At 37.5% G+C, this 144,179-nt stretch overlaps 1 protein-coding gene and 2 long non-coding RNA genes across 3 annotated transcripts; 2 read left to right on the top strand and 1 right to left on the bottom strand.

Annotated features, from left to right (window-relative positions):
• Window positions 1-37,596: 37,596 nt before the first annotated feature.
• Window positions 37,597-60,337, bottom strand: LOC118501223. The gene is made up of 2 exons (XR_004903838.1): window positions 59,886-60,337; window positions 37,597-38,276 (listed from the first exon to the last, which is right to left on the bottom strand). It is a non-coding gene; the product is annotated as an uncharacterized LOC118501223 (long non-coding RNA).
• A 534-nt stretch (window positions 60,338-60,871) lies between these two features.
• Window positions 60,872-139,122, top strand: SESN3 (sestrin 3). The gene is made up of 10 exons (XM_028516319.1): window positions 60,872-61,291; window positions 104,485-104,550; window positions 107,389-107,586; window positions 109,191-109,373; window positions 113,355-113,591; window positions 114,208-114,382; window positions 125,414-125,532; window positions 126,367-126,557; window positions 129,122-129,266; window positions 131,407-139,122. Exons 1-10 carry the CDS (start codon window positions 61,214-61,216, stop codon window positions 131,491-131,493), a joined length of 1,479 nt encoding a protein of 492 aa, XP_028372120.1. The 5' UTR covers window positions 60,872-61,213; the 3' UTR covers window positions 131,494-139,122.
• On the top strand, window positions 86,783-90,199 carry LOC118501222. The gene is made up of 2 exons (XR_004903837.1): window positions 86,783-87,749; window positions 87,783-90,199. It is a non-coding gene; the product is annotated as an uncharacterized LOC118501222 (long non-coding RNA).
• Window positions 139,123-144,179: the final 5,057 nt, after the last annotated feature.

Genomic DNA, 144,179 nt, shown 5'->3' with positions numbered 1-144,179 from the left:
TAGCTCATCTCCCTTTTGCAAACTTAGTAGAGGAGGAGAATGAGGTTCTTTCTGGATTTCTCCTGTGAGAGATACAAGAAGATAATTCACCCTACCCTGGAGCTGAGTCACACACCAAGGGTATTTTTTATAGTGGGTATTGTTTCTTACATTCCTTTGTAATCTTTTCTTGAACTTTGTCTTCATGCTTAACCATCTGCCCCTCTCTTTCAACAGATTCATTTTGTCTTGAGACGGCTGGGTTGCTTTCCCCATGGTCAACAATGCAAAGTTAAAACAAAGAATAACCAACCATCTGTGAATTGTCAAATTTTTGATTGGAAGTCTTCACGATCTACACAAAAGTAATCATGTCAAGTTCTCTTTTATAAAACTGCGTGTATTTGTGTGTGTGTGTGTGTGTGTGTGTGTGTGTGTATAAATGTGTCTGTTAGCAAGACTTGAAACCAAAAATGAGTTTATAGCATATCACAGTCAGAGTCATGCCATGACTGGGTGTTATTTCAGGCAGAGGACCTCTGGCTCCCTCCTCACATAAAGGTATCGTGGTAGGAAAGTTAACAAAATCCTGCCTGAGTTGGTTCCTGTCTTTCTGGCCTGATCGCACACCACATTCACTGCTTCACTGCATTCCCTGTGCTCAGACCCCATTAGCAGAATCAGTGCCTTGAAATTCATGCTCTTTGCCTCTTCCTGACTTCTACGTTTTCACTCTTTGGGGTACCTTTTTCTATCCCATCACTAAACTACTTATTCCTTATCCTTTAGGTCTCAAGTCATGTCTATAGCACTTCCAAATAACTGATCCCTAAGACTCTCAGCGGCTAATTATTTTTGTATTACAAAATGTCTAATTTGCTGACTATGTGCCAGTTTTTACAGGACTTAATAATTTAAAATTTAAATATCTTATGGACAAAGTCTATCTTACTGGTAAACTGCCTAGCATTAGGGTGAATACATAAAAACTACCCAACAGATACCATTAATTAATCATCTGTTGACATGCCCTTGAAGCCGCTACCACACGAGTCTTTCAGAAACACGGAGAAACATTCAGGAGACTGTCAACTGTCTAAGGACAAGGGCCTTGTCTACCGTGTTCATCACTTTCCCAAGTCCTTACAAGACACCTGACACACCACAGGCACTCAGTAAATACTTACATATTGAGTAAATGGATGAATGAATGATGATGCAAAGGCAATAGTGAATACACATTCTATCCTAAGCGAACTTTTAGGCAATAGAAGGAGACTTATGTTTATATTCCTATCTCTCCTCCCCAGCTCTTTTCATTGGACATGGTTTACATTCTGTTATTCATTTCTTTGGAGAGATCTCTTGAAAAGGATATTTTTTCTTAAGGAGACCCTGTAAGAAAAAAGAACAATCCTAGAAGAAATATGTAAGCAGGAACCAGCTTCTGACAGTTTTAGTGAACAACAAAAATGGTGATTGAAATGACTGATGTACTCCACAAAGCATCACAGAAGTAAGGTGAAAGATAATCTTTTTAGCTTATGGCCTTCTTTTCACCACATCTAGTCAACAACAATCGTGAAGAGCAAAGGCAATTCAACATAAGTCAGCAAGGACTTGTTCTGTATTGGCTTTTGAGATAAAAGATAAAAAGGTGAATTAAGATTAGAATGGAGTGTGAGATAATGTAAACAAGTAACATGCAATGTGGTCATTACTATGCTAGAGGAATAGGCAGGGTGTTCAGGGAATAATGAAGATGAAGCAATTCATTCTGTCTCAGGCAGAGAGAAAGACTTCACAGAGAAATTGATTGTTGAGCTAGTCCTTCAAAATGGTAGGATTTTGCAGGTAGAAGAAGTGAGATGAACGTTCGAAATACAAATCGCAGCATTAAGGCATCAAGCGCGCATCACATTCCAGGTGATTAGGACAGCTTGACTAAGACAGAGGTTCCCAACAATTTTAACACCAAAGAGCTTCATTTACCCCTATAAGAGAACAGTTGTGGCTTTAGCATTCGCCAATTGATGAAACATAGCACAGCAAAACCTACTATGTGTTTAGTAAAGCTCTTGAACAAATGTGTGTTTTATTAACCTCTAAAACATCTCTATAGAAGCTGAAAACACTAGCATACCGTGTCAAACTTACAGCTCACATTTACCTTCCCTTCCTTTAAATGTCCCATTGAAACTAAGATGGAAGAGTGTTGTCTAAGAAAAACTTGTGATCTTCCTAAAAATGCCTCTAGTGAGGCTATCAGAGCTTGAAAGAGAAGAGTAGGGATTTAGGCCATTTTTAAACCCCACACAGACATGCAATGGTATGGGGGTGAGCGGCGGGGAGGAGAGGGACAAATTGAGAAGCATGGGCACCTCTGCCCAGGAGTGAACTACTGCCTTTCCAAGCTCTCTGTCATTAAAGTAAAAGCTGTCATTCTTTGCAAGTATAAGGGTCCCCAAGCTGCCTTCTGGAAGAAATTCCTTACAAAGAGCCCGCCAGCAGCCCTTTAATCCAGAGATCTCTACAGATGCAGAAAAAAACATATTCAACAACTGCGAGCCTTACTTGCAGATATAAACGGAATTATCAACAGAGGAAGAAAAACAACTGACCCCAGAGTAAATAAGGATAATCCAGGGAACAGAAAAGAGCTTTTTAAATTAGAATCCTCAGAAAGTCAAGATTTTGCATTAATTAAACAAGGACAGGGTACTATAGAAAAAAAGGGATAATCAGCCCCAAAGAAGAAATAGTTCTTAGAAATTAAAAATGACAATAAATTCAATAAGTGGGAATACAACAGGTAATCAAATTAGACACTTAGGAAATGAAGTCAAGGAAGGCTCCCGAAATTTATGTCAAAAAAATGAAATATATGCAAAACATGATAGAAACAAATAGATGAGGAGAAAGGGGAGTATGAGTGCGCAGTGGTGTAGCGTTCATTTCCTGGTCTTTCATAATGAAAGGTCAATCATTCTCTCCAGCTGGTAATAACAAGAAATAGAGGTTTAAGTCTCTCACTTAAGGTCATGTGGTTACCAGCAGAACTAAAAACACAGCCATTAACAGTGTTTGCTCCTAGGACATAAAACTGGGTTGAGGAAACCATCCATGGGATGAGAGAGTTCCTTTTATGGAACTCCTGTTTTCTTTGGAAGATGAAATGTCCTACATAAGGATATATTTCTCCTAATATTTTTCATAAATTTATCCTTAAAATGTATGACCCATGGGCAGAATTGAGACCCCATTCCCATCTCCTCCAAATCTATTATCTACCAACATGGGGGTCCTTTGTAACAAAAAGAAAACCCCAGAGAGAAAAACATTTCCCATGTATTTATTCAGTCAGTCACTGAGCAAGCATGACAAAAATGCCTTCGGTGGTCAGAGACTGTTCCAGATAAAGCAGGTAATAAGCAACAAAACTCTGCCTTCACAGAGCTTACATTCTTCCCTTGGCACAATAATGCCAGGGTTAGTACTTTACAATTAATAGGCCCAATGTTATTTTAACAGAGGAATGTGTTTCTTGGGTGAGAGCAGACCATAGTATCTCTGTAAGGAAACAATTAAACTAAGATTAAACTAAGCATTTCACAATAATAATGTGTGTTTAGGTAAGTTCAGATGAACCCCACTGTACTCCCAACTCCACTCCAAGAAGAGAGTTTCCCAAGTGAGTGTAGGGTGCGCCACCAAATATGAAAGAGTTAAAGAAGGGAGCCTTGGGCCCTGGCTGGTGTAGCTCAGTGGATTGAGCGCGGGCTGGGAATCAAAGTGTCCCAGGTTCAATTCCCAGCCAGGGTACATGCCTGGGTTGCAGGCTATAACCCCCAGCAACCACACATTGAAGTTTCTCTGTCTCTCTCTCTCTATCTCCCTCCCTTCCCTCTCTAAAAATAAATAAGTAAAATATTAAAAAAAAAAAAGAAGGGAGCCTTGGGGAACAGGCAAGGAAGATGAAACCAGGAGGGACTAGAAAGTTACGCACCTTTGTATGGTGTGTGAGAACAAATTAGCAAAAAAAAAGTCTCCACTCCCAATCATCGGGCTCTGTCCTATTTGGGGATGTTTAACTGAACCTTGAATGTAAAAAACACTTGCCCCTCCCTCAGATTTCACTGAGGCTTTGTTCTGGGAAAGACTGACATGGGATAATCAAAAGCAAGCATTCTCCCTGACCAGAGGCCACTTGGTAGGTCAACAGAAAGAAAGAACAATACCTCAAGCCTGAAAGCATGTCAGTGGCAGGACAACCCCCTGCTCTTTCCCTCAGCGGGTCTCCTGGGACTGACCTGCCCCCCAACATGACCACAAAAGGAAAGGTACCTAACACATGAGCTAATAGTTATACTTGCTACCAGAAGGTGGGGGTCAGAGTAGAGCACGTGATCATAAAAGAAATAGATTAGATTTGGACAAAATTAAGAAATTCCATTTTCTCTGCAAATCTAAGGAGAAGTGTGAGTTATGTTTTGTGAACCTACAACATATGTTTAAGTTACATTACTTATTCAAGCTACAGATTTCTTGGTGTACATATGGTTTTTCTGATCTTTTGAAATAATTCCATAGGACCCCTGAGTACACAAGTTGGAAACATCGGGGCTAGTGTGAAGGGTGCTTGTTTGGAGAAAGTGAGGAATGAGGCCTGAGAGGCAGATTTGGAACAGCACCTCTTCCTTGTGCCATACCAAGAATTCAGGGCAGAGCCAAAGAGTATACAAAAGAATGAAATGCACACAGGAGAAAGGAGAGAAGGAAAAGAAGGTTTTTAAAGGAATGGAGTGATGTAATCAGATCTGGGTTTTGGAAAGATGATTCTGGCAGTATCTGACTACTGAATTTGAAGAGACAGAGATTGGTAGACAGGGAGCTCAGTTAGGAAGCTACTGGGATTATCCAGACAAGAGAGGCTCTGAACTAGGGCCTCTCTTGGCCCTGCTTCACATCTCTCCTACCTTACCCTTTACTACAGCCACTGCTGTGGTCACCATTTCTGTACAGATTTCAAATGGCTCTGCACAGGTGCAAACAGATAGCATATTTCCCCGTCACAGGCCAGGCAGTCCATGCTTCTCAGCCAGAGTCTTTCTGATATTGCTGCACAGAATACCCAAGAACCCACTCTGCAGTCCTGCATGCACCACCCAGAAGTATAAGGGTGTTGATACCCACGGGGTCCTGCTTGAATAACGGTGGATGGATCTTCCTGCATGCCCAGATCTGAAATGTATTTCATAAGGCTCCTCAAAGCATCCTGCAGGATCAAGGATGTATCCAGTGGCCAACTCAGTAACACAATCTTGATCTGGCTCCTGCTCCTTCCCTCTTCACTCCTGCACCGCTCTCTCTGCTCCCTGAATCGTCAGACGCCTTGTCCCTGGGGAAGTACATATTGGGGTATCTGTTAGTGAGTCATGTTGCAATGAAACTTTATTTCTCATCATTAAGTCAGTGACAAAAATGTGAGTGTAGAAACATGATCTTTCAAGAAATATTTATTGAGCAATACTTCCTTACAATGCCTAATCAGACTCATCAGAGTGAAATTCTACACACTTTGGTTTATGTGGAGAACCGTTTCCTTACAACTCATAACGCAAAACTTGAAGACAAATGAAGTCGAGGCCAGTGTCTTCCATGTGTGAGTCTCTGTGCCTTTACAAATGGCAACAAAACTTCACCAAGCCTCCACCCCAGCCCCCTCTGCCCCTGCCCACACTCACCCCTTTCTCTCTCTTGTCCAGGTTACAGAAATCAAGTTCCCTTTTTATAATCTACAGAGTACAGACCCAAAGAAATCGCTATGTTAAGAGTCATGCTTTTTAAAAAAAATGCTGTCTTTGTGGCAAGCTTTTCATTGATGTCAGCAGGAACTGACCTCTTGTCGAGATGTCCTACTCTACATCCCTACTATCAGCTCACCTTTGACCAGATATAGCTCTATAAGCAGAAAGGGAAGGAGAGCATATATAACTTGAAAAAATTCCATGTTCTGTGTTCAAGGTCAGTTTCCCAAAGACCCACTTGGGGGGTGGGGGTGGGGGTGTTGAGGCAATCTGCCAAAGTAGCTGGGTAGAAAGCAGCCAGATGAGATGTCATTTTTTCACAAGTGAACAGTGGCAAAAAGATTTGTTTATGCCTTGTCATGACTAGACAGTCCAAATACCATCTAGCCTGCATCAGCAGTTGGGCCTGGATTTTGTCATTGTCAGTCCCTCTGGTATTCAGAAGAGATGCTGGCTCAGGAGGGCCAGCAGAGTTGGATTTCTAAATGCATCTGAAATCCCATAAGCCCTTTGTTGGAGCCATTGCAAAATCATAGCGGGTATAAACCTTTTTTTCCCTTCAGTGATTGCATCATAGTCACTAGGACAAGCATTTACTGATGCTTTCTCCAGAGAAATGTCGGCACCGCTTTTCCAAAGGTTAAGCATCCTGGGGCCTGAATGGTTGAATTGCATTTCATCTGAGAGCCTGAGTGAGTGCAGGCTGAGCTCAGCGTCCACTGGGGACTGGGAAGCAATTGATTGCTGGCTGTTGTTTCTCCAGGGGTGGGGAGTAGCATGTGGTGTTCTGCCTGCTACACAAAATGGTTAATTTCCACAGCTTTTCTGTAGTTTTCAGCAACTCTGGGATTAGGAGGGACAGGTTCTTCTTACAAGTCCTTCACATCTTCTCCAAAGTTGCCTTCCAAGGTCTCTGCTTTTGTTTTGGCTGATTCTCTTTCAGCAGCTTGGTTTTGTCAGGGAGGTAAACACTGGGGTTTGGGGACTGAGAGGGATTTAGCTGCTTTTACTCTGTTTCCTTTACCCAGGTCTCTTGAAAACCCAAACCATAATTTCAAATTCTTGAGATAAAATAAGCATTTTCTTCACTACACACATATGAAAAACACTGCACATGACATACACTTTTTCCTGTGGAATATTTATTATATTGAGTTGTAGAAATATATTGGTCCACGTGGAATAATAATCAGCTGGAACAAAGGCAAAATATTTGATAGATTTGTATTTGGTGATGCTGGTGGTGGTGGTGCACATGCATGCGAGCGCTGAGAAACTAATACTACTACTAGCTGCCAATCATTCAGACACTTTCTATGCACTGGGTACACTACTTGGCACTTTTACATGCATTCTTTCATTTAATATTCTCTACAAACCTTACAGATGCAGGGGTATTTGCTATCTCCATTTACAGTGAGAAAATAGAGGACTAATTTGCTCAAGGACATGATCCCAAATCAAAGCCCAGATTTTTCTGTCACAAAAGACTATAGGTTACAACGCCTGTCAATGGCACACTCCCAACTCATTTTCTCGGATTTCTGTTTATAAGAAAATAATTGTGTCATTATTTTTCCATGATAAATCTTGAAAGCCACAATAATGATAATAGCTATAATTAATGGTACTTCGTGTATCAGACAAGACTTAGCTCTTTACATCAGTATTTCATTGAATGCTCACACAAACTTGTGTGTATGTAAATAATATGACATATTGTTCCCACTTTACCAATGAGAGAACAGAAGGGAAGACTTTCTAAGTAAGCAACTTGCCCAGGGTCACACAACCAGTAAATGGTATATTGGAATTCAACCCCAAACTGGCTGATTCCAAAGTCCTAATGCTTCTCAGAGCCTGTTTCTTTTTTTCTTGTTGTTTTCTTAGGAACAGAGCTCAAGAAGAGAATCATTGTTTGATGATTTTCCAATGTATCAATGTGTGAGTGCCCATATGTGTATGTGTGCTTATACTCATATATATACATATGTATATATACACCTATATACATTTCTAAGAAATGGATGTATACATTTCTAATGCATATATACATATACAGATTCATGCATTCAAGACACAGTATGAGTAAATTTGGAGGAATAGAAGCTGTAGAAAATGAGAAACAAGCATTTATTGAATTTCTACTGTATTCCAAGCATGAGGATGGGCTCTAGGGCTACTAACATTCGAAGGAAACAAACGGTACTACAGAGAGAGAGACTCAGACAAATACTTTCAATAAAATACAGTGAGTATGGTGAGGGGCTATAAATATACTTCCAGAGGTGGGCCATATAATGCAACCCAGGCTCTGAGAAGCCCTGGTACTGTACACTCATTGTTTTCAGATGCTTGAGTTTGCACAGTTACAACTTTAAAGAGTAACTGTGTTGTCATCAGTTCATGAAGCTGAGAAATAAAGAGAACAAAGAGCAAAAACAAAACAAAAACCCTGAACTGTAACTTCCTACTCAGAAAGTTTTCCCTGGCTCCCCACTGCCTAATGAAGAATGGAGACAGTCAGCCTGGCCATCTCACTCGTCGGTCCCCAGCCCCTGCCTGCTCTGTTAAGATTCCTTCTAAAGACACCCAGCCCAGTTTGCTGAGCAGGCAGCAACCTTGTGACACCTCCCTCCCAGTCCTAGGTGACTTGACTAGGGTGGATACATTGCTTAAAATCATCCAAGAAGTCTCTCTCTCTCTCTCTCTCTCTCTCTCTCTCTCTCACTCAAAACCTGGTATGGTGAGACCTAGAGGTCCTTGCTCATCACCAGATTTGAGAGATGAGTGGCTCTCTCGAGCTGGGCCACAAAAACAATAAGTAAATGGGGGAAACCAGTGAAAGATGCAAACTTCCTAATTTCCTACAACACATTTCAGTGGGGCCCAGCTGTACTTTCTTTCTTGAATTCTGTGCAATTTCTCTATTGTACTTTAGTAAACTATTTTATGTGTTTTAGCCAGAGTGGGTTTCTGTGTCTTCCTATCAACAGATCTTAACAAGAATACCTTCAAATCCTTCTCAAATTGAATCATAAACTTATCTTTTTAATCCACTATTTTACCTCAGGAATCAGACCCAGCCAGAGCTACTCATTATTCCACAAATACATTTACACTTTTGTGGCCTTTATATTTGGGTTGAAAGATTCTCTCCACTTGGAACACCCCTCACTTCTATGTCCAAGCATCTATACCACAGCCAGCCTTGAGCCCCAGCTGGAAACTTCCTCCATGCGGTTCCCTGGAACCTCCTTGGTTACAAGTAGTCTCTCACTCTTTCACAGGGTAGGTTTCCTGGCTCTGGTGCTTTCTTCTTTATGGTAGAGCTATTGGTATGGCCCAGCTTATCTTTCCTTGTAGATCATAACTCCTGGAAATAGACACTTTCCTTTATAAACTTCATCAGAGTTTAGCATGCAGTAGATACTCAAATGCTATTTATAGATTTAGTAAATAAATGAGTAAATTTAAATGACCAGAAATCATAATTAACTGAAAAGTATCAATACTTCAATGTTAGAGGGGAAAAAAGACAAATAGAGAACTTAGATAATATCAAATATACAGTCAAAATACAAACTACGGTATGTCAGAGATCAATTCAAATTCAGCCTAATCTTGGCCTTAATCTCTAAGGTTTCTTACACACACACACACACACACACACACACACACAAATCATGCCTATGGGATTCTATACTTTATACATCTGCAGCAATCCACAAGGAGACCTGAGGTCAGGAATCAAGCCTTGAGATGCTGTGAATTTTCAGTGACTAAAAGACAGTCTTGTTAAGAAATACTGGAATTCAACAAAGAATTAAATTTTACTTGACTAAAATAAAAATGTCAACCCTACTATCCATTTACTATAGTACTTATCACTTATGTAATTATTTCTCTTACCTATTTGTTTGTTATCTCTCCCACTGGAACATGAACACCATGGGGGAATGATCTTTATTTCATTCAATGATGCATCTCATGTGCCTATAATAAGTGCTTGGCATAGAGGTGGCACACAATATGTAATTGCTGAAAAGTTTATTGAATGCTGAATTAATGGGGAATATTAAAACAAATATGGTGTAGCCGCCAGTTATCTTGAACATAGAAGACACTTCCGGTGCCCTGCCCAGATCCCTTTTACCAACCTGTGTCCCCAACCCCCAGCTGTTGTAAGTGGCTGCAAACAGCTGGGAGCTGCCTCCTTCTTCTGAGAATCCACCTTAGTAGATGGGAACATATCTCCCAGAAAGGCCTGGAAGTTTGCACACTAACTCTAGACGTGGCCTGTAGCCAATGACTGACTGATAAAGCAATCCAAAAAGTATCCCCCCTTGCCTGAGTATGGAAAAGTTCTGTGGTTTCATTCTTCATCTAGAGTTCCCCCTGAGATCAAGCCAAAGCCAGCCTTCAGCTGCATCCACGTCTTATCTGGCTCCTCCTCATTCCACTGCTCTCACTTCCTCACAGACTTTACTGGAGAACACTCCCTCAATAAATCACTGGCATAAAAATCCTTGTCTCAGACTCTGCATCTCGAGAACCAATGGGATTATTTATTATGGGCCATGTACTATTTTTGGGACTTTATATCCATTTGTTTAATTTAATAGTATCTACACAGCTATTTTTCAGGACAGTTATTATCATCTGTAAATTATTCAATCTGGTATATAAATGTATAAGGCATTCTATGTGGTCAAGGTGGGGTTTGAACCCTGATCTACCTACCTCCAGAATCTCTGTGTCTCATATTATAACACATTAGTGCAGTAGCTCATTTATATATTTCCAAAACATTTTTAATGACAAAAAGGAGAAATAAATGAGATTTTTGTGGCCGATTCTCAGTTAACCAGAATAAGAAATTAATCATAACTGGCCAATACCTAAAACTCAAGGTAATCACGTAGTCTCTCTTTTCTCAAACTGGCTCTCCCAATCACATTCTGATGAAAGTCTGACTTAGGAGTTGACATGGTAAGGAGTCTTTTAGTATTTCTCAGTGCATTAGATCTTTAAGTAAATTTTTAGCACCCTGGGAAAGCAGATATCTGTTGACCTATTATTCTGCTGATTGACGAAGACATCCAGATGTTGAGTGATATCCCACAAGAATACATAACACATCTTCGTCAGGACCAAGCATTGCAAATCCCTTACCCATGACTCAAACTTTTACATTTTTACCTCTCACAAAAACCACCATTTCTGCTTTCACCATTACTAAGAGAGATGAGTCTCTGATAGAAACCTGTTTTGACTCTTGTCTAATTCTACCAGTCAAGAGTGGAGCAAAAATTTGTGTAAGTGATCAGTATTCCAGGGCAGAGTTTGCAGTCCCGGAGACCAGATTTAAATGGAATTTGGGGTGGATAACAAATAAAATTTAAATCTTTAAAGTATTTAAAATGAAAAGAAATAGACAACTTGGACATTTCTTTTCTACCTGGAATACTAGAATTGCGTTGCTTCCAGAACTCATCTCTTTTCAAGGTGTATTGTATTTTTATAAAGAAGATTTAGAGCTTCTAAATACTTAAAATTTTTTGTGCTGATCTGAGAAAAAAGGGGAAAATAGAAGGTAACAGTATTACAGGCAAATGTGGGCTAGAATAATAAAACATAAACATAATACCCATAGAATAGGACATCAGATCAAATCTGTGGCTCCTAGATGTGTCTGGTTCTTTCATTGGAATTAATAAAAAGAAGAGTTAGGTTTTGGATTTCTGTATTATTTTTATCACTGGTTACTTTTTGTTTCTATCAAAACAATTCTCTAGATTTTCAGAAACATCTAGATTTGATTTGCATTGGGCAAAAAATAGACCTTGGTATCAAAGAAGAAAATACAAAAAAGAGATTTCAAATAAGTGTAAAACAGGAAAATTGCAATGTAATCCCCCAGAATATAAAAAACAAAATTTATAAGTGCATTCTCTTACAGGTATGGCTTTTTTCTTTATTTTGAATGACTCCATTCTCCAAAGCTGAATCTCCCAAAGCAAAGATTCTGAAAAGCATGTTCATTGCAATAATGAACACTTGGATATGGGCATTTCAAATAATGATTACAATGGGAAACTCAAAGGTGGTGTCACAGGCTGGAAAGGGTGGTGTCTTATGTGTAGGGGCCTGGAATTCCAGCCCAGCACAAATCAATTTTGTGATATTGGGCATTTTACTTATTCTTCTTTGGTTCCCATTTCCTCAATTGCTTAGTAAGAGGATTGAACTAGACAGTCCTTAGGGTTTCTTCCAGCTCTATTTTCATATAAAGATATTAAATTAGTTTAAGTTCTTTGAAAAAAGATCTCAGAACTCTTAGAACAATGTTTTCCAAATTAAGTGTATTCTATCTCTCAGAGCATTTCTTCTTAAGCTGTCGTGGTCAGAGGAAAACATATGTCACGTAAACACATGTTGCAATTGAGACCTGCTCATAAGAAATACATCGGTGTTGTTATGGAAAGCATGCTGAGGCCAGATAAGTGAACAGGGAAAATATGATGGATGTGGCGAAAGGAAATTACAGGAGAACGAAGATCTGGGCAGTGACTCTGGAGAAGCACTCAAGGCTAACAAGGTTAGAGGGATGGCATAAATCTAGGTAAGTCAGAAGTCAAACTCGAACAAGTCAGCCATTGCAGAAAGGGTAGAATAAGTGCTATGGATCAGAGCAGACAGAGTCTGAGATCAGAAAATGGATATTAATAGTACTGAAAGTAGAAAACATCAAGGAGAGGTAGGTTTCAGGGCACAGCTTATTTCCTGCCTATGCTGTTTATAGCTATAGGTAGCTGTGCCCATGGGTGCTCATTGCAGTCACAATAATGTGAGAAGTAATACTGATGAAATAAGATACTGCCTCAAGTAAGATACTGAAAAAAAGTTTTGGAGGATTGCTTTCCATCAAAGAGCATCAGAGCATACAGATAATTTAGAGATACTGCAGGCAGGAGAGGAGATGAGATAAGAAAGGAGAAAGCAATATGTCTTTCTTAGACATGTATTCTGTTTTGGCCCTGTCTGGAAAGAAAACAAGCCACTCCCTGCTTCCCTTTCATCCTCATACCAAGCTGAACCAGTACAGCTACACCAGGGAATGTGATCTGGGTGAGGAAGACAGGGCCACAACCGCCACCTTGGAGGGGACTCTGCACAATAATGTCGCCTTTACCTCTTTCAGGGCAACCCCTCTTGGGCTGTCCCCCAAAGAACAATGTAGAAGGCCAGACTGTATAAGCACTCTCTTATCTGTCTCATCTGGCTCTGTGGGAAAGTGCTCTGACCCATTCCTCATTCAAAAAAACAAATTAAGAGCAGTTGTTATCGAAATGCATGGCAATGTAGAAGGTGCTGTGGACATAATAGAAGTTCCTTTTCTAAAAAATAATTCTTTTTCTGTACCAATTGACCGGTTGGAGAGGGATATTCTGATTTATATTTTAAATAAATCTTCTAGTTGCCTTATAAAGAGTGTACTTCAAGGGGTGAAGATGGAAGTGACTTAGAACTCATATTCACATGTATCTGTTTTCCTCACCTTCCACGCATATGGGAGAATTATACCTGCTTGTCCCCATTGCAGCTGGGTAGTGCCATGTGACTAGTTCTGGCCAGTGGATTGGGGGCAGAAGTGGTGTGTATCACTTCCAGACTGGAGCGCTTGGTTGCTGGGTGAGACCTTCCTGTACTTCTTATCCCCTGCAAGGAGAGCTGGCAACACTCCAGATCAAGGACCCTTTTCAAGGAAGGCTGTGAGTGAGAAAGAGGTGGAGAAGATCTCCCTGCTGATATACAAAGAATATGTAGCCCAAGTGAGAAACAGACATTTGGTGTTTAAACCACAGAGATTCAGGGGTTATTTGTTGCCATAAAATCACCTAATATATCATAACCAATAAAAATACTAACAAGAAATGGTGCAAATTAATCAAATTTTGGATATAGTTCACAGGTGTGATGGATAAGACTGTCTGACAGATTGGAGATAAATTGCACAGGAAAGAATGAAGGATGACCACAGCACTACAGTGAGGCCATACCTGGCACTACTGATGCACTGTAATTCTTGTTCCCACTGAGCTCAACACAGTCTCACCATCCTCACTGACGCAAAGCTATAGAAATGTACTCGAGTAAGGACAGAGGAATTGCCCTACCTGGCTGGGATTGTATGGTCTCTTGCATCTTCTAGTTATAACAGTTTTTAATTCTATGAAGAGCATAGAGACAGATGGTTAGAATTTTTTTATCATCAGTTTGAAATGGAGTAAACAAAAACCAAATTCATTTCAACCTCCCAAAAATTATACTGAGGATATTTTAATATCACCAACTAAACAGTGTGGAAATAACTGAAGCATTAGATTGCCTCAATGAATTATTGTATAATAACCAGAAATCAAAAAGAAAGAACTCACTATTCTTGAGTAACAGCTGTTGGTAAATTTAAGTGTTCAAAATATTTTACCTTAAAACTACTGTTTTATTGGACTAGACTTAAAGAAAATTTCAAAAGCCCTTTGTTGAAAAATCTTGCTTTTAAGCATGACTGTGGTTCTTACACCAGTTGTGTGACCTTGGACAAGTCACTCTACCCTCTCTGAGCTTTAACTTTGTCATTGATAAATAGGGAGTGATCTTGAGGGTTGCTTTGAGAATTAAATTAAATCATGCATATAAAACTCCTCATAAACTATATAGTGCTAGCCTAATATGCAAACTTATTAGTACTTTTAGCCCTGGCAGGTGTAGCTCAGTGGATTGAGTGTGGGCCTGCGAAGCAGAGTTGTGGGTTCGATTCCCAGTCAGGGCACATGCCCAGGGTTGTGGGCCAGGTCCCCAGTGGGGTGTGTGCAGGAGGCAATTGATGTTTCTCTTGTTCTCTTCCTCCCCGCTTCCTGTCTGTCTATAAATAAATAAAATTTTAAAAATACTTTTAAAGAGTGAACCACAGGGGTTTCTCTTTCCCTTATCTCCGAGCCCATGTAAGCTTGATGAGGCTCTAGAAGACAAAATCTGATATCAAAAACTAGGACTGAAGTATCTGTGTGAAACTAATGAGTTAGCACAGCAAAATTCAGACTTTTTCATCTCATGGCACACATAAACTAATTACTAAAATTCTGCAGCACATCAAAAAATATATTTTACTTTTTCCCAATCTAACAACAACAAAAAAGGTATAGCTCTGATTCATTCCATTGGACAACTATCTTTGTGTTGGTTGTTGTCATTTTTCATTTGACAGTCTAAGGGAAAAGAGATCAGTGCCCCTGACTAAATAGTCAGGTATTGCATGTTTTAAAAAATTCTTGCAGCACACCAGTTAAAAATCGCTGACTTAGAAAATAGACATTTTATTAAAGTTAGTGAAAATCCCAAAGGGAAGGAAGTCAAGATGTGGTCAATTTGTTTAGAATCTAATTAGGGAAAAGATTTTAAATTGTATACACCCATTATTGGATTTAATCACATTCCTAAACTGTGCCAGGAGTAGCTTAGTTTACTTTCCATGGCAGCTATGGCATGTCTGTCTGTCTGATCTTAGGATTAAATGCTATTGTGTACTTGCATTAAATTGAAAGGTCACTTAGACATTCTTCTTGGTGGGCTCTCCTTCTTCCTTCCTTTTCGCATCTATCTCTAATGCTGCACAGCACAAAGCAATCAAACACCAGAACAATTATATAGTAAACCTGGGAAAGCTAACTAATAGGGTATTGCCTAGAGTAGACTCTTTCATTCAAAATTACCAAAAGGCCTGTTTGTGGTATGAATTCTCATAATAGGTTCTGGTCCTCCACTCTGACAGCAGTTTAAAGAAATATTTATTAAGCACTTACAATGGACCAGACATTTGCATTAGACACTAGGAGTGCAAAAGTAATTTAAATTTCCCTACCCTTAAGGTGCTTAGGGTCTAATTGGAAACCATATCGACACAATGTGGTAAACAGAAACATGCACAGGTGATGCAGAACTTCCAGTACACATTGGCTTTCTCAAAGAGATGACATCTGAACTGAATTTTAATGACATATGTGGAGTTAGCCAGGTGAATAAAGTGGGGAAGGGCATGTTGTGCAGGCAATGGCCTGATCAAAAGAAATGTAGGAGCTGCAGATTTGGAGGTCACAATGAGCTTAGCTGGAGAGGTACCGTAGGAGAATAAAGTAAACTTAGGAGGCATCTTCATATAAAAAACCAAAGCTCAGAGGAGAGTTCCTGTCTGGGCATACACATTTAGGAGTCATCAACTGACAAGGAGGAGAGGAAGACAGAAAAACACATGAAAGGAAAAGATCAGAAGGAGAATTGGGAGCCTGAGGAACACAGGCTTAAGGGACAGGAAAAAAGGAAGGAATGCTTGAAGGGGCAGCAGGAAATGATCAGAATGGCAGAAAAAGAACTAGGGAAGAAATTTAGAATGTTGAAAGTTCCAAGCAGATGGCCAACAATGACAAATATTCAACTAATATCAGCTTAAAATCATATGCATTTTATTAGCGATATGAAGAACATTTGCTTAATAGGAAGTTTCAATGGCATATGGGTTGGAGGAGTAAGGAAAGAGGTAGAATTTAGCTTGTGCTCCTTGACTAAGAAGAGGAGCAAGTTGAAGGAAGTTTAGGTCAAGGCAGGATAGTTCTAAGTTGGAGAAATTAGAGAGCATTATAAGCTAAGGGAAAGAATCACTAGAAACTAATAAACTGAATATGTAGAGAAGATAATGGAAGGAGTGGGAATGCTGTGGAAATGTGAAGGGGTGGGGGATGGTCTTAAATAGGATAATGTTCTTAATATCTCTGAGCATGACCCACTATAATGAATACATCTCACTGAAGACCCAGTAAGCACACAAAGATATACACATAATCAGAGATGTAAAACAAAATTTATGAAATATTTGTCCTTACTATATGTTATATGGAGTCTGTCCAGAAAGTATCCAGTCACATATGAAAACTAGAGACATTTATTGAAGAAGATACAAGATGCAAGAAACATTGTACATAGGACAATGACACCTCAGTCCCCTTCAAAGCAGGCACCCTGGGACTTCACACAGTTCTCCCAATCACCATCAGCTGCCCCATTGTATTTTCCTGAATCTCATTGACAATCTGAAACCTCTTCCCTTTCAAAGGTGATTTTACTTTTGGGAAAATCCAGAAGTTGCAGGGCACCAAATGTGGGCTGTAGGAGAGCTGAGTCACCTGTGTTATTCTATGTTTCACCAAAAAACTCTGTAAAAGAAGTGGTGTGTGAGTAGGTGTGTTGTCCTAATGAGGCTGCCAATCACCACTTGCCCATAGCTGTGGCCTTCTGAATCACCCAAATAGCTTCTATGGAGGAATGTTCAAGCTTAAAACAAAATTTGATGCAGATTCGTTGTTCTACTCACTTGGTCATTCTGAGTGCCACAGCCACAGGGTACACATGCTCACTCAATGGCATCTACCACCCCCACGGACTATTACAGTGAAGTCATCATTGTTCACACATGCTCATTCCAGTCCACTCTCCCTGGCTGCCAGGTTACATTGATGTTGTACTAAACATTCTCATTATATTATCAATGGCTGGACTTTTTCCGGACAGACCTCGTATACCCTGAACTTTTCTTCTTTCTTGTCTATTTTATTATACTTTGTTTCATTAATGAATGCTGGTCACAATTCACTAAGTTGATTTCATGCCCTACTAACTGATCCAGGTTTAAATTTTTTAAAAAGTTGGAATGAGAGACTCTTCAATCTCTAAATCTTCCAAAGTTTGGAGGAAATGAAATGAGGTAGTGATGAGGATAGATATATAGTAATAAAGAGGAAGTTAAGGCATTTCAGGCTTTATTGCCTCACATCTGCTCAAGTAGAAGTGGAAACCATCTGCTGAGTATGGGTAGGATGGAATCCAAGGAGAGTGTACAGAGGGAAAGTGGCAAAGATTTGGGAAAGTCACTGAGGAGAGTGAAAGAGGATGCTCAGCAAAGAAAAGGAAAAGGCCGCCCCATTTCAGCCAGAAACCAAGCATTTATTGTAGCACCAGCTTTGATGGTTCTGCAGATTAGACTCTCAGTTCCACCAGGAGTGTCACGCTTATTTTCTACTCTTTCACCAGAGAGTATACTAAATTCTCAATAAATAGTTACTAAATAAATGCTGAATCAAAAATTCTCTATCTAGATAAGCTAATTCACTGCCTGAGTCTAAAATGTTACACCATTTTAATTCCTCTCTCATGCTAAAAAGATAAGGAGTACTTTCCTTAGATTTTGTTTCCTTCCACCACTCCCCTTGAGATTTTCCTTGGATGCTTCTACACTCAGAATTCTTCAACTGTCAAATTGACAGCATTCAACATGGCACTTGGCACCCTAAGTATGCAGTTGTTCATTGATTGGCATCCAGTTTGCAATATATTGTGGAAGTATGCTATATAACCAGCCTTTGTGTTTGCACTGTTTACCCAACAGAACAATGCTATAGGATAAAACTGTGACTATTTGAAACAGTCTGGCTCCATTCATTTATTCATTTATCCAACAAGTATTTATTGAGCACTGACTCCATGCCAGGCACTATTCTAGGCCTGGAGATAGAGTGTTAATGAGAATGGCAGAGACCCTGCACTCAAGGAGCTAACATTCTCTTTTGGGGAGAAAGGGAAAGGATTTTTCTGTATTTTGTTTTTGTTTTGTTTTTTGAGATTGGGTGGGATGGGGGTCAGGGTGGGGTGGACACTAAGTGTTCAGGAAAGGAGAACAGTTTAAGGCCAGGTATCACATGGAGCATGGTGCTAGAGCATTCCAGGAGCGGAGATAAAGCCGATGTGGCTACATTCAGGTGATAGAAAAGCAGGGCCCAGACTGTGGGCCTTGTGGGCATGTTAAAGATACTCTATCCTAAGAGCAAAGGAAAGCTGTTTCAGACAGGAGAATGATGAGCAGACTACCATTCTGAGATGGACATCAAAGTCTGAATACTTACCAATTATTTACTTCAGTGAGGTATCTCTCAGCTGGCAGATTAGTTCAAAGATCTGTTTTCCATTTTCCTCTGTGTTGCTCTTGCCCCAAATACAAGTATTGCCGAGCAGGGTCTGCATTTTGAGCCACTTCCCTTCCACCCTCACATTTCACTTTAATTGCCTGGGGCTGCTTCTGCTTCTACCCACTTCAGTTTTCAGGCCAAATGTCAACAGGGTTCTTTGGGGAAATTTTACCTTACAAAGAGCCTGGAATTTGCAGAGTAGATACCACAGAGCAGTCAAGAGGAGTTTTAGAGGACTGCTTAAGTTTCAGTATCACAACATGAAACTGTGGCTACATGGAGGGCTTTGTCTCCACTCCACTCCACAATGTTGATTTAATTCCAAAGGTGACATCTTGGAACTGCCAACTCCATTTTGCCTTCTAAGTTTCCTTCTGGATTTCCTGTTGCCTGGGAGCCTCAGAATCCACAAGAGCAGTCCCCTCCCCTCCCCTCATTTCCAGAGGTGACTGCAGATCCTGGCTGGTATGCAGAGCTGACTGGGAAGTACACCAGGCCAGGGTGTGGCAAGAGAAATGCAGCTTGGATGTCGTGCACGGGGCTATGTCTGGTAACTGCAAATCCCCAGGCTTAATAATTAATTAGAATGACAACAGAGTGCTGCTCAAGTGGGTGCCCAGTATTCAAGCACAGCTGCACCTCAGGGAAGCCTGGCAACCTTGCCCTGGTGACCAGGGACATGGGACTGATGCCCTATGTGGATTTTATTCAAAATACCTGTCCCTGGCCAGGCAGACCATGAAACTAGTCTGCAGACACCTCCTCCACCTGACTTTGGGGAAAGAGGGTATTGTCACACTAAGACAAAAAGCTAGAGCTGTTATTTTTGTAATTATCTCCATTCCATGTGCTGACCTTTGGCTCTGCCTCTTAAGCATTCTGAGACTTTCCCTCCCACTCCACTAAATTCTAGGAAATTTGCATTTTTCTTCAATTCTTTGTACTTATGAAATAAAATTTTCTTTAAATAAAAACTTTTCTATGGTTGCAATGAAATGCAAATATGTTAATAAACAGGCCTGGCTTTGATCGCAAGCTCTGTGTGTAGTACTTTAACAATCTAACCTCACAGAACCTTATTTTCTCAATTATACAATAGTAGAAACAGTAGAGGCCACCATATTGAGTTGTTGTGAAATGAATTAAACAAGATAATGCAGTGTCTGGCATATAGTATGTGCTCAGTAAAGATTAATTATTATTATTGTCCTCTATCAGTCTAGGCAGGAGGGAATCGTCTGAGGGTTGATCCTACAGAGGAATCTTGGACACTTGAAGATGCAGTTTGTCCACTGCAGCTCAGTACTGTGTATTCTTTGGTGGTGCAAGATTTAGACAGGATTTCTGTTAGCTTTAACCTCCAAGCTTAGGAGGCATGAGTAGGGCTGAATGCCACCTGCTCGACACAGCTCTGTGTTATTTAGATGTTCTTCAGGACTTGTGTTCTTCCAAACAAATAAATTCATTTTATGGGGGCACCAGTATTCTTTATTTAGTCAAAATGCAAAGACAGGCTTCTCCCAAGCCAATAAACCCAGGATTCCAAAGTCCTAATTTTCTAGAATTTGGTAAAATCTTCCCAGACACTGCTGGTGGGTGGGTGTGGAAACAACACACTAATCAATTTCATGCTTCGTCCCTTGTCTGTAGCTAATTCTGCGCAGAGTCCTCTCTCCTTCCTGTGGCTTAGCAATCTTCGTGCTGAGCCTTCTGGATGCTCATTTCACAGCCCTCCACTGCAGTGACTCACAGCTTGTTTACTGAACCTTGGATGGGCTTCTGGGCTCTGTGCACAGTGTTCCAGAATCATAGTCCCTGTCCTTAAGTTCCCTTCAACTCTTTTATTTGCTAGTAGAATCATGCTTTCCTTGTCCCCAAACATACCTGATTCTTCCCTGCCCCCAGACTTTACTCACGATATTGCATTTCCAGGGACACCATCCCCATTCTCTGCTCTTCTTTCCTATCCCCGGGATACCTGCCAATATTCTTCCTGTGGATTTCGGCTCAATTTAAATATCATTCCTCCTTAAAGCTTTTCTCTTGTCCTTCCATATCCCTCTTCCTCCTCTGAATTTTCAACTTATAGTCCTGATCTTATTCCAAGGATTACTTGGAGTGTCATTTTCTACGTACACATTTCTCTCCCCTAATTTAGCATAATATGCTAGGAAGAGAAATGTATGCTATTCATTGCTATGTCTCTCACAACACTTCTAGAACTCAACAGTAGATGCGAACAGCTGAGTGACAGATCAAGTGAATTTGTTCATTCTACAGACAGTGACTGCCCACCGTGAGCCGGTGCTGTTCTAACTGTAGGGAGTGCAGAGGTGATTGGATGGGCAAAGTCCTGGTCCTGAGGGAGCTCATTCTATATCAGTAAGTTATGAATAATGAATGAAGAAATGATTTATTTATTTAAATCACTCTAAAATAATTTAAGATGAGATGTATAGTGTGGCCAAAAGAACACTGACCTTCCTTCCAGGTTTAACAAAATAAAAGAAGAGTTCAATTTCTGGCTCTTCTCGTTAAGACCTGTGTCGCATGTGTCATCCTGCAGGTAAACACACTGCTCTGCAGTTGCTGTGAAATGGCAACAATATTATTTGGGCTAATTTTTGAGAAGAAAAAATGGGATAACATAGTGGAGCACCCAACATGATGTTGGTACCAGGTACATTCTCAACAATGTTTCTGTCAAAAAGAAACACTCGGTTGGGTTGGGTTGGGTTGAGCTGGGTCACACTTTCTTGTAAAATGTAAGTCAAACAGTTGGATTAGGTCTGGGGTAAACTCATACTATCCTTGCTTGAAAATTCTTGTCACTTGGAGGCTTGGGTGGCTCATAATCTAAAAATGGCCTTAATGGGCCAGTGAAGTGCTGAGTTACTCTGCTTCCCATGAAGTTTGCCTGTGGCACATTATCTCACACTGGCCAGGTAATTGTGCTGCTTGAAATACCTGCAGGATTCACAGAAAGACTGTAAATCAATTTAGCCCTTTAGTTCTGAAAGCTTCATAATGGTGGGAGTTTCAAGTAACCAGAGTTCCAATTATCCTACGTAGGTGAATGTTACTCTCATTTCCCAGGGGTTCTCAGTCGGCTGATCTGATCTACTATCTCCAGATATCTTGGGAATAAAGTGAGCAAGATATCAAGAAAACGCTCAAAAGTGCTTGAAACAAGAGAATGTGATGTCAGCTCATTTGTTATTTTTCACCCATTTCCATATGTTTTGCCATCAAAAAAAGTATAGCTTCAAAAGCTATAGGGAAAGCTGCAGGTGTGATAGCCAGGTACCCAGCAGATTCTTAACAAATGTTACTTCCACTCCACTCTCCTCCTAGAAAAGATGCTCATATTATAGCCACAGTAGTTGGGCAAAACCTTAAAGTGGATCAAAGAAAGAGAAACAAGAGAGGGAGTACAATGCAGGAGCTATAGCAGCTACCAAGCCATGTGGTCAGTGTTTCTCACTTGTCGCCTATAAGTTTCTTATCTGTTTCTATTCTCCCACCAGCTCTGTAAGATAGGTATTGTTAACCTCATGGTTACAAATAAGGAAAATGATTATCAGAAAGGTTGGAAAGTTCCCCAAGATCTCACAGCTTGTGAGCATTAAAGTTTGATTAAAAGGTCTCTTTGCAGATTCTGTCTCCTCTCCATACCTCTAGATCTTCAGCACTAAAGTAACATCTTTAAGATCTTTCCCAACTCTAAATTTCTACACAATTTATTATTTAATTCATTCAAAAAATGGAGGTTCTACTGTGATGCAGATTCTGCTATGCTCAGTGTAGTTGGGTGATACCATAAAGAATAAAACATGAAATTTAAGATCTTGGTTGACACACAAAGTGGTTATGACACACTGTAGAGGTATTGGTGGAAGGGCTCAGGGGCATTGGAAGAAAGAGGAATTGATCTTGCTGAATAGCCAGGAGACCACATGGTGGAGGAAGATTGTGATCTAGACCTTGTATGTCCACTCAGTGTTCAAAGCAGGAGACCCTTCTATTTCCAGGGGCCAAAGCTCCTAAGCTTTTCCTGCTTCTCCATTGAGGTTGAGAGAACCCCTCTGTGAATTGAAAGCTTGATATTATTTTGGCCAGCTCAAAGGAAGAGAATTTCAAGTGCTATAACCAAGTACATTTCAAAGTGCTTGCTTCAAAGGGCCATGACATTTAAGGTTCAGTTCATCCTTCAATTCATCATCTTTGTCATTTCTTCTATAGATCATGCACACATGGACATCCAAATAATACAGAGGCTCATTGTCATGCTTCTCCTCTTAGTTTGAGGAGGCCAGAGAGAGGGATTAGATAACAAACCTCTGACATTAAACAGAGCTGAACTTGGTTAGAAATCATACCATGGCAACAGCAAACACAAGTACCACTCACCAAGTGCCAGGCAGGGCTCTAAGTGCCTTATGTATATTATTCTCATTTAATACATGCAATCATCCTTTGAGACAGATACTATTAATATTCTCATTTTACAGATGAAGAAACTAAGACTTCAAGAAGGTAAATAATTTGCCAAAAGCACCCGCCCCCACTGTAAGTGTCAGAGTCCAGGTATAAACTAATAAAGCCTTGTTCTAGAAAATACGCTCATCACCACTATTCCACAAGGCCTCCTGGTGTAAAAGCATGCGCACGACACACACACACACACACACACACACACACACACACACACCTAGCACAAATGATTCTAATATTTGGAAAAAGCTGAAAATATTGTTTGTTTGTTTGTTTGACTGTAAATTTTCACCTCAGTACAGATCCTAGATTAATGGTCTAAATTTATAGGCTTAGATTTGAAAATTATTGTTAAAGTATTTACATTGCTATTTTCACAACTAGAAATGTAAATCAATGTCATTGTGGAAAATTTTTAAATACAGGATAAAAAAGAAAACAAATCACTTATGAGACAACCACTATTTATATTTTGAAGTATTTCCTCCTTGCTTATTTTTTCCTATGTACAGCTATGTATCTGCTTTCTAGATACGAACATTGGAGATCACAGTATACTCAGTTCAGTATCTTCATCTTTGTCTGTTGTACCTTATTAAAAATTCTTCTAAAGCCTCATTTTACAGGCAGAAAAATACTCTACCAAATGAGTATTCTATAATTTATATAATCAAATCTTTATTGTAGGCGTTTATGGTATTTCCATTTTCCTAATTCAAAAAAAATGTTTCAACAAATATTTTTGTACATTTTTATAACCGATACTACTGTTTTAGGTTTTGTTAGGTTTATCAGATTTAATTAATTAATTAATTAATTCTACAAGTGCTTACTAAATATTTATGATGTGCCAGCTATAATTGAGGGGCTAAGGATACTGTGGTGTCACTGGGTCAAAATGGAAGAATGTGGCCCTGACTGATGTGACCAGTGGGGTGAACTTTGTCCTGCAATCCAAAAGGTCACTGGTTTGATTCCTGATCAGGGCACATGCCTGGGTTTTGGGCCAGGTCCCTACTTGGGAGCATGTGAGAGCAAGCAATCAATGTTTTTCTCTCACATCAATGTTTCCCTCCCTCTCCCTTGCCTTCTCTCTAAAAATAAATAAATAAAGTCTTCTAAAAAAAGCAAAAGGGAAAAATATGGTTAAGAATCTTGATAATGATGGCCAACTATTTCATCTGAAAGGCTGTTTTACTAATTTATCCTACATCAGCTGTTTGAGACTTTGCATTTCACTAAATCCTACCTAGAGTAAGATTCCGTATTTTTCAATTTGAAAGGTAAAAAATTGTATTTCATTGTTGTCTTTATATATTTTTTATTTCTAGTGAAGTCATAACTTTTCGTATATTTATTATTCATAAATGTTTAATTTTTAAACTCTTGTTCAGGCCCAGTCTAATTGAAGAAATTTCTCATTTCATACTCCTTTATAGCTTAAGAAAATGCAAAAATACTCCCTGAAAGTCTTAATGTTGCCTTTTAGTACCCACAAAAGTCAAGGTCATGCTTTTAATACATCCAGCTCTCAGAAATCTGGGTTATTAGAGAACATCGAAATGGCCCACTGTATGAATGGAGGACTTGGAATGACCTAAGCAGGGATATTAACCAAAATTGGGCAGATGAACTAATAACTTCCTTCCTGGCTGAAGGAAGTTAAACACATGCTATATCAATGGTTGGAGTTCTCCTTTTAAAACTTTTGTTTTTAATTTCAGGTTAGTTTCTCGGGCTAATTGTTGGCTAATGTAATGTCGTGTAAATTAAAGTCACATGTGCATCTCATTGAATCCTACAGGGATAAAGTACTTCAAAATACTTTAACAAGAATCTTTGCAACCTATTCTCAGAAATGACTTCATTTCATCTTTGCCATATTCTTCTAGTTTGAAGTGAGTCACTATGTTTAGTTCACATTCAGGTGATCACACAGGGTGTGAGTATCAGAAAGTGAAGATTATTAGGGACCATCTTAGAGGTTGCTAATCACACTATCTTATACCTTCTTTTTTCCATGGCACTTATCATTAGCTAAAGTTATTTGCTTATGTTTTTGTTGTCTATCTTCTTTCTCTAGCTCATAAGCTCCGTGAGGACAGTGACTTTATCTGTCTTGTTTGCCACATCACCCCTACACCAGGGGTGTCAAACTCATTTTCACCGGGGGCCATATCAGCCTTGAGGTTGCCTTCAAAGGGCTGAATGTAATTTCAACTGTTTAACAGTTAAGGAGTAGTTACATTCACACAGTCCTAAATTATTTTGGCTCTTTGAAGGCAACCACAAGGCTGATATGGCCCCCGGTGAAAATGAGTTTGACACCCCTGCCCTGGGTCCTCAACTGGTATATAGTAGCTTTTAAATAAATATTGTTTAGTTAATTAATGTATTAATCTGATAGATTACCATGGATCTGGAAAGCAGAATGTTTCATAGTCAATAGCAAAGTTTAAGTGAAAGAGACCTGAGTTAAATTCCTATGTTTGCCACTAACTAGCTATGTGACCTTGGGCACTTTATCTCAATGTCCATAGCTGGAAGATGGGGATACTAACACCTAAATTGCAGAATTATTAGAATTCACTGCAGTTCATACACAAATGATTACACGGGGAGACATTCTGCTATAAAGACCAGCCTGGAGAATGATATGTGTCACTTTCTAGGAGGCTTCACTTCCTCTCCACCCACAGGACCTTGTATGGCCAAACTTAGCCATGGAGAAGGAGAAGCAGACCAAAGGAGAGACTCACATTGCGTGAGGTGCATTTCTAGGTACTCCCCAGCTCCTGACCACAGCCCTTGGGCCCAGCTGCTGACTCTCATGGTGAATTTGTCCACTCTATCTCCTGAGTAACCAAAGGGGATGCCCCGCCCTGCAGCATTTTCTCCTCGCCATCTGGAGTTTGGGAGCTAGCCTAAACCCAAATAAGGGCAGGACAGACTTGGCACATGCCTGGCCAACTGAACTAAACTGCTATGGCCACAGTCCACTGAAACGAGAGATGTCGATCAAATTAAGGTTATACTTTTCCACTTATTGCAGCTGATTCAGAGTTTCACACTAAATAAACAAACAGAAAATGCACAAAAACACTTAGAATAATAATATATCCATCATTTCTTTGTCCATATACCCCACAAGCACTTAGTACTTATATGGGAAGCACCACACACAGAGCTAGAGGATGCATGGCTGGGAGAACTGATGTAACGAAGTTGCAGCAGTGCGGTGGGAGCTGCCAGGGAATGCCTAGCTCAGGTGTTCATTTGGAGGGGAGAAGAAACCCCTCTGAAGTGGGTCTTGAAGAATAGAAATTCCTTCCTTTAATTTATGCTCATCAAGCTCTTATTCTATTCTAGGGAAAGTCTAGGTAGTGGGAAAAAAACAGTGAATAAGACAGTTCCTGCCTTCAAATTGTTTGTGAACTTGTGGGGAATAAAAGAGTAGGGGCAGTCTCTGGGGTGTGGGCAGTGTAGGATTTTAGAAAAAGAGAGAAGTTTGTGGCTCATTTGGGAGACAGTACTCTAGAGTGGCAAGAATATATATATATAAATAATGTGGGGGTGGAGGGCGTTGGTGGGAGATAAGCCTTGAAGGGCAAGGTTTGGTCTGGACTTGAGGAGCCTCGTGCCAAGCTAAGGAGTTTCAACAGGATTCTGCAGGTGACCTGAGGTTGCAGAAGGGCTGTGCAGGGAATGATGTTATCAGATCTGTATTTACAGAAATCCCTCAGGCTCTTGTGTTATATATTTAGTTTGGAGGGGAAAATAGCTTTGCAGTTTTCCAGGCAAGAAAAATCTGGGCTCTGAACCTTATCGGCAAGTGTAGATGGAGAGAGGGAAGGATTCAGGATGCAAATCAGAGGAAGAAAAGCTATAAAATATAGGGGTATAATGGCAATATTCTTGAAGGATTCTAAAGTCTTTCTGAATCACCTACTCCAGCCCTATTACAGAGATAAGGAAAAGTTCTGACAGAGTTCAAGTAATCGGCCCAAGATCACACAGTTGCCAGCTTTGCCTAGTCTGGAGTAACCTCAGGAATTTTGATTATTGCCTCATGTGTTCGTTTGTTAGGGCTGCCAAGTACCAAAAATTAGGTGCCTTAATAATAACATAAATGTATTGCCTCCCAGTTCTGGCAGCTAAAGTCTGAAATCCAGGGGATGGCAAGACCACGCTCTCTCTGAAACCTCCAGGAGAACCCTTGAGACATCCTTGCTTCTGGGGGTCTGCTGGAGGTCTTTGGCATTCCTCACCTGGTGAATGCATCTTTCCAATGCTCTGGCATTCAACCTTTATGTGTCTGTTGTCTATCTTCACATTGTCATCTTGAAAGGACACCAGTTATATTTAAGGGACACTCATAACTCCAGTATGACCTCATTTTAACTACATCTACAATGAACCTATTCCCAAATAATGTCACATTCTGAGGTGCTGGGGGTTAGGACTTCAACACACCAGTGCATATGTGGGAGAGAGGGAGGGGAGAACATTTCAACCCATAGCACTATGTCAAGTTATTCTGACTCAATATGACTTTCTCTTGGAATAAATCGGCTTCTTCTTAAACAAATACACACAAAGATCCTACATACCAAGGTGCAGTCATTCAAAAACAGGCAGCTCTTGACTCCTGGTTAAAGCTGCAGGTGCAAATTTATCTAGTTCTAACTTCTCCACTTTGGCATGAGGTGAAGGAAATAATGGGGTACTGTCAAAAGATCTCAGCTTTCTGCTGCATTGTTTCCCTCCTCAGCATCTTCACCCTGCTGCCCTAACTCGGAGTGATCTTTCACAAATCCCTGAGCTTGCCCACAGCTATCAGATCATCTCTGTAAAGTGGGAAGAGGTGGCTTTCTCAATCCCTTCTCAGTGACACAGAAAGCTTTGAGTGAACCAAAACTCTGAGGCATTTTATCTGATACAACAAATGCATTTTCCAGGAGAAAGGAAATAATACAATGTAACTATGTCTGCAGTACTCTTGACTGCTGACTAATGAGGAACCAGAGTCTAAAATAGCTGATTGGGTCTTGCCCAGGAAGTGCATCCTCCACCCCACTTCCTCCTGCCCTCCCCTCTGGGCATCACAGCTGCTCTGACCTCTAATCTGCCTGGGGCTTTCACATCCCCACACACTTCTGCCCTAGGCTACAGAAAGCTTTTCTGAACTCCTTTGGGCACCGGAGGCAGGTCCCCAAGAGGGATGTTCAGATGAGGGAGGAAGATGGTGATAACAGGATGGGTTCAGATACTTGACAGTTACATCTTTCTTATAAAGCATGCCAGGGCTTTGTAGAAGTAATAGAAGGCCTACTGCATTCATCTTCAGGCTCCCAGAAAAGTGAAACTCAGATCATGTTAAAGTCACCTTCATTTGGCATTTGGGGTCATTCAAACAGAGCCTGAACTGAAATTTAATTTTGCCCTAGCAGTGAGGATTTGCTGAGCAAATTAATGCTAGAGTGTAAACAAGGCTAAGAGCCTGGAAAGGACAACCTGCTTTCAAGGCTTGGAGGCAATCCTTTTACATGTTAATTACAAACCCTTCGGTATTTGTGAGAGCTGGTCCTTCAGGGATTTCTATTTGCCAACAAGTTGTTTATTTCCTTTAAGGGGGTGGAGGTTCTATGAATTATTGAGTAGCTACAGTGTGTTTTGTCTCTGCTGGGTGAGAGATTGTTTATCTTTATCTTCACAACCATTCTTGAAGCTAAGCTTGGCGGGGGCCTGAACCTGTGGAACTGAGATTTGGCTGGAGGTACAGAGCTGGTAAGTCCTGGAGCAGGTGTTCAAACCTGGGTGAGCCCTCATGCAGCACCTCCTTACTCGCCTTTGAGTGCATTAAGTCTGCTTTTCTCTGAAGTATGTTTCCAATTTCAGCTTTCTCAGTATTTCAGAATGGCCTGTCCCTAATTATCCCAAACCACCTAGCTTTTGTAAAGGTTTTCATTCCAGTAATAAGGAAAATGAGGCATTCAGCCAAGAAGCAAGCTGTCAAAGGAGAGAGAAGTTGCAGCAGGTCTGGGATAAGGAATCAAGAAATCACAGACCTTGGCGCTTCCTGAGGCCAGCCAAGGACTCTGAAAGACCACAGGATGGAAAATCATTCCCTCTTTGTTCCAGAGGTTTTTTTCTTTTGGAAAGATGTGTTTTCACCACTCACAGGAGAGACTGCCTCTGACCTTAGTGCAGACATTGTCCCGTCAGGGTACAGACTGCCTGGGAAGTGTAACAGACTGTTTAACTCTCTGCACCTTGTTCCCGTATGGATGTCACCATCCACTAGGTAAAAAAAAAAAACAAAAAACAAAAAACCTGACAAAATGTCAGGACATAACTGCACATTCTCAGAAGTATTACAGAGCTTTACCCTCCCCCACCAGCAGGCAACACCTCCAAGTCATGTCATAACTTTCCCATTCAGACTTATTTTTAAGCAGACACAAAACACGTTTTAGTGGAATTAGAGAATTGGAGCTTTTGACTCAGAAGTAAAACAGCTGTTGACTTCCAGACTGTTTGTCATTGGAGAGAAGATGGGAAACATCAGAAGTTCAAATTCTATCTATAAGGTACAGTATTAAACTTTATATACACCTCATGTGCCAAGAGCTGCCCAGCTGCACATAATGCATGAAACAAAAACAGGTTTCAAACAATTATAAGGCACAACATATATATCAAGCCTTCAAAATATTTATTAATGTGAAAATTTTTAGTGCAAAATAATACTTGCAGAAAAGCACCAGATATAACTCTTTTTACCCATAGGACTGGCTGTTTGGATGCAAATAATCTTAACTGCTTACACACCCATTCGTCGTACCCTTTCAGCTAAGGAGACATTCAGTCTCAGCTTTAAGTGCAGAGGAAGTACAAATAGCCCCTGCACTTCAGAGCTGAGCTTGCTTTGCTAGGAGACGGTTGAGCAAAATCCCAGCACGCTCTGATTCATTCTGCCTGCTGATTGGTAGTTCTCCAAGCTGCTGACATCATCCTGTTGCTGGGTGGAAAACTTCTGCTGCACAGCTCTGAGTACTGACTACAGAATTTTGTGAAGCGGACTTTGTACTCTACAGCGAAATCAGTTCAAATGGAATGAGAAGGTCTCTCTTGCGTGATAGTTTCAGTCATCTTGCGCCTGTTAAATTATAGTGTGTCCTCCCACGCCAGAGCGTAGCGAAGGCTTTGGTGCAGCACTCCCTCCTCCCAGCCACCCAACCCCCAACGCCCTCTAGAATACTGCTTTCCTTTGAGTGTAAGTGAAGATGTTTTTATACATCTCCCAGATGAAGCTGGTTTTATGATTACTTTATGTTTGCTTTTATTGACAGAATCAAAGTGTGTGTCCTTACTTGCCGCAATGAATTGCTACTTTCAGTAATAAATGCCCTTCTAGCTCTCAGTGATTATACCAGTAATTTGAGAGGCGTAGATAAATGGAGAAAGTGATGGCAATGACCAACTTGTCTGTCACCCTTTACAGTTTGCAGAGCACTTGTTATGTACATTTTCTCATTTGTCCCTCCCCGCAGTCCTGTGAACTAGGCGTACCACATCCCCTGTTTATAGATAAGAAAACAAGTCCTCCAATATTAAACTCTTTGCCAGCCACATAGCTCATAAATGACAAGGCTGGGACTCAAACCCAGGCTTTTTGACCTTTGTTTCTGATCTCTTGCCCCTGGGACACAGCATCTCTCAGCAGAAGTAGCTAAACCAGTGCCATGTCCCAGGCTTGTCTCCATACAGGGCCTTTTCTGCTGCTTTCAGAACACCATTCCTCAGGTTTTCTGTAGAGATGTTCTTAGACATACATTTATGTTAGACACCTCTAGGCTTTCGAAAGCTGTAAGCCTAGAGCTTTAATGCAGCTTTTTTAAAGCTGCATTAAGTGCAGCTGTGAGGAAAAAAGAGAGAAGCCTAATAATTCAGATGAACATTTGCATACATTACATAAGGCTTCTAAAAGAGGTTAGATTCTCTAGTTGCAGGTTTAAGTTTTATTTTTTAATTTTTTTATTTATAAGTGGGGAGGGATGGGGTGGTGAGCTGGAATGGGAGTAAAAGGGAGAAAACTGTACTTGAACAATGATTAAAATAAAATTAAAAAAATTTATTTATTGCTTTTAGAGACAGAGAGGAAGGGGAAGGGAGAGACAGAGAGAGAAAGAGAGACAGAGACATCAATTTTTGTTGTTTCACCCATCCCCCTTTTCATTGGGTGCTGTTTTAATGTGCCCTGACCAGAGATGGAACCCAGCTGAGCTACCCAGTGGAATGATGTACAGAGCAGAAATGGCAGGCTCAGACACATTGCTGTGGTGGAAAGAGGGCTCCTTCTCACCTCCTGGGAGACACTGGATATCATCTCTTGTTGATCTCTTCCTGGAGGATTAACGCCCTTTGCTTGACTTTTCACCTTGCCTGGCACAGATTTTCCTTTCATCTCATTCTTTGCTCCAAATCCTTTCCCTCTTCAACTTTTAAGAGACACTTAAAATATTTCAGTGCCCCTAAATTATTTTTACGTAATCAGAAAAAAAATCACAGAGTTACTCCAGGGAGCCCACCACATCTGGGTTGCTCAGCCAAAACAATACTCTCTCACCCATCCTTATTTTTAAATGAATCGGAGAATCCTTCAACAAAGACTTAGGAGACTGAAATGTTGGTAGAGGGAATAGGGGAATGAGGGACACAGATGACTTAGACATGAAAATGCACGTTTTTGTTTTCTATCTTAATCTCTGTGACTGCATCCCCAAAGCCCACGGCACTGTGACTTATGTTTCACCATTTACATAGCTAGTTTCATGTACTTTTTATGCTTCTATCATTTTCACAATAGTTGTCTTTTTTCCCTTTGGTGAGATCGTGGGACTGTGTGTCCCCCTCAACCCTCATGTCTCAGGCTTCCTGTGGACGTCTTTTGTACCCACAGTTCACTCTCAATTTCAGCAAAAGGCTCTCTCTGAAACTGGCTTCACTTCACTCTGCTCAGATGGTCACGTTTTCACTGCCTGTGAAAGTACAGACTTGCTGATTTTTGTTTCTCTGTGCGATTGGAAGGTAATAATTTTTCATATTGAAAAAAGAGAATGTTAGTCTCACGGACTCTCCAGCACAGACCCAGGCAGTTCCCACATGTCTCCCCATCTCTGTTCAGTGAGCTCCCCACAGCACTGCTCCTGCTGTCCCTGTGCCTGAATGTTTGTCCTAAAAAAGGCACAGAGTTAGCACTCAAAAATGTTCAAGAAAAAAAGTCTTATATCCATGTAGATAGTGGGTGGCAGTCGAAATTAAAATTAGATTCCCAACCTCACTTAATTATTAAACAAAATATTTTATTGATGAAGAAATACATTGATGTAGGTTAAGAAATTTGTACAACATTCTTCCAGTTCCAAAGCTCCAGACATGAGTGCTCTCTCCTAGGATCTGGGGAGTTGTCCCCTTTCTCCCACCCTATACCTCTCCCCATTCTGCCATTTGCTTTCCACTGGGAGATTTTTTTTGCCCAGAACGTGACAGAGCAAATAAGGTCCAGAAGCACGCAATGTGTTCTGAGCAAGATGAGCTTGGAGGGCACTTCCAGCATGGAATTCTAGGTCTTGGGCCCTTTGCAAAATTGTATGTGCCAGGGCAGGAACTTCGGCTCAGGAAACAGGTCATATTCAAACCCTCAGTTTGCAGCACATCAGCAGATTGGGAGGAGGGAGAGAACCCAATATAAATGTGTGAATAACTTCACCGCCCCATCTCCTTCATTTTTTCCTGTAAATCAAGGATAGTCATATATATACTTCTTACAGATGAGGATTAAATAAGATAATGCCAGTGAAGTTCTTACCGCAGAATTGGGATGTGGGGTGTAGGTAAGTTTGAGTAACTATTACCAAGTATTTTTGCCAAACTGACAGAAATTCAGATGCAATAAGGGGAAAAAAGGTCAAGCCAGTGAGAAATTAATGAAAGCAAATTTCAAAAATGAGTGGTACCCATAGTTTAGTTGTTTTTTTTAAGTGAGACTGCTAGGAATAGTATGGAAAACTAGAAATAGGTCTAGATGTTAATATCAAAAAGAAGAATCTTTTGGTGTCTGTTATTAATGAGCTTCACCAAATTAATACAATAAAGTATTGAATATTTGGTGTACCTGTTAACTAGAGCTCTACTGGAAAAATTCAGCCCTTTTGATATACCCTGTTGTTGAAACTGGGCATCAGTGATGAATCTTTTCTCCTGATTTCACTGTACCACTTGTAGAATCCCTAGGGTAAACCAAAGATACTGAAAACTTCCACAGATTATCAGGAAATGTTACAGAGAACACAGCATACCATACTGTGGAGCCTACTCTGGGAAGTGAATGGGAGCCCTTTTACTAATTCATACAGAGCTAAACTGGCTGCGGACCTGGGAAAACACTGAAAGGCTAAATATTATATTTCAGTCCTTGAAATGTATCAGATAGCCTGGCTGTTTTGTACAATTTCTACAAGTCCAGAAAAAAACTATGCAGGCCAAGTCACTGAACAAATGTCTATTGAATGTATACCATATGCAGTACACTGTGCTTGGGGTTAGGAATACCACGATGAGTAAAAATGGCGGCCCTGAACTGATAGTAGATGTGTAACAAAATTAAAATGCAATTCATAGGTATTGAGATGTGGGTATTCACAGGTGCTGTGTGTTCCCATCAACAGTGCACTTATCTCTGGCTGCAAGATAGGGAGACATTTCCCAGGAAAAAAATACTCGTTGTGGTACCTAACATGTGTGGACTAATCAATCAGTAATCACCCAGAAGGGCCTTTCTACCACTTCCCTGCTACAGGGCTTAAGGGTCTGTCACCAGTCTTTAACATAGGGTCTTAAATTAACAAAAAGACCCATTCACTGGGTCTGTATGTGGCATAAATTTGTTAGAGAGAGGCATTAAATTGATGACTGAAGCAAGACTTGCAAAGATCTAGCAGGCTGGAAGGAATGTCCTGAAACCAAGAAAAATGTAAATTTGTATTTAAAAAACTAAACATGTAAAAACAGGAGGAGAGCACACTGACTCAGAAGCAGTCTATGTGGAAGACATAGGGAATGAATGACTAATGGGAAGTTCTTGTTTTTTCTATAAGTTTAACGAGCAAAAGTTCATTACTAAGCCATAATAACCTTAAGGGTGGGGATCACATCTTAAATATATTAATGTCCCTCCTCTGCCTAGATAGGGACTAATACAGAGTGTGAGCTCAATAGAACTTTCTTAAATGGTGTCAAAACTTGAATGAAAGAGAGAGAGGGGAGCAGGAAAGGAAGGAAAGAAAAAAGGAAAGAAGGGAAGAAAAAATGAAAGGAAGGGAGGAAAGGAATGAAAGAAAAGAAAAAAAGAAAGAAAGCCTAGAGTGATGAGCTCCTCTAATGAACGGGCTGTGGTCAGAACCACCAGGGAAGGCTCTCAGCGCTCCTCTGATGTACAGCCTGCCTGATACTGCTCTAAGCTTTCTCCTCTCGTTTGCTTCTCAAGATAAAAATCAAAATTGCTGCATGATTTAGAAGGCCGACCTGATGCCTTGCCTGATCTCAAGCCCCACCTGACAGGGCTCTTCTGCCTCCAGCTCTTTGAGTTCTGTGTCCCTTCCAGCTGGAACAAGTCCCGGTCTCTCCACAAGGAAGACACCTCCCCATCCTCTCATACACACAAATTTCCACCTGCTTCTCCAGGTTCACTCTGCATGTTGCTTTAACTTACCCAGCGAACCCTCCCCTGAAACCACAGCCCAGATAAGATCCTGCTGTTGCATGACCTCCAGTTCCCCTGTGTGTCTCCTTTCTAGTGCTTATCACAGTCATTGTTCACTGTTAACCATGGAAGCGTTGCTGCAAATCTGCGTCCCTTGCTAGAGTGTGAACTCTGTGAGGGACCTCAGCTTTCCTATGTCTTCATCCCTGAAGCCCAAGTACCCAGGCTACTGTTTCTCTAACTGATCTTGTTAACCCGCAGATTCTGAGTCAGTAGATCTGGGCTGGGACCTGAGACCCTGTGTTTCTCCCAGGTGACGTCGATACTACTGGCTCTGTGACCCACTTTGAGTGGCCACATCCTGCAACACAGCATGTCCATGTGTCCTCTCTGTCTTTACACCCCCTTCTTTCCATCCTCACAGCTCTTGCTTTAATGGAATCTTTATGCATTTCTTAGCCAGCTGACCTGGTCTCCCAGCTGGTTTTCCTGCCTCTCTGTCCTAGAAGTCCAGCCCCTGGGCCCTATACCTTCAAAGTGTCTCTCTACAATGTAAACCTGTAATGTAATCATATTGTCCCCCCTTCTTTAAAGACTTTAGAGACTCCTTGTCACCTTGTAAGAAGAATATCCAGGTTTCTCAGTATGGCATTCAAGGCTCCACCCTGCCTACTTTTCTGGTCTCTACCTCTTCTGTACCCACATCTCACAGCCCACACTCCTGCCCTAGCAAAGCCTTTTCATTGTCTTGAGCTTACTGGCTGTTTCATTCCTCCCTGCTTTTGCTCAGGTGGCTGACTCTCCCTAGAATACCCTCTCCCAGCTCCATTTGTCTTTCAGAAGTCTGCATTCCTACCCTGACCAACCTCCTTATATAGGGAGCATTTCCAGGATTCTCCTCTCCAAGGAGAATGGGTCACTCCTTCATTTGGATTCCACTGGAGCTCCCTGTGCTGGACTAACTCATTTACAGGGCAGCCTCCTCTTTTTGGGCAGCGAGTCCTCAAAACACAAAACTGTGTCTCCCTCATCCCTGTTAACCTTCATGCTTGGAACATGCTTGGCACTTAGGAATGTGTGACACTAATAAATGGATGTTATCTTGCTCAACTCTAGATGCCACATTTTAAGGGATTGCTCTGACACAGTGGAGTCCCTTCTAAGAAAGGAATGCTAACACTGGTCCAGAATCCCCATGATATGAGAAACAGTTTTTTTTTTAAATGGTCTAGAAATGGAGCTTGGAGAAAAGATGTTCCTGTACAGAGTAGGTGCTCAATGAATATTTACTGAGTGAATGAACAATTGAGTCCTACTAGGTTTCTTTGTATGGAGCTGTCAGATGAGATAATGTGCATTCTGAGTTATCTGTAGCCCCAGAAGCTCCAAATAATATCTAAAGCAGAGATCTCAGTCTAGTAAAATGACAATTATACTAACAAGACCAGGATGTACCAAATTTCACTTCCCTGGGAGCCATTTATTTATTTTTTTAATCTATTTTATTCATTGTGCTATTACAGTTGTTCCATTTTCCCCCTTTATTCCCCTCTGCCCTGCACACCCCCTCCCACCCGCACTCCCCCTCCTCCTCAGTTTATGTCCATGGGCCGTACATATAAGTTCTTTGGCTTCTCCATTTCGTATACTATTCTTAACCTCCCCCTGTCTATTTTCTACCTACTATTTATGCTACTTACTCCCTGTACCTTTCCCCCATTCCCCACCCTCCTTCCCTGCTGATAACCCTCCTTGTGATCTCCATTTCTGTGATCCTGTTCCTATTCTAGGTGTTTGTTTAGTTTGTTTTTGTTTTTGTGTTTGTTTAGGCTTGGTTATTGGTAGTTGTGAGTTTGCTGTCATTTTACTGTTCATATTTTTTATCTTCTTTTTCTTAGATAAATCCTTTTAACATTTCATATAATCAGGGCTTTGTGATGATGAAGTCCTTTAATTTGATCTTATCTGGGAAGCATTTTAAATGTTCTTTTTCTTTTACAAATACAAAAACTGAGTCACACAGCACAGTCTTTAGATCAGTTCAAGTTATTTTTGTGGCAATTGACGGAAAAAAAGTAAGTTGTAGGTGACTTATTGCCTCTAATGGTTTCATCAGGACCTTCTCTCTCTCTTTCCCTTTTTCTACCCACCCCCACCCACCTTCCTCTGTGTTGGCTGCACCATAGAGAACTCCACAGCCTGAGCTCACATCTCTCCCAAGCAAAAAAAAAGGACATCCTCTTGCTCCAGCTCCCCTCTTACAGGACTGACTGTAACTGGGGCTGTGCAAAGCCCCATGGTCCCAGGAGGGCCATTCTCTGCTGGAACAGAGAATCACATACCAACACTACACCTGCTGCACCAGGCGGAGGAGGACAAGGACAGGGTGAGAGAAGGAAGGAGTGGGTGGGGCAATTTCCCAGCTTAAAACTAGCTAAGAGGTACCCAAAGGAAAAACAAGAGCCAGAGGAAAAAATCAGCAGTTAGCTATCAAGGCCTGAGCATTTATTCTTATTCTAGGATGTATAACTACATTCAGTATTACATTTACATGTGATATAAATTCAGGTGAAACCACTGGTTATTAAAATTTCCTCAGCAATTCAACCCACATTTTATTAACCTGATGAGAATTCATTATTTCTATAACACTGACCAGAGGACTGTTCAGCATTGACTTCCTCTATTCATTTCTTAAAGATTTTTTTATTGAATTGATGATACAATAATGAGGAAAACTGTCCTTATGAAGCCTATAATCGCTTGGAGAAGGTAGCCAAGTAAAACAACAATGGCAAAGCAGGTGGCAAGTATTATAAGAAAATGACCTATCTCCATATTGTTGTATCGAGATATAAAAAGATAAAGCAACAGTTCAATCGAGCTCCTTCATGACCATCAGTTTTCTTTGCCCACTTGACCAGCTGCCTCTCTGAATTATGATGCTGACTAGCAGAGAGGATGTTTTTGCTGATGCAATCTCAATGTTGCGTGGCCTACCAGAAGAAAAGGTATCCACTTCCTTGGAGCACTCAGTTTCAAGCACAGCAATGACTCACAGATGTAACATCACAGGCACTGAAATCAGCACCTTCAGAGCACAGAAACCAACAGATTACTTCAGGTGAAATGAGTGGCTTCTATCAGTGGCTGGGTCTGTAAAGAATAAGAAAAGAGAAAGTGAGGAGATTGGCAGTGTCTTGATTCCCACACCATTTGATCCCTTATGTCACCTATACTTCTGACTTTGGCCCTCAGTTTTTGGCCCTTATTTTTTTCAGGTTCATGGTTTGAGCTATCATGATCCCACAGAGTGTATGACCTCTCAGGGGTCATCTTTGCTGGGGACATTCTTTTCTCTATCTGCAGGGACATGGCATACTACTCGTCCTTCAGAATCTGCAGCAGGTGAAAGGCTTTGGGTGATACACTTTCCTTAGGCAGAGAGCAACAGTGCTTTCTGTTACTTTTTTCTTCAGCCTCCGTCACATATATCAGGTTCTTTCAGTCTTGAAGGATGGCAGTGGTCACTGAGTTACAAAGCTTACCAGAATTCTAATCTATGCTGTTCACCTGTTCTTTGTTTAAATTTTCCTGTTGCTCATTAAAAGTTTAGCTTCTATTGTCAAGTAGCACACTGTATTTACACTGAGCTAAGGAACACGCACAAAACTGCTCTGGATTATTTTGTTATCCCTTCTGCCAAAAGCACAGATGTGCTACACTCAGGTGCTCTGAGAGGCAATGAGTTTCATTGTAATTGCTGGCCCACATCGTGGCCCCAGCTGGTCTGACGTTTTAATTTCTGTCTCTTTTTTGATTTCCATTATCCTGGGGGTGAAGGTATAAACGTGTCTGAAATCACAATTTGTGGAAGATTAGTACAATTTTGGAACAGGGCCAGGACCATTCAGTGCTTAGGATGGATTTCTTGGAGCCTCTCCAAATGTATGGCTTGTCCATTTGTGCCATGTGGCCAGACTTGAGTCTAAAATAGACAGTGAAAACAAAATTACACTGATTGCAGCCTAGTTGTTCAATGGAAAAGAACTGAGGTGAATGGTCAGGAGAGGGTTGCTTCTGTGCTTTAGAGGACTGTTTCCACAGCAGAATGCTTCCTGGTGTGGTAAGGCTTGAGGATGCTTAGGAAGCAGTTACTATATAAATAGAAAAGATGACTTACCGGGAAAATGATGGCTAAGACTGAAAAGGCTATGGCTTTGGATAACTGTTCTATCTACTGACAATGAAAGTCTTCTACATAATGAATAAAAGATTGGCATTCCGGTTCAGCTTGGGCTGGTATCCCAGCTCCACTATTTATCAGCTGTAAGACTTGGAGAAAATCAGCAATATTGTGAAGCTGAGGTTAAATGATGTAATATGTAAAATGTTTAGCAACATGCCTGACACTAGAAAGTCTTCTGTCAAACTTTTTAAGAAGACAATCTCAAATGTTATCATCCACTGGCTTATAAAGTTTTTGAAGTCTCAAATTACCTTCGAAATTTAATGGAAACTCTGGGTCCTTGCTCCTCAAGGAAAAAAAATGCACATATGCAAAATTTTTGTGCACTGTTTTAGGGAATTCAAAGATACAAGGCTGTATAGTCATAGACTTCAGCTTAATATTTTTTGTTCTCTGGCTAGACTACCAAAAGAGAGAATAAAGTCCTCAGTTTTACTTATTTACAGTTTTTGATCATTTATAATCATAGTCTTATAACTTTGTAGATTTGGTAGGGATTTTTAATCTAATCTAAACTGTCTCTCCTCTGTTTTTTTAGGAATAACATATTAACACCTAAGAAAACAGTTGGCATTTCAGATAAACAGGAAATTGTATCAATTTAACATTTCTATAATTTAAAAATAAATTTTCTCTTTATCAACTACCCTTCATTTTGAAGATATTCCTTAAAACTATATTTTTACTTTGCTTAATCCTGTTCTCTAAGATATATTTACAGCCCTCAGAAGCTCATGTCCAATCAAAGCCCTATGCTAGATACAATGATCATTTTTTATCTTTTAATTGGCTTATTAAAACTATTCTGCAGCATCAGTTTGATACTGTGCTGTTCAGCGGAGAAGAGCCTTGTTGAAATGCAGCACTAGAGTAATAACTTCATCAGTCGGAATGGAAACAGACTGAACGAGCACCTGCACTGGGACAGGCTCTGTTGCACACAGGTGGGGAGCGGGGATGAATGCGGCTCCGGCAGAGATGTGTGCCCTCTTGAGGCTGACAGTCTAGCGATGAAAATGAGCGTTTCTTTTGGAAGTATATGGCTGGGGTTGACATTCTGTTCATGAACAGGGAGTTTCCCACCATCTGAATGTCATCAATGCCTCCATTACCCTTCCTCAAGGACATTTGCCTTCATTTCCTTAAGCAATAGCTGACTCAGCCAATAGCTGGGTTTGGGAAAAATCCTATCCATACTGTCCCCCTGGCAGGAGCAAGAACTACATCAAGTGGCAAATAGGCCATGTTACAGATAAGACTTCGCCTGCAAAAAAAATTTTTTTAAGCACTTCTACCTTGCTTCCAGGATACTTTGGGTGACTTTGGAGGAGAATAAGAACAGAAGAGCAAAGGTCCGTGGCTTTAGCAGTTTGTTATAGTTAGAAGATAGCAGAGAGTAGGGCTGATAATGTAGAAAAGAAGCAGACTGATAAACGGGATGGGAGTCTGGAACATGGAAAAGTGGAATCAGAATTACATTAGGCAAGTGACAGGACCAAAGTCAAGAAGCATAAAAGGTTCTGAAATCATATAATCTTACTGAATCTGGAGCCCAGAGGCAGATTCAACTACACAAAGTCAGAATAGCTAACATGCCATGGGGATCCATGGGCTCTGAGAAATTCACCTGATCTCACTCCAGAGTAAGGCTAGAATGTCATGTTGCTGAAACCTTGAAGGCAAAGGGCAAAGAGAACAGACTCAAGCAGTGCTGAACTGGCTCAAGAGCTGGCAGCTTGGGCTCAAGTCTCTGTCCTCCTCGGGTTGTTGACCAATGTAGGGGAACAGACTGTTTGTCTTCATTCAGATCTGCTTCAGGCAGCAGCTATGGCACCAGCCCACCTAAGTAGGTACTTCTTTGCTTTTTCTACCTAGAAAAAGCTTACCCCTCCTGTTACCCTCCACATCTAGAACCTTATCTTTTATGGCTAAATACACTCCTTAGTCCTTTGAAAAGGGAAAGAAACTTTTCTTGATGCTCTCAGGAGGATCCAACTCAAGACTTTGCTTCAGCCCCTGTTTACCTGAGATATCACTGCACAGTGGGCTAAGAATGATAGTGAAACAGCAAAAAATAATGCTCATGACATCTGTGGAATATTAAATCAATGTAAATGAGTTGTATCATTTGCTCAACATTGCAAAATCATTTACTTATATACTGGTAATGCAATGACCTTTTCCACATGCATTCTTACTTTGCAAGCCACAATATTTTTGGCAGATGAATTGCTTATCTCCTCTCCCAGTGAATGCTTTGATAGACAACAGTATAAATATCCTGTGGCCTGGCTCCTTGGTTTTATAAACAACCAGGAAATAAATAAGGCATTTTGCCTGATGACCAGGGAAGACTCACAAATAGGCTTCTATAAACAGAAGGCAATCATAAAAGGCAAGGATGACAGAACCTGTGGCTTGGTCCATGCTTTATACAACCTGCCCATCCACCAACCAGAGGACCCTCTTAGCCTAGACCTATATTTTAAAAACCAGACCTATTTATAATATGGTTAGGTTCTTGCTTGAATCATGCAGAACAGATCAGGTATATTATCTTTCATGATTCTGTTATATCATGGAAGGTAGCCGCCTCTAGCAGAATAAAACTTAGAGTTGTCAGTTATTGGCTAGTCAGCAAAGGTCTGGAACTATTCCAAGGCCCTCTACCTCAGAATTTCAGCTCTTAAATGGAAATATTATTTCCTTTTTATTAACTGGCAAACTGCAATTCTTCAGTTAAAAGCTTGCAGAATGATGGCATCTATACACTAGAGATTATGCTATCTCTAGCATAGAAAAAAGAATTTCTTGTGAGCTGGATACATAAAAGTATATATTCATATTTGTGTGTGTGCATGTGCATAGTGCACACACAACTACATTCAAGTCTAAGTCCATGTTCTAGAGAATGCCTTTCTTCATCTCTAGAGAGATTAGAATGAGGGGTTCCCTGTTATCATTCAATTTCTCCAAGCACTTAGGTCCTTCATTACTCAACAGTATCTTTGACACAGAGTTGTCTATCTAGAATGTGATTGAATAGACTAATAGAAGACAAAAATGTACATTTAAACACAAATGCAATAAATATGCTTGATGATAAAGCATACACGACATCGAGTACATGAGGCCTCTTTTAAATCAAACCAACAGTGGTAAATGGCATGAGGAAACCCAAAACATTAAAATTCAAGTGAATTTCAATTGCTGTTGAAAAAATATATTATTACTGTGTGAAACCTTGCAGAAACCTTAATAGTAACAGCTAACATTTATTGCATTCTCATAAGAGGGATACTGTTCTAAGCACTTTACATATTACTCTTTCATTTAATCCTAAAAAAAAACTATAAAGTATGTACTAAAAAATGAAATTTAAAGGCTTTTTGAACAATGACTAGATTAAGCAATATCACCATAGAAAACAGGTTTTCAAGTTCACCCTTACAGAAAGAACTCTTAGGAAATACATTTCAACTAAAGTAACAACTTGTATAAAACATTTCCATTTGCTTCTGGTGTTCAGTTCTAGTTCCCCCTAAACATGTGAATCTCTACATGTTCATATTTTCTCAGAGAAACAGAAAATGCAAAGTGGCAGGTCATATATATACAGAAATAACAGTAGAGTTATATCATCAACAGCAAGTCCAGCGCAACCTCAACCTTTCTAGTATCACCCAAAGAGAAGCACCATTTGTTTTTCTTCCTCGACCACAAAGTTTTCAAAGATCTGCCAAAGATGATCCTCACTGGTAAGGTGAAATACCCCTTTATTTTTCAACCTTGTAGCAAATCCTAGGAACTATTTTACCTATAAGATAGATAACAGGTTCAAGGGTTGCTAAGCTCAGAATAAGCCCGATATAAATGGGTAAGTGAGGGAGGGAGAGAGAGAGGGAGAGACAGACAGACAGACAGACAGACAGACACAGAGAGAACATGACTTACAAAGGGAAGAAAGACCAGTGTTCCTGCAGAGACAAGGCATGAGAGGCACAGAAGTGAACGGAAATCAACAAAGTCAAGATCTATAATGGTTAGTTAGCTGCGATGAGTTCCTCCCTGGCTAGTGACTGGCTCTACAGAAGCAGATCAGTTGTTTAGGCACATTTCAGATCTGATAAGTCAGATTAAACTTTTATGCACATTTATATTTCTAAAACAAAATGACTTCCTCATATATGCCTGGTCCCCTTAATATCCCATAAAGACCCCCATAGTGATCTTTCACTTGCAAACGACATGGGTGCCCTCATTCACCCTATCATTTTTTGACTACTTGGTTCTTGGAAACTTTTAAGGAAGCTTAATTTTGATCTGTTTATGTTTTAGAAAATATTTTTGGCCCTGGATGGCGTAGCTCAGTGGATTGAACATGGGCCTGTGAATCAAAGGGTCACAGATTCAATTCCCAGTCAGAGCACATACCTCGGTTCCGGGTCAGGTCCCCATTTGGGGGCTCATGAGAAGCAACCACACACTGATGTTTCTCTCCCTATCTCCCTCTCCTCTCCTCTCTCTAAAAATAAATAAATAAATAAAGTCTTTTTTAAAAAGTGTAAAAAAGGAAAATACTTTTGGTTCTAAAACCCTAGAAAATCATTAAACTGGGCCAGCAGGTATTAAGTTTGAATGAAGGATAAAAAATAGAATGGGACAAAGTTTTGTCTCTAGAGTTTTCTTCAGAGGCAGTTGCTAGTGTAAACACTTTTGAATTGCTTTGACATTAAACCTGGAGAGAAGAAGCAGTTTGGGTAATAGATTACCAATCTCCACTCTCCAACCGAGAATACAGAACTTCTAAAACATTTGAGCTTTTTGCAGAGCAGAGTTTCTTAATGAAACATGGGCTGTAAAATTTTTTATGAACAAAAACTAAAATGGTATTTTTCTGGTCCAGTGAGTTCTAGTTTTTTCTTTTAGAATGTCTGACTTTCACATCCATTAACTAATGAGAACTAAGACTGATATATTTGTAAGTGCTTGCTACGGAAATGAAGATTGCTTCAGTCTGTCTCTTTTGGTCAAAAGAAACAGAGGCACACTCAAGTTACTTCACAAAATTAGCAGTGAGAGAAGATTAGATTGGGGGAGGGGGAGGGAGTGGTTACAAGAATGCACAGCAAGGACTGGAACTGGAAACCCACCCAGGTTGAAGGCAGCTCTAAATACCAGTGTCATAGTGTCTGCTTTTTTTCTGTGCAAGCCCCCTTCTCCTTTCCCCAGCAGCTTCCTCCACCTTTCTTCTCTATCTGCTCTGTTCCTTCATAGTTTTAGCTTGCATATGGTTCATGGCATCCTCTCACAATCTGAGTTTGCTGCCAACTGGCTTAGTGTGTTAGTTTCCCACTGCCAAGTTTCCAGGAAAGGCATCTGATTAGCCCAGATTATCATTTTAAGTTACATTTTAAGTAGTTCATACAGATGGCTGGCCAGGTTCTAGAATAACCATCTTCAAAGTCAAGTGTCTACACCTTGATCCACTCATCTGAAACAAGGGCAAACACACAGCATAGAGTCTGATTATTTGGAATGAGGCCACAAGTAGAAAGATCTCTTTAGAGGAGAAGTATGGATGGGACACACTGAGATAAATATATCTAGGTTGCTGGTAGGTTATGTGGAAACCAGTTTGTTCATCTTCCCTTCTTTTTTAAATTATTTTTTTTGTTTTTACTTTTGATTTTAGAGAGAGGGGAAGTGAGGGAGGAAGAGAGGGAGAGAAACATTGATGTGAGAGAGAAACATCGACTGGCTGCCTTCCTCAGACTTTCGGTTTGCATGAGAGGATGCCCAGCCAACTGAGGAACGCCTGCCGGCCCTGCTTCTTTCTCAGAGGAGCTCATCTCAGCTAATCACAATAGATCTGGATGACCCTTGATACAGCACGTGAGAGTAGCAGCAGCACCTTCTTTCCTCTCCACTTTTCCTTAATTTTACCAACTTTATCTCCATTACATCTACCACATTATCACTAACCAAGTGCCTAGCAATCTTTAGGTTTACATATCAAAACATTTGAAACTTCAACTTAGAGTACCAACAAACATATTTTTCTCATCCTAGAATCACTCAATTGTTGTATTTTAGAGTAACATGTCTGTGGACAATAAAATATTAGAATAGGGAATATGGATACTTCTTTGCCAAACCCCATAACATTTATTTCAATAAGAATGCAAACAATACAGGTGCCTATTTATATATATTTGGTGCATGCTTGTGGACCTCACAGTTTGGTAACCTAATACAGAGAATGAGTTCAAAGAATATTTACAATAATGACTTACTATATCATGCCAAGGCAGGACTGCAGAACAGTATAAACACTGGCATCAAGCAAATCTGGACTCAAATCACAGCTCTGTTTTGTAATAAATGTATGATCTGACCCAATTTGTGATGCATATAAATCATTTTTAAAATGGAGATGATAATAACCACTTTATAGGGTTTTACAAATATTAGGCAAGATAATATATATAGATTATTGCAAAATGACTGGCACATGGCAAGCACTCAGGATATGGCAGTAGTTGCTTCTGTTAGTACACCTATTATGATTATGATATTATTATCGTGGGTTTTACAAGAATTAGAGAATATACAGATATGAGGGTTATCTTCAAATAATTTAGTCTTAAGAGAGATAATATAAGTGTACACATTATAAATGGTACTTACACATACACAAGTGGGACTAGCAGAGCAGTGAACTAAGGGAGATTGGGAACAGTGAAATAATGATGTTAAGTGATATTCTTTAACCAGGAAGTACTTTTAATATTCTTTAAAAATGCTGGTGGATAGTACCGTTTAGAAAAGAAAGGAGGGATTGTTTCCAGCATAAAAGTGTATCTATTGTAACATAAAAAGCCAGGATTCCTAGGAATTTCATAACTGGGGCATGAACTATATTTAAAGGGGGAATTGAAACACTGGGAGTTGCAAATGGAAAGGACCTAGTCAATGGAATAAGTGGAAGTCACTGTCTGAAACTAGGGGATAGCCCATTTAGGTTTATATTTCACTTCCTTAGAGAAGCCTAGACTGAGCTAGATTTCCCTACTGTATATTCCCTCCCTGTGTTTTCCCTACATGTTAGCATTATTGGTTTAAAGCCCATCTTCTGTGCTAGGTTATAAGTTCTGTAAGACCCTGACTCTCAGCCCATCACTTTGTCTCCATGACTAACCAAGTGGCACATGCTATGTACTCCACAAAGATATGCTGAGTCAATGAATGCATGAATGCAAGAATGATTAAGTAATGAACATGGAATTAGTAGGTGATTTTATCATATACTCTCTGTATTATTCTCTAATATTTTTATGGGTTAATCCTTCTTCCTGTTGACTTGTAAATTGCATTGATATACAGCAAACATTCTGCATCAAGGATTCCTCACTACTACAAAGAGGCACTCGGTTATAGGCAATAAATGCTCAAAAGATCTGAGCTCTTTGCTAATGATCCTTTTTACCCTCTAGTCTCCATTTTTCATTTAGCTACTACCAATGCAGAGATTATACCTCAGTCTCAGTATTAGATTATAAACTGTCTTTTGTTATTTTTGTCACCAGGACTCACTACTTGGTAAGTGTCCAATAAATAAATGAATCAATAAAAGAATATCTGGACAGTATATATTTCAAAGCATATTCTTCCAAATTTGCAGCCTTCCAGAATCTCACAAATTGCTGTTGTGATTCCAAGGTTGCAATTCATGTAGGAATGAATTGTTCCAAGCCAACATTTTATCTTTGAAATTGCTGTCTTTGTTATTGTCATGCACGTTAGTTAAGTGCTGAAAGTTCCTTCTTACTAACAAGGCACATTTTACATGTGCATGAAAATATTTTTACAATTCTAAGACAATTTGGGAACCTTCATTGGCAAAAATAATGTGTTCACTTAATTTTTAGTTAACAAACTTTAATACATCCAATCATTTCATCCAACAAGCTTTTGAGCACCTCTTAGGTTCCAGCTACTTGAAATACTCAGGTGAATAAGGTATGTTTATGAAGGTTCTCTAAGTCTGTATGCACCATAGTCACATTCAAAGGATTTGAAAGTTGAAGGAGACTGTTCTAAGGGCCCCTTCAATCTCACTTCAGTCCTGTGTTGATTTCCTGCAACATAATAGTGTTCTATTTCCTCCCGATAGAACACTATTCCATCTAAATTCTGAGTCTACAAACTATAACTCCTCTTTACTCCCTTAGCTAGATCCTACTCCCCAGCTCTCTTACTCTCACATGGATATTTTATGTTATTCATCCACTTTCCTTTGAACACCTAGACAGCCAGCACATGATCTTTCTTTCCTTTCACATACATGAAGTATTTCCATCTCAGTTTCCTTATCTCAAAAAGGAGGATATTGAGAATTTGGGAGAGTGGGTTTGAACTATCAAGGAGATAAATGGGATAAGTGATCCCTGAAGGAACAAAGGAAAACCAACACAACTTTGGGGAATTTTGAGAGTACAGGGGCTTTTTCTTATCCCTGCCTACTTGAAGATATTCTACTTCCCCTACATCCTACTCATGCTAGATTCTCATAAAAATATTAAAACAAAGCAAATTCACAAAATTTAAAAATTTGAAAGATCTTTGCAATTCTCTACACACACATAGGATGACCACAAATTTAATGAAGTTTAGAGTCCATCACTAGCATTGGTGCCTTCCAAGGCCTGAGCAATGTGTTCAAAATGGTCATATTTTTTATTAAATTTCAAAAGTAAGTTATTTTAACCATTATTGGTAAAGACCACAGTTTCTTTGCCCTCCAATTCACCTTTCTTAAACTCTTTCATGCTGGATAAATGGGGAAAGCTATGGGAAAGTTAAGATGAAGATACTTTTAGCTTGAGTTTGGTGATTTTATATATATATATAAAATCAGTTATTTCAGTGTGTGGTTTTTATTTCAAGTTGTCCCAAAAGCCAGAATGGATTCTAGGAATATGTCCACTGCCCACCAGGCCAATTCACCAGTATCCTGCCACAAAGATGTGGGGCTAGAGGCTGTTCCATAATATGTATGTGTCCTGGGGCACTCGGCACTGGATGTGTATGCTTGGGGAAAGATCAAATAATCATTTTATTCTCTCCACAGAAGGTAATATTTCAAACATCATTGTCATATGGAGAAGAAATCAGACTATAAAGCCCCAAAACTATAGGGAAAATGTAATAGAGGGTTTTGTCAGATAATTAATGCATGTTAGTGAAAGTTTTATTTATGAATATTTATTTATTATGTCAGTAGCAAAGAGGTAGGCAGAGTTCTCTAAGTAAAGGAAATTCTCACTTTAGGACTGAAAAACTAAAACAACATATTTGGGTTTTTGTGGTGTTTATGGTACTTTCAATTTTTAATAATTTATTGTGATTTGGCTGCTTATTTTAAATAAGTATTGGATTCACTTTCAAAACTAATAATGCATCTCTAGTTTTATATTTTTTCTTAAAGAAGGTCTTCCTCATATTCTGTAAGCTTCAATGCCCCTACAACTTGAATCTGGCCCTGAGCCACGACTTAATCATCTCCATACTTAACAGATAAGGAAACTGAGGCTCAATATCACATAGTTCACATCAGTACTGAGCTAATCCCTAGGTTTCCTGACTCTGTCTACTAATGTTTCTACTACCCCACATTATCTTACTTTTGAGAAGTACCTCAAAAATCAAAGATTTCCACTGGGGAAAAAAAGCAAGCAGATAAAAGAACCTCCTGATCATAGTATTTAATGATACCAAACACAAATAGCATGTCTTATATTCTAGGCATCGTTTTAAAGTGCTTTCTGTGTAACTCATTTAAACAACAGTGTGACTAAGTTAATGTTATACTCTCATTTTTCAGATGATGAAAATTCATACAGAGAAAAGTTAAGTAAGTAGACCAAGGTCATACAATATGCAGAAAGAGTAACATGCTTTGTATCATGGTGGCTAGCAGCAAACATTTTTTGAGGGCTTATAATGTTCTAGTCACTTCGTTGAGAACTATAGTATATTATCTTATTTGATTTTTATAATCACCCTTTAAGATAGGTAGCACTATCACTCCATTTTACAGACGAGAAAATAAAAGTGTAGGGAAATTCAATTACCTGAGATCACATATCTGGCAAATGGTAGTCAGTACTCAAATCCATGTCTGACTGCAAAGTCAGGGCTCTTTGTGTCTACATGATAATGCCCATCACTGGTAACACCCTCAATGTCCTTCCACTATTGCCACACCCCTCGTGGTCCCTTTGTCTTAGAAATAAAATTAGAATGGAACTGTGGACAGAATTAGAATAAGGAGTGGGGCTAGCAGCATAGAGAACATAGTAGTTCCTTTTTTAGGCAGTATTGTGCACACATACACACAGACATGTATGTGTCAGGGTGTCTGGCTCTGTACGTCATCATATTCCTTGCATCTGACCCCTGTCTTCAACTTTTGCTGTAGCCTAGAGATTACAAGTTTATTTTTCATTCATATTCTATATTAAAGTTAAGTTAACAATCAGCAGATCAGTAATTTAGATGCTGGAGAAAGTTTATAGTGGTAGAAAATCCCTACAGAGGTCAAGAAGATAATGTAAATAAAGTGGCAAAATAGAACCCCCAGGGAATGACAGAAAATTTGGTAAACTAGAAAGTACTTGTCCAAACTCAAATAGCAGGTACTAGGCCCCAATAGATGGTTGCCATGTGGCAGTATGAATCCACTGTGAAATCCACCAGATCTCACAATTTTTCAAGAAAAATTAGAAACCTAGGCTGTTGGTGTAAAATCTCCTAACTTGTCTGGGGGTGGGGGGTGGGCTGGGGTGGGGCTAAAGGGCAGAAAACTGTACTTGAACAATTAAAATAAAAAAAATAATAAAACCTTTTATATTAAAAAAAATCTCCTAACTTGTAAATATTTTAAAGTAATTCGATTTTTTAAAGCATTTTCAGGCTAACATTGCGTTGGCCAAACAACAACAAACCCCACATCTGTAGGCCTGTCATTCATAGTCTGCCTAATATGGGGTTAAACGTAGGAAGCTCTGAAATGAGAAGTTAAAAGAGAAGACTGACAGAAACTTGGAGCTTGGTGGATTATTTGTTATTTGAAAAATGGGCTTTGGTAATAATAATTTTTTTTGGTGGAGGTAAGTGATTAAGGGGATAGTGTGGGAATGGGCACCAAAGCAGTGGCCCTCTTCAATCAGATCCTCTTCATTTCTCTGGAGAAATGTTGGTATTGGGTGCTAGGAAAAATAATAGCAGGATTCTAATTAACAGCTCAGAGGGAACAGCCAATTTACAATTGTGTGAAGTGCAAATTCCTTTGTGCACAAAACAAATAACAGTATTTGTAAATTTGTAAATAACGTAGCACTTTGCCTGCTGTGCAATGCTTTGAGTGCCCCCGGAGGCAGAAAAAGAAGTCTGAGGAGGCAAAATGTTAGAAAATGACCTATTGTCTCAAGATATGGAATTTAAAAAATATCTTTAGTAATTGATTTTTTTCAATTGAATCCTTATTTAGGAACTATAAAGGGGCCCAGTTCTTAGGCCAGTAGAATGAAGATATCCGGAGAAGTAAACAATTACAAGTCCAAAAGTCAAAGCTGTTATTAACAGGATAACTTCTTTCAAAAGCGCTGAACATAAAAATTTGCCCCCAACCCTTGGTTTGTGGCAAGAACCTTTCATATTACATAGCAAGCCTAAACGATAACAATTTTTTGCATTCAATGTCAGAGAAGGAATTGGTGACAGAAAATAACATAAATCCAATCTCTCTGCTCCACAAACATTCAACTCACAAATATTGGAGCCCTTTTATAAGATCCTTTAGCTATTATTAGAGATTCAAAAGAGATGCTGTAGGAGAGGACAATGTGTGGTGTACTTAGGAAAGAGCAAAAAACTCATTATTTTCTCCAAGGCTTTTTAAGCATTTCTCTGTGGGTTGAATTAAGAGTTGAGAATACAGAATGCATGTAACTTTTACCCTGTCCTCAAGGGGTTCACAGTCTGAGGAAAAAAAATAGAATTTAAAGCAATCATTTCAATACTGAACTTGATGCTAAAGAAGAGGTCTGAGAGAGCTACCATGGACAATTTGACAAGTGCTTGACTCTTCCAGATCTTTCAACAGGAGAAGAAATCACCAGGCAGAAGACATTAGAACAGGTAAATGGACTGTTGTTGGGCCTTATGTAGGAGAATGACAGATCAAATTTGTGCTCTCAAATGTTCCCTGGGTGTTCTTATTCATTGTGAGATAAATGCAAATTGGCTAAACCTTTCTATGAAATATTTTAGCAAATTATATCAAGAGCTTTAAAACATGTTCATAGCCTCTCAATTAGAAATTCCATGCTTAGGAATCAGAGATGCTGCCAGAAACTTATGTATGAGGAAGCTTGTCAAAGCATTATTTATAACCATAAAAAACTGGAGGCAACCTACATGTTCAGTGGTTAAGTAAGTTATGGTACATCCAAGCCATGTGATTTTATGTGCTACATGTAAGAAAAAATTTTTAAGACTATTTCAAGACAAGTAAAACAGATTAAAAAATATGATGGAAACTGTTTACTGAAATATTATCCTAAGCTTGTAATAAAATATTTAAAATAGTTCTCAACATTGGTTGCAATTTACACCCATATTTCACATTTGTAAAGTTCTTTCTTGTTTAGGCATAGCAGACAACAAGAGGGGGTGGAGATTCCCTTTGCTCTGTGTGAAATCAAGAGAATTGACTTTTGTTTCCTTCTCTCTTAACAGTATGAGGAATAGAATAGAGTGAAAAAATCAAATGGAGTCACTATGGCCAAGTCACTGAATTATTAAAATCAAGTAGGTGGAGGTATGAGGAAACAATTTTGTTCTTGTTCTAACTGGCCTGGGAACTTACTTTTGAATTGTCCAGTGCTGTGTCAATGCCTGGATATACATCAAAGCTTCAGATAATCATCTGATACTTCCTGAAGGACTAAGGAAAGAATGTTCATATATCTAGACCACCAGCCCTCTAGAAGATTACCATTTTGGACCAGGCTAAGATTGCAGGACTGATTCTTCTTGAGAATGTATTTTTCACTTATAAAAAACCCTCAGCTTTTCTTCTTTGTTGGAAAACTATGGGCATTACCTTGCTGTGTTTCCAGTTTGTAAACCCTAAGACCCTTTAATAAATCTTTACCATTTATTTCTAGCAAGGCCTCCAGACACTTTCTCAGTTATTTTTACATATATGGTATTGGTGTCATGGAATTTAAAGAATGCTCTGCTTCAGTTCATTAGACTGGAGTAAGGTAACTGCTTGAGCCCTTTCTGCTCTGTTGTCTCCCCAGTGGCTCTGGGATTTCAATGATGAGTTCTCTCAGTTCCAACCTCTCTGCTTCACTGAGATTCAGAGCTTTGTTCTTGGGTCCTCTGATACTGGCTTTTGCAATGGGGTGCCCTATTTCTAAGTCTGTTATGGAGGGGCAACCCCATTCTGGAATGCCAACTGGATTTATGGTCCATCTTCTAAGTATTTCTAGATGGACTTCTGATATGAATGACAATTTGAAATTACAGCAACCATTCTGGGGATTTTTTGAGATTCCAAAATGAGTATAGTTATGTGCACAATTAGAGAATCTTAGAAATGTGAAACAGCTGAATGAGAAACATTTTTCTATTGGTACTTACAGACTTCTAAGAAATTTAATGATTCAAAAACAGCCTTGACTGCTCTTCTGTGTTTTTGTCTAGCCATGACATCTTTCAGGGAAACTTATCTTTAGCATAAGATCTTCACCCTATAGTTGGGAACTTTAATTAGTTATATACACAAACATTTTTTGTCCCTTCTCTTGTGCCTTTTTAATAACATGGACCAACTTAGCCAAAATAATTTAAAACTCTAATGGCCATTCAGGGAAACCTTTAAGTCTACACCTCAAGGGCCCTCCTTAGAGAGAATTCCATACCTCTTGGGGACAACAGAATGCATTCTTTCATTAACATGCACATATTCTAAAAGACAAATTGACTTTTCAAATAGTTCTAAAAGAACTCAAAAAGAAACTTTGGTCATCTGAGTAGGTGCTTTAAAATGTCTTACTATGCTTTCCTCCTGAAATCTAGTATTTCAAAAAATTTAATATCTCTATGATCAAAAGTTTGGCAAAATTAGAAAATGAAAATTCAAAGTCTAATAGGAATTCTTTTAAAAAAATCTCCTCCCTTAAGCTAAAATAAAACAATGCACCCAGAGGTAAAGAAGCAAATTAGGAGGATGTAGTTGGATGACTAGATCCCAAAACTGGATGGTTGTGAAGTTACAATCCAATGCTTTGCAGGAGTTAAGAGCAAGTGTCATAATCTTACAGATCTTTGTGAAACCAGTAATGCAACTCCAGAAGCAGCTCAAAGCCCATCTATCCTTACCATCCTCAATTCCTCATCTTGATGGAAAAACAAATAGAAAACAAGGGTTTTTTACACCACAAACTGCTGATCTGTCTCCAAGACTACTTGTCAAGGGCAAATGCAAATCTTAATTGCCTTCGCCATAAATATTAATAAGAAAAAGCTCTAACCATCTGAATGAATAAACTTAACTGTTACAAATTGGTGAGTTTTTCCTTGTTGTGCCTATCTCATGGCTGAAATTAAAAAAAAAATCTATGGGAAGGGAGGTGGAGAAGGGTATGGGGAGATAAATGGTGATGGGCGGAGACTGGACTTGGGGTAGTGAACACACAACACAGTGTACAGAAGATGTGTTGTAGAATTGTGCATCTGAAGCCTGTATAATTTTGCTAACCAGTGTCACCCCAATAAATCTAATAAAAAAATAAAAATTAAAAAAAACAAATCAGCTTACATGTTTGTGTGTTCATGTGTATTGTGTGATACTTTCTACTTTCAGATGATAGCGCTAATTTGTAAAGCTATTTAATCGGCTTAAAGGGACTAAGTCCTTGTATATAAATTCTCAGAATATAATATAAACCAACCTACATGCTTTTCAGAATCACTTAATCTGAGAAAATGTTTCATAGTAAAACTGGTCTGAGCTTGGTTTGGTTAAATAAGAATGTCTTTAGAGTTATCGGAATTAAGTATATTTTAATTTTACCTGCGATTACAGAAGAAGTTCATATTATCTCTGTTACAAAATTTGTCAGCAGGAATGTAGCCTGTGATAATAACTAGTCAATTACTATTATTGTCTGATATCTCATGGAGTTTTCATGGTTAATCTAAACAAAAATTATCTGGTATATATACTTAAAATAGTTTCCCCAAATCTTTTAATAACTTGGAACTTTAGAATTTTGCCCAGTTAAGTTAAATAATAAATTTATTCAATATCAAGATCACTTCCAAATAAGATGAAATACTGAAACATTAATTATTGTGTTAAGTAAATCTATGTTTTTCTGCTATCAACTTCTTATTACAGAAAAACTGTATGATAAATTTGGATCTGTTGATTATGTTTTGTGTTTTGTTGAGGAAGCATATGTTTCTGAAAATTAAGAAATATATTTGCCAGTAAACTTTTTTTGTAAAGGCTATGAAATATATTCATAAATTGGCCATCCTAGAGAATACTAATTGCTTACTTTTTAGTTATAGTTTAGAGTTAAAGTTTCTAAAGTTTAGGAATACTAATATAAAAAAAATGTATTTCCAGTAGAAGGTATAAAGTTCATTTTTGAAAAAAGTAAAAGAAAATGGTTTGTTCTAAGACAAATTGCTTTTGTATGAATGAGTAAGAAGAGACAAACTAAGAGGTACAAGGAAAGTTTAGAAGATTTAAAAAAATAGTTCTTGGGAAGAAATTTAATGTGTAATCAAGCTAGATAAAACTGAATTTGTTAGAAGTATTTTTTAAAAATAAGCTGTAATATCAATAGTATACTAAAGTAATATTCTTCCACCTGCTAAAAGGATAAAGTTTTCTTGACCTATTGGTCTGCTCCTGATAACATTGTAAAAACTTTTCTGCCAAGAAAGCAAAATTTCTATGTTTTATCAAAATAGTTTTCTGTGTTTTATGTTACCTTAATCAGGTCTTTGATTAGTTAAGAAAACTTAATCTTCTCAATGGTAAAAGCTAACATTCTGTATTTATCTTTAAAATCTTTTATTGTTACTTTGGTCAAATAGATCATTAAGTATTATTTCACAATAGCATGATTCTATTTTGTCAACTGTATAAACATTAAGCCATCTTTTCTATTGCATCTGTATAGTGTATATTATAAATGTTCCAGAACTTATGTGAAATTTCTGGAAGTCTAATATGTCCTGGCATAAGATGTCTGTGTCAAAATTAAGGCTCAGTCTGAAAGGACTGAACCTGAGTATCAAGGAAATGCCCTAGCTAACTTTCATGCAAGGACAGAGGAACAAAATCTATAAAGGTTTTGGCACATGTGGATGAAATTTATTCTACTTTTGCAAAAATGACCCCTCAGTGCCAGACTTTTGCCATTTTGATGCCCTTGAAACATGGTAACAGCCTGTTCCTAAATCAGAGAAACTAAGATGGGAAAACAATGGCTGTAAATTAAATGAATGGTCAAAGCTATGGTAAATCCAACTCAACTGCTTGGTTCCACTGAGCTCTCTGGCATATCCCATCTTGGGTTTTCCCATTCTTTCATTCAGCATTGTGCATTTAAGCTGGACTTCATTCAACTGCCACTCAGTGTGGGTGATCAGTATGTTACTGTTACTGCATGTATGTTTTCCAGATGGTTTGATGCCTTCCTCTGCTGCAAGGCTGATGCCCTCACAGTGGCAAAGAAATTATTGGAAAATGTGTTTCTCACTTGGGGTATACCTTCCACAATTCCTAGTGTTTGAGGCGCCCACTTCACTGAGAAAATCACACAAGCCTTGATGGAAAGCCTTGCAAACTTCCTGGAATTATCACTGACCCTATCACCCTTAATCATCAGGCAAGGTCATGAGAACTAATGGAAAAATTGTATTTATAAAACTGTTAACAAAAAGACTAAGATCAACAAGAATTAATAGCATGGGACTGAATTAACTGATGTGATTATAATTTTTATGACTTTTTGTTTGAAATATAACTGGTTCTTTAATCTTCTGTTTTCCAGATATGGGGAAACCTTTTTTCTTAAACTACCTATGACTTGAGCAATTTGACATACTATACTTTGTGAGCAGAACTGAAACATTTATCTTTTTCTCCCTACTTAATACCTCCAGAATTCAGAAACTGGGAGTCTTCATATTTTTATGGCAATATTGTTATTTGTATAAGTTCAATAAGAATCTGTTCTCCTTGTAAGAGGACATAATTAGAAATTGGTTATATTACCAAGGCTTTGAGTGAAATGTCATATTTGAAAAAGACATGTATAGACTCAGACATGACCAGACAGCTTTAAGGAACTACACCTGTCTTGTGGAAGCCAATAAAACCCTTGGAAATATAAACCTGGTACCTTGCTTACAAGATTCCCAGCAGCCTTACCAGGTGAGTAAAGCAGGTCAGTTCCTGGCAGGTGCAGGAATCTTAAGATACTTTTGGGGGCATTGAGAAGAAAGGAACTCATCCAACTCTATAGGTATTGCAGGCAGAGTGTGATGGTAAATCTTTGCCCTGGCCTCAAGAGAGCTTTCAAAATTTAATCTGAAGAGTCCTTGTGGAAATTCCAGCAAAGCAGATTTAATAGAGCTTATAAGGTTAATTATTACTTATGCTGCTCCTATGTAAACAGAAGGCTAAGTTTATTGAAACTAGACCTATTTTGAGCCATCTGCATTATTGACTTCTGAAATGAGAGGCAACTGTTTAATTGAACTGACCTGTTCTCAAGACTGAGCTGGTTTCCAAAACTGATATGTAATAGTAACATCTCATTTGATCCTTTCCTCATATTTCCATCTAAAAATTAACACAACTATTGAGCTAACTATAAATTCATATGTAGCAAGCATGTTTCTAACCATATCCTCCCTCCAAGGGACATGATAAACCCAAGGAAGCCATTGCCACCTTGACACCAAGTGACTTTAAAATCTTGTTTGATCTGTGATGTTTCCTGAGAGAAAAATCCTGATCAAAATGGGGGAAATGAAGAGTAGAGTGAAGAAATAAAGGGGAGTACTACAGTCAAATTGCTAAATTACTAAAATCAAGTAGGTTGAGGTATGAGAAAACAATTCTATTCTAGCTCTCACAAGCCTGGGAACTTAAAACATTTTTGAACTTTCCAGTCCTGCATCATGCCTGGATATATATCACACTTTCAGATAAACCTCCGATTATCTCCTGAAAGACTAAGGAAAGAATGTTCATGTATCCAGACCACTTGATGTCCATCATCTAAACCACCATTTATAATTACCAATATAAGTGGAAATCCTTTATATGACTATAAAGGATTACCATTTCGCACCGATTCAGAGGCTAAGATTGCAGGACTGATTCTTCTCAAGAATGTACTTTTTAATATAAGAACTCTCAGCTTTTCTTTCTTCTTCGGAAAACTCTGGCTATTGTTTAGTTGTTGTTTCCAGTTTGTAAACCCTAAGACCTTTGAATAAATATTAATTATTTCTAGCAAAGCCTCCAGACTCTTTGAGTTGGTTTGACAAGTGTGATCCAGGATTTATTTGCAAGTCACTTATTCTCTAAATCCCATTCTCTTGTAGATATCCAGGCCAGTTAGGGAAAGGAAGGCCAGGTAAGGAATAGAAGAGTAAAAAAGGGTCCAAGAGCTGGAAATTACCATGAGAATGGAGAACAAGTATGATAGGCCTGAGGGTGTGAGAACCAGAAGAAAGGGTTGTTGCTGTGTATTGAGAGTGAGTTACCTGATTGAAAATCTTGGATGAAACATAAACACATATGGAACAGTTCAGTATAAGAAGTGTCACAAAGCAGTAGATGGTTAACTGCCAATAAACTGACATAATAAACAATTAGTGTTATAAAAACTTGGGGGAGTTTGGTGGAGAGAAACATCATTAGGTCACATACGTGTACTGACCATACTCATATATCAATTAAGATATTCCTTTAAAATTTCCCTTTAGTAACCTTTGTTAGAGGATCTAATTGGACAGAGATGAACTCTCTTGGCCATTCTTTCTAGGGTATTTAGTTATCGAAGAACTTAAAGGGCTTCATTGTCAAAGGATTTATCTATTAAGTAAAAGAAAATGTTATGAGAAGAATAAGAGAAAACAATTTGAAGTTAAAATACGATTTGAGAAATCTCAACTTCTGCACAAAAATTCACTTCATCCTTCAATTTCTTCTTTCCTGTAAAACGTATTCACGTAAAATCAGCTTTACAAGACAGAACCAGTTTGGAGTATAGTCCAAGAAATTTACCACTAACTGAAGACACATATGTGTTTCAATTCTAGGAAAACTGGGCCTTGCTAACTTTCTTCCTTAATTTCTTGGTTCTTTGCATTGAAGAGTACGTGGTAATTCCTCCCTTTGCTGAACTTTCTTGCTTTTACAGTTTCTCCTACCTGAATTTTAAGCACCTTGTCCACACCATTGCTATTCTAGGCTATATATTCTAGTCTACATAGCATTAAGTGACCTTCAGCTATGACTAGTTTAATGGATCAACACATTTATCCAACTGCCGTATCTTAGACCCTTTGGGGGTTTTCCAGTCTATTTTAATATATTTAAACCCAATGCTGGCAGATTTCAATTTCCTTTGTTCCTCGAGTAGACTTGGTTTATGCCTGGTGATCTCTAAAAGGGATAAAGAAGAGGCAGCTGTTGAAAAAAAATGAGATTGGCAGTTTTAACCAGTTTGGTAGCTTTGATATCCTAGACTTGCTAGCTCCTCCCCCTGTACCACTCTGATTTTGCATCACAACACCACACTGAATCCCAAAGTAAACCGGGGTAATTTTTTAAATTAAAAAGAAAAAAATGCAAACCAGTGATACCGTTGTTTTAAATCATCTAAGATTCATTCTGCGAACAGCAGGCCTTTACAAATCTGCGTACACTAGAGACCTTTAAAACCGAAGCCGAGAATACTGATTGTGTTCTAAAAAGCGTAAACAGGTGATGTCATAATGCACAGTCCTCCGTGGTCACAGCCAAGGCCCGGCCAGGAGTTGGGGCTCCACTGAGCACGGAGCTCTGTGTCAGTGGGTGAAGCAAGTCGTCTACGGAGCCTGGAGGACACCCGTGAGGACCAAGCACCGATCAGGCTCTCGTTCGGTGCCTGCCTTTGTTCTCACTGGGGAGCTGGTTTCCCGGCGTCCCGCGTCGGGAACCCACTTTCGACCTGCACGTGCGTTGCCAACCTAGCCCCCTAAGGAGAACAGGCACCACTTCCCTCGCAGCTGCCACTCGCCCCCCCCGCCCCCCCCGGCTCGCTCCGGTCTTGTCTCCTTCCCATTTCTGTCAGCCAGAGATTTCCCCAATTATGTCTGCCTTCTCTCTCTAGAGCGTGAACGCAAAAATCCTGACTCACCATTTTTTAGCTTTGGAAGAGGCCAGTCCAGCACACTAGTTTTAAAAGGCAATTTGTTCTCTGAACATTCCTTTTCAAGCAGGGCTGTGTATTCTGCGTGTATCTGACCAGCTGCCTCAGGAAGGACTTTTGGGTGAGAAAATAAACCTGTCTCTTTGGCCCTTTAGTGCTAGTCAAATAGAGGAACTTGCATTACTAAAAGGACTGTGAAAAGGGCTTCAGATAGGAAACCGCGACACCAGAGGTTTTGTGTCTCCCCCCCCCCCGATTAATGGTGTCAATATACCTTAAACATCCCCTACTCTCCGCCCAAACCTCAGGTAACTGGTCTTTTGCAATACGAGGCTCACGATAAATGATGCGTAAAGTTCTCAGAGCTCCCTGGACGCAAAGCCCTACGTGATTGCAGTCTTCTTTACAGCTAAGCTAACATTTGGGCTGAGAGAAAGCCTAACCACTGATGTGACGGTATGAACATTTTAGTTCCTCACCCCCAGCCCCCCCGCCACCTTCCCAACCTTTCTCAAGAAATCAGGAAATATTTACTTCAGTTTTAGATCCACCAGCGAGCTCTAGCTCCCAACTATTAATCTCATCCTCTCACCATTTCTGCAGGGACCTATAGAGGGGGAGTGGCTTGCCTTCGGGAAGGGCCGAGCTTCTCTGTTAATTTGCATACGACACACCCTCTTCCTCCTATTGGCGGAGCAGCTCAAACTGTGTTCCCTCCCATCCCACTACCTAACTAACCCGCCTTGTCCCTTTAGTTCTTAGCCTTCGAGATAAACTTAACTTGCCCGGAGATTCAAGGCATCCTAGGCCTCTGTGATTGGCCGGCGCGGCTCCCAACCTAGCTCTAGTTGCTCATTGGTAGCGGGCTAGCGCCCCGGAGGCGTGGCCGGGGCTGTCCGATTGGCCGGAGGGGGCGGTACTGAGTGTGGAGGTGGTGGAGGTGGTGAAGGTGGTGGGGAGGCGGGGGCGGGGCCGCACTGAGGCGCTGCAGCGGCGGCGGAGGCAGCGGTGGCGGCTGCTCGTCCTACCCAGGCGGGGGCGGGGGTCTGGAGGATGGAGGCGGGTAGAACAACGGGACGGTGAGGAGCAGCCGCCGCCGTCTCCGCCGTCGCTTCGGGAGCCGCCGCGGTAGTAGCCTGGGACAGCGGCCGCTTGCTCTCAGGTCATCGCCTCCTATCCCAATATCCCGCCGGAGGAGGCTGAGTCTGAAGCGCTACCGGCGGTGCGGGGGTCGGTCCAGCTCTGCAGCGGCGCAAGCGGCCTCAGTGACAACCCGGTCTCGGCCCGCCGCCCGCCCTCGTTGGCCCGCAGCCACGATGAACCGGGGCGGCAGCAGCCCATCGGCCGCCGCCAACTACCTGCTCTGTACCAACTGCCGGAAAGTGTTGCGGAAGGTACGGGCTCGGCCTGAGGTCCGGCTAGAGAGGGGCGCTTCCTGCCTGCCAGGGCTCGGGCTGCTGGCCCCCGGGCGCACTCTTGGGGCGAGGCTCAAAGGGATCCCGGGACACGTTCCCTACGCCAAGACCGAAAAGGGGGGCGTGGGTTGAGGGCGCAGGGTTAAACTGCTGCTGCTGCTTTTATCTCTTCGGGGACAGACACTAGTCCCGAGGGGTTGGGGATTTATTTTTCGTAAGGGAGGAGCGTGGGACCTGTTCGATCCTTCTCTTGGTGCTGTTGGTGGAGGTTGGTGCGAAATCAGAACAGCCTGTTCTGGTCTCGCGGAACCTGTCTCCCTTTTTGCTGTGCCTATCTCTTGCGGGTGTTTTTGTTTACTTGGTTGCTTCTGCCTTCCTTGCGCGCTTTCCCCTAACACCCCCTTTTTACATTCTTCTGATGGTCGTCTTATGTCTATAGCTCAGTCATGGAAGGTACTGGTAAAGTAGCTTCAACTTTATGCCCATGGGAAATGCTATTCGACCTTACATTTCCTCGGGCTGGGATTGGGGGAGGAGGGGACTGAGGTAGATGCGAGTTATCCCTTTTTAGTAACCCCTGCCGCCCACCTCGTTTGTCCAGAAAAATCGGACGCACCATTAGCTTATTGCTTCCTAGAGTGACTGATAGAAAGTTTACTCCAGTATTGGTTAACTTACTTGGCTTAATCGTTCCTTTAACGTGGGGCGGGGCGGGGGGGGGGGATGTCGCTTTACACCCAGAAAAGCTTTTAATCAGACTTTAACGCTGGGCACTGGATAATATTATAATCAAATTGTTCTTTTCCAAACTATTTTTACATTTCGTTAAGTGGAAACATAAGTTGAGGTGCTTCTGTTTGTCCAGTACAAATGAATTAAAACTGCTGAGCTATGCAAATGCGTTGGGACTGAAAGACTAAGATGAAGAGGGCACCGTTTTTAAGTCAATTTCTCTAAATACAGCTCAGCTGGGATTGTTCTTTATTTATTAAGAAAGAAAGCAAGCATCTAAGTAAGCAAGCTCAAATATTTGCGCTCTTTGTCCAAAAACTGTTTTTCTTCCTCTGTGGGTCAGGCCAAGTGCCAATCAAAGTTGTTTTTCAAACCTCTTTTCCCTGCAGTAGGGCTGCTGCTTTTTTTTTCTTTCCTATTTTATTCGAGAGCATGAAGAAAGAAAAGGGATTGCAGATTTGATGTTAATTGAACAGTTATATATGCCTTAAGTTGCTCTTATTTAGTATGTTTTTCTTGAAACATTTGTATTAAATGTTCATGTTGAGTATGTGCAGTTATTTTTTTTCCATAAACTCTGGAATCAAATTACAGTTGATACTTGTTCAGCCCATTGTAGGGCAGCTTGTGAGAAATGTAATGGATCAGAAGTGCAGATCTGCTTAGTCCAATGTTAACTCTTTCACTGCAGGGCCAAAGGCATCTCAAATGAGCTTTTAAAAGAATGATTATTCCCTAACTTTAAAAGTGATAGGTTATGTCTTTAACATGAAAAAAAGTGTTGTTTGTTACACATTTGTTTTAACTCAAGCCTGACTAGAATAACAGCTAGTTATTTCTTTTAACTGAATCAGGTAAAAACTATATTGGTTTTGATTTTTTTTAAATGACTGGCATATTGGTAGGCTAATAAAATGTTTGGAGGTGCTATAGACTTCAGAATCTATTTTATTTTTCTTTTGAGAGAACTATGGCTATGGATCCATCATACTCTGCTAGCATTCCTTGTATCTTTGTCTTGGCTTGTAAGAATCTATATATACTCAGAAAGAACATTTTCATTTCTAAGCATTATTAATGGAAGAGGTATATGGAAAATGGATATTTACCATTTTCACATTTTGTAATTACTGTTCATACCTGCCAATAATCCAGTTTTTAGTGACTCCAAGGGGTATTTAATATTGATTCATGCAGTAGCATAAAATAGCTGTAGATGGAAATGGGATTGTTTGAGCCAGTTATGACATGACTTGGCAACATTTGTAGCTTATTAAAGAGTACTAATCTTAAATGTTCTTAAAAGATACCAAGTGTTTAGCATTTTCAATTCTTCATCCTAAAAATAACATGTAAGAATTTATTTCTAATGAGATGGTTTTCTTGTTGATACAAAGTATGTAGTTCTAAGTAAAATTTATCTACAGCTTTCTAAATGTGATTTTCTGAATTTATCCTGTTTTCCACTTATAACTAAGTGAGTCATAGCATTTTAAATTTTTGTTCAGTGTAGTTAATAATGGAAGAATGAAACTCATGCACACCCAGTGTGAATTAATCTTTTGCTGTTCTGACCCTCATTAATGATGAAGGAAGATCCACCTTTATTTGTGGCATGATGCCTTTTTCTGTCAGTGGCTTAATTTGTTACAATGTGTTGAATTTGGGGAGGGTAGGGGGGAGTGTAGGGATCTTAAAGAACTGGATTCACCTTCACATGAAGTAATTTAGTTTAACCCAATATCTAAAAATAGAATTTTATATTGTACGGGAGTCACACTTAGAAGTTCCTTCTAAGGAACTTAATTTTGCTTCAGTGTCTTCCAAAGTAAAGAGCTTCTTCAGATATGGAACATGTCTAATTTGGTAAATTTAGGTCAGTAAAAAGAATGGAGAAGTAAACTGCAGAGGAAAACAAAACTGTCCACAAGTCTATAACTCTTACTATGTCTAACTTGTTCTATTATCAATGAAATAATGCAATAAAGTTTCTAATAAATGAAATGCTTGTATTTATTTTGGAAAAGTTAATGAGTTTGAAAGTGTAATACATTGTACTTGAAAAAATTCCAGGGACAACTAGATATATTTTAAAGTGGAGTGCCAAACTGCATTAAGAAAGGTAGGTAACTGTCAGTCCACTAATTTTCCAACAAGTGAAAGGTGGCACATTACAATGGACTTTTTTTAAGCAGTTGGTGCTTTAGATTGAATGAAATTCTGCACTATACAGAATTTAACACTTAAAAATTCTAAGTACATTTAGTAGTTTCAGTGGTATATATTTGTTGGTTGTTGTAGTTTTCCGCTTTGCTTATATAGTCACTTATTTTGAAAATTTTGATGGTTTTGTAAGCCAAGACACTGGAAATAAAATGCGAAATACTGGATTAAACCGTGCAAACCTCATTTTTCAAGTCAAAATTGTCAGTTAATAGCAATTCAGTATGGTTCTGAGAACAGAATGGAATTGCTTTGGCTGTGGCTATATTCTGCCTTATTTAATCAGGTTTCTTACATACATAGTTTTGATTGTCAAAAACATTTTTTTCATTTTATCTAAGTGAATTAAGTGGAGATTAAGCAGTGAATTTATGATAGCAACTTACTATACAGTAGTTTTCAAACAGCTTTTTATGGGCTCCTGAAATACTCGTGTTCAAAAATGCTTGAGTTGGATTAAATTTTTAAGTTGGATCCAATTTTAACATTGTTTAAAATGTTATCTTTGGTTGTAAGGTTTTTGTATAGGATTTGACGTAAACCTTGTTCTGCTACCTTTTATTTGAAGATTTTTGTTAATATGACTTTTTAAAAAAAGATTTTATTTATTCTTGGGAAGGGTGGGAGACAGAGAAGGAGAGAAACATAAATGTGTGGTTGCTTCTCCTGTGCCCCCTACTGGGGACCTGGCCCACAATGCAGGCATGTGCCTTGACCAGGAATTGAACCAGCCACCCTTTGGTTCACAGGCACTGCTCAGTCCACTGAGCCACACCAGCTGGGGCAATATGACACTTTTGAGAAAGACTGTCATTGATTGTGAAGGCACTGACCTTTCATTAAAATATTGTTTCTGTACATCTCTACTTATGTTAAATTTTTATGTTTGAGAATACAAACTTAAAAGGGTTTCATTTGTAAAAGGGATTCTGCTACTCTTCCCATGCCCAAATAAATTGCTAAAACTTAACTGCTAATGTAGTGATTCTGGGATCCACAAAATGTGCTCATAGTTAGGTCTTTGATAGGTCCTTTATAAAATTGTGGGCAAGTTAGTTAACTTCCTTGAAACCTAGTTTTCTCTGTAAAATGGAGGTGATTTCCACTTACCTTACAGGTAGCTGCATAGCTTGAGAGAAATAATGCATGTTAAAATACTTTGTAAACCATAGAGTACAACTATAAATATAAAAAAGACAAGCCTATTTATTTTTCTTTTTTCCTCATATCTTCGTTTTTTGTGTTGTGGCAATATATACATAACTAAATATATAACTGAATAATTTGGTTATTCTTTACATTTTTGTCCCATTTAATTATTGCCTGTAAATGGGAGGTAAAGATATGCTTTTAGTTAGAATGATGAACATTTTAAAATTTGCATATATGTATTTGTATTCAGTGCCCCCCCCCACCCCCCGGCCCTGCCTTAAATAGTAATCCATTGGGTAGCTTTTGTTTTTTCAAATAATAAAATAAAATTGCATTTTGGACACTTCAGCAGAAGAGGGAAATTGACACTAGGTTTGAAAAAACCAAAAGTTAAGGATGATTGTGCTTTTAGAAGTTGGGGGCAATTCTAGGGCAAAGGAAAACAAAACTGATTTGGGAGAAGAGTTATGGAAGTAAAAGTCTCCTGTCTTTTCCCCCATCTCTTCATCTCTTTCTTTTTTCCCCTTTGAAGGGATTGGGTTATGTTTGTCTTGACTACCACAATATTTAGAGTGTATTCATGTTATCTCAGTTGATTTTCACAAACAGAGAACATTTAAGTGGCATGGCCTTTGTCATACAACTAACTAGTAAGGTGTCCATTTAATTCTCATTACTGCTTCTATAATAAATAAAACAGTATTTCAGTTGTCTCCCTCAGTATTCAGGTTGTCAGAGAATATCCACATTCCAGCTTTAGCATCTTGGGAATGCCTATAGGTACCAAAAAACCCACAGGTAATATAGGTTGGAAATATTAATTTTAGCTACTCTTTGACCCTTTATTGCAGAGCACCTGGTAGGAAAGGAAAGGCATTAGCTGGCTAGTTCTATTATTTCCGTAACAGTTGTTTTGGTTCATTCCTTCAGATAAAACAATACTTGTCTAATACGATCTTCATATCCTGGTGGTGTCCAAGACCTTTTGGAAATCGAGGGTTCAAAACTATTCTTATGGCCATACTAAGACTTAATTGCTTTTTTCCACTGTGTGCAACAGCACTGAAGTAAAAACTGCTGGCCCCTTAGTGTAAGTCAGGGTAGTGGCACCAAACATTAATTGTATTTACTGTCATCTATTCAGTGGGGAAAAAAATGCATTTCATTTAAGAGTGTCCTCAGCCCTGGCTGCTGTGTCTCAGTGGATTGAGCACTGGACTGCTGCAAAACAAAGGATCACTGGTTCAATTCCCAGTTAGGGCACATGCCTGGGTTGCAGGCCAGGTTCCCAGTGGGGGGCATGTGAGAGGCAACCACACATTGATGTTTCTTCCCCTCTCTTTCTCCCTCCCTTTCCCTCTCTAAAAAGTAAGTAAATAAACTCCTGAAAAATTAAAAAAATGACTGAAAAAAAAGAGTCCTTGAAGCAGTAAGAATTTAAATTTAAATCTTGACCCTGAATGTCTGTCTGCTTAAAATATCCTGTGTGACAAAATTAGAAGTATGTAAAGCACTTCTGTGTAGCACATTCACTGTCTGTAGGTAAAGAATATGTGCAGTTGTTTTGGTTACAAGCTAAACTACCCACTTTTGAAATGTAACACCATTTGAAAGCTATATTTATAGCAGTTTTATTCAAAATTGCCCCAAACTGGAAACCCAAATATCCTTTAACAAGTGAATGTAAAACAAACTATGGTATATCCATACAATGGAATACTGCTTAGTCATAAAAAGCAACACACACGAGTCTCCAAAGACATTACACTGAAAGAAGCCAATCTCCAGATGTTATATCCTCTATGATTCTATGTAGGTGACATTTCTAGAAGAAGCAACACTAAAGGGACAGAGATTAGATCAGTGTTTGTCAGGGGCTGCAGTGGGGTGAAGTTTCGACTACAAAGAGGCAGCATTAGGGGAGTTTTTGGGTGATAGAACTGCTGTTTCCTGACTATGAAGGTAGGTAGACAGATATGTGAAAATACACTGAGCTACACATATGAAAAAGTTAATTTTATGTTAATTTAAAATTAAAAAGATGTTCAATAACCCCATTTTTATTTAAAAGAACACCTGTCAGACAAACTTTGGGTATTTGGTTAAAAATTCCTTAAAAATGGCTGTGGCCCTAAAATTTCCAGGAAAAAACCTGACAGTATTCATTACCAGTGAAAAAAATTCAAACTTTCAAGGAAATACTAGAATTTTGGAAAATGTATATCTGCCATCATTAGTCTAAAAGCTTCCCAATTCTCAAAGGCATTCTTCTTGGGTGATACTAATGGATATGGTATTTTGATGTATAACAAAATTTGGCAACATTTGGAAGATCTACATAAGTCAGTGAACCAGTGTCTTCCAAGTGACCAGTGTATAAAGCCATTGCTACTCAGGCCCTGCCTTTTTCAGCTAAGAACCAATCAGTTAAGCACAATGGGCATGATCTTTGGCATCTGATTTTTTTTTTAAATCACAGAAAGTATTGTCAGTTATTTTTCTTAAATTTTCAGGATCACTGTTCATTTTTGAGAAAATCTTCATCAAAATCATACATGGGTAAAAGATCCATTCAAAGTATAGGACACAAATTTTAATAAAACTAGAAAGTTAAGTTCACTGATAGGGTTTCAGATTCTACTTTGCAACTAATCTTTAAGAAGCTCTACTTGTCAAGTTTTGGTGTGATATCAAAGAAGAATATTTACAACTATCTTTCATATTTTCCAACTATATTATCTGTGTTAAGCCATATTTTCCTAACTTTGGTCAAAGCATATTACAAGAGATTGAATGCAGAAGCACATATGAAATTTGGTTATCATTTGTACTAAAGAGAGTTGCAAAAATGTAAATCACTCTTTATGATTTGGAAAATTTATTCTTATAAAAATATGTGACTTACATAACATTAAGGGATTATTATAAATGAGTCAAACACTTATAATTTTCTCAGTTTTAATTTCTAATACAGTAAATGTTGACAGTTGTAACCAACACATAAACAAAAGCTCTTTGGGGTCCTTGATAATTTTTAAGAGTGTGAAGGGGTTTCAAAACTGAAGTATTTGAGAACTGCTGAGCCACAGTTCCTCATAGCAATGAGTGGAACATACAAATTCTTCAAAACTACTGTGACATCTCCAGAAAGTTTTTTTTTTAATGTTTTTTGTTGTTCTCCTATAGTCACAATTTTCCTCTTTGCTCTTGTTCGCCCAGTCACCTCCTCTCACAGTCAATCCTCACCCTGTTGCCCATGTCCAAGGGTCATCCATACCTGTTCCATGACTAGTCCCTTCCCACCCTTATCTCCCTCCCTTCTGGTGCTGTCTGTTCCTTGTTTCCTTGCCTCTGATTCCATTTTACTTGTTTGTTTAGGTTCCTCTTATAGGTGAGATCATATGATATTTGTCTTTCACCTGGCTTATTTCACTTAGCACAATATTCTCCAGTTCCGTCCATGCTGTCATGAAGGGTGGTAGGAGTTCTTTCTTTCTCCTGCATAGTATTCCACTTTATAAATGTACCACAGTTTTTTGATCCATTCATTTACTGATGGGCACTTAGGTTGCTTCCAGCACTTGGCTATTGTAAATAATGCTGCTATGAATATAGGGGTGCATAGGTTCTTCTAAATTGGTGTTTTAAGATTCTTAGGGTATAATCCCACCAATGGAATTGCTGGGTCAAAAGGCAGTTCCATTTTTAGTTTTTGATGAAATTCCATACTCTTCCACAGTGGCTGCACCAGCCTGCATTCCTACCAACAGCGCACTAGGGTTCCCTTTTCTCCACATCATTGCCAGCACTTGTTTGTTGATTAATGATGACCATTCTCACAGGTATGAGGTGGTATCTCATTGTGGTTTTGATTTGCATCTCTCTGATGGCTAATGATGTTGAGCATCCTTTTACATGTCTAAGGTCTTTTCTAATCTTCAAACTCCCTTCTCCCTCTGTTCCTAGGACTGCCATGCTATCCAAGTAAACTGTATTTATTGCATTTAGCACAAATTAGAATTAACAACTTACATATATTGTTCCTGTATAAAGCTCCCTCTTATTTGGGGTCTGGTTAATGGAAATTTTGTTTTTAGCAAAATAGGATTTTGATTTAAAAATGTATTGCACGTGTGTGTATATATAAACAGTATATTTACATTGGATACAATATAACCTAATATAACTTTTCTCATTTTCCAAAATATGTCTTAAAATGTCTTTTTTCTTTATTTATTTTTCTCTTTATAATGAACACTTTCAGAAGTTCAGTAGGAAGGACTATTTTGTCATCTTTGTGACCATGGGAATGTTTCAGTTAAGTATTATACCAGACTTTGGACAGAGTTTCTGATAGGGAGCAAGAATGTTAGTCCTTTAAGATAGCACACTGGCCTTAGGTCTTGGTTCTTCTAAAATGTAAAGTGGCCGTTGCTTTGATATGGACACATACTTTACTTCCTGGAATCTGCTAGTGTCTTTTAAGGGATGGCTGTTTCAGAGTAGTTAAGGGAATACCTTCAAATTTCCAAGATTCTCTGTAGGTCATCTCCTAAGGTTCATTTCCCCATAGAATTCTGGCTAAGCCATTTCCTCTTTATCTCTTCCTCTCCTTCACCCCCCAACTCCTTTCCTTTGGAAGTCCCCCAAGCCAGTTGTGGTATCCTTGTTGTTCCTGTAGGCCTGGACTACCCCTTAGCTAGCCTTTACTTTTTAGATCCACCAGAAGTGAACCATTCATTGGTTTATGGGCCAGGATATTGCCTGCCTCCTGAGGGACACATGAATATTACAGGATATTCAGTGATGGATTGAAATACCTTGCATTTTGCTGCTGAAAGCTTTTAATAAGAAATGATAGGCATTTAACTTTGTTTCATAAAGAATGTATTAAGCATGTATATGAATAAGCATGACCAAGTATAGAGATGGCTGATTTAGGGCCATATTATTTCTTGCCCCAGAGATTTCTTACTTAACAAGTACAAAATACGTATTTTGAGTACTGTTTAATAGCTACTTGTAATAGAAGTATACATTCTCATTTCTAGATATATATTTTATTTTCACATCTCCCTCAATTGCAAAGATGGGCCTAGTCAAAGAAACGAAATCTCTCTTTGCCAATAGTGGAGATATGTCAGATTTACCTCATGGGTAACTAAAGCTAGATTTTGTGAAATGTGACTGTTAATTCTCTGGGACTGCAACTCTTAGTTTTGAAATGCATTTTATAATATCATCAATAGTAGTTTCCCTACTGCCTGTGTGCCATAGACTGTGCTAAATATTTAAGCTCTAGTGATATATCACATTTACTTGTCAATATAAACCTATGAAGAATTACATTTTGTGGATGAAGAAAGAAGGGCTCCAGAGAACTTGAGTTAACTTGCTTAAGGTCAGAATACCAATAAGTGTCAGACTTTGAAACTTGAGTTTCAAAGCCTGGCTCATTTTACAGGTATAAACACTGTATTGCCTTATATTATACATGTTTTCTTTTATGTAGGAGACTCTTAGGAAACGTAAAATTAATGAAAATGTGACCTGATTATTTGAGAGATTAATAGGAGTGATTTCAAATTCAGATATTTTCTACTTTGTGCATTAGAAATGCAAAATTTTCCGTCTATAATAAGTAAGTTGAGAAACAAATTGAAGTTCTCATTGAACAGTTTTGAACTTGCTAGCTAGCTATTTTATCTATATAAATCTGTTGTTAATTATGTGACCTTTATTTTCTAATCCAGAATGTACTTTTCCAGATTTCCCAGCAAATTTTGACTTCCTCGTTTTGCTAACTAGCCATTCATTAGTTCAATAACATCGATTCATTCAATATTGCTGTAGTATCTCTAGCATAAAACACTGTCTAGAAACATTTGAGTTAAATACTGTCTCTTGACTAGGACATCGAAGAAATATTCTCACATTCTGTAATTTCTTTTGTAGTAAAAAAGTGATTTATGAGGATAAATAACATGAATGCTCATTTCCATCATTCATTTTGGTTTCCTGTGTTAAGGCAAAAATAATGGTAAAGGAAGCAAAGAAACCCTGGGACTTGCATCCTTCCACAGGCCTTTCTCCTTACAGTTCCTATAGTAAATACTACAACTGTAGATGAGTTTCTAGTCTTAACAAAGGTTTTATGTTGTGGGAAGATGTCATTCTGCTATTTGTAAATTAGAACAACTGAGAGAATTCCATGGAAACACAGTAAGAAAGCTAGTTAAGTTCCAGAGTACTACTGATGTGACAGGTGTAGTCAATAGGCATTTACTGATTAGCCTGGAAACCTAACCACTAGGTATAACATTGTTTCCAGGGGAAAATATATCCTGAAATATAAGCAGTTGATTCACTGGAGTCTATCTTCCCTAATTTGTTATACTTAACACTAAAAACAGTAATGATTTCAACTGAAAAAAAAAACATTTTTAATACATTTACTCTGAGGATAGTTTTAGTTATTGTATTTAATAGGAAAACTGTTAAGGCCATTGCATTCAGTATTCATGTGGGAGTTGAAAAAAAGAAAGGGGTAAAAATTGGGTTATAATTAGGGAGTTCGGATAACCAAGGACCATCATCAAGCTGGCTTATCCTTGTTCACTCTGTTCTAAGTCTCTGGCCCAGCATTTTAAGCAAGGTGGCATATTTTTTGCTACCTGTCATTGTCTCATTTTTTTCCTTTTAAATATTTTATTTATTTAGTTTTAGAAAAAGGGAGGGAGAAAGAAAGGGAAAGGAACATCAATGTGTGGTTACCTCTTGCCCCCCCCCGCCCCCCCCCACAGACCTGGCCTGCAACCCAGGCATGTGCCCTGACTGGAAATTGAACCAGCGACTCTTTGGTTTGCAGGCTGGCGCTCAGTCTACTGAGACACACCAGCCAGGGCCGCTGTCTTTAAGGTAATGAAAAAAAAATAGTCAATTTTAACTTCCCAGGAAGTTTCCTTTTCATATGAAATTAGGAGTTTAACTGTGTAACTTAATTTTTGGTATAAATTAACAAAGGAAAACAAGACCAGCAAATTTACTCCACTAAAATAAAAACAAAGCAGAATCACCTAAGCTAAAGGTACCTTAGCACTGAGCCCCAATTAATGTTAAAATTCTTATATTACTTAAAATTAGTGACTTTTCAATTGGAGTATAGAATACCTATTTCTGTTCAAGTTTTATTTTTTTTAGTGGAGTAAGAGCTATATAGTTAATCTTTTCAGATATTGTTTTATACTGTGTAGCTATTAAAATAACTACAAGGTACAGATTCTAATATTCCTTAGGCAAAGTGCATTGATTGTTGAACACCCAAGGTGAGCATGAACTTAAAACTTATTATGATTATGCAGGAGACCTATATGCAGGAGACCTATTTAGTATATAGTGCCCTTAGAAATGAAGGAAAATACATGTTTTGGTAAATGAGAATGTAGAAATAGTTCTTCCTTTTTTGATAAAAATACATAGATTGCAATCTTATGCCTACTCGATATCTCAACACTGTTACCCTTTCATGGCCTTCATATTCTTAAGCAGTCAAGAAATGTAAGGGCTGTAAAGATACATAAGCCATCCACTCACTATATGAGTATCTTTCATTCATTTATTCATTCAACAAACATTAAGTGTTCCTACTTGTTAGGCACTAAAAAACACAGAGTGAAGACATCAGAGTTTTTGCCTAAGTAATGTGATGAATTGCAACATATCTGATTTCACAAAGAAGTCTTAAGATTATTCTCCTCTCTTGATAAATAGTACAGAACAGGGTTTGGTAAACTTTTTCTGTAAAGAGCTAGACAGTAAATCACTTTAGGTTTGTAGGCCTAAAGGATAACCTTAAGTAGTTGTCTCTGTGACACCTACTGAAGTCTGTCTTTGTATCATGACACCAGCCATAGCAACTCTACATTAAAGAGTGTAGCTTTGTTCCAATAAAACTTTACTTATGGACACTGAAACTCTAATTTTATATAATGTTCATGGGCATTCTTCTAATTTTTTTTAATCGCTTAACAATATAAAACCCATTCTTACCTCCCAGGCAGTACAGAAGGAGACAGTAGGCTGGATTTGTCCAGCATTTGGTAGTTTGCTGACCTCTGGGGACAAAAGAAAGTGCAGTGAATTTGACATCAGAGGCCTAGATTAAGTGACCTTTCTGAATTGTGTTTTACTTATTGTTAAAATATACATAGTAATAGTACTTATTAAAAGTGTTTTCTATATCATTCTAGCTATTCTTTTATTGGTGTGCAAAATTAATCAAAAGCAGACTGTCATTTGTAAAAATTTCTAATTAGAATGACCTGTCTACATAGTACCTGGATAAATACCATGTAATTTTGATGGATCCAAAGTAAAACTGAATATGTAGATACTGAATATACTTGAAGGCACATAAGTGAGGTCATTTAGCACTATAAACAGAATGCTTTTCACCTCTTTTGAAATTGTCACACCTTATTTGATTTCAGTAGAGGTGCTATTATGCCTTACAGAGCCTTAGATTTTAATTAAAGTTACATTTTGACTGTTTTCCAAAACTTAATTTATTATGAGTAGTTTGGATTGATGTGTCATAGTACAAAATTAATCACTCAAGAACCTGAAAATATTTTGTGCTGGTCAGAGTCTCTGTGTTAGGATTTCAGAGCTCTGTTATTCATGTGTCTTTGAGGGCTCTAGAAAAGAGATAATGTGTGGTAGTTCTATAGACACTCTTTGTGACTACTGATAGGCAGTGCCAACAGGCACAGTAGTTTTTCTACAGTAAATAATTTTAAAGTGTTGAACTCATTCCATTGAAAACCTACTTCTGTAACTAACTTCAACCATCATAAACATAGTGGCCCTCAGGAAATGTGTCATGTAATAAAGTAAAATAAACATGAACTTAGGAGCTGTCAAAGGTAGGACATACCTGAAGGCAGAGATAGATGAATGTTGGTATTGGGAGTGTGCATGAGAGGAGGGCAATTCAGTGAAAACAGACACCTCTGATGAGAAGAGATGGCGGTCAGTAATTTAAAAAATGGAAGATGATTTGGAGGGATATCAGTTGGGAGGGGGTAGGGGGAGAATGGAGGAAAAGGTGCAGGGATTAAGAAGTATAAATTGGTGATTTTGTGACTTCCTGCCAAGATGGAGGTATAGGTAGACACACTGTGCCTCCTCGCACAACCAAAAGAAGGACAGCAACAAATTTAAAAACAAAAAACCACCAAAACTGACAGAAAATTAAACTGCATGGAAGTTTGACAACCAAGGAGTTAAAGAAGAAATATTCATCCCATAGGAGGGGTGGAGACAGGCAGCCGCTAGAGGACTGGGGAAGGCAAAGCTGTGACTGGTGGACCCACAAGGTGGCAGATTGCAAACTCCACGGTCCCACATTCACATGCAGATAAACTGGGGAAACAACTTGGAAGTGAGAGAGACCTCACAACCCAGAGTTTTCCAGCGGGGAAATAAAGCCTCAAACCTCTGACTGAAAACACTGGTGGGGGTTGAGGCAACAGTGGGAGAAACTCCCAGCCTCACAGGAGAGTTTGTTGGAGAGACCCACAGGGTCCTAGAACATACAAAACCACCCACCTGGGAATTAGTACTGGAAGGGCCCACTTTGCTTGTGGGTAGTGGGAGAAGTGACTGAAAACTGGCAGAGAGCAGAGCAAGCGCACTATTCCCTCTTGGACCCTCCCCTACATAGAGCGTCATAATGCAGCGATGTGGGCTACCTCACCCTGGTGAACATTGAAGGCTCCACCCCCTACCACATAATGGGTGGACTGAGACAAAAAGAACGGCCCAAGTGGAAGAACAGATCAAAGCTCCAGAAAAAAATACAACAAAGCAATGAAGAGATAGCCAGCCTATCAGATGCACAGTTGAAAACACTGGTAATCAGGATGTTTACAGAACTGGTTGAATGTGGTTGCAAATTAGAGGGAAAAAATGAAGCCTGTGAAAAATTAAATAAAAGAAAATGTACAGGGAACCAACAGTGATGGGAAGGAAACCGGGACTCAAATCAATAGACCAGAATGAAGAAAGAAACATTCAACGGGAACAGAATGAAGAAACAAGAATTCAAAAAAATGAGAGGCTTAGGAACCTCCAGGACATCTTTGAATGTTCCAATATCTCAGTCATAGGGTTGCCAGAAAGAGAAGAGGAAGAGCAAGACATTGAAAACATATTTGAACAAATAATAAAGGAGAACCTCTCCAATCTGGCAAAGGAAATAGACTTCCAGGAAGTCTAGGAAGCTCCGAGTCCCAAAGAAGTTGGATCCAAGGAGGAACATACCAAAGCACATCATAATTACATTACGCAAGATGAAAGATAAGGAGACAACCTTAAAAGGAGCAAAAGAAAAGCAGACAATTACCTACAAAGGAGTGCCTATGAGACTGTCAGCTGATTTCTCAAAACCTTGAAGGCAAGAGGGGCTGGAAAGAAGTATTCAAAGTCATGAAAGGCAAGGATCTACTTCCAAGATTATTCTATCCAGCAAAGGTTTCATTTAGAATGGAAGGGCAGATGCCCTCAAAGTGCTTTCCAGATAAGGTCAAGTTAAAAGAATTCATCATCACCAAGCCCTTATTATATGAAATGTTAAAGGGACTTGCCTAAGAAAAAGAAGATAAAAAATATGAATAGTAAAATGACAACAAACTCACAGTTATTCACAACTGAACCTAAAATGAAAACAAGCCAACAACTAGAATAGGAACAGAATCCTAGAAATGGAGATCACATAGAGGATTATCACTGGGGGAGCGTGTGGGGGGAGAGGGGTGAAAGGTACATAAAATAAGTAGCATAAATGGTAGATAGAAGATAGACAGGGTGAGGTTAAGAATAGTATGGGAAACGTAGAAGCCAAAGAATGTATATGTCTGATCCATGGACATGAACTAAAGGGGGGGAATGTGGATGGGAGGGGGTGTGCAGGGTGGAGGGGAATAAAGGGGGGGAAATGGGACAACTGTAATAGCATAATCAATAAGGTATATTAAAAAAATAAAAAACAAGTGTAAATTGGTAAGATCAAAATAGATGGGGATGTTAAGAATAGTGCAGGAAATGGAGTAGCCAAAAAGTTACCTATATTTTTTGGACCATAAGAGACACATCTAGGTTTTAGAGGGGGGAAAATAGGGAAAAAAATTTTAAAGCAAAAAATGTAAAATATTTAATAACATAAGTAACATACTATTTTACCAATGTAAATAGAACTCAACGGCAGCATTAACAACCGTTATTCCTTCCAAATTTGGGAGGGTGCATCTTATAGTCCAAAAAAATATGGTATATGTGCATCCCATGGACATGAACTAAAGGGTGAGGGATTGCTGGAAGGATTGGGGGTACCGGGTGGAGGGAGGCAAAGGCGAAAAATTGGGACAGCTGTAATAGTGTAATCAATAAAACATTTAAAAATAAAAGATAAAAGTGAAAAATCACTAGTCAAAATATTTTTATAGAGATGAGCTTTAAAAATTTTACACCAAGCACCTAATCAGTAAATATAGTATGGAACCATTTACCTGTCGTATGTATATTAGAGGCATCGGTGTATGATGCTTCCCATAGTTGAGACCAAATGACACCCAGAGCAATGACAGCCAGTGCCACGTGCAAGATTCAAACCGTATTCAATCAGAACTTTCACTGAAATGAAGATCGATAACTATGCATTTAATAATGTGTGGTCCAAACTAGATCTGATGGGACGTTCTTGTAATAAATTCTTGTTATGATTGCATATTATGATTATTTATAGGAGAATTTAAGTGTACATAATCCATTCATTGATACAGGTTATCATCCTTGTTCTCTTTTATGAAGTAATCACTAATCTGATACGCTTGGTTTTAAAAAAAAATTCCCATGATGTATAAGCAGCCATTAATGGAAACTATCTTAATTTTCATTGGTGTTAAACTTTGCAAGGTAGTACATGACATCTGTGTTTTTCTCTTGCATCCTTTACTCTTGGTCTTTATTAAAACTATTGCAAAGAACATATTTGTCATAATAGCAAATGAAAAGAATTGATCATTAATGATTATCTTTATGATAACTCCATTTAACTTCAGATATTTATACCAATAATTGGATTTTTTAAAATATTAAGAAATTAATTTAGGATCTTACCATCAGTGTACAACAGCATGTTAACCTCTTTAATGTTAGTGTCACTAAGGTTTGAACCTGTTGTGGTAATGTGCATTTAGTAAGTTTAACATTTAGGAAGACACTGTTCCCATTCATGAAAGGTATTCTGATGTCATCAAAAATGAAGTAATTTGTTCTCTAGAACTCCTAACTTGTCCATCACTTTTTCGGTAGTAGGTATGTATTTCATCACCATAAAAGAGTGGAGGAGTGCCTTGTTACTATACAAAGTCATTTTCTTACATTCTGTCCTTAATAGTTATGTTAATGTATTTTAGTGTTTATGGATAGTTAACTATTTGACAGAATTATTTAGCACTTGAAAACTAAAACATAATATGGTGTTTTCCATGGTTGTAAATCAATCAGTTCAAGACAAATTCTACTTCCATTTGTAGATCAATCAATTCAAGGTAAGGGATTTCTAAAAGATGTAAGTCAGTTGGAAAGTTAGATTGGATTCACAGAAACTTGATACATACCTTTTCTGGAACGTAGGTATTGAGTAATTGCTTTGGAGTAATTTCTAAGAAAAATTTACATTCAAAAACTAATTTCCTCCTCAAAAATTTATAATGGATGCTTGCTTTTCAAGGCCAGTTGAATTCAGAGAGGACATAGGGCATTTCCTACTGGTTAGGGGCTTATTTTCTTCAATGTCATTGCAACTCACAGCAGTTATCCAGCCACTGGATAGCAATTTTTAGGCATTAACTTGGTTTTGCTTGAATTAATATCCTTTGCAGATTGTTCCGTCACAAACTGGAGCTATTGTTTTATTTTAAATGGTCCATTTTTGGAAAGATTGAAGTAATATATTAACAGGGAATAACAATTCTATGGGCTAGTAAGCTTGTTTATCATCAAGGACAGTGGTTCTTGAAGTTTGGTCCTGGGACCAGCAGCATCAGCAAAACCTGGGTGTTTGTCACAAATGCAGAATTTGGGGCCCACTGCAGACCTGCTGAGTTAGAAATTCTGGAAGTGGGGCCTGTCAATCTGTATTTTAACAAGGCCTCAAGTAATCCTGATGCTCTGTAAGGACTGAGAACCACTGTTCTGTGATTATTAACCAAATGCTTCTACAAGTCAAAATTGCATATATCCATTTTATTTTCAGTATGCACCGTCAGGTGTTTGAGAAATATAGAGAAAAGAGAAAATTGATTCAAATTAAGTTAATACTGATAATAGTGGCAGTACCAGCTCTAGAATCAGGGAGATTCCAGATTCCTTTAGCCTGTTTCAAAGATATAATCATAAATTTGGACACTTAGGTATAATGTACTATAACCTTAAGAAAGATATGTCTTTTAGTTGCTAGATTCTGAACTTTAGCTTAAGAAAAAAAAGGGAGTTGGGCTTTGAAAGCTTGTTTGTGACTGAAAGCAAGTGAAAATTTCTCTTGGAATTGCTTGTTTACATAAAAATAAGTGTTTTAGTGCCAACAGTGGTAAATTCTGATGGGTCTTACCATCTTAGGTTATTTTTACTTCAAGGAAGGTTAATGTTTTAAGCTATTTAATGCAGAAGAAAATTATCTTGGACTTTTTTGTTTCCATATTTTTTTTACCATTTTTAAAAGATTATTTTTTAATTATGGTTGACATAGAGTATTTTATTAGTAGTGATAAGACAAGTCTACAACCCATCTGGTACCATACATAGCTACAACTTAATTGACTATTTTCTCTATTTTATATTTTACATTCCAGTGACTATTTCTCTAGCTGGCAACTTGTGCATCTCAAGGACTTTTATTTTTTTAAAACAGAAAAAATGATAATGTTTGTCCTAAAGATAGGTGTAGGACAAATTGATGTATTGTTTTTTAATTGTTTTGAGTCTCTTAGACAAGATTAAATACACATGTAAATTGTGGATATTCTTTTTACCTGTAAACTGGTATCTTACTCTTCAGTGACAGTTACAAATGGGGTGTCAGGAAGGCATATCATGATGCCTGAAAATTAAAACAAAACAAACCTGAGGAATGTATATTGTACATGAGTCTTAGATAAATAAAAGGGATAAAAGATTGCTCTTTGAGAAGGAGAGATTGTTTCAGTTCATTGTACTTCTATGTAGGATACTATACATAAGTAATTTTATTTTACTATTTGGTTGCATCTAATTTTTAGGTAATGGGAGTTTTCCTTATATTGCATCTAGCTTAATGTATTTTAGCCTATGTTGATCTTACTCATGGAAGGTAGGCTGTAATTATTCCCCCCACTCTCGTATTCCCTGGTGTCAGCAGCCCCAGGAGCATATGTAGTTACTTAATTATAAACCATGGAGAGTGATGTTTTTCTCTTGACCACTTTTCTATCCATCTTCTGTGAGGAGAGAACTAATATAGTACCTTAAATAGAACTGTCTCCATGGCAATGGGCAGTCAGCTTTTGACTTTGAGACTCTCAAAAAAGGAAATTTTAAAAAGCATTTTCATGGCCTAAAATAGCAATATGGCAAAAATAAGGTATAAGAATATTTCCTGCCTATTTTTGCATGACTGATTAAGCTAGCATAATATAGGAGAGTTTTTTAAACATAGCACTTTATAATCTGAGTATTTCAAAATGCTATACAATTTCTTTCCCTTAATGAGTGAGTGGTAATTATTATCTTCCGATTCATAGAAACCTGAGAAGCTCAGATATAAGCTTAGGATCAAGACCCATGCCTGAGAAAAAAAAGGTTGGCTAGCTCTGGTTGTAACTTTATTCTCATAAAGATTAAAAATTCTGACAAAATGACGGGTCATTCTTCATTATATTTAAACAGAAGTATCTCTGGAACACTGGAAGCAATGACAAGATTAAAAACAAATGCTTAACAATTTACTCCATTTTTTAAAACTGGCTCCTGCAATTTGGGCTCTATGGATCAGTTAAAAGACCGCTGGCAACCTGCCTCCCTTTTTCCCTGTTTCACCCACCCCATTTAAGAGGCAAAGCCCTTTGCTTCTCACTGCTGGGCCACCAAGCCTTCAGTAAAGGTCAGTGTCAGTACTATATATAAGGAGCTAGAAAATAAGAACACATTATCCTCTGTAATCTTTTGTTCTTTTCTATATTTATTTCTTCCTTGACTAAGCCTTATCTCAGTATACTATTAATTTCCAGTTGAATCATTTCTCACCTTTAAAGTATCAGTAAATGCTTAATACTCTGAGGTTACTATTAGCAAGAAAATTGGTTAAACAAGTGATGTGACATATACACAGTGGATGTAGACCTGTGTATTGAAGAGAACAGCCGTCCCTAATAGGTTTCCCCCGCAAAGTTGTAGAGTTTTTCATTTTTTAAAAAAGTAAAAAGATACATACAGAAAGATATATTCCAAATTAATAGTATTAATTTCTGGGCAGTGGAATTTCTGGAATATTTTTATCATCTACTTTTTTTCATTGTCTTTATGTGTTTGTTTTAACAATAAACATGTATTTTATAAAAATTCAAGAGCTAGTTCTGTGTCGAAATAATAGAGTAGAACAGGTAAGTGAAGGATAGTGCACAAAGCAAATCCAAATGAGATGGTAAATTAAAGGAGATGGTAAATTAAAGACACATTGGAATAAAAACAAAAGCTCTTAGATTTAATAGCTGTCCCTAAAAGCAGTGGGTTAAGTTGCCAAGGAATAATAATGTCTGTGTAGGTGGCTAATGAGAACTCAGATGTGTACACACAGATATATACAATCTGGAAAGGAAGATAGTATCGGTATATTGATAGCATATTCCTTTATGTAAAATCAATCCTTGCAGGATTTCTTTTTAGGAATAAGAGGTGCTTAATAATTCTTAACCAGAAAATTACTTTTTTCTCTCTAATTTTGAGTTAAAAAGATAGCTACCGTTTTCTTACTCAACTTTTATACTGTATGGTAGATAATATACAAACTTAAGGAATTATCAAATATATAACTTGAACATTGTATGTTAATCTAGAGATGTTATTAGAACCTGCAGATAGGACAAGATGGTTATTTTATAAAATAATTTAATCTTATAGTTAATATTTACTTCCTAGACTTTTTGAACAATCGAAAGTATACAGAATATGACCTAGGTTTAGAGTGCTTACTGTGTGGTTGGAGAGAAAGATACTCTCTAAATAATTATGAAGGGAGGTAAAAATGGAAAATATGTACTACTTTGGCTTTTTATAGGTATTCATAGATTATTGTCTTTAGGATTTGTGAAGGCATGAATGAAATTTCAGTCATCCAAATATGCTACTCTAGAAAAGGATGGTTAAATATTAAATACTTGTTTTTTTTTCAAGGCAGCAAAATGTGATTTTGATGACTTTTGCATTAATGATTTTTTAAATCTAAATTTTAATTATTGAAAATGATCATATATTTATTAATATCTGTAGCCAATGTTTTATAAATATGTGTTTCTCACTTAAGTGGCTTTATTTTCCACATTTGTTTAACATTTTAATTGTTGGCATCATTCGTTGAATGAAATATTGAATTAACAGATCACTGTGAGCCAACTAATAGTTTTCTAAATCTAATCTGTATAAATCTTTTCTTTAACTTGTTAGATAATGTTTAAACATTTTGACTAGTTATATTGTACTTTATGAACTCAGTGTTGCATAATTCTAACAATAGTGAATACCTATGTGGCAGGTAATATACCACTGTTTGAAGAGCTTTACAGGTATTAACTCATAATATTCTCACTAGCCTCCAGTTCACCCTGTTGGTGAGCAAACTTTGGGTCATTGGGATGGCCAAGTACAACATAAGACACTGGGCAGATAAGATCAACAGTTCTTAGTTATATAGACTCACCAGGAGAAGAGAGCACTGTATGCCACACAGGGCTATACTGAGGTTGCACTCAGAATGAACAGGGGGCTGTGAGAGGGAGGCTTTGAGGGTAAGGTATACCCTGTGGTTCCTGTGGGAAACTGTATTGGCTTGTTTGAATAATTCCATGGGCTGGTAAGGAAATGATACCTGCTACCTGAGGATACACAGGAATTTTACCTGGTTCTTCTGATGGGAAGGAGGGTTGTTTGGCCAGAGGGCTGCATTCAAATGAGGAGAGTGGGTGGGGAGGAGAACTTAGATATTTTGAGATGCTCCCAATTTTATCAGATGTCAAGGCAGCACATAATATTGGGTCTGAATTTTAGACTTTATACTACACTACCCTATGAGGTAGATAGTATTATTATCCCAATTTCATAGAGAAGATACCAGGTACACAAGTTAAATTGCTTACAACTATGATGACTACTCCCACAATTATTTTTTTGTTTGTTTTCGCTTGACCTAGATAGAAATTCCCAACATCCAGAAACACAAGGAAAACATACAGAAATTCAATGTTTTACTTCCATTTTGCCTCATAAATAGAAATAAGCTGCCCTATTGTTTATTACTAATTGTTAGACATTTTCATCCATGTGCTCTCATGATTTTATTTCATTTCCTTTAATAAGGCTATAAACTTTTTGACTAATAGAAATTTTGGTTGTTTAGTTGATTATAACCTTGCAATTTATAAACTTGATTTGTCATTATGGTTTTAAAAACATATACTAGGAAGTAATTGATGATTATCTGAGATATACTATTATTTCATTCTAATGTCAGAGCATCCCATTTTTAAAAAATAAAATTGGATATCTTTTTCTGTGAATTTGTTTTTCAAATAAAATGGAAATCTAATTATAAACGGCTTAAATTAACTTTTTGGTTTTTACTTTTTTTTAGTATGCCAAATTTTTGATATAAGGAAGATAAGGATTATGTATAATTATCATGAATTATATGACAATTAAAAACAGATTGTCCACAGTTTTTTCTCATTCTCTTCACCTTGCCAGTGAACTTTGTTGAAATAACTTTTTAAAAATAAGAACAATTTAACCTCTGTTTATTAAAAAGTCTTTTGTCTGATATATTGGCATCATTTATTTAATCTTCCTTTCTGTCTTTTTTTAAAAAATTGATTTTTAAAAGAGGAAGGGAGAGAGAAAGAGAAACATTGATTCTTTGTTGCACTTGTTTGTGCGTTTATTGGTTGATCCTTTTATGTGCTTTGACCTGGATAGAACCTGCAACCTTGGCATGTGGGGACAACGCTCTAAGCAGCCAAGCTACCTGGCTGTGTTGAAATGATAGTGTTAGAATGCAACATGCTGTCAGTTCTGCTATAACACTTCAGCAAATTTGTTCCATTTGCTGTATTAGGAAATAATTTAAGTATAATGTTTAATTTGCATTTGCTTATACACAGTTTCGTCCCCGAGAAATACTAGATGAATTCAGAAAACTGCACCTAGCCAATCTAAGCTGCCTAGGAATGTGCTAAAGACGAACATGTCCTTCAGATACCTGCCTTCTACCTCACTTAGTTCACCAGTGTATTATTAGCGCCATCCATCCACATCTAGTGTTAAAACTTTCCGTCCAATTTCAGATCATCCTCCCACTGCTTCATAACTCACAGGCTGCAGCCCTTTCAATACCCACTTGCACAGGCAACCTTCAGGTTTTTTGTAAGGTAATATGCCATATTTATTGTAATACATATGCATTTTTAACCATTTAACATGCATAAAACTTTGGTAACTTTTTTTTGTAAAATGCCTTTTGGTAAGTTTTTTTTTATTAGGTTCCTTTTTTAAAATGTAAAACTGATGCAGTTTCTAAAGTGCCCTTAGTCTCATTTTCCCCATAAGACCTTTGGTTTCGTTGTATGATTTTGCATAGTGTAGTGAATTTTTTTAGGGGCACATATGTTGTGTTATAGAACAATGACTATAATTGAAAAAGTTATCCTATTAGTAAATGTACTAATTATATATGTGATAAATTCAGTATAGAAATTCAGTGATTTTAAAATATAGCTAAATCACTACAGATCATAGATGTCTTTGACATGTGTCATCTGTGCGGGGACTATAGAGAACCGTCATGAATTTGTCATCTAAATTCACTTAAGTGCATTGTTGATTATTGTGAAGTTTTAAAAATGTATGGGGGAAAATTATGGGGAAAAGTAAATTATAAAAATGTGTAAAATAATGATCTTTAGTAAATTTATATGTATGCATATACAAACATATATGCTTCGAAAAACGTATTAGAAGGATGGTAACCACCAGGTTAAAAGTGGGAGATTTTTGTATGATAAAATTATAAAGATTTTTTTTCCAGTGTCGCAGGTTCGATTCCCAGTCAGGGTACATTCCTGGGTTGCAGGCCATGACCCCCAGCAACCGCACATTGATGTTTCTCTCTCTCTCCCCCTTCCCTCTCTAAAAATAAATAAATAAATAAAATCTTTTTTAAAAAAGTATTTTCATTAAAAAAAAAGAATTTTTTCCTTGTTATTTTCTTCATTTTCCACCTCGAGTGTATATTATTTTTGTAATCAGAAAATAAAGCTACATAGATGAAAAACGCACACAAGTGGGTGTGTGGGGGGATATAATACTAACAATAACTTAACTACATTTCTTAATGAAGCTTAGAAAAACAATCCAGAGTGGAGGGAAATTAGTAAATCTTGCCAGAAATTCTATCTAAATTTTGAAGATAGGCCTACTTTTCATTTTGTGTTCACTATATTCTTAACACAGTACTGTGTTTTATTCTTCATACTTTATCTTGTTTAATCCTCACATTTTATGAAATTGAGATGCCATCCCCACTATATGAAAAAATAAATTAGGCTTAAAGAAATTAAATATTTACCTGCTGTTTGGATGCTATATAGTATTCCCTGTTTAATGTATTACTTTTCTTTTCCCCTGGGAACGTGTGTCAGTAGTAAATGTTAACTTCAGTGCTTGTCAGTGAAATTAAGCTTATCAGTGAAATTATGCTGTCCCATAATAGTACTCTTATTTGATATTTTTATGTTTCCTCTAAGAAATCAAATACTAGCATTAACAAAATACAAAAGAAGTTACTGGCTATCTGCAACGTGGAAGTCTGTTGGTATGTTAAAAGTATTTTAAAATACTTGCCAAACTGAATTCTGATTAATCACATATGTCTATTCAAACTGTTATTTGAGTTAAGAGTGATGATTTTGTTGAGTTCACCTCTCTTGATCATAACAAAAAACCACTATTGGATCAGTCTTTAAGTCTTCTAAAAACTATCACTGGACTACTTTTATTGACTGGGAAATGTACCTTGTCAGGTGAACTTAATCCTTGGTTCTGGAACCACTCATATAATTGTGCTGAAAGAACTCAGAGTTGTCCCCACTGTAATACAGTCATCTTAGAGAAAAGATAGTTTGCAGTGCAATAAGGGAAACAAATTCTTTGCTATAGAAAGTAAAATTAGGCTTTGAAGGGTTAGTGACAAAAACTCATGGGGATGATCTATATAGCTTTCACCTTTGCTATTTGGTGCTTTTTGTGGGAACCTAGCTGCCATACTTAGAGGAAGCAAAATAGCCCGTGTGGAGAGAAGCAAGGCATCCCAATCAACAGCCAGCACCAAGTGCCAGCAATTGAGTGAGGAGTCCTGACCCAGCAGCCAACCCATATGCTCTCATAGCTGTATACATGTTTGGTATACTGATAATCATGCAGCTCTTCTTTTAGAAGAGAAAAGTGTATTTTTTTTTTAGAGATTGCATTCTAGTGAAGAAATTTGTATTTGAAGACCTGTTTGAATCCCTTAAAAAAGTTACTGAAAATTAAAATAATATATACAGGCCTAGTACTCCTTAATGCTGGTACTACTCCTTAATGCTGATGCTAAAATTCTATAATACATTTTTAATAGTAATATCTGAGAACAGTTAAGACCACACATTATTTTGTGAGGACTTTGAGGATTTTAGTACCGTTTTCATTATATTACTTTATAATATATATTGTAAAGGTTTTTAATTGTATAAAGATTAGTAACAAAGACTGCGCATTATTTACATAAAATAACTTATCATAATCCCTTGATTTATTTGGGGAGAAAAACTAGAGAAAGAAGAAAATCATTAAGTAACATAGATCCTTACAGGAAATGTTTGTTTTTAGAATATATCATTTTTTTATAACTGGATCATTTAAAGAGGACATAGAGTATAAAACATTGAAAAGAATCTTAGATATATTTAAAATTAAAGTAATTTTGTTATAAAAATATGTAAATTACACAATAGATGTCTGTAACATTGGTTATTTTTTAATTTTGGTTTTATAACATTATACCAAAAATTCAAAATCTAAGTTTATCAGTTTATTAATAGACGAAGTAAAATGGTTATTAAAAATGATACTTTAAACTAGTACAATTATGAGAAGGTAACTTTAAAGCATTTTGGTTATTTTGCTTCTAAAAACTTTGTACCAGCATTTAGACACTCAACACCATTTCACATTAACCAAAGAATGTTAATGTGAAAAGGACCCTGGAGATCATCTTTCTCAAATGAGAAAATTGATACTCTGAAACTGATAAAGGTCTCTCAGTGCTTGGGAAGGGAAAAGAACTCAGGTATTTTAGTACCCTTTTCATTATATCACTGTGCTTGTAACATTCAGTTACATTCATTCTATTGTTGTTTGAGGTATCTAATTTTAACAACTAGTATGTAAGCTCTGTTGTATAGCTTTTATACCTTCTATATTCTTGAATGAGCTCTTACAGGAGCTGGTCAATAATGAATAATTCAGTTAGTGCATACTGGTAGGTTGGTGTTTTCCTTGATTTGAGTGCATAGTTTTAACTTAGAATGTTCTGGTTCCCATTTTAATGCTTAAAAAATTAGTAACACTTAGATCATGTAAATGATCTTATTTGAATTAACTAGAAAACTGTGGATTTGGTATACTAATATTGAAGCCTAAAGTACAGGCTATTCTTAGTTAAAATAGAATGATAACAGAAAGGTGTATGAATAGCACCTGTATGTAAGCTAATCTGGACGATTGGAGGAACAATCAGGAGAATGACAAATTTAAAAGTCTTTGATTATTGGAAGATAATTACTTTCACAGATACTAATTGTAACATAATGATAGCTCTTTTTTCCAATCAAAAACCTACACTCTGAAATTTTGTTGCCAAAACAAATTAGAAACCTATAATGTTGTAATATAATTCTGTTCAGTTAAAATTGTGTGTGTGTTTTGTGTGTGTGTGCGTGTGTGTGTATGTGTGTGTAAGTAGGTCTAATATGGGTCCAGGATGCCCAGAAACAAAGTATTTAATATCATTAAATGTGTAATACACTCTATAATATATAGAATTGTTGTGTGATTAATCACCATTTATTGAGCACCTGATTTGACTTGATTATTAAGATGGAACAGTGCTTTTATAATAAAATTAATGAAAGTTAAAGGCATATAAAGATATGAGTAGATGTCTCGTCTTCTAGACAACTCACTGTAGATTTGAATGACCCAGTACAGATAATATAGGAACTGAATTGGGCCTTATGAGATTAATTAGCAACACTCTAATAAATATGATGAAGGGATGTGGCATTTCACATGGAGGTTCAAAGACCGAGGGACAAAGGCATGGAAATAGGCAAAGCAGTGTTTGGGAGTTGGCAGATCAGTGTAGCTGAGGTGAAGTGTTCATGTGGGAAGCCCTTAGAAAGCTGGAAACCCTTAGAAAGCTGTGTAAGAGCCAGAATGTGAAATCCTTACCTTCATGTTTCTACTGTCTTTTTTTTTCCATTGCTGGGAATAAAATGATATGCTAAAATGGGGTGGTGGAAATGGAAAAACATTTAGAATCACTGAAAGAAACTTTGTGAACAGGTGGTGAGATAACCTAGTATGAACTTATTAAATGTTAGCGTTATGTATAACCAGAGGTTTGTTTGGGTCTTTAAATGCAGATTAAAATAATTTAACACTTGACTCTTGCCAGGACTTTTAGCTCCCCGAAATCCTATATGCCTATACTATTCTATATTTCTTTCTGCCTTATGAACATACATCTCTGGATTATTACCATCAACCTAAATCCAGGCCGCCTCCTTCTCTTGATTTCTTGTATATCAGTTTGGTGTCATCATTATTCATTTATCCACTGATTCAATTCAGAATTCTGTGAGGCATCCTAGTCTTTTTCTCACTACTTCATCATTATATCCAGGCAGTCACTCAATTCTGTTTTTTTTCTCTCTCCTTAAACAGCTCTCAGCATAATTTCTTTTCATAATCCATACTATTTAGCTAACCCAACTCTATTCTTTCCAAGAAATTTTAGCAGCCTCCAAGAGGTTTTATTTCCCCCAGCTTCTCCCACCCCAGTTCATTTTCTAAGTGGTATCAGAAATATTTGCCTGTCTCTCTTAAGTGTAGTCCCTCCTTTGTTTGTTTGTTTTTTATGCCATTAACTGGTTGGGTCAGTTGTCCTAGAGAATATTTTATAATCTGGATATTTTTCTGTGCTTCCTCATGTTGTCATTTAACTTGTTCCTCTATTTCCTGTTAATTTGAAATTTGGGCTAAAAGCTTGATTAGGGTTGTTTTGGGTATATGGACATTTTCCGTATCCATTGTTTATAGCTGTATTCATGGGTTAGATTCCTAGAGGTAGGATTGCTGCATCAAAAATACAAAAGTCCTTTTTCTAGACATTGTCAGATTCCTATCCATAAGGGTTGTTTGATTTTATGCCTATGATTTTTGAGAGTGCTTGTTTGTTCCCCTACTTTCTGGTCAATAAACATGTGCCTAACTTGGATTTTGGCCCATCTGATGTATAAATTATAATATTTGCTTGGTTCTTTTTATGAGCAATTTCTTCTGTTAGTTGCCCATTCTTTTTTTGTTTTTTGATTTGGTTGTTTTGTTTTTTTTCCTTGATTTTTAGAAACTTCATGTATAATTGAGATGTTAAATTTTCACTTATATACCATTTTCTGTGTTAAATTGCACAAAAAAACACAGTTTGCTATTTTGCACAAATTTTACTTATGTATATTTATACCATGCAAATTTTTTTTAAATTGTGTATGGATAGTTGAATTACCAAATTTTTGTTGTTTCTGAAGTCATAATTAGGAAAGTTCCATTGATTTGTTATTCAGGTGTTGGCACAACTCTTAATTATAAAAATATTTTTTTATATAGTAGGACTAGCACCCCTCCTATATTGCTCTTCTTTTATAGGATTTTCTTGGTCATTCATGCTTGCTTAATGGATTGAAAGTTTATTTTACAAATAAGGAAATGAACTGTTCATAGGTGTTCTATGACCATGTAGTAATGACAAATACTAACAATAATTTTTCTTAAGGGTTTCTTTATATGAAGGTTAAATGTAGCAATCTTTTTGCAAGTGACTGAAACCATGTATAAGGATATATAATTAAAAAGAAGAAAGGTAAGGGTGTATTGGGAACATTTTTCTCAAATCAGCAGTTTCTAAAGTGTGGTCTGTGGATCACTACCATCTTAGCACAGGTCAAAGCAATGGCATCATATTGTAACAGTAATCACAATTTTCCTCACAACTCTGCATTCACAGTAAAATATGTCAGTTGGCAGTCAAGAATAGCCTTGATGAAACAATAAAAATTATACATTTTATTAAATCTTGATCATTTAACACATCTTTTTTAAAAAAATTGCATTTATTTATTTATTTAGAAAGAGGAAGGGAGGGAAAAAGAAAGGGAGAGAAACATCCATGTGCAATTGGTTACCTCTTGTATGCCCCCAACTGGGGACCTGGCCCACAACCCAGGCATGGGCCCTGACTGGGAACAGTAAAGGTGGCCCTTCAGTTCATAGGCTGGTGCTCAATCTGCTGAGCCACACTGGCCATGGCAACATTTAACTTTTTAATAGTCCATTTCAAAACAGAGAATATGCACAAAGCTCTTCACATGCCAAAGATATGACAGTAGTCTCAAGGAAAAGCAGCTGTGTGACTGAGTTGTGAGCCAAAATAGTCAGTTTTCATTGAACACCATATTTACATGAAAGAATGACTAAATGATAACTACAATTATTTAGACTTGGGTATTGGCTTTTTTGTAGACATTTTTACAGAAATGAAGAAAGCAATGCAAGCCTGTCAATTCAAGGAAAACAACTGATAGGATTTATTGTTAATGATAAACTGAGCTTTCAGGAGAAAAGAATTTTGCAAAACTGGTATCCTCTACTATGAGCTTGACCACTTCATACTTACAGATTTTTCTGATGTGATCAATGGTGGTATTAACAAATTTTAATTTTAATATTGTGTTAAATATGTCAACATTTGGAAACCATACAGAGCACAATGAGTCAGTTTTTTTTTGTCACCCCAAAACATTTTTTTCATTGCTTTTAGACACGAGGGTAAGGAGGGGGAGTGGAGAGAGAGAGAAACATCAATTGGTTGCCTTCTCCCATGAACCCCAAATGGGCATTGAACCCGCAATCTGGATATGTGCCCTGACAGGGAATCAAACCCATGGTCTTTTGATATGTGGGATGATGCTTCAACCAACTGAGCCACACTGGCCCGGGCAATGAGTCAGTATTTTATAAATGGTTAGCATTTAGAAAATGGTTAATGGACTAATGGTTCACATTACAGAATTATGCATGGATAAATGATCCATTCAAATCACAAGATAAGCCAATGGATTTTTTTTTTTAAAGATTGTGTTTATTTTTAGAGAGAGGGGAAAGGAGGGAGAAAGAGAGGGAGAGAAACGTGTGTAGTTGCCTTTCACACACCCTCTACTGGGAACTTGGCCTGCAACCCAGACATGTGCCCTGTCTGGGAATCGAACCAGCGACCCTTTGATTTCACAGGCTAGCACTCAATCCACTGAGCCACACCAGCCAGGGCAGGCCACTGGATTTTAAAATAACAGATTAAGAAGTTTTTTGATAATGGCTTCAGATTTCAGGTTGCAACAAGGTTTAAAATCTACTACTTGTCAAATTTTAGTTTAATATAAAAAAAGTCCCAAATTACCAGAATAGGTTATTAAAGTATCCTCCCTTTTCGAACCTCTTATCTTTATGAGAGTGGATTTTCTTCATGTTGTACAGTCACCACAACATACAGCAACAAATTGAATACAGAAGCAGATATTAAGACTCCAGGCCTGATGTTTGTACAAATGTGAAACAATGCTACTCTCTTTCAGTAAACTCTGTTGTTTTAGAAGTTGTAGTTTCCAAAAAATTTATTTGTGTAAACATATAATGGGTTTATTCTATTTTTATTTTTAAATGAGTTAATATTTTAAAATTTCCTTAATTTCTAATATAATTATTGATAGGTATTACTCACATAAAATTTGTTGGTGTCAACAGTCTCTAACAATATAAAAAGATATCCTGAGTACTGCTCAGGGAATATAGGTAATAATGTTGTACTAACTATGTATGGTGCCAGGTAGGTACTAGACTTATTAGGGGGATCACTTCATAAATTATATAAATGTCTAATTACTATGTTGTATACTTGAGACTAATATAATATCGAATGTCATCTATAATTAAAAATTTTAAATGTTTTAAGTAAAAATAAAAAGTAAAGAGATTCTGTTATCCAGAAATCTGTGAACCATTATTAAGTGAGCATAATTCAATAGTTTTATTTCTGGTTACAATATATTTTAAATTTACCTTAAACACAATTTTGTAGTCTTCTGTTTGTAGATGTGGGGCTGACAAAATAGAGCAGAGATGAAGTTAATGAGAATTCACCATACAGATCAGATCTGTTTTCTGTTCCAAGCAGAAATTAAAACACAACTGCTCTTTTCAAAAGTAGAAACAAAAACTTCTGTTTTTCTTTTAAATTTTATTAAAACTGGAGTTGAATATAATTCAGTGTAAAATCAAATGTACTTTAATTTGCTCAACTCCTGGAAGCTGTATGAAAGGTATTTCCTTAATTAAATAACATCATGAGTTCTTGTTATTTTTGACTACTCTGTGTATGAAAGTACTGGTTTTCAGTTGGCTAATATGCTTATGTTTTATAAATCTCCAGAAATCAACTGTATTTCATGTTTTTCCCTCTGATTCCTTTCAGCTGAGCAAGTGACCTGTATTTTGTTAGTCATTGTGTTTTTGAAAGACTTGGAACTATCTTGTCACTCTGTGCTTCATTAGAATAATTCAAGGCCTTCTGATTTTGTTAAAACCTATGTGGTAGATACTGAGTATAGAGGTTTGATTTAAAACTGTACTTACCCATCATATACCAAAGGAACTACATTCACAGCATTTTTTTTTGTTTCTTTAAAAGACTAGTAGCTATCAACCATATACTGAATAATATTAGAATGTTATAACTGTAATTATCTCTAATGGGAGTCTTATGTTCTAAAATTCCCAATTTTAATTTCTTTTAATCCAATTGGAACATTAATAGGTAAAGCTTTCTAAAAGTCAAGGTTTTTTATTATCATGTAATATAGAATTTTAAAAATTGTTTTTATAGAAGTAAAACTCTTCTTTAATACTTTTGTGGAACCTGGGGAGAGATCTTACAATTTGTGGTAAGAAAAAAAAAGTAGTATTGTCTGTATGTTAATAGAAAAGCACTGAGTTAGGTAGTTACTATAGACCTGCATTATGTTAGGTATAAAAACTTAGAATTCTTTCTTCATTTTCTTGGGCTTTAGCCCAAAGTAGTAATAGCATATTCAACAAATAAATTCTGTAGTTCTGCATCTCTAAAGTTTGCAACACTGAAAAGCTTATGTAGGAGCCATTGTTGCTGAAGATTAGTGTCACATTATGCATTGTTACTAGTGTTTCTAAGAAAATAGTATAAATTAGAGGAAATTGCAGGTATTGTTTCAACAACATAAGAAAATAAATGGGAAAAGTGAATGTCACATAGGGAACACAGGGGGTACAAGGAAGGTAGTGAATTGATGTCCACGACTGTATTTATTAGTTTAATGTATTGGGGTTTCTCAGTAAGAATACAGAGGACTGCCTGCCTCAGGTTCGCTTATCCTGATCAATAAAAAGTGATGGAAGAGCCTGTACCAGACTCCTGTCTATTTAATTAGTTCAACAAGTGAGTACCTATTTGCTTGTTGCTGTGCTATGTTACATCTATTGTGTTAGAAATCGATCCTGCCTTTTAAGGAGCCTATTTATGGTTCAAAAGAAGTTATAAAACAATGATATTTGTTAGTAGTTATAAGAAAGAGAAACAAGATATAATTGTGCATCTTAAGAGGAATTAGGTTTAAATTCATAGAAGAGCTTGGGAGTTGTAGGAGTGAATAGAGACCAAAGAAGTTGGTATTGGAGTTGGATCTTACAAGAAGGTTGGGTAGAATTTCAGTGAAGATAGATGGAAGGCAGAGACACAGAACAGATCTACCATACCATCAGTATAACTACTGATTTTCAGTTATAGGTGGATCTAACTTGATTCATTTATGCTACTCTGTGGCATTACATGGAATGTGGGAGAGAAAAGGTGTTCTTTGCTACTTGCCTCTGGATATACTGGACATGAACCTGAGTTTAGATTCACTTCCAGTTTAAAGGTTAGCTATTGTTAGTATGGTAATGGTGAAGTTTAGAGACTATCCTAGCCCACATTCTTAATATATCCACTTTTGTAGGTCTGTGTCATTCTGTGGTTGTACAGGGTACTTGCAGTCCTTTTGTTTTTGGAGGTTTGCTATTCCATAGTCAGTGTATAAATATAAGAACTTGTCTGCATGTTGAAAAAGTTCACCGTGTATTCTAATGAGTAAAAAAGGATTTTGTTGCTCTGGCTGAGGAGTTCAGTTGGTTGAAGTGTTGACCCAGTGCACCAAGGATGTGGGTTTGATCTCCAGTCAGGACACATACTAGAATCAACCAATAATTCATAAACAAGCAGAACAACAAATTGATGTCTGTCTGTCTGTTTCTCTCTCTCTCTCTCTCTCTCTGCCTCCCTCCCCCTTCCTCTCTCTGTAAAAATCAATAAATAATTCTTTTAAATATTTTAAAGATTTTATTCATCTATTTTTTAGAGGGAGGAGAAGGAAGAAAGCGAGTGAGAGAGAGAGAAACATCAATGTGTGGCTGTCTCTCGAGTGCCCCCCAACTGGGGACCTGGCCTGCAACCCAGGCATGTGCCCCGACTAGGAATCGAACCAGTGACCCTCTGGTTCCCAGGCCAACACTCAGTCCACTGAACCACACCAGCCAGGGCTAAATATTTTTTTTAAAGGGATGATTTTGTTACTAGCCAAGGGAAAGCTCGTTTAGAAACTCAGCTGTACTGCAATGCAGATTCAACTCTCTGCAGTATGGATGTACATTTTTAATTCTTTCAGTGCTGGACTAAGACCTATTCATATTTGCTTTCTTAATTGCATCTACTACAGAAAATAACTACTGCTGATTTCCACTAGAAACAGTGGTACTCATGGCTACTGTTTCCAGATTACTCAGTAATGTTTGTCTATCTTTAGACCCACAGTTGGTAAAACAAAATTTACCTAACAGTTTCTACCAAATGGCAGAGGAAGGTTTTTTGTTTTTTAATGAATGCTACTAAATCATGATATCTCATTTCTTGTACTCATTTTTTGAAAAGTGAAATAGATTAAAAATACTGTTAATGTAAAACTTAAATTGGACCAGAACTTTACCTCACACCGTACCCCATACTAAAGCTGAAATGCTCAAACATGAGCAAGGCACTATCTTTGTCCACCTGGAGCTGACAGCTTAAAAGGGAAAGAGGAGGTAAAAACATTGCTAAAATACAGTTGATAAATGCAATGCTTTTAGTGGAAATGTTTTGAGATTTCAAGTTAAAATTTTTAATCAGTATGTATTGTTGAAGAAGACTGAAATTTACACTATGAGTAACAAGATCTTTGCAACATTCCTCAGGTGACTCTACCCAGAGTGGAGCTGTTGCAGGAAGAACTTGATATCCTTGATTTTAATACCTTAGTGAAAGGATGTTAACTTCTGAAGTCACAAGCTCTTAGAATGAGTCAGGATTCCCCCACTGTGAAGGGGAATTTTGAGTGCCACGTCCTGTAGAGCCTGACTGGGCTCCTAATCGAAGTGGTTCTTTGCACCACTCTGACTCCAAGTAGTAGGAGAGATGTTGGTGCTATTTGAAATATTCTCATCCTTGGTGCTCTTGCCATTTTTCTGCTTCTAGATCTTTTCTCACCAAATGACCTTACACCTCATTGAGTTATGACAATACTATGAAGGTGAGTACATAATCTAGCACAAGAGAATTCACAATTCTGTGAAATAGTCTTTAGGCTATTTTGGGATGGTGAGAACATAATGTATATTCTGCATAATGACAGACATTTAAATTTGGGTTTACTGTATAATTACTAATCTCTTGGGTTAGCAAAAAAGTCCATTTAGTTTTTCCATAAAATAAAAGACACATTTTTCATTTTCACCAATAACTTTATTGATTTGGATATTTTGAGTATGTCAGCCATCTCTCCTGTGATATAAAGTTGATTATTCTCAATTGATGACGAGTTGATCACTGTCAACATCAACTGATCTATCTACCCAACCATGGAGCATCATCCAGTGAGATACCTCCAGGATGAAAGTTCACAAACCACTTTTGACACATTTGATCAGTCACAGCACCTTTTCCATACACTGTACAAATGCTTTTTTGTGTTTCAGTTGCAGCTTTACCTTTTTTGAAATAATAAGCATTATATGCCAAAATGTTGTGTATTTTCTTCCATCTTCGATATTAAAATGGCTACACAGAAATCCACCAATTTTTGTTTTTTTAATGAGTGGTCATATGACATCTGTCACAGTATAATTGAACAAAATTGTTTCAAATGAAGTTAAAGGAAACTAAGCAGTAGTAGAGCCATCTTCTGGAAAAAACTAAATGAACTTTTTAAGTAACCCAATACTATTATTAATCTAATTTAAAACCCAGTCTTATTTAAAAATAGAGTTGTTATCTCTGTGTTCCTTTCCATTTGCCCTTTCCCTAAAAAATATGTAATATCATCAATTTTTATGAACCTAGCCATTATTCCTGAGATTGACTGCCGAGGAATAAAGAGGTGGTATCAGCATTATTTCATAGTGTAGAGCCACCTGTCCGCCTCTGGCTCTTTTGCAGTAGTTTCTGCCAAAATGGAACATTTATAAGAATAGAAGGAGAGCCAACAACTGACATTTTACTAGTTGTATTGATAATTGCAGTTGGCTTAATTACGCTTCAAGATTTTGTTTGCGGTATGTGTTTGATATTTAAGATATTTTTTCATTGTAGTGCATTAAAATAGAATGTTGAAACTATTAAACTATCTTCTAAGGGTATATTTATAACTGGTGGAATAAATATGCTTAGTGAGGTCAAATTTCTGCTTTAGTAGAATTTTTGTAGAACATTTTTTAAAACTTTGCATCTGAAAAGTTAATTACATATATTATTTTCAATATTCTCAGATAAATTCATAAGCAGCTTTTATATTTTAATAAATGAAGTGCATTTTTTCATTTCTAAATGAAATAAACCAAAGACAAGTAAAAATTAAATGATTTTTTGAAGATTTTATTTATTTATTTTTAGAGAAATGGGAAGGGAGGGAGAAAGAGAGGGAGATAACAATGCTATGTGAGTGATACATCGACCAGTTGCCTCTCACATGCCCCCAACCGAAGACCTGGCCTGCATCCCAGGCACATGCCCTGACTGGGAATTGACCCAGCAACCCTTTGGTTCATAGGCTCGTGCTCAATCAAATGAACCATTCCAGCCAGGGCTAAATTAAATGATTTATTTGAAAGAATTTAGTAGCTTAAAATTCAGCTATTAAATCTTTTTGGCATTCAGCTTTTTTGGGTCAAGTAGTTTACCAATAATATCTAAAGACATAATTTAAAGAATACCTAACTTCTAAGCATCTTAATTTTATACTGGGATTAATTTATATAAAGTGATCTAGTAAATTTCTTAGCTGTTAAATGTCAAAATAAGCAAGTTTCTAAATGTAATTCATCTTTATTTTTTCAGTGTTTTGATTTCCAGCAGATGATTACTTAATATGCATAATCTCAACTGATGTATTTTAAGCATAACTTCTTTCAGCTATAATTTATCTGAAAAAATAAACTTTTCCTTATGGTAGCACTCTAGAGATCACAACCCTTGTAAAATAATCTCTTAGAACCCATAGAACTGACACATAAAAAGTACTGGTTCCTGTTTCATAACTATAGTTTTTTTCTTGATTGAAATTATGGGGTTTTATGGAAAAATTTAAATTCTGTGACTGTTTAAGCTTTTTAAAAATAAATCAAAATTACATTTACTATTTAAAAATAAAAATTTTTCCATACTTTTATTTTTTAACACTAGAGTCAACGTTTTAGAGAATATTTTCTTTATATTTAGTGATTTGAACATTATCAGCAAATTAAGACTCTGAAGAATGGTGTCATCTACAACTTGCCATTGTTAATTTGCTGGTTTTATTGGTTTTTCAGTTTTAACATCCACATCTATTTTTACACTTATGAAGTTACCTTAGTACGTGGTTATTATCCTTATGTTCACTCTTGAATTTTTAACCATTTTGTAGCTTTTGCATCATTATCCCAGTAGCTGGAATCAATGCTTTACCATAGAACAGGGGTGTCAGACTCATTTTCACCAGGGACCACATCTGCCTTGCGGTCACCTTCAAAGGACTGAATGTAATTTCAATTGCTTAACAGTTAAGGAAGTTACATTTACACAGTCCTAAATTTATTTTGGCCCTTTGAAGGCAACTGCAAGGCTGATGTGGCCCCTGATGAATATGAGTTTGACACCCCTGCCATAGAACCTTTGATAATGATAGAAAAATCCTAGATTTGCATTGTCCATCATGGTACCTACTAGCCACATGTGGCTGTTGCACACTTGAAATGTGACTAGTGCCATTGGAGCACTAAATTTTTAACTTCAATGTTAATCAACTTAAATTTAAATAGCCACCTGTGACTAGTGGCTACCATAATGGACTGGGCAGCTAAAAAATCTCAAGGGCTTGTTTGTTGGTTTTGGATTTTCATAGAAACAAAATAAGACTTACGGGTTTGCCATTGTACAAGATTCACTACTAATATGATCAGAGCCATTTGTTCCCAAAAATAAGAAATTAGCTGTATTTACATTGCAAGAGAGAAAAAGACAGCAATGTTGTTCTTCAAAATCAGTGCAGCTGCAGGTTATTTTCACTTACAGAACAACTCTTGAATTATTCTATCAGAGTAGCATTTGTTGAAAAACTACAGCGATTCTAGTTTGAGGTGTTTTATTTTACATTAAGGAAAATTGGCAGAAAAATAAAAATAAGACTTTATTTGTATTATGCTTTTTATTTTTTACATTTTTATGTATTGTCTTCTTAAAGCCTCCTAACGAGAGAAAGCCAAGACCTAGAATTGATACTGTTCTCAATTGTGAGGGGAAAAGATTTCTCAGCCTGAGAGAAACTCTTACAGTTGAAGGGTCTATTGAAAGGATAACAAAGAGATCTTTGGGAAAAGCAATGATAGGATGTGACAACTGTTTGAATGCAGATTCCTAGGATAAAGAGTCAAAGATAAGTGTAAATTGGAGCCAGGGTTACTAGTGTGTTTAGTGATTTTATAACTTGTAGAGGAAAGTGAGCAGGAGTGACTAGTTTGGGATAGCAGATTAGTTTGAAACATGTTGATTTGAAGGTGCTAATACTACAAACAGATGGTATCACAGGCAGTTCCAAATGCCCAAAGCCAGTCTGAAGGGCTAAAAAGTACTACCTCCTAGATAGATGTAAAAGATGCAGGAGTCAGTTGTTTGGTTTGTTCATTTTCACATCGTATGCCCTGTTTTCTACTTTACTTCCTCTACTCTTTTCCTCAATAGTGACTGTTGGTAGCATTTTGTTTGTGTCACGAAGATGAAACCATGGAAGAAATACTCACTTGAGAGAGGTGTATTGGGTGGTTCAGGGTTATGGAAGCCTAGCAAGGGGAGCTCTTGCACTGAAAGAGGCTGATCTGAATTGTGCAGGGAAGCTCGTGATTACATAGGGAGCATCTCAGCTGGGATCTGAAGAGTGTGCTTACACAAAAAGCAGAAAGTAGTGGTTGTCGAGGGTAAGGGAAATGAGAAGTTGTTCAATGGTATAACTTTGCCATTAGGAAAATGAAAGTCCTACACATTCTGTACAACATTGTGTTTATAGTTAAGAATACTGTATTGTACACTAAATTGTTAAGAGGGTAGATCTCATGTGTTTTTTTACCATAATTTTTAAGGGGGGAGAGAAAAAATTTATTGATATGTTTCTGGAGACTTTAATGTGAGCAGAAATAGAGAAGGATTCTTTGGAACTGATTTTTTCTTTTCCTGCATTGCCGCTATCTGTATTCACTCTTAATTTGGCTAAGAGGATTTCTGCAATTATGCTTGGTTATGGGATTGAGGAGGAGTAACTATCAAAGCAATAACTCTGCAGAACAGTCATTTAACATTTCAGAAAGGCATTAAAATGCTTGAAATGTAATTTTTTAAAAAAATCAAATGAATCTAGAGCAGCACTGTGGTAGAACCTCCTGTGGTGGCAGGTGGAAATGTCTGCACTCTCCTGTAGGTAGCCACAGCCACATATGGCTGTTGAGCACTTGAATTGTGACTAGCATGATTGAGAAGCTTCATTTTTAAATTTATTTAATTTTAATAAATTTAAATTTAGTCACATGTGGCTACATGAAGTAGGAATTCAGTCCTAAGCATTTTGGATTTGAAATAAAAGCCAAGGAAATGTATCACTATTATAGGAAGCCAGAACTTCAGCTTATAGTTTTAAAGTGAATCTTTTGGTTATGATGCAGTCCTACTTCTTTTGTATTTGATCTTGTCAACTTTAAATACATAGAAGGATAGAAAGTAAGTGGAGGAAAAAAACTTTCGGTAAAGTTTACAGTAGAATTTATGAGTTGCTTTGATAATTTTTAATATTTTGCATTTCACCTTTATGTAACTACTTGAAGCACCCAGCTGAAGACAATAATAGAATCCTCACCAGAAAAGGTGGCTGATCATTAAGTAGTGATGCAACTGAGGAAGGATACATGACGATGAAACTTAAAAATGATGTTAGTTTTTCCTTGTCTTCATTGTCTAAACAGCCCTTAGGCCACATCATCTCTTCTGGGCCATTGCAGTAACTTCCCAGCTGGTGTGTGTTTGTGTATCTCAGGCCCAGGGGTTACATCACTCCCAGAATTGTATTAACTGAAAACAGATCTCAGCCACAGATCCATTTAAGAAATTTTACCTCAAATTAGTATATAGTAAGAAATTTCACACATTTTTGGATGCTGTTTTTCACTTTTGGAGTTCATGGGTTAAGTGGATATTTGTTCAGCTGATGGAAACAAAATTGGTAAAACATTTTTGTTAGCATATTATCAAAAAAACCTTTAAAGATAGGTATAACCTAAACCCCAGTAAAATCACATCTGGGAATCTTCCTAAAGTAACTAACCTAAATACCACAAAATATATCCCCTAAATCTCTATACAAAGATATTCAGCACAGAATTATTTATAATAGTGAAAACTATATACAACTTTAATGTTCAATAGTCAGAAAATAGCCAAGTAAATTGTAATGGCTAAAATGATACTTTCCCACATCACTTTTTGTATACATCTACTCTGGAATACATCATAGGCTATATACAGTGACTTATATGCAGTTCTGCTAGTCCGGCTCTTTGTATCTTCAGCGTGCCGCGTACAGTGTAAATGTTTAATAAATGTTTGCTGAATAAATGAATGTTGACACAAATGAAATTGAGTTTCAGTTGCTTATCAGTTGGTTGAAACTAAGAGATGTTACATTCTTTTAAGTGCAGTGATACACAGTTCATTCTGTAATGAAAATGTATTTCAGATATAAACATCTCCTATTCCAGAAAGTATTTTGGTAAGTAACATAACAGTTCCAGCCATTTAAAAGTAAATTCAGTTGATAAATATATCAAATAGTGATTTTTATAAACAAATAATCTTAGTAATCATTCTACATCTCCAGATTTCCTTTGTACACTTTTATTTTTCTCTCCCTATATTTTCTATTAACTTTATGTATTTTCATAAATATAATTAAAAGATCCCATTTATCCCCATATTGACATTTTTTTCTTCAAACCTATGATTTGTCCTCACAGTCATTCACTCTGCTTTGTTCATTTGAAATGATCAGTTATAAAGGGGTTGCTTTTCAGACAATAGTGTATTAGGCTATATTAAATAGAGTATTTGAAATTTTACTTTCTATAACTTACAGAGAACAGCAAAGAGAAAGAAATCTGTTATTTTCTTTTAAATTATTTTTCTTGGTAAATAGAGATTCATAGTTGATGTCGGCAAGAAATACCAATATTAGAAATTTGGAATTTCTGTTATTTTTACATGGAGTCCTCTAGTGTGCTTTACCACTAAATTGAGATATATTTGTCATCACCTTATAAATATAACCCAGATGTCTAGTTCTTTCTGAAAACTTACCAGTTTAAGATTACCATTATTTAATATATTTATTTCCATAGAACCCTGAAAATAAATGGTGATTTTGTGCCAAGTGCATAAGGGCAGGGACCATACCTGTTTTTTTATGGTATATCCACAGTGTCTATCAGCGATCTGATTAGGCTATCAAAAAATCATTGAATTGCCTACCTGCCTACTTTTACCAATTTGTGACTGCCTCCTAATAAGGTAAGGGGCTTAAGCAACTATTTGCGTTTGGTAGGCTGTTTGTAAGGAACAAAAGGACTCAGTTACTTTGTGCAGAGAAAAAGAAGAATGAGGTAAGGAGGAAGGGAGAGAGAAGAGAGCCATGATTAGCTTCTACTTCAGTGAATCTATAGAAACTCTAGTGGTTTTCCCTGAGAAGCAGGCATCTGTTGATTCTTATTCTGGTGCTTCATTATTTTCTCTTCGCTTCTCCCTCTGAGTGCTATTTTCTCTTTCTCTGTTGGGTTACATTACTTTAATACAATCTTAGTACTCCTGTGTTACTTCTAGTATTCTAGAATCTTCCTGGTTCAGCCAATTACTCTCAACTCGACTTAGGCAGAACTTACTCATCAGGGAATCTATGGGCTGCAGACTAGCTTCTATATTTATTGGTCTAGACCAATTTTCAACCAGTGTGCCACAAGACGTTTTTAAACCATGAAATACCTGACTATTTAGTCAGAGGCATGGACCTCTTTTCTTTTAGACTGTCAAATAAAATGACAGCAGCCAACAATAGTAGTCATCAGTGTGAATGAATCAAAATTATACTTTTTTTGGAGATGAGCAAAAAACAAAACAAAACATTTTTTTTGGTGTGCTGCAGAATTTTAGTAATTAGTTTATGTGTACCATGAGATGAAAGGGTTGAAAATCACTGGTCTAGTCAGCTGTGGCCAGGAGACAAAGTCATGTGGAAGCTGTATTGCCATCCTCAGATGAGGAAACCACCTAGAGCTACCTCCTCAGTTTAGAAGCTTCCTGAGGTGGGCTTGGTAGCACCTAAAGCTTAATATACTCACTTCCAGTAGACATCTGTTCTCGTGCTCTTTAATTTCCCACTCAGTGTTTAGGATCTTTATAAGCCATGGCATAGTCTCCATTTTTATGTTATGGTTTTGGCGGGCTTTTTTACAACTTTAAAATATTACTTCTATTATAGAAAATTAAGTGACTATTTCTCCTATCTCTTCTTCATGCTAAGAAGGACTTCAGAGCCAAAGAGCCTCATTTTGACTATTTCTGTTTAACATGCCTACGGAGAAGGGAGTGACTCCCTGATTGGGATTTTAAGGCTTACAGATAATCACACTTAAATGAGGACACCAAAATATTCTTTTTAACTTACTGATTTTAGAGAGAGGAAAGGAGAAACATTGATTTGTTGTCCCAGTTATTGATGCATTCATTGGTTGATTCGTGTATGTCCCCTGACCGGGGATCAAACCTTCAACCTTAGCATAATGGGATGACACTATAACCAACTTAGCTATCCGGCCAGGGCTCAAAATATTTTTTAATCAAAAAAATGTATAACAGCCCTGGCTGGTGTGGCTCAGTGGATTGAGTGCAGGCCTGAAAACCAAAGGGTTGATGGTTTAATTCCCAGTCAGGGCACATGCCTGGGTTGTAGGCTGGGTCCCAAGTGGGGGGCATGCATGAAGCAACCACACATTGATGTTTCTATCCTCCTTCTCCTTCCCATCCTCTCTCTGTAAAAGTAAATAAATAAAATATTTTTTAAAATTCGTAACAAAAAATAACAGATTAACATACTATTGGCAATGTACCAGTTAATACTAAATAGAATAGCAAGTGTAACAATAAACATTATTGCATTCTCCCATTTCTTAAATTAACCTCTACTTCTCCAAGTTTTACATTTTTCTTAAAGCTTCAAAACTTCAATATAATTATCCTATTTTATTTTATTTTTAATAAAGATCAGGTTATTGCTTTGGGAAGTTTGTCTGTAATTTGATTCTTTGAAATTACCTTTAGCTTTCAATTTGAGGTATACTATTAGTATACTGTTACAGGATTTTACTATGGAGGTTTGTAGTTTTTAGTCATGTCAACTATAGGCTAAAAATCCACGGTGCTGTAGAGAATGACTGAGGAAGTGACATTTCAGGAGCCTACTGTGCTCTCAGCACTGTGGTCGAGGTTGCCCCATTATCTTATTCATACAGTGGCTCTATGGGTTTTCCTCTATCTGAGACCTAACACTTACTCTGACTTTACATAATTTATTTATTTTAGTACCTTAGCAATACATTTGCACCAGTTTAACTTTTTCTTAGAAAGTCATCATTAATACATAAAACTTTTCTTTTAAAAACAGGATAAAAAAATCAGAGTGTCTCAACCCTTGACAAGAGGACCAAGTGCCTTTATTCCAGAGAAGGAAGTAAGTTTATCTGTCTTACAATACATAGAGTGGTAAATAATTATATCAAAGAATGTTTTTATTTTTAATATGGAAATAAACATGTTTTGCTTTTATTTCTTATTTATGTGTCAGAAAACCACAGAGATATTTTCTTTTCAACTTCACTAAAAAGACTGTGTAATAATCTGCCTAAAATACTGTGCTACAAGATAAGAAACATATCAATTTTAGCATATTTGGTTTCAAATATAATTTTTCTGAGCAAAGCTCCAAACAGTAATAAAATTTAATATTAATCTGAAGGTTGTAGTTTTTAAAATGACCACCGTTTCATGGTGATTATAGGTTATTAAATGTTAAGATACTTTGGAATGAGTTTCCCAACTAAACCTGTTGTTTCCTTATTAAACCTGTTATTAAACAAAACATGGTATTACATCACTAGTGGTTATTCTTTTCATTTGGTTTTAAGTCTTAATTGCACAGAATATTATAGAATCTCTGTTACAGTCCGTACCCTTGTTGAGGGTGGGGAGTCTAGGTAGTGAATGCAAGAAAGGTTGTAAAATGACTCAAAGGAGATTAAAATCAGTACAAGATTTGTGCCTGTCATGTGAGTGTGCATCTCTATGAGGGTTACAGCAAGGTGCAGGACCTTCTAGACTCCTAGATGCCTCTCCAGGTATACCTGGGCTAAGAAAAGTTGAGAACCACTAATTAGGAATTTTTCTTTTCTTCAAGGAGTTATTAACTCATACCGTTATATATGCTGATTTCACAACATATTGCCAGAATAGTATTTTTTATCTTAAAGCACCAACATTATCCCCATATTGTTCTGAAATTAGTCAACACATATTTATAGAACAACTGTTATGTGCCAGGTATCGTCTTAGAAGAAGGGATGAGTAGAATTCAAATAATACATTCCAGGTCATTGCCAAAGTCAGCAGTTCCTTGACCTTCATTTCACTTTTTTTGTGACCTTATAATTTAAATGAAAATACCCCATGAAAGTTAGCAGTAATGTTTTGGAGTTCAGTGACTGTAGCTGATCTAGGTGGTGACCGTGCAGTAGGCACCTATTAGGCTATGCGAGGGCCTATTTCCCTCACACAGCATAGGGGCTGTATATATATGTACACATGTGCACACAGCACACACATAGGGTCTGGCACAAATAATGCCCCCTTTTTAAAATTACAAAATCTTTTATTACAAAATCATAGGCATGTAATTCTGTAACATAACAATATCACACTCAAGCATACCATATGCCATTTTGGGTGAAATGTTCAAATTAAAACTATGAATTATTACATGCATATTATTACCCTACCATTCACACTTGAGCAGACATTACTTCTGCTGGAACCTGTATATAGTTATATATATAAAAGATTCCTGATACAATCATTTTCATAGTATATATTTGAAAATAATCTGATTTGCTGAAGCCATCACCGTTTTCAGGATCTCTTGTATCATATGAATCATTTATTAATGTATGTTAGGCATCAGTTAACAGAAGAAACTTCTACTGGGGAAGACAAGTAAAAACAACAGATATCCTATCCCTAATTATATGTAGTTTATTTAGATCCTATTATGTTTTTAACAATCTTGACCCCCCCCCCATTGACAAAATGGGGGAAATGTGTAAAGGAACATGTATCTATCTGGTATTATAGTGAGCTAGAGTAAAATTGCTCTTTTATACCATTGTAATTAACATTTCCTTACAGTTTACATTTTTCAAATACTATATTTTCTTTGGGATTAAATTTTTCTCAGTCATTAATGCCTTTTGGGTAACTTATTTTAAGAAGAGCCTGTGGAGCCAGCCCTGCAGTTAACAGAAGTTTCTTACTAACAGTGTGGGTCCTTGGAAAGACCGTTTTGTCTGGCCTTCAGGAGTTCTGAATTCTAAATCAGGCTGTGAAATAACTAGGTGCATGAGCTTGCATTTAATCTTGGGTGTAATATAAGGAATACATTCTTCTAAAGTCTAGAACTCTAAAATGTCAATAAATAATGAACCAGTACTAGAAATGTGCATCTCATATCTATTCGTTCCCACAGAACTGGGTCCTTCTACAAGGTGCTAATAAGCTGTTTACACCGTTCGAGCCAGTTTTTGGTGTGATGCCCAAGCTGTCATTTTGTATGAAATTATATATAAATAACCTATTTTTGAGTAAGCTCTGTTGGTTCCCTAGAATGGAAGATGTCCATTTTAATAACTTTTATCTTTTTTCCCTAATTAACATAATAGTCTCAAAATAGAAATGACAGTACTCTAGTGTTACTGATTTTTAAATTAACACTTTCCTATAAACTATCATATTTGCCTTTGTCCCTAAAAAGACTTCAGAAGGCCTCTTTTTAATATTGAATAACAAAAACAAGCAAAAGATGAGACTGAAAATATTTGTTTAAAGATACTATGATTAAACATCTGCATAGGCTTTTGAGATAAAATTACAAATGTATGTAATTGAATGCCACGCTTTTGCCTCACCACAAATTGGTTCGACAGTGGCCGTGCAAGTGAGCCCTGGAAAATTTGCCTTATGTTCCTGGCAAAGCAGATGGAAGCTTTCCCCTCCAGTTTCATAGCTGTGTGTATAATATTTGATAATTTGACATTTGTTGTTTAATAAATTATAGTACCAGAGCCAAAAATGAGTGGTGCTTTCTTTTTTACTCCTGTTTCCCATATGAGCAACTGTAATTCCAGTGTCTGTTAATATCAAAAGAACATTTCACATGCCTCAAAAGTGGCATAAGTTATGTAAACCAAGGATATGTTTACTTCTCAATAATTAATCTTGTTTTGGGTTTTTTGGTTGTAAGGTTATCCAAGCAAACACAGTGGATGAACGTACTAACTTTCTTGTGGAAGAATACTCTACATCCGGTCGTCTGGACAACATCACCCAGGTCATGAGTCTGCACACTCAGTACCTAGAGTCCTTCCTGCGGAGCCAGTTCTACATGCTGCGCATGGACGGCCCCCTTCCTCTATCACACAGGCACTACATCGCAATAATGGTGACTCCACGCTCACTTGTTCCTTCTTCCTCCTATTGTTGTGTTTGTGGGTGTGTAGAGCTCGGTATAATTTTAAGGACCTAAAAATTCAAGAATTCTGTGACTTTTTGGATACCAGATCACTTGAGTACATCCTGAATGCTTTAAGCCATTTAATGTATGGAAAATTTCTCATTTAATTTTTACTAAAATCATTTTCCATATTTAATCTTTTGTGATTAAAAGATGCTTATAGGGGGCCAAGGTAATATCCCACAGGTTTTGTTTTTACTTTTAATGTCTTGCTTTTATTATTAAAAAGTATGTGATATTTTATTTAGTATTTTATACATGAAAATAATTACTACTTTGGTTAAAGTATCATTCAGCACCAGTGGAGACCCTGGATAAGAGAAGCATTCTTTTTTTTTTTTTAAGATTTTATTTATTTATTTTTAGAGAGGGAAGGGAGGGGGAGAGAGAGAGATCAATGTGCGGTTGCTGGGGGTCATGGCCTGCAACCCAGGCATGTACCCTGACTGGGAATCGAACCTGCGACACTTTGGTTCGCAGCCCGTGCTCAATCCACTGAGCTACACCAGCCAGGGCTCAAGAGAAGCATTCTTAAATGAATTGTAATCCTTTTAAGTATAGTACTTGGTACTAGTTAACTAGTGAATGTTTGGGGAGGGGAGAGAGAATTATAAATTGGGATCACAGGTAGCAGGAGGGAGAGGGTAGAAAGGAAGAACAGCACTACAGTTGAACTATTGCCAGAGAAAAAGAGGAGTGAGAACACGATGCAAGTGCTGTGTATTTCAAGATTTAGACCAGCTGAGCTGACAGAGGCAGCAGCTAGCCAGGAGTTAGTAGATTAATTTCACCAAGTTTCATTCGATTATCTTGTTTATGCTCTCTCTGAAGTTTTAAACAAACACAAAAAAGGGCAGCATTCTGTTTAATTGATGAACTTGACTAAGAAAATAATTTTAGTTTAAGATTTCGATGTAAGTCAGGCTGAAAGCAGACCTAGAATGGTCATACACTAAGAAACAAAATATAGAAAATAAAACAATATTCTTTTACTGAGAAGGAGCTCTGAGGAATGGAGCACTTTAAAGTCTGCTTTGTTTGGATTTACCAAATTGTCAGTATCAAGGCTGATTTTGACTGCATAGGGAGTCAGTGATCTTCAGTTTCTTCTCCATAGAGTGATGTGCATAGTTAAGACTGAGGTCACAGTTATACCAAAGGGACTAAGAGAATTCCCCAAATCAGCATGCATTCTGAATTGGTAGAATTCCAGTTAATGAGATTTTATTGTTATAGAATACAGAATACATTTTCTTAACAAAACAAGAAAGTGGCTTCTAAGTTTATTGGTACCAACTTCTAGGAAGTAACTGGCTTCGTGTGACACTTTATGTGTTTATACAAGTGTCAGCTTCATATATTGACTCAAGAATCTATGGCATCATTGTGATGTGAGTTTTAGAAGGAGGAGGATTTGATAAGAAAAGAATTCTTAGCTATAAAAATTACGAATTCCATCTGTATTTTTGTTTAGCAATAGTAGAATAAGACTCTACCATGATTGTTTTATCGAGTAACTCTTTGTGTTCTAGGCTGCAGCTAGACATCAGTGTTCGTACTTAATAAACATGCATGTGGATGAATTTCTGAAGACGGGAGGTATTGCTGAGTGGTTGAATGGTTTGGAATATGTACCACAAAGACTGAAAAATCTTAATGAAATAAATAAGCTGCTAGCACACCGACCCTGGCTGATCACAAAAGAGCACATTCAGGTACTGAGTGTTTCTTTGAAATAAAAAACATGTTTACTAATGATTCTAACGAAGAACTAATTATTCAGTTAAGTATTTTGCTTAAGTCTTAATGTTAAAAACTTACATATTAGGAACTTGAAAAATACAGTAGTATATTAATGTATGCAGAAAAATACATAAGAAAGTGGGTTTAGTTTAAGTATGAATGAATTCTTCTCTTTAAGTAATCAATAATTAACTTGAAAAATACTTTAGTGAGTGACAATGAGAAATGTTGATCTCTGTTTTCAAGTAGTGGGTAGAACAGAGAAAATACACTAGCATGATAAGGTACTGGGGTTCTAGTCTCTATTCTGTCACTCACAAATTTGTGACCTTCAGTGGATTAACTTCTGTGGGCCTCAGCATTTCCCCTGCTGTAAAATAAGGGGCCTGGATTAAATGTATTCTAAGCTCTCCTCGGGTTCTAACATTTTCATAATTTTAAGATTTTCACAAAATAATTTTGCAAATAGTAATTTGCCAGCTGGTTTACAAATGCTTACATGCCTCTAGAGGCTAGAGCTCAGGTTAGAAATAGAGTTGTGATGGACTAAAGCACTTACACTTCAAAAGGACTTCCATCAAAGGCCTCTAGGGTGAGGTCGTTTTATTATATCCTTAACACTGTGCATGGAACTTAGTAACTAATTTAGATGCATCTAAATTATTATATACAAACCTTAGGTATTTAAAATTTCTAATGCATTGAGATGTCCTTTTTAAAAAAAAATCTTATTTTTGTTAGTTATTTGCCCAGTTAAACCAAGCTTAGCTTTTGTCAATATGTTATATGCTCAGATTTTAATTTCCTATTTGAGGAATCTGTGAAGAAAAATGCTGTCCTGACATTCATGTTCTGGTTTGGTAATATGTTAGTTATGTAAAGGAATTACTCAATATTTTTGCATAACAAGTTAACTACTCTATGTCAGTAACTTTGGTGGATCTAAAAAGATACACATTGCCCTTGGTCATGCTTGGAGTCTAGAGGAGGAGAGACAGGGAGGCAATGACAGTAATCACTGCACAGCAGCGTATGAGTGTGTGAGTAAAGAGAATCGGATCAGGAGGGTTCCCAAAAGAGGTAACATTTGAGGTAGGCCATGAAGAATAAGTGAGTTTCCAAGTAGAGGTGAACATTTCAGTCAGCAAGTAGAGTGTGAAATATTATAAAATGTTGAAAAAGTAGCTAATAGCTTTAGGTTACTGAAGTGGAGAAATGTCTATATAAGGCAGAGATAAGAAATGGAAAGAATTAGGATCATATTATATGACCCAGTGAATACTGTATTTGTGTTGCACGCCAAGAAAGTTATGGTCTTCAGAGTTATGGAAGGTACCTCACAGGGTGCGCAAGGGCAGTCCTTCAAAGTGGTAGAAAAGGTGTGTGTGTATTCTTATGTCATTCTTTTATATTTTTTGTTTCATAGAATTATAGTGTGTGTATATAAGTAGTCTATATAAAATTTTATAAGTAAATATTAATTTATAAATAAATGTATATACCAACGGGGGATGGGCCCCCAAATGTTGCTGTCAGAAATACATGTGCTCAGAAGAGCTTAGAGATCACTATGATAAGGTGAATCAAGAGCCTTTACAGGTTTTGAGTTGAGTTGTAATATGAGCATATTTGTTGATGCAGAAGATAAATTACATATGATACAGAGTAGAAGCAAGGAAACCAGTCATGAAACAATTTCAGTGATCCACCTGTGAGATGATTTTTTTTAAACCATGGGGAGATGAAGAGGAGGGATCAGAGAGTCTTTATGTAATCGTTCTGCATAAGAATAAGCAGGGCTTGGTGACTGGCAGAATGTGAGGATAGAGAAAAGGGGTGACCAGGAGAATTATTTTAAGAGTTCTGTACCTTCCTGACTAGGCAGAAGGCAGTGCCATGAGCAGGAAATCATACACAGGCCTGAGAACAGCAGACTGTGACATCTGTACAGTGATGTCCAGTTACTGGAGAACTACAGGGCTGTAGCTCAAAATAAAGAATAGAGTAGAAATAAAATTGAGTAGTTATTTATGGATAAGCAAAGGTCAGGTTGAAGGAATGAATGATCCACCCAGAGAGAAATCGTATTAAGAAAAGATCATGGATAGAGGAGAGTAAACCAACGTTGTGGAGTCAAGTAGGGAGAAAAGAAAAAGCATCTCAGGGTAGAAAGGGTTCAAAAAACAGTGAAATTGCTGAAGTCATGGAGATTGATTTCAAGAAGGAAGTGAGGAACATGTAAATTCTGCAGAGATCACATGGAATAAGTACTAAAAAGAAATAGGTGTAGCTTCAGAGGTTTTTGTTTGTTTGTTTTTGGGGTTTTTTTTAGAAAGAAACCAGGTTATAAGAAATAAAAAATAAATACGAGGTGAGAAATTTGAAGTGATGTATGTTGGCTGTGCTTTTAGGTTTAATGGTAATCCTGGAAAGACTGGAAAAAGCATTGCAAATTCTACCAATTCTTTTAGAAAGCTCTTTGGCAATATTATCAAGTCACAAAAATATTAATACCCTTTGCCCTAAAAGTCCTTTCAGGAGTTATGTCTAAAATAGGAACAAAGCTATAGCATGAAGATGCTATTTATGGTAGCAAGTAAACACAAACTGCTTTTGAACTATTTTTATGTCTGACAGTAAAGGAAAGGAGAAGTGGTTCTGCCACCTATTCCTGGACAGTCTAGCCCATGCTTAAATATTGATACCAAACTGTAACCTTTGAGAAATGAACATGTCAAAAAATTAAGTTTGAAAAGCAGAAAATAAATGCATACTCTGGTTATAAATAATGCTTATAAAAATTAAACAAGGTATATAAAAGTTATATTAAGATGGTAGAATATGATTGATTTTTTTCCTTTTCTTTTCCCTGAACTTTTGGTAATAAATTTGTGTGTGTGCATATTCCATGAACTTTTGGTACTAAATTTGTGTGTGCCCATATAGTTAAATGATGGAGAGTAAAATAAAAACAGTTTTTTGGTTTTGGTTTTTATGCTTGAAGTGAGCCAAATGAAAAGTTTATATTTGCAGGGAGTAACAGGACAAACACACACACATGCACACACACCAAGAAAGAGAGCTGGACAGAGAGAGAAGAGAACAAACACTGATGGGAAAGTATCCCTGATGGATTAGTAGATGGAGTTGGCTCTTGGGAAAAATGAAAATGAAAGAATTGCTGTTTCTGATGGCTTCATTTGTGATCCCATCATTCATTCCACTGGCATTTCAAGTCCAATAGCATATAAAAAATGCTTTGAAAATTTTAGTTTTTATTCACATGTGAGATAGTATTCTACACTTTCTATCATCTGCTGTAGGGTCTGTCTGCATCAGAAAAGATGCTAAAAGTTAATGATACTGTATTGGCTTAATGAATTGGATTTTTATGTGAATTTTTTTAAGGTAGTGTCTCTACCTTAAAACTTTAAAATGAATGGTTGTGCCAGGTAATCTTTGAAACCCGTTCTACGTGTAATGTTCTTGGATTCTCTGAATACCTTATTAAAATAACATAATGTGGAAGAATGCTTTGGAAGCAGTTCTTCCAAAGGATTCACATACAGTATATATGTAATATATATACTGTGAATTTAGGAAAAGCTGCAATAAAACAATTGTTAGGTTTGATAGTTGTAAAATAATATTGTTTGACCAAAGCCATCTTTTTAATACATGAAATATTTTTTCCTTTTCATTGAATTTATTGGCTTTTCACTGGTCAACAAAACTACAGTCTTCAGGTGAACAATTGTACAACACATCATCTTTACACTGTATTGTGTGTTCATCACCCCAAGTCACGTCTCCTGAAACATTTTTAAAAGAAAGTTTTAAGTTTTATTACTATAAATGAACACAAATAAAATTTGGTAGATTTTCCATGCTTTCTAAAATTGTAGCATTCTTTTGATTTTCATTTTTTACTCTGATATGCCTTCTTGTTTCAGAAACTTGTCAAAACTGGAGAAAATAATTGGTCTCTGCCTGAACTGGTACATGCTGTGGTCCTACTGGCACATTTTCATGCTTTGGCAAGCTTTGTTTTTGGTAGTGGCATCAATCCAGAGAGAGATCCAGAAATCTCCAATGGATTCAGGCTAATATCAGTCAACAATTTCTGCGTTTGTGACCTTGCCAATGACAACAATATAGAGAATGCATCTCTTACAGGCAACAACTTTGGGGTCAGTTCTCTTAACTCTCTTTACTGTTTTGCCTTTAAACTTCCTAACATTAAAAATATCTAGAGATAATTATTCTCTGATTAAACAGCATATATATATATGTATATATATATATACTTGAAGTATTTTAGCATAATTTTTGTTACTATAAAAATTTAACTTGTACCTGAAGTTCTGAATTGTCTTAAAGAGGCTTTTATAGCACATATTGTTACGAATCATATAGACTAAAATAGTACAATGTATCTTTAGTCTGTAAGATGCTGGAACAACCAATAGAGAATAGATCTTAAAACAGCAAAATTTAAAAAATATTTGAAGCTGCTTCATTTAAAAAAAATAAATATAATTTAACACATACTAATTGCTAGAATTCTAGATTAAATATATCTATATTTAGAAACTTTGTATATGTATAACTGAAGCAAAAACATCATACTTCTGCAAATGTTTGAATCTGTCATAAGGTGTTTTTTGGAGTTAGTCGAAAACCCACTTAGGAACTTAATAACAGTGCTCATGCTACTGTACATAATAAGGTAACTTTGGGAGGCGGAGATGTTTACAGGAATAATTTTTATTATTAATAACACAACATTATCTTACCTGACCCCAGACTATAGATTCTCTAAGTGAGCTAGAGGCCTTAATGGAAAGAATGAAAAGGCTTCAAGAAGAAAGGGAAGATGAAGACACAACTCAGGAAGAAATGACCACTTGTTTTGAGAAGGAGAAGAAAGAAAGTCTTTTCGTTGTCCCTGGAGATACTTTCCATTCATTTCCTCATTCAGGTGCCACTTTTTTTCCCACTTTCAGTTGTTGGAATGCTGACAGACCACCTTCAGTATTTTCCATGTGGATATGTAAAAATGATTCTGCTTCATGTTCCTTGTATTTTGTTCACCTTCTGTATGTTGTAGGTGGCATGCCTGATAATTGCTTTCTCTTCTGTGTTGGTACGTCTTTGAATATATTTCAGATCCAGTTGGGTGGAACTTTCTAGTCCATACTGTATCCTGGATAAAAGGCTATCCAAAGCAGACTGGTTGCTTATAAAATTAGATAGAAATATTTAAGTCATCTTACCTTTGTGATTTTTAAAAAGTGAAATCCTTTTTCAATAGATATAATATTCTTTAAATATCTTTGCCTCTTTTGTGGGTGGAGAGTGTGTAGGAGGACTTGTTCTCACAGTGCCACTTTTTCAGATTAGTTCTAAAATTACATTGTATTAGCATTTGCATGTCTTTGGAAATCTTCGGAATTTTATAAAAATGTATTACTTGGGTCATTTACTTAGATTGAATTTGGAGGGATTTATTTCATATTTAAAGCTAGGTTTCCTTGCTATAGTCTTAAAAATGCTTTTTTATCTAATACTCTTAAGAGATTTTAAAATAGGAGGGAAACTTTTCAATTATGACTATTGAACACCACATAGTAAATGTTACTAAAATAGCACAGACTCAAGAAAAGCTTAAACCTTTCAAAGTCTTTATATAACATTTATCTATCTATTTATCTATTTATTTAATGATTTTGTTTCTGTTCTGCTTGTTTGTTTTTTAGGTTCAATTATTGATAGATAGGTATTTATTGCCATTTTATTGTTCATATTTTTAATCTTCTTAAAGAAGACCCTTTAACATTTCACATAATACTGGTTTGGTGGTGAAGAACTCCTTTAGCTTTTTCTTATCTGGTAACCTTTTTAACTGCCCTTCAAATCTATATGATTGCTTTGCTGGGTAGAGTAATCTTAGTTGTAGGTCCTTGCTTTTCATGTCTTTGAATATTTCTTGCCAATCCCTTCTGGCCTGCAAAGTTTCTGTTGAGAATTCAACTGACAATCTTATGGGAGTCCCCTTGTAGGTAACTAACTGCTTTTCTCTTGCTGCTTTTAAGATTCTCTCTTTGTATTTAATGTTTGGCATTTTAACTTTGATGTGTCTTGATGTGGGCCTCTTCGGGTTTATCTTGTTTGGGACTCTTCTGTATTTCCTGGACTTGTATATCATTTCTTTCACCAAGTTAGAGAAGTTTTCTTTCATTTTTTTCAAATAGATTTCCAATTTCTTGCTCTTTCTCTTCTCCTTTCAGCAACCCTATGATGTGAGTGTTTGAATGCTTGAAGTTGTCCCAGAGGCTCCTTACACTATCCTCCTTTTTTTGGACTCATTTTTCTAATTACTGTTCTTTTTTAAAAAATGTTTATTGTATTTTTTCCATTACCATTTAGTACCCTTATATCTCCCAACCCCCATCCTCCCAGCTATTCTGATTGGTCGTTTTTTGCTTCATTATGTTCCAAATGAAATTGCTGATTAGATTCTTGGGTTTATCCATTCTGTTGGTGATTTCCTATAAATTATTCTTTACTTCAATTAGTGTATCCTTCATTTCTGACTGGATCTTTTCTTTTAATGCTGTTGAGGTCCTCACTCAAGTTCCTTGAACATCCTTATAACCAGTGTTAAGCTCTGCATCTGAAAGATTGCTAGTCTCCATTTTATTTAGGTTTTTTTCTGGAGTTTTGTTCTGTTTTTCATTTTGGCTGTGTTTCTTTGTCTCCTCATTTTGGCAGTCTCCGTGTTTGTTTTTCTGTATTAGATAGAGTTATTATATCTCTCAGGATTGACAGAGTGGCTTAATGTAGTAGGTACCCTGTAGGGTCCAGTAGCACAGTCTTCCCAATTACGCAGGCAGTGGGTACTCAGTGTGCATCTACTGTGTGGGCTGTGTACGCCTTCCTCTGATAATTGACCTTTTATTGCTGAAGGTCACCCACTGCCTGTGTTCTGTCTGAAGTCACACAGCATTAGCTACAAAGTGGTGTGCAGATGGCTCTTACTTGTGCTGGGCTTGGAGTTGCCCACTAGATGCCATGGTGTAGACCAAGGCTGTCTGCTCTAGTGCTGGGCCTGTGGCAGCTTAGCAAGAGGTTTGGGGCTCACAAAGCTTTTTTGAGAGAATTAAGGAAAATCTGAAGCATGGGCCAAGACAAGCCATTCATATAGAAAAGCCACTGGAAACAGCTTAGGTGGGCCTCATAGTTGGGTGGGGCAGAGCCTTAGGCAATCACTGGGATGGGGCAAAGAGTGTGGGCTCCATTGACTGAGTCTCAGATATGGCACCTGCCTGCAAGCACTTTGGCTCTGTGAAGGGAGGGCTCAGAAAAGGAACAATGGCCTCTGCCAGCTCTTCTGGCTGGGATAAAGCTGTCCCCCAGCTCTTGCCCTGATGCCAGACAATTCAGTTAACTCCCCATATATCTCTAATTTCCTTTAGTCTGTTGCTGGCACTTGAGCTCAGAGGGAGCAAGTCCCAATAAACCTGTGTGTGGGCCCCTTAGGAGGAACTGTGTGTGATTTCAGCAATTTCTGTCTTTCACATCCTCAATCCCTGCTGGTTTTTACAGCCAGAAGTTATGGGGACTTACCTTCCTGGCACTGGGAAGGTATGGGGACTTACCTTTCTGGAACCCTGGGCTGGGGGGCCTGGTATGGAGCTGGAACTCCTCACTCCTGAGATATCTTTCTTGATTTTTATTTGCCACATGTGAGTGTGGGACCAAGCTTTTCCACATCTCTATTCCTACCAAAATGGAGGTAGTTTTGATGTGGTTTCTTGTTTAATTCTGTGGTTGTAGGACTTACATTCAGTTCAATTTCTGATGGTTCTGAATGATCGTTCTGTAGTTTAGTTACAATTTTGGTGTGGTTGTACAAGGATGTGAGCCGTCTTTACCTATGCTGCCATCTTGACCGGCCATAACATTTATTTTTAAAATCAAGTTCCATTTTGGCTTAAAAGAGGGCTTCAAAATAACTGGTCTTAAAACTCATTAGTTTCATAAATTCTGAAAGTAATTGATTTAGCCATCACTTGTCTCTTAACTTCAAATATTACATCAACCAATAGCTCTCAGAAGCTTTACCGTGAAAAAGGACTCCTTTTATCATTTCTTGTGGTGATTTTTTATGAAAGATTTATAGCTACAAAATTAAATATATTAAGTAACAGTTTCTCAGAGCTTCTCAGAAGTAGGAAATCTAAAAAATGAAATGTGGTTTTTTAGTTATTTACTTAATAATCATTATACAAACATTTATTCAGTATCCTATATAGTCTTATCACTGTGGTAAGTAGATTTTCAGCCTCAATGAGACATGGTTTCTGCTTCCTGAGAGCTATCATAGATAATGGCAGAGAAATAAATCATTACAATAAATAGTAGAAGATGAAGGGTATATGTACCTAGAAGAGGATTCCAAACCCAGTCTTGGTAGGGGAGGAGTGTGGACAGAAACAGTTCCTAGAGGATAACTTTCTCCATCCATTTGGCTCTAAGCTAAATCTAAGTATCATGAGTGCCGGGGAGTCAGGCAGTGGTTGGAGGACAGGGGAATTGGTGATAAACAGCATCCAAGTCTGAGCTGAAGCATGATAATAAGGAAACGGGATGCTCGCTTCAGGAAAAAAAATGGTTGTGTTGTTAGGACATATATCATGAAGTAAGTAATGTGAAAAGGAAGTGGTTGTTAGGTAGATAGGGGTCTTACTATGTTGATCTGATCTTTCTAACCTTAAGGGGCATCTAAGCTGCTATAGTTTGAACATTTGGAATTGTGAGATGTTTATAAAACATCTAGTCTGGAACTGTCCCAGTGTCCCTCAAACTTTACTGTGCATGTGAGTCACTGGCGAATCTGGCTGAAATGCAGATTCTGAATCAGTCATTCTGGGTGAGGATCTGATCAGCCACATTTCTGTCAAAGCTCCAAGTAATACTAATGCTGTTACTCTGCAAACCACTCTTGGAGTAGTAGTATCAAGATTAGGAGAGGGCTTTAAGCTCAAGATAAAGTTTTAGAAGTAATCAGCATATAATTAGGGGTAAAAGCAAAAGAGTTCTTTATAAAAATCACCCTGGGAGAACTACCCTGACTGGCGTAGCTCAGTGGGTTGGGTGTCATCCTGCATACTGAAAGGTCACCAGTTCAATTACTGGTCAGGGCATATGCCTGGGTTACAGAGCAGGTCTGCAGTTGGGGACATGTAAGAAGCATCTGATGGATGTTTTTCTCAAACATCAATGTTTTTCTCCTTCCTTCCCCTTCTCTCTAAAAATAAATAAAATATTTAAAAAAAAATCACCCAGGGCCCTGGCTGGCGTAGCTCAGTTGATTGAGCCCAGACTGCAAACCAAGGGGTTGACAGTTTAATTCCCAATCAGGGCACAAGCCTGGGTTGTGGGTCTGGTCCCCAGTGGGGGCCACCTGAGAGGCAACCACACATTGATCTTTCTCTACCTCTCTTTCTCCCTCCCTTCCCCTCTCTAAAAATAAATAAATAAAATCTTTTTAAAAAATCACCCAGGGAGAACAAATTGGACAAAGAAAGAGTGAGCCTAGGGTGAACCTTCTAGGTAAACTAATATTTTTAAACATAAACATTTTAATTAAGGTTATTAATATCTATTTACTGTTAGACATTACTTTTTAAGAGCATCGCTAAGATCACTAGAGCTTAAGAGATATGAATGTCTTAATTTTTAGGGGTTTTTTACATACTGGAACTCTGTTCTGTGTCCCAGTCTCCCTATCTTCTTGGACACTTGAGCAGAGACTACCACTTCTAAAGTGAATTTTTTTTTTTGATGAACTAGTCTTAGACCCCAGTCAAAAATTTTGTTCTAATTTTAACAGAAGAGGTCATGTTATTTGTAAATCATTTTAGGAAATAAATCATTTCATTATTTACTCTTAAACATCCACAGTTCTTAAATTTGCTTTTCACACAAAGATAACATGAGAAAAATGTCTCCATACTGTGGCTAATTGAGTCATTTTTATAAACTTAACCATGTTTTAAGATGGAAATAGGAATCTGTTGTTTCCTATAAAAAAACTTACTTGTTTGACCAATTGATAAAGCATGCCAGATTCCATGTAGAGATTCCAAATAGTTTTTCAAGTCTTTTGAAGAAAATATCTAGTGTTATACAGGGGTGGTATTCTGTAGCTTGGTAACAGAGTTAACTACCTTTATTGTTTTTTTGTTTTTAAAGTTAGAAAGGTGTTTCACGAGTATAACATGTTTTCTGTATTTTGTTAGTAGTTACTCCTTAGGGCAGAAGAATGCAGACAATGTGCAAAATGTTACTTCCTTTGAGTTCAGACTGAAATGTTTGTTTAGGTAGAATTAAAATGAGAGCTTTAGATTTGTTGATCTGAGTACTAATTTCAATTTTTTTAAACTTTAACTTCTTAAGATAAATTTAGGAAAAAGCTATGTATGGTTTGATAGACCTTTTTGTACATTTCTTTTGTTAGACTCAATTGTCTAGAAAACAGGTCTCTTCTGACTCCTATTTAAAAATGAATTCATGGATAGTATTCATAGGATAAATTTTTATCTTATTTGGTTGTTTGCTCCTTATAGTTTATTTAAAGGTGTTTAAAAGTCATATGACAACATGAAAATGTATATGAGCAAAACAAAAACTAATATCAAAGTCAAAGGAACCAGCTAAGTAATAGTCAACTCCAGTATTGATATTTGGCAAATGAAGCTACTGGGTTTGTACAGTGTGGGGGGAAGGATCACTTTAATAGAGAAACAGTTATACAGAGTTTAGTTATTACTCACTGTTCTTGGTTTAATTTTGCTTTTCAGTCCACAAAATCTCTAGCTTTCATAGCAGCCCCAGCATTTAAATTCTACATTTTTTGCTTCACTTCCATTGATTATTGTGTAGTGGACTGAATTAAGCAAAGCACAGCCTCATTGGTAAATGTTGAAATAATGCATTGAAAATGCCATTTATAAAGTGTTTCCGTTTACCACAAATACAACAGTAGATGAGGGATAGCCTAGGGAAAATCTGAGATTTCTCTTCAGAGATCAATTTCTATAGTTTAATGTTTACAAGTTTTCCACATTATCTTAAACTAATCCACATTGTCAGTGTACTAGTAACTTACAGTTAGTTTACTTTTTTAAAGATTGTGTTTATTTATTTTTAGAGAGATGGGACAGGAGGGAGAGAAACATCAGTTTGCAAGAGGTACCTCCACTGGTTGCCTTTCACATGCCCCTAAGTGGGGACCTGGACTGCAAACCAGACATGTGCCCTAAGTGGGGGGTATCAAACCATCAACCCTTCATTTTACAAGCCAGCACTCAATCCACTGAGCCACACCAGCCAGGGCTAGTTTACTTATTCCTTAAGTAGATAGATACTTCTTTTCCTGTTCATGAAACAAAAAATAATAATAAGTACATGGCAAGTACCTGATATATATAGTAAGTAGTCAACAAATGCCAATCTCCTTGTGTGTAATAAAGTTAGTAAGAATTTTAATAAGATATTTCTTAAGTTGAGTAGCCTAAACTCTTAATCTTTCTTGCCATTATTAAGCACTCCTATTAGCCTATGCTAGTGATCCAAGGAAAAGTTAAAACTTATGAGAAAGGAATACTTAATTGTGAGGCTTTTCATTAAATAGCAAACATAAAAGATAGTAAAGATATTACTAGTTTATCAGGTTTTTCAGATGAATTATAATAATTGCACTTGTTTTTTAAGTCTGTCTTCACTGTCCACTTAAGAGTTATAGTTTTTATTATGCTATAATTTTTATTAACTAATGTTTATTAAATATTGAGTATATTTAATATTAATTAAAATACTAAGAAAATATTGTTCTTTGCATGGAGGGAGCTAGTATTTCATTTAATTTGAAAAATTTATTTTTGAGGGAAGATAGTAAAAAAAAGGCTGTTCATTCCTTTTTAGTGCTATAAATCAGGAAAAAGTAATTATGAAGACTAATCTAAAAAAGTGAGTTAAGAGAATTTTCTTGAAATCAAATTAACATGCATTGGGACTTCCCATCCAGATGGCGGCATAGGTAAATGCTGTACTCATCTCCTCCCACAGACACATCAAAACTAAAATAAACTACAGAATAGCCATCATTTAGAATCTCCTGAAATCTGGCTGAATGGAAGTCATATAACTAGGGATTTAAAGAAGAAACCACATCAAGATTCTGGCAGGAGGGGTGGAGATGCAAAATGGTCTGGTCCAACACCCAAGTGTGGCAGATAAAAATCAGGAGGAATATCTTGGCTGCTGAGGTCCCCCTGAGGAGTGCAGGATCCCAGTCCCCTCACACCAGGGCCCCCAGTCGAGTTGCAGTGCCAGGAAGAGAAGCCCTCATAACTTCTGACTTTAGAAACCAGCACAAATTGAGGGTGGGGGAGATGAAGGACATATAGAGGCCCAGGCAGTTCCTCTTAAAGGTTCCTCTTAAAGGGTCATAATCAATTGCTCTGAGCTCTAACACAGGGACAGTTGCTTGAAAGGCACCAGGGACATATGGGGAGGAGCTGAATGGTCTGGTATCAGGGCAAGCGCTGGGGGGGTGCAGCTTTCTCCCAGATACAAGTGCTCTCAGAGGCCATTGTTTCTTTTCTAAGCCCTCCCCCCACAGAGCCAGCAGGCAGGTGACATAATTTAGTCTCCATCACCCTGGCTCATGTTGTTTGCCCTGGTGATTCTCTGGGACTCCACCCCAACCAGCTTTTAGCCTACCCCATGTTTTAGATGACTTTTCTCTCATCCAAGTACTAACCATGACTGACCGTGCTTAGCTTCCAAGATCAGATGAGATCAGGCGCGTTCAGGGTGATATGGCCATAGACATGACTTTTCTATATGAATGGCCTGTCTTAGGTCACATTTTGGATTTTCCTAAAATCTCTCAAACAAGCAGCATCTGGCCTCAGTGAATTCCATAACTCTTGCTAAGTGGCCCTAAACCCGACACTAGCAGCAGCTCGCCTTGGTTCACAGCTTGGCCTTGCCTGAACATCTCCAAGCCCAGCACAGGTAGCAGCCATATGCAGACTGTTTTGTAACTCATGCCAGGTGGCCTCAGGCAGAACACAGGCAGCATCTGACCTTGGTCTGTACCTCCCAGGAGGGCTCAGAACCAGCCCACCCAGTGGACAGCTTCAGACCTCATGGAAGCATCATCACTTAATAACCTTCATAAGTGACACACTCAAGAGGCGGACTCAGTGGGCACCAGAGCCCCGCTGATGTAAGTCCTGCTCTGTGGAGTGAGCTCTTGCACAGCTGATTCTCCACTATAGTCAGATGTCAGTGGTTGGTGGTTGCAGCCAGTCCTTGCAGCTTATCAACCTGGGGGAAAATCCCTCCCATTGATGTGCCAATATCAGTCAAGGCTCAACTACAAGAGAGGGTGTACACACCCCACACAGGAGGTGCACTTTGAATGCCAAGCTTTGGTGATTGGGGAGGCTGTGCCACTGGACCCTACAGAACACCTAATATATTAGGCCACTCTACCAATCCTGGGAGACGTAGTAGTTCTAATATCAATACATAGAAGTAAACACAGTGAAGCTGCCAAATGAGGAGACAAACATCCCAAATGGAAGAACAGAACAAAACTTGAGGGAAAAAAAATAAACAAAATGGAGACAAGCAATCTACTAGATGCAGATTTCAAGAACACTGGTAATTAGGATGCTCAGTGAATTTAGTGAGAACCTCAACAGCATAAAAAAGAACCAGTCAGAAATGAAGAATAATTTACAGGGAATCAGCAGTATAGTAGATGAAGCTGAGAATCAAATTAGTGATTTGGAATATAAGGAAGCAAAAAACAACCAATCAGAACAGCAAAAGAAAAAATTTAAAAAATGAGGATAGTGTGAGGAGCCTCTGGGACAACTTAAAGCATACCAGTATTCACATCATGGGGGTGCCTAAAGGAAAGGAGAGCAAGAAATTGGAAACCTATTTGAAAAAAACAAAGAGAACTTCCCTAACTTGGGGAAGGAAATAAACATTCAAGTCCAGGAAGCACAGAGAGTCCCAAACATGATGGACCCAAAGAGGCCCACATCAAGACACATCATAATTAAAATGCCAAATGTTAAACACAAAGAGAAATCTTAAAAGCAGCAAGAGAAAAGCAGTTAGTTACCTACCAGGGGGCTTCCATAAGACCATCAGTTGAATTCTCAACAGAAACTTTGCAGGCTAGAAGGGATTGGCAAGAAATATTCACGGTGATAAAGGAAAGCAGGGACCTACAACCAAGATTACTTTCTTTATCCAGCAAAGTGATCATTTAGATTTGAAGGTCAGGTAAAGAGCTTCCCAGACAAGAAAAAGGTAAAGGAGTTCATCACTGTCAAACCAGTATTATATGAAATGTTAAAGGGTTTTTAAGAAGAAGAAGAAAAGATTAAAAATATGAACAATAAAATGGCAATAAATACTTATCTATCAACAATTGAATCTAAAAATAAATGAACTAGCTGAACAGAACAGACTTACAGATACAGGGAACACTTGGACAGTTGTCAGATGGGAAGTAGGGGAAGGGAATGGGTAAAAAGGGTGAAGGGATTAAGAAGCACAAATTGGTTGTTACAGAATAGTGATGGGGATGTAAAATACAGCATAGCGAATATAGGCAATAATATTCTAATAACTATGTATGGGGCCAGGCTGGGTACAAGATTTGTTGGAATGCTATGTTATGTAATGTCTAATCACTGGGGTATATGCCTGAAGTTAATATAATTATGTGAACTATAATTGAAAAATTAAAAAATGATTTAAAATTTTAAAAAATTAAGTTTGTATGATAAGGTTAAAAAGTCCACTTATCACCCTGGCTGTGTGGCTCAGTTGTTTGGAGCATCATTCCATGCACAAAAAGGTTGCTAGTTTGATCCCCAGTTGGGGTGCATGAGGGAGGCTACTGACCAGTGTTTCTCTCTTGCATCAGTGTTTCTCTCTTTCTTATTCTTTCTCTCTAAAAATCAGTGGAAACATGTCTTCGAGAGAGAATTAAAATATCAGTTTATCATCTATATCTGAATTGGAAGTTCCTATATATAAATCAGCTTGCCCATTACAAGTTAGGTTACATATTTTTTAAAAAATAGAAAAATTAACATGCATTGTGTTTTTACAATTTCTCAGTGGTAAACATTTAATATTATCAAGCATGAAGAAGTTAGCAGTGTTAAGATATTATTGTAGTCTTCTGGTCTTCCTTAATACCACCTTGATAGTATTTAATTCATAATCTCATCAGCATTTGTTTACTCCATATGTTGTATATCTCTTATTTTCATGTGCACAGAAAAGGCACATATCCTAGGTGTAAAACTCGATAAATTTTCAGAAACAGGTTCTTCCTTGTTTAACCAGCATCAAGTCAACTAAGAATAATAGTGGCTCCCAAAAGTCCACTTTCATCCCTGCTGTGTTCTTTTTCCAGTGCCTCTCCCTGTATGCTTCTTACTAAACTAAAAATGAACTAATTTTTCCTGTGAATACATCCAGATGAAACACCATCTGGTTTTAAACAGATCTGTCTTAACATTCAACTCAGTCAAAGTGATCTTTACCTGCATCTCTTCCCTTTCTCTACATTTCACTTTATCCCCAGAGATCAAAGTTTAAGCCTTATACTCACAGGCCTGTGCCATCTTTCTTTTCTCAGTGACCTACTATTATTAGGTTATTGCAGTTTAGTCACTTTTTTGACTGAGTAACTACAGTTAAATGTTAAGATGACCAGTATTTGGTAATGATGTTGTATTCAAAACTTTAGCAGTAGATATTTTATATGAACTGAAGCCAGGTAATCCATATTGTCACTTCGGAAATCCATGGAAAAGCTAAAAAGTGTAGGAAAATGGAGGTGTTTTATTCTAACTTTGTATAGTTTTCTTAATACTCGATTGTTTTTTATTGTCCTTAGATTTTGAGGATGACATGATTATAACATCTGATGTCTCCCGATATATTGAAGACCCTAGTTTTGGATATGAGGACTTTGCCAGACGAGGAGAAGAGCATTTGCCAACATTCCGAGCTCAGGTATGAGGTGTCTTTATTTCAGAGAAACTAGAGAATAAATACTGTTATTTAAATTGTGAAATGTTGAAATGTAAATAAATTGGCTTCTAAAGAAATCAGTAGATAATTTTGATAGAGTCTGTGAATCTTTTTATTTAATCTAGTTTTCAGCCTAATGTATATAATTTGATGTCCCAATAGATGCATTATTATTTCAATGTTTTCCCCACTTAGAAGGCAAAAGGAAACTGCTCTATTCAGTTACTTGCTTTTTGACATTGTAGTTGGATAATATTCATACCATTTTGTGGGGAGGAGCATAGCAGGGAAGAAATCAAGGGATGTATCACATTTATTATTAAAAGACATTTTATAATTAGATCATAAACCACTAATTAATGGCATAAGAGTTATTCCTTCCCCATTCTTAGCAAAATATAGTCACGATAATGATGTGGCCCCTACAGAGAATATAAACTTGAATTAATACAAACTCTTTTGTATCTCTTCTAGATGATCTAACTGTCCATGTTACTGAATAGGTTTGGTCACATAGGAATAGTCCAGAATCTTCTGGGGTCCTTCAGATTAGGGTGTAGTTTTCATAGTATTGCACTGGATTACAGGAAGTAGCCAGTTTGTGACTGACATGCTAAACCCTGGAACCCACTGAGAACACAACATGACACTCTAACCTACAAAGTGATGTGAAGGCTTCTTAGTAAAGCTAAAAACTTAGAAATAAATTTGAAATATCTTCACTTACTTTCTTAAGTAGTTATAGTTAATAAAAACCTAAAGTTTGTTTAAATGAAGAATATCCATTTTTTAATTGTATACATTTTATTCTTTTAGGACTATACCTGGGAAAATCATGGGTTCTCCCTGGTGAACAGACTTTATTCTGACATTGGACATCTTCTTGATGAAAAGTTTCGCATGGTCTACAGTCTCACCTATAACACTATGGCCACCCACGAGGACGCTGACACAACCATGCTGCACAGAGCTTTATTTAACTATGTTCACTGTATGTTTGGAATCAGGTATGTTCATTGTGGAGACAGTTTTATACATTTCTAAAGGAAAATTCTGACATGAGTCTTCTATCCTGTAGAAGTATATAGTCCTGCTAAGAAAATATTAATGAGCCCTGGCTGGCATAGCTCAGTGGATTGAGCGCGGGCTGGGAAGCAAAGTGTCCCAGGTTTGATTCCCAGCCAGGGTACATTCCTGGGTTGCAGGCCATAACCCCCAGCAACCGCACATTGATGTTTCTCTCTCTCTCTCTCTATCTTCCTCCCTTCCCTCTCTAAAAAAATAAATAAATAAAATCTTTAAAAAGAAAAAGAAAATATTAATGTAGGTTTCTGATTTTTAAAAAATTAATTTCACTTTATAGGAAAGCATTTGTCTATGATTAACTATTGTAATTTTAACATGCATATATAAATACAGTCATATAACAATTTACTAGTGAGGGGGAGACATCAGGAATCATTGGAAATAGGATATCAGACTCAGTTTGAGAATCCTTCCTGGAAGAATTAGCAGTTAAATACCATATGTGGTATTTCTTTAGATCACTTTAATAAATGCTGGCTAGCTAGTTTTAAAGGAATGGTAATTAGGGTATAAATAAAACTAGTATAGATTCTGCCCTCATAAAGCTTCGTAAGTTCACATAACCCTGAAACAAAACTATCAGTCAGTGTAAATTAATAGCCCCTACATTATAAAAGTTACCATTGAGTGGATGGAGATGGACAAGGGTATAAGAACAAATGGTAATGTGAAAAAATATAATAAAAAATAAATTGAAAAAAAGTAAAAATTAGTATTGAGAAGACAGTGAATAAATGAGATTGAGTGGTCTAATCAGGAAAGCGTTTTTCTTTCTCGGTGTGGAGAATGTGCCTCTGTGAGCTGGTTTTTGGAGTCTTTTATCGAGATACATTTGCAGAAAGTCTCCAGTTATGAATGCATGCACTTTGACTCTGTGCTATATCCTTTCTGGTAAAGTATCAGAAAGCCTTTGTGAAGTGGAATTAGAATTTAATTGTTAAGCAAAGTAGTTTTATAATTTTAGCTAAGAAAAAACAAATTTCGCCCTGGCTGGTGTAGCTCAGTGGATTGAGCACAGGCTGCAAACCAAAGCATCACAGGCAGGCCACGGCCCCCAGCAACCACACATAGATGTTCTCTCTCTCTCTCTTTCTCCCTCCCTTCCCTCTCTAGAAATAAATAAAATCTTAAAAAAAAGAAAAAACAAATTTCCTGAAATACCAACATTCTACCTAAAAGACACTATTATGATGGTAAATAATAACTGCTATTTACCATCCTAGTCAATAAGTTGTCACAGAAAGAATTATCACATTTTTAAAACAGATATTATATATATCTAATTAAAAAGAATAAATACCAATAGAATTTAATTCAATTGTGATAAATGTTTATTATATTCATGATAATAAATAACAAATGCTATGCTGATTATATTTATCTATGGGATGGTACCAAATACAGTTTATATAAAATCCTCGAGACACTGTTTTAACTGTGTTATGTTGGGTTAAAAATTAACTGAAAATGCAGAAATTTCACCCCCCCCCCCATAGACACACACACACTGCATTTACCCTCCTAGCTGCCTCTGTGCGCATTTACTCTGGCCTCTCTTGCATGTTGTGGATGAACTGTCAGTGCTCCTATGCACTTGGGCACAAAGCCCCATCTTCTCTCATCTTCAAAGATCCTCATTCTAGCAATCTCCCTTTTCTGTGTGATCACCTTTACAAATCTCTTTATTGGATCTTTCTCATCAGTATATAAACTTGCTGTTATTTCTCTCATCTTAAAAACTTTTTTTTTCTTCATTCTGCTTGTCCCTCTGGCTATTGCCTCACTTTTCTGCACTTTTCTGCTGCTTCTGCACAGCCAGTCTCTTTGAAAACACTTCATATATTGACCATCAGCATTTTTTCATCTCTCATTCTCTCTTGAACCTGATTCCAGATCAGGCTTTTACTCCTCCTTCTCTAACAAAACTGGTCTCATTGAGGTTGCCAGTGGCCTCTGTGTAGCTAATTCTGGTAGTTGCTTTTCAGTTATCATCTTATTTGAGTCAGCAGCACTGGACACAGTTCATTACTCCTTTCTTGAAACAGTTGACTCCTACTAGGGCTTTATATTTGCTCCTTCAGGTATTTCTCAGATGTCACCCTCTCAGAGAGAAGCCTTCCTGCCTGCCCTATCTAAAAATCACAGCTCCTCTCCTAGCCACCAGTTTCATTTTATCTCAGTAGCCAGTTATCACCATCTGACATACTATTCTTTTATCTTTTTAATTTTTCTTTTTTTTCCAGTAGAATTTAAATTCCCCAAGGCCAGGGATTTTTGTCCATTTTGTTCATTTGTCTACTACCAGTGCTTTTTTAAAAGAATGGAAAATACATGGCACATAATAGACATTCAATAAATATTTTTAGATGAATTAATTAATGAGTTTTTGGTGTTTAATTCCTAGACAGTAAATGTGTCTGGTATAACTTTATAAGTCAGAAATTTCCATTTTGTCATTATCGAAATGTTGTCATATTACTCACAGGTATGATGACTATGACTATGGAGAAGTTAATCAGTTACTTGAACGAAGCCTGAAGGTTTACATTAAGACAGTGGCCTGCTATCCTGAGAGAACTACCAAGCGCATGTATGACAGCTATTGGCGTCAGTTCAAACACTCAGAAAAGGTGTGTTTCATGACTAACAGTATACCATGGGTAGATTGTTCAATATAAGAAGTAATGATTATGAAAAACTATGCATGAAAATATTAAGAAATTAGTGCCATTAAAATAAATGGAAGTAGCATCATCCAGCCATCTTTTTAAAAATGTTTTTAAATTTAGGTTTATTGAGTATTAAGTAAATTTTGGTTGTGTATTTTGTCTAATGTGGTATATAAAGTTTAGCCTTCACTAAACTTTGGCCTTTAAAGGACTCACGGGCATGAACAACAGTGTGCTGATTGCTGGGAGGAGGGGGGTATCAGGATACTAAGTGGTAATGGGGGGGGAACTAAAGAAAAAGAACATTTGAATCTGAATGTTGATATTTTTAAAGTACATTTGGAAAACCATCTATCATTCTAACTATTAAAAAATCAAACCTACTGAGATGTTATGTTGAGTGTAATTGTGTCTTGGCCTAGAAGGCCTATCCACTTAGAGATTTTTTTAACTGTAGCCTTTCAAGGTAACTTGATAGAACAATATTTCCTCATTCTAATTTGATAATTTAATATTTTGACAATATAATGCAGGACCTTTGAGTCAAATATATGATATAAAAATATTTCTTTGGATATAGGGGAATCATTATTTAAGAATTAATAAATATTAAGGATCTTTACTAACATTACAAGAACTGGCCTTAAACCTGAGTCTATTGACCTTTAAGTCTAAGAATCTTCCATTTATTCCACTGTTATCAAGCTTAAGAGTAAAAAACTTTTTAGGGTCCTAATACTCACTATGTAACTATACGCAACCTTGACAGAAAATGTTACGGCCTCATACCTGGCAGAGTTTTTTGAAAAGTCTCAGAGCCAGTCACACAATTAGTAAATATCCATTTTATCCCAGCTCTCCCCTTGATGGATCTTTATGGACTCTTTACATGTTTGCAGTAGATTTTCTTCCTTTACTATTTTTATCTAGAAATTCTCTTCATTCATCAAGAGATTCATATCTAACAATATACCAACCTATAGAAAGTAACCAAAATAACTGAAATCTAATATCACATTTTATGTAATACACTTTGAAAATATGAGTTAACCTATCAACTGAGAAATAGTATCCCCCAAAAAGTTAAGTACTTTTTGACAGATTTTTTTTTAAGATTTTTTTAAAATTTGTTTTTAGAGAGGGAAGGGAGGGGGAGAGAAAGAGAGAGAAAGAGAGAGAAAGATCAATGTGCAGTTGCTGGGGGTCATGGCCTGCAACCCAGGCATGTACCCTGACTGGGAATCGAACCTGCGACACTTTGGTTCGCAGCCCACACTTAATCCACTGAGCTATGCCAGCCAGGGCGCAGATATTTTTAAAAGACTCTAGGGAAGCTACACATATCTAATGAGTACCAGACACTAATTACAAATTACTGAAAGCTTCAGATGTTCACTTTAGTATCCTTTCAATTAAATAGTAAAGAATGTTTTTTAAAGTTTTCCAAGGAATAAGAATAGGCTATAAAAATGCAGGGTGGATTTTTAGCCATATAACATTTTACAACTGGAAGAGAAAGTATTAATATAATTTTTAGAAAAGTTGTAATGTATAAAAATTAGTTTCATTTTATAACCCAAAAGATTGATTGGCTTTATATAACATATATGCTAACAAAATTATTGGAATTATTAACACTTTAGGGCAGAGGTGTCAAACTTATTTTCACTGGGGGCCACATCAACCTCTCAGTTGCCTTCAAAGGGCTGAATGTAATTTTAGGACTGTATAAATGTAACTGCTCCTTAACTAGGGGCAAGGAGCTCGGCGCTGCCGCAGGGTAGAAACAAGGTGCCAGGCTGGATTAAACAAGGTGGAGGGCCAGATTCGGCCCACAGGCCTTGTGTTTGCCACCTGTGCTTGGGGGTTCTCTACCACTTAGGAAAGCTGCTTTTTATAAACAGTTTTTCTCTGCATGTTACATCATGTACAAGCATGACTCTGCCTCCTAGGGGCAGAGTTTGCCCCAGAGACATGTGTTCATGCATGTGTCTTCATACACAAGAAGAAAAACCTATGTAAAGGCCTGCTATATGAATAAAATATAAAAATTTTCAGTTGTTTATAACGGTCATTAAATTGATAGCATTTTCATTTCTAGGTTCATGTCAACTTACTTTTAATGGAAGCACGGATGCAAGCTGAACTTCTCTATGCTCTTCGTGCCATTACTCGGCATTTGACCTGAAGCAACATCCAGGGAAAATGTCGTATATGTGTAAAGACCTTTTCACATGGGATATACATCAGAAGCTGTTCGTGATGTGGCATCAAAAATTATTCACTTCTCTGTGTCAAAGTTTAGCCGTTTTGGGGGGGCGGCTGTAATGTGCAATGGTGTGTTTTCTTTTTCTTGATGCTTAACATTACTAACAATTGCAAAAATAATACTGAGGAGCACTACTTTGCATTGTTTATAGTTGGATTTTTGGAAACTGATCATAAATCATGAACCTGGTTTGTTAATGCTTAACTTCAGCGCTTTGGGGTTTGTGTGTTTATGTATTTCCCTCTCCCCCTTTTTTTGGTTAAATAAGGAAAAGCGCTTAAAATCTGCTCAAGCGATTGTTGATTCAGATATTAGAATTCAGCAAAGAATAACCTCCTCTGGCCATTCTCAACTTTTCATGTTGTGTCCTAAATCTGGTAGAGGAAAAGCATGCGCTGTTGAACTAAGCTGCTCACAGGACACATACCTGTGTCCCCAGGAGATTATTTGTCAGGCACTGTTTGGGTTTTTTTTGTTATTGTTTGTTTGTTTTTTGTTTTTTTTTTTTACTGCTATTGGCGATAACGTGAAATGTGATACAGCCATTGTCCATAATTTAATGTGAAATTAATCATGATGAATTCTATAGCATGCTACTGAAATGCCAAATTCAGCTATTTTCTTTCTGTTCTGAAACAGAAGTTTCAGTTTTCCATGTCAGATGTATATATTAAAAGTGGAATTATGCACAATCCTTTCTATCACTGACAGTAATCCTCAGTCATCTTAAATGATCAGTGCTCACAGTGCTGCTTCCAGTTCATTTAACATATAAACTTGTACCCACCCACACGAGGCTGACCAAAAATTTTATTTGCACATTTTTCTTTTCTCATAGTGTTTTCTATATTGCAGTAAGCAGAAGAAGGTTGATATGCCTATATTTTTTCCTGTTAGGCTTTTAGGACTTGTTCTCCATAATTTTTCTTGTAATAGGTTAAACAGTTTATTATTCAAAGGTAAAAATTGTGTTTCTATGCATTAATGTGAATGAACAACAACAACAAAAAGAGTGCAATATGTTAAAAAAATATGTATACTCAACTAAACTTTCCCCCTATTAGTCACTGCAGAAGTGTCCTTTAAAACAGAGCCATAAAGAAATTTGGTTCAGATTTCTTTATTGCACAAGGCTTTTGCCTTACTGGGGTTGAACAATGTTCCTTTCATAATGCCAAAGCATCCCCTTCCCCAGAAAAATCTCTTTGGATGACTGGTTAAAAAAGATTGTCAAGTGTTAGGGGAAGAATATAAGCATCCAAAAAGTCACATTTTTGCATTGGTTTATGTTGCTTGATCAGACTATCTTCACAGAGCACAACATTATGTGTTTATAGCTTTAATTTGTTTTCTGTTAACGAACCAGTGAAGTGCCTAAAGAGATGCTTACAACTATCCAGTAGGACACGACTGCACAGCTTAAACACTTTTTAGTTAATTAACGTTGACTTAAATTGTATACCAACATGCTGATTTTTTAAAACAGGTCCATTTTTTCCATAGCAAATAACATAGTTAAATTTTTTGTTAGAGTTCCCGCAAAGATTTTAGATTTACTTACTTGTAATGTAGGACTTAACTTTTTTTTCTCTCTTGTGAAAGAATAGTGGACTAGTGTTTTGTGAAGTGATTTCCCCCCTTCCATTTATCTTCCTTTTCTGGTACAGTAAGTAGGTTGCTTTCTTTGTTATCTTGTTCCAGATAAGAAAATAGAGAGATGACTGTAAGCCTATTAACATAAGGAAGTTCTGCGTTTTTTAGATTCTAGTATCTTCTTTGGAAACTTCCACGTGAGGAGAAAAAGTTACTGATTTTTTAAAGACAGGGTGGTTTATTTAAAGAGTTTAGTCAAAGAACTTATGCCAGGTTTCTTCTGTTTTGTTTATTGATATACCATATGTTGGTTTTATTCAATATCACATTACATAGATATGTTTTACAAAGAAAATATATAAGAGAATGGCAAAACCCGGATGACAACATAAATGTCCATTTAACTTTCCTAACTTTAGAACTTTCAAGTTGAGGATATCTTTTATTCTTGACATTTGTTTTTTTAATAGAATTCTTTCAGTTAACAGCCCTCTATTTTTGTGCCGGTGACCTGTGTTACAGGATGAAAATGACTTTTATATATTGAAAAGGAGGAGAAGTTCTTAGAGAACACCCACATGAGCTTTAGACCAAAAGGGGAAACAATGTTTAAGTAACTAAAATGGCCACTTAGTTTTTGTTTTTCTCATGTTTTTTCCTCAGAAATGTAAGTAGTTGGAATTTGAGTTATGGAAATATTAGTGCCTTTACTAGATCTTTTTCCTAGCAAAGTTTCTTTTCAACTTAGCATTGATCTATCTCATCAGTAATCAGGAAAATCAGTTGACTTGGGAACTATAAACAGAAACAAAACAATTGTATTTATGAACCTCAGTGAACCAGCCTAGAAAAATTGACTTCTGGGGGTGCCTGAGCACCTATTCAGATGCAGCATGCACAGCATTCCAGGTTGTGAATACTATGTTACAACGAGTTTGCTGTGAACTTTATCTAATGCAAACTTGAAATTCTGATGCGGTTTTCCAGGGTGGTATTTTTTCAGAGTATGAATTTACTATGTAGTAATTTATAGCATAGCTTTTTATATTAAAATGTGATATTTTTAAAAGAGCTATTTGGTTCAATTGGTGAAACGATGTGATTATACGAGATGCTGGCCTATACCTTGGGCTGGCATTGTGCCAAACTTAAATGTGCAAGTGTACGTGAAAAAAGCACATGTGAATGTGAATTCTCTAACTCTGTTGCTCATTATGTTAAAATTAGTCTAGTCATCCACTGATGTATATGCTTGATCGATGTCTATTTACTTTCAGATTTCAGGTTTTCCAGCTCTAGTTGTAATTCTTAATTTTTCAGATCACCTTAAGAAATACCTAAATACTGTCCCATCTGAAAATAAATCTGTTCTTAAACCTGATCCCTTGCTCTAGGAGTGGCCTGGTAGTGGCCTCGTTGGATGTCAGATTAGGCCTCCTCAGGTGAACTCGTGACATTTAGAGGAAAAAAGGCTTTTGAGACGGGACTTCTCATTACCTTACTCACTTTTTTGAACTAAGTATATTGTCTCAGTCTCAGGAAGAATTTTGTTCTATTTGGGGTACTTTTTAGAAAAAAAGATGGCCTTTAATGATGGCTTTAAATCCCAATAATGGCCAAGTTTCCCAGGCTGTTTTAGAACAGAGACTCAGTGTAAGCTTTTTATCAATATCCTATTTGAACCAGAATCCCTATCTTATTGTGTTAAGTATAGTCTCCTAACATTTTTCAATGCTTCTAAAAGCTAATTAACATTATTCCAGAGCAACTTTTTCCTTCCTGCCATATAGAGTTATTTTTAATCCAAAATCATAGTTTTTTTTTCATGCTGTAGCAAAATAAAATTATCAGCAAACAAAGATCTGTACTTAAAAATAGTTCACCCACTGTAGTGCAGACTGCATGGATATTGATGGTAACATTCTCCTAAACTCTAAGGACAAGTCATCAAGGAAAAAATTAATTTCAGTGCATGTTTTAAAAATGCTTTGCACTGTACTAGTAAAATGAGGTTTTTGGTTTATGTTGTGTTTAAAGACAATTCTAAAGCATTCCTCTGGAAAGAAAGACTTTAAGCTCTTTCTCTAATAGGACTTTTTCTTTTATGCAAGTAGATGGTCTTGCTGCATGGAGTAAACTTATGCAACACTAATGTTATATAAACAGTGTATGAAATTTTCTTAGTATAATCCAACAGCAAACTGAAAGGCACGTGGCTACACCATTTAGAACAAGTTTTAGGTTAGCTTACTTGCATAATCAGAACCTCTTCTAGGTGGCCATCAGCATAAACTGTGTTTCTCTATAATCTCCCTCTGGAGACTGCGAATCAAAATAAGTAGTCTTTCCTCAAAGCAGTACTGTAACATGAATGTATTCACCTCAGTCAACAGAACTCAAATGCCCCCTTTACGTGGAGCTTATTTCCATGCTAATGTGGCTTAGTTAGCAGTATCTGTTCAGGTGAGACCTAGAACAAAAATAGCAGGGGTGGAAAGGGCCATAGACACAGAGGTATATGTCAAGGCAGAGCCTGGTGAGGAAGGAAAAGGTTTTCAAAGAACACATGAAACGTAATTCCGAGAGTGTGGCTGTCCTCAGTATTGTACACTTACTACAAAGGAACATTTCCCGTCCTAGGAGCGCCTCCCTGTATTCAGCCCGCCCTTCCTGCCTGCTTTCTCTTCCTCCAAGTGCCTCAACCTCTACAGGCTTCCCTCTCCTCCCCTTCCCTCAGTCCATCTTGGTCTGAATGCCTTTTCACACTCCAAACCAAACATCACCAGCCACCTGCTGATAGTCACCAGCATTTACTTTTCTGAGTCACTTTTTCTCCATTCATTAAGAATATGATTTTGTCCTAACTCCCTCTACGTCCCGCTACCATGCTGTAATATTTTGGCTCACCTTTGTTCCGGAGACCCCGCCAGATATTCTGCAGCACCAGTGTAATCCTGTCCATCCCAGACTGTTCCCCCCTTTCCCAGCTGCCAAAATATCTTGCTCTCCTCTACCTCATCCCCAAAGAGCCTATAAATTCAGAGTATCCAGTGTTTTCACGGATTTACTCTCTGTTGCTCAGTAATACTACTTCCATATTTTAAATAAATCAGAAGATTTTTGCCTTTTAACAAAGTAGAAATCTTTATATTTATACAGATACAGAAATTAAACTATTTCTACCATGCAGAATTTAGCATTTAACAGGATTTTAAAGTGATTGAATTGCCATTCTAACCTGGATCTGTATTAGGTAATAAATACTGGTATTAGTCCAAGTTCTTTAAATGTAAAATTAAAATTCCTCAGCAGTCCAGATTGATCTGTAACCTTTAATTGGAATAGGAAAGTTCTGGCATACGAATGGGTGGTGTTTTGGGCATTTGCTTTATTTGGTGGTATTTGGGGCTCAAAACACACTTTTAATAGAAGGATATATGTATGATAAAGGGTATTCAGGTGGTCCTATTAGATCACAGAAGCCCATATGATTATATGTTTAAAAAACCACAAAATTAGCTACATAAGGATTTGATCAAACTTTCCTGGGTTAGACTACCCTGTTCTCATGGGGGTGGGGGGATGTCCTGTGGGATAGAAAGGGAGTGCGTTGACTCTGCCACCTTTATTCCCTGGCTTCAGAGGAACATGCAGACAGTATCATTGAGGAGGAGGAAGCAGGAGTTCCTCCTCTCCAGCCAGTGTGTGCTCACTCAGTGTAGTTCGCAGAGAAAGACTTGTTAGGTTTCTAACATGGGGTGTGTTTATCTACAGATGGTTGTCTGACCTGAAGACAAGTGAACCACCCTGTTTGAAAGTATCAGTTACTGTGATCAATGGTGGTATCTGGATGCTTTTCACTCCCATTCATGAGCCACCCAACCTGACAGCAGAGTCTAGTGATGCCTGCTCGGGCCCAGGAATGAATCAATGCCTAGTTAAGAAATGAGACAGTAATAGAAACTGAAGGAATGGATTTTATTAAATCATATGTAATGAAGCATTTGTTCAAGCTTTAAATTAGTCATGGTTATACCACCATGAAGTATAGAATTGAAAAAGGAGAGAATTGAAACGGGGTAGGGAAAGGAAGAATATTAGATTCTTTGTAATGCTTGTGGAAATTTTTGAAATAATGAAATGCATACTGTAAAATAGCCTTTAGAACAACAACAACAAAAAAAAACATTTTGCAGCTCATTGGAGAATATCAAACATTAGTAAGCCTAAATATGAGAAATACAATCTTTTGGTATTAAGTTTGCAAAAACAGTCTTTTCTTCCACCCCTCAATTTAACCTCTTAGAAGGGAATGTATGAATCCTGGTTAACTAAGTATATGCGTTATAATACTTACAAATGAGATGGACCATACATCTCTTTCCTAATGTCTTCACAAATTTTTACCTGATGTCCAAATTTGATAAGGAAGGATCAAAAGGTAGGATAAAGGAAAACAAATCAGTTGAGTAGCCAAGTAGTTTCCTTTGTAATGTTGAGGGTGTTTTCTCCTCTCTAAACTTGACTGGTTCTCTAAAAGAAAAGCGAAGAGTTAAATGATACCCATGTTCATTAAGGAAAGTTATCCAAACCCTATATCTAATGCAGATAGTTCCTTTGCATTCATATATCTTGTCTGGAAAGAAAATACAGTTTTCCCTTCCTCTTTCTCTTTACATTTACTCTTTTCAACCTGAGATAAGATAGACACAGAAAGCAAACCACAAGCTGGTTTGGCATCTTTGTGCTCACAGAACAGTGACATCCACATGCACAGTCTGAACAAGGTGAAAAGGAACCCTGTCCAGTCGACTTGGAACATGGCCTTGCTGCTTGGATTAGCTCCTTCAAACCTGAAAATAACTTTTCTGGTCATGGAAGAACTGGATGTATCCTTTAGCTTATAAAATAGGATTTGAACTTGAAATCTTATTTTTAAATCCTGATTTTGCAGGGCAGCTACATGATGAATGTACATATTAAGGCTTTGTAGCTGAATTGCACATGAAATCAGATTGCCAACTTTTTGACTTTCAATTTTAGACTTCATTTTATCCTTAAGTTGTGAACGATATATGTAGCATGCTGTGAAATGTCTATTATAGTTCTTTAATTCATCAGTATTAATACAGAACTATCTTTTGTGTTCCTTGGTACTTTTTATTCAGTGTAATCAGAAGCTGTGATGTTTTGCCTTTGTAGTCCTGTGCTTTGTTACTGTAATTTTTTTTTACGAAGCACGTGACTTTGGACTAATGTGAGGCGGATGATCTTTAAGACTGCTATATATATATATGTCTCTTACTATATAAGGTTTTCAATTAGAATAAGCTTTTATCAGATAGATCATTGATGCAATTTAGGATTTACACAATTTTCATTGTCAGATGGCAGTCTTATATTTAGTTTCAATTCTGAAAATAGCAAACTTGATAAACAGCCACTTTAAACTTGTTCTGGCAAACCAGACCCTGCTGTAGATGTAGTCTAAGGTAGTTAACCATATAAACCTTTTCAACTGCTATGCCCTCCACATGAGTCAGCAGTTAAGGAGATTATAGAAACCGTGAAAGCTTTTTGTGTGTATGACTAGGTTTTATTTTTCTTATGTTGCTGATTTTACAACTCCGACTAAAGCTGACCTGAACGGATCAGTTTATGTGTATTCTAGTGCTTTAATGCCTTTTTTTTTTTTTTTGAGGGATGGGTAATATTATTTGAACAGATGCAGAAGGAAATGTTAGTGAGTCAAGACAAACACATTTGAAATAAAGGAACTGTGTATTAACATGTTAACAATTCATAACTGCACTTTTTATGACATTTTGAAAATCTATTTATAGGTACAGAACAATGGGTTTTGTTAAACTGTATCACATTTATACTTGCAGAAATTTATTTCATTGTTAGTAGGAATTTTATTGGTTCAATAAAATTGGCAAAACTGAACCCCAATTATTTGCTTTTATATATGTACATACTTATATTTACATTGGAGTAGCATTCTTGCCCAGGTTTGTTTCTGCGTGGTTATTGAGATGTGCATCCTAAAAGATGTCAGAATTGTAAGAGTCATTTTCTCCCTCTTAATTTCTTCCTCACACACAAGCTTTCTCCTGACCCTTCTTATAGTCACTCAGTATCGCATTAGTAGAATATTGCAGTAGTATAAATTGGGCAAAATGTATAGTTATTGTTACCTTTTAAAATCTGTTGTGGTCTCAGCAAGAGGAATATTTATTCCACTTTATCTCTTGTTACCAAGATAGTGAAGAAGTGATACCATTTTATAGATGAGGAAATGGAGTCTTAGGAGAGCTTTGCTTGCCCTAGAGTTGGCACCTAGAGTTGGCAGTGAGGATTTCTATTCCGGTCTTTCTGATACCACATCTTATGTGGAACTTCACTACCTTAATTCAGCTTAAGTTTCTTGCTAAATGGTCAAAATGACCATGCTATCAGTGTGACATTTTACTGTGAACCAGAGGTTAGATAACCTTCCTCTCTAGGTAACTTGTAACTTTTATGGTTTTTTAAGAAATTGAGTTTCCCCCTTCCAGTCCTGAATGGGTTCTTTGATTTAAAAGATGGACCCTGGGGAGAAGGTGCACAGACTGGTATATAAGATCGGCACCTGTCCATTTAAAGGCTAACCATTTCTGCCAACAAGCCTGGTGCTAAAGAAGAGTCAGGAAAGCTTGAAACTGTTGCATTTTATTTTTAGGACCATTCTCCTACATGACAGAAGTTACTAATTCAAAGTCCGAGTTTCTAATGCACAGAACTTTCTAAGTGCAGTGAGAAGAAAAGTCAGCCTCAGAAAATGTCTCTGCTCCCATGATCTCATCCACTTCACATGTTTCAAAAGACAGGTGAGCCCAAACCTTACCACAGAACTCTTTAAGAGGAATTTGAGTCAAGAATTCTTAATACTCCCTCCTGCACTGGCCTGCTCCCAAAATAAATGAAAATAAATCCTTCATCTTTGCAGCAAGATGAAACTCAGGCGAACTGTCGGTTGCAGTACTGTTCACCACCCGTTGACTATTTGCCTTATTTGCAGAGGCATTAGTGCACGAGTGACCCTTTCATAGTCACCGTGGCCCCTCTGAGTCCCGTCCTGCTGCTGTGGCCAGGTCTTCACGGGCCCAGTGGGAAAGTCCCTCCTGCGGCCCTGGTCTGGTTCCCTGTGCTGAGTGCCCGGCAGGGTGTCAGAGGGACCTGCCTTTGAGCTGAGCGCACACATGCAGAAGCGAAGGAGTTCATGGTTGACCCGGGAGCAGTGACAGGTGGAGGCAGTGGATGACGGCTTCCTTCTTTTATTTCCCCAGGCCACAATTTGGAGACTCCCAAGGGCCTGGTGGGATTGAGTGAAGTCCAACTCTGTCAGCCTTCCCTCCTTTCCTATTTCAGTCCCCTACCCCTCCACCTCTGCCCCACAGGTCTCAAATCAGCCTTGGTCTTGTGCTTTACTTTCCTGGGAGCCCAGGCCAAGAAAAGGTAGTACAATGTAGGGAGCTGGCACACAGATCCCAGAATAAATTCAGATCTAAGCACCACCATTGCTGACTACGTGACCTTGAACAAGTCACTTAATGTGGTTTCTTTGTTTCTTAATCTGTAAAATGCAGGTAACAGTAACGAGAAAGAAGACACAGCCCTTGTCTTTCAAAGTGGGGGGAGGGCGTGTGGGGAATCTGAGGGTCGGATAGGGGGCAGCTGCCAATTCGGAAGAGAATAAGGTAATAGTTTGTAAAATGGGGGTCATAAAAGCCATCATTTCTCAACAACCTTCTAAATATTAAGAACTTTAAATACAAAAAAAGAACTTTAAATACATTATTTTTATTATAATCATCCTGCAAGTGGGTATTATCCCCATTTTAGACATTTAAAAATACGTTCTTAGCAAAATCAAGCAACTTGTCTAAGATCAAACAAGTGGGTGGTGGAACTGTTCTCAGATTTGTCTGAGTTTTATACATAGTCTTTTTCCTGTTTACCCTTGTGTTTGTAGTGCACTTTCGTTTGCTGTTATCCGTGACAGTTTTTAAAACAGATAGTAAACAGGTATCTGTAGAATAAGATTTGGAGCAGGATGTTTAGGTAGCGAAAACAGAGGGAGCAGAAACCCCCTGTGTGTGCGGGACTTCCACTAGAGATGGATTTGGGGGGTGTCCTCGGGTCAGACTGTGCAGGGTCAGAAAGCTTAAGCCAAAATACTTGAATTTATTCATTTGGAAAACCAGATGAAAGTCACTTTCTATGTTTTTCCTTTTTACCATGGGGATAGCTGTGCCTGCTCCTTGATAACCAGAATCTGACTGGAATTTCAGGGCAGGAGAGAAGCTGCAAGGTAACTGTGATGCCTGCATTGGGAAGTTGTAGGAATACCTTAAATAATTCCCAAATACTTGGACACACCCCCTTGGTTATGTACACCAGGCTATCCTTGGTAAAGCATAAGATACTCAAGGCATTAAGTGTTGACACACAAGGCCTGGCCTTCCCACATACAGGCAAAGACCTCCCGATGGCCAGGACCAACATGAGAACCCTGAGAACTTTGTGCTTTCTAACTACACTTTACCTAAATGAATACAAGTTAGGTAATGGATATGGTAGATTGTTTACATAAATGGAATCAATGAATGTTCTCCCTGCAGTCACACACTTTGGACTGTAATGTAACAACTTCCCTCATCAAGAGGTGAGAGTGTTTCTCCACTTCCTTGAATACGGGTTCATCCCATGACTCAAGGGGTGGCAGAAGTGGCATTGGCGTTGCTCAAGCTGCAGACCTAGGCTTTAAGGGAGCTTGCCTGCTTCCACTCTCTCTCAGAATCCTGCCATGCAGAGGATAGCCTGCTGGAGGAGGAGCCCACCAGGGCAAGCTGAATTGCCCCAGGTATTCTGGCCAAGGCCTCGGACATGTGGGAAAGACCACCCCAGATCAGTAAAGTCAGCTTATCTGCAACTGACTGCTGACGAACAAGACGTGCTTCACCAAGCCCAGTTCAGATCAGCAGAATACCCAGCCAACCCACAGGCCCCTGAGCAAGACTCCCTATTTATTGTGTGCCATCGAGGTTTTATGGTTGGTTGTATGTTACACAGCATTATTGTGGCAATAGATAACTGACATAATGCAGATGGGTGGCACTTCACAGAGAACTGGGATTGAGAAACCTCCTCCTCATATCACGGTGTACTAAGGATAGCCTTGGAGGAGGAGGTAGAAGAGGGTGTGGGGGGAATAAATGGTGATGGAAGAAGACTTGGAGTGGTGAACACACAATACAATGTATTATAGAACTGATATATTGTTAGAATTGTACACCTGAAACTGATATAACTAACCAATAGCACCCCAATCAATTCAACAAAAAAGAAAAAAGGATAGCCTTGCAAATAGTCTCAGTGATTTTCATTTCTATTTCTCAGCTAGAGTCAAAGTAGTTGGTAACTTCATAATCAGCCCTTTGATCCTCCTCCTTTGTCCTCAGAAGGTCCCTCTTTTGGGGGTGGAATGTATCATATTTCTGTCAAGCTCATTCTTAGGTCTTTATCCTCAATATTTTGGACCCTAAGCATGACTGTACCCATAACTGACTAGTGAGTTTAGGGCCCAAATACCCAGACATCAGAGTACATAAGGATCACTGGGGACCTTGGTGAAAATCCAGGTTTATGGAACCACCCTCAGAGATTCTGGTTTAGGGAGTGTGGGACAGAGACCAGCAACCTCCATTGAAAAAATAAATTCTGAGGACCACACAGTCTTGACTGAGGGAAGGTGGTTGGTTTATTTATAACCAGAGCTTTCTAGTTCTGAATGTAATAAAGCTACAATACTGGGCCACCTGGAAGGGTAATATTTGAAGGCTGTGAAAAGAAAAACAAATTAAACCACAGAAAGACAAGTGGACACAGAAAGTCATCGTGGAATCATGAATGGGGTAGGGGACAAGGAAAAGAAATACTTTTCTCCCACGTTTCAATGAAGGTTCCTGCTATACTTCTATTCCTATCTCAGGTGGCATTTAGACCAAGTGGACAGTTCTTAACCATGCTGCACCTAGAATCCCTTGAGGACTTAACTGATACCTGAGAACCAGCCCGCACCCTGAGATTCTGATAGGATCAGTCTGAGGTGCATACAGGACATTCAGTTTTGAAAAGCTTTCTTGGTTATTCTAATGTCTAGCATATTCTGAAAACAGGTGGGCAAAATTAATAACACCTCCCACCAAATACATGTCTTTCTAACAGTGGACAGAAATTCAGCCCTGATTTACCAAGCTGACTTGCAGGCCAAATGGAGAGTAGACCGTTGGATTGGGCAGGTAGGAAAAGGAATTCCCAGCTGCTTCTAAAGTCATGTTATGGCAGAATCTTAGAAATGCCGGGAAGGTGAACATGGAAACATGAACCCATTCCACATGGCCATGACCCCAAGGAAAAGAAGTCAAGTGCCCATGCTGGCTTATGAGCAGAGCACTTTTGCGTATGAAAGTCATTTAAATTTCTCTGAACCTACATGCAGTGAGTGCACTTAAAAATGGTGTATGGGTTACATAATATCTTCTGTAATTGCTCTCCTCCCTGTGACTTTGTGGTAAGAATGCTTGTCTGGTATTTCAGATATTTCTTGAATGCAGGGATCTTGTGTGATATACAATATTCCCACGAAAAATAAGACCTTAGGGGAATTCTTTAAGAACTAAATGGACTGTGGTAGATACAGTCTAAGCTGTGGTTCTCAAAACCTTTACTCTGTGCATCAAAATCTACAGGGAAGCTTCTCAAAAATAGACATTCATGGAAACCACCCAAACTTACTGAATCAATGGGAGGTATGGGGTTTGTGCAATTTCTCTTTTTACAAACTCCCCACACAAACTGTTAATGCACTCAGCACCGCAGCAGTCTCCTTTTGAGACCCCCATAGACAACATTTTCTGCATGGCCTTAAGTCCACCTTAACTGCTTCCCCCCTCTCTGTTCAGTAT

Source organism: Phyllostomus discolor, chromosome 6 (genome assembly GCF_004126475.2).
Source record: "Phyllostomus discolor isolate MPI-MPIP mPhyDis1 chromosome 6, mPhyDis1.pri.v3, whole genome shotgun sequence".
Classification (NCBI taxonomy): domain Eukaryota; kingdom Metazoa; phylum Chordata; class Mammalia; order Chiroptera; family Phyllostomidae; genus Phyllostomus; species Phyllostomus discolor.
The sequence above is the reverse complement of the archived record's forward strand: the minus strand, read 5'-3'. Positions and strand labels throughout refer to the sequence as shown.

Coding starts and splice junctions, on each gene's coding strand:
- SESN3 (XM_028516319.1), top strand. CDS start 61,214: ATGAACCGGGGCGGCAGCAGCCCATCGGCCGCCGCCAACTACCTGCTC. Junction 109,374..113,354: donor TCACAAAAGAGCACATTCAG/GTACTGAGTGTT, acceptor TTCTTGTTTCAG/AAACTTGTCAAAACTGGAGA. Junction 113,592..114,207: donor TTACAGGCAACAACTTTGGG/GTCAGTTCTCTT, acceptor ACCTGACCCCAG/ACTATAGATTCTCTAAGTGA.